Source organism: Anas acuta, chromosome 4 (assembly GCF_963932015.1).
Source record: "Anas acuta chromosome 4, bAnaAcu1.1, whole genome shotgun sequence".
Lineage (NCBI taxonomy): Eukaryota > Metazoa > Chordata > Aves > Anseriformes > Anatidae > Anas > Anas acuta.
Window position 1 is genome coordinate 13,260,579 of NC_088982.1, and position 121,896 is coordinate 13,382,474.

Below are 121,896 nucleotides of genomic sequence, written 5' to 3' on the forward strand. Positions count from 1 at the left end.
TATAAAATTGTTTGAATTTAAGGCCTTTTTCAGTAATTTACTCTTCTTTGTAATTAAAGATAGTGAGAAACATATGGTTACCCTTTTTGATCTGAGCAACTAGACATATTTTGAGATTTCATGTGTTATTCCCATTGGATGGAGAAATTGATGGAGTAAATTTTCTTTGATGTTTATTTCTAAGAAGGTTTATTTCTAAGAAACGAATTCATGCTTTCTTGGAACCAGCAGGATTTGAGCTACCAGAAATAACACATCCTCCAATCAGCAAATAACACAAATAACACAGCAAATAACCTGTAGACTTCTCTTAGGGCATTGGTTCTTTTTATATCTTCAGACTGTTTTTGGAGTATTGCTGCACTTCTGAGTTTGAGGTCTCTTCTACATACTCATAGATCTATTCATGTGCAAGATAAGAAAAACTACTTCTCTTTATTTGGATTTGTGTGTTGAGTTTGGAGGTTGTTGTTATTTAAGCTGTTTGCCTACATGAAAGGGTTGAATGACTTCTTAAGACTATTATAAATAAACAGCAAGTTCATCACTGTCCCAATAATGCAGCTATATTTAATTGAGATTTCTTTTAAAAACTATATGCACATGCATTTGCAACATGATCTGTAAAATCCTGACAGAGAATAAAACTATGTTTGCATTTTCAGCTTTGTAAACCTCTGAGAAAAACTGTTTAGCTCAAAAATATAGAGGATTTTTCATGGAACACTGGAAATTCAGCATGTACTTTGAGAAGACTGTAGTTTTAAGTGGTAAGAAAAAAAAATAAATCATACAGTAAATCTGTAGGAAGTCCTTTGCTAACTAACTGTGATATTTCAGAATCTCCCAGAAACGCAGCCAGAACCTTTGCATGTACCTACAGGTTTTGTTGGTTTGTGCATTTGGAAGACTTGGTTGTGGCTATACGGTTACTTCATGTTGATTTTGTGGTGAAGTGAAAGAAAGGCACACCACAGACTTTATTATAAACTATAAATAATGTAGTACAGGCCTTGTTAATCCTATGTAAGAGCCGTGTTCATGCTCTATAGCTAGTATTTTGCTGACAATTTTTATTAGCACATTGTAACTACAAGCTATCTTATACAGATAATAAGTGATGATACGTTAAAGAATGCATAAGGCATTTTTGCCAGGAAAATATTTTTCACTTGCATTGTGTTTTTTTTTTCATTGCTCTTCCAATTCTAAATTTGTTTGCATATTCTGCTATAAATATCCTGTATATGATAACTTGTCTCCAAGCAGTTAAAAGAGGCAGTCTTGCTATTAGGAGAAAAAGCTAATATGGGATTTTATATAAATACTGTGGGACTTCATATATACTTTAGCTCATTTTCCTGAATCTTAATTCATGTTGAGATGCTCATTGCTGCTTTAGCAATCCTACTGGAGCACTGTCATTTGGACTTTTTTATTTCCCCATAAATTTTCCACCTTTGCTAGTGCTGACAGATTAAATTCAGTTCTACCAACACCGAGATCATAGAATCATAGAATCATTAGGGTTGGAAAAGACCTCCAAGATCATCTGGTCCAGCCATCCCCCTGCTACCAGTATCACCCACTAAACCATGCCCCTAAGCATCATGACCAACCTTTTCTTAAACACCCCCAGGGATGCTGACACCACCATCTCCCTGGGCAACCTGTTCCAATGCCTGACTCCTCTTTCTGAGAAGAAATGTCTCCTCATTTCCAACCTGAACCTCCTCTGGTGCAACTTGAGGCCATCCCCTCTAGTCCTATCACTAGTTACCTGTGAGAAGAGGCTGAACCCCACCTCCACTCACCTTGCTTTCAGGTAGTTATAGAGAGCGATAGTGTCTCCCCTGAGCCTCCTCTTCTCCAAACTGAACAACCCCAGTTCCCTCAGCCACTCCTCACAGGACTTGTGCTCCAGGCTCTTCACCAGCTTCGTAGCCCTTCCCTGGATATGCTTCAGGGCCTCATTGTCCTTCTTGTAGTCATTAGCCCAAAGCTGTATGCAGTATTCAAGGTGCAGCCTCACCAAGGCTGAGTACACGAAGATTCTTTGACTACAGGAGCACAGAAATATGTTTCCACAGATACAGCAGTGATGAATGTGCTCTGCCTTGCTCTTGAGATGGCTGTTTACAAGCCTGCTCTAGCCAGGAAGCCAGCTGGCTCTGTTAGTGCCTCAGCTGGTCAGACTTGCTGAGAGGCACGGAGAGTGTTTTGGGACTGGTGCTGCCTGATGCAGCTGTATGGGCTTCTGAACTGCTCATAACTTGTGCCTACCAAACTCATGCCTGTTTGTCAATACATAATCAAGGTTAAGATTTTGTGTTTTAACTGCTGTGTTCTTCACCTGACAATGTGCAGGCCACTGGCAGATTTTCTTCGTTCAATCTTAGTTCAGGGCAGATAGAGAGAGTTGAGTGGAAGGCACCTGCTACAGCTGAATATATGTGTCCTGAAACGATACGTGCAAATTTCTGTAGCCCCATGAAAACAAAACTTCTTTTTCAGTCTCATTTATAGTATAACAAAGTAGTTGTTATAAACTGTAACCTTTCAACACTGATCCTGATGAATATACAACAAAAAGATAAGTTTTTTTTTTTTTTGAAGAAAAGCAATTGCAGCGAACTACAATAATACCTAGCTCTTGTACAGTTCTTTTCATCAACTGATCTCAGAGCACTTTAGAAAGGAGATCAGTATCATTACCCCCATCTTATTCATTGGCTTCATTTTCCTACAGTGCATTGTCTTGATTTGCAAAATGTATACAAAACTCTTTATATTCCTCTTTCAGATCTAATGTGAAGTGGGAGTTATACTCACTCTGGCATGAGAGGGTGCTTTTTGCCTTTCACATCCTCCAACCCCTACGCACACAGACCCCTCTATTTTTTTCTGACTGAGTGGTTTTGCAGAGCAGAGATCAAAAGGAAATTTATCAGTATCTGTCTCCCTTCAGACCATTGAAGCCAGACTTCTGACAACTGTGTAGCAGCAGCCCTAAAGCTGAAAGAGGCATCAAGAACAGGGAAAGAAAGGGGAAAAAAAGAAAAGTCCCATGGCTACACTGCCACTGTCAGATTATGGAGGAGTAAATTGCAGTGCGAGCACCCACAGATGCTTTGAAGGTAGGGTGCCAGATGCTGGGGACAGTGGCCTCACTTGATCATTGGTTTGTCCAGTTCAAAAGACTTCAGTGTCCCAAGCCCCTGAAGACCGTTGAACTCTGAAGTTGAAACAGCATCTTCTGATGTTACAGATAGTTGTGGTTAAAGGTGAGCCAAAGTGCTTTAAACACATTAAACACCTTAAAATCTTGGATCATTAACGGAACACACATGTACAATCAAATTTCAAATACTACATTAAAAATGCATTTTAATCATTTGTATCATTTAAATACAGTCCTTTCTTCATCTAACTACTAAAAGCAGGACAATAGAGTTCAAAATTTCTTCTGGTAAAAAAGATCTTGTATAAATCCAGCATACAGCTAAATAAAAACATCATACGATGGGTGAGCAATTGGCTAACGGGCAGGGCCCAAAGGGTTATGGTAAATGGGGCTGCGTCAGGCTGGTGGGCGGTCACCAGTGGGGTCCCTCAAGGCTCCATTTTAGGGCCGGTACTTTTCAATATTTTTATTAATGATCTGGATGTAGGAATAGAAGGTATTTTGAGCAAATTTGCTGATGACACCAACTTGATTCTATGATTCTAAATGCTACAGTGGGAAAACTGGAGTAAAGACTTAAGAGTTACTAGTCTGAACTTTTCCAGACTCCAAGGGATTTGGGCTAGGAATTGTCTGAAGTCCCTTGCTTAACTACTCAGCCAAGACTGCCAAGGTGATATTAGACAGCACTGACTCTGTTTAGCTAAACCAGAGGAAAAGAGTCAGTGGATCCTTTTATGTCAGATGTGCTCAGTATTCCTTCAACAGTATCCTCTATCTACCATACTGCAAGGGCCTTCACCAAAAGCGCTAGGGAGGGCTCTGCTTCTGCATTGCTTTAAATAATCATGTTAGGGATGTGATTCACTGATGAAAGAGAAGCAGATAAATCCCTGAGCTCTGAACTTGGAAGGCAGAAAGAAATGATGGATGAACCTTCTGCATCAGCAATTCAATAGGGTTCAGATAATGAATCAAATATTTAGCTGCTTATCCAGACCTGATCCCCGAAAAACTCTCCAAACAGCTATATCTGATACTGGGACTTCATCCAGCTCCCTTTGAAATCAATTAACAGACTCTCGCTGACTTCACCAGGGAGGAGATCAGGCCCTGGGGCTCAAACAGGTTTGCTCTCATGTGTGACCTACAAATTCTTTTTGCATTCCACCTGAGGTGGGGACAAGACTGGCAGAACACTAGTCTAAAGACAAATCTCCAGTTGAGGAGAAATGGGACAAGTGAAAATGCCAAGGACTGTAAAAATACTCTGAGAAAACCCCTGGTGGGGCACTATTATTGTGTATTTCTTTCCTTAGGTAGAGTTTATTCAGTTTGAGGAAAAAAACAGATTTATTCTAATTTTGACCGTTCTGGTTCACCTGCATCAGTTAAAAGCACTATATTTCATTGTGAGTAGGTAATTATTTTGAACTTGTTGTCTGAAAGGCACATTTTATTAATGAGTAGGATCTGAAATAATCTTTTTTAAAAAGAGTCAGATTTACCTTTGAGATAATAATGGCAAGCATACACAGTAAATTCTCCACCCATGATCAGGGAGGAGTTTAGAGGTTCCATATGGTGACTGGCACCAAACAAAAGGAAGCTGGTCAAAGAGGTTAATTAATTGGGACACATCCTCTCAAAGTTTTGCTCTGTGTCATTACTACCCAGAGATACTCAACAGGATGTGGTTACATTTCGTCTTCTTGGCATTTCAGAAATGTATCTGAGACTGCATTGTTGAGCCCTTTTCAGATTTAAGAGCTGTCAGTCCCAATACTTTTGTGTGACAGTGTAAATGAGAAAAGGATACATGTTTATATGGAGGCTGTCAACATAGCATTTACAGCAAGGAAAGAACCTCTACATCTCTAGGAACTAGACTTTTTTTTTTTTTTTCAGGGAACAGTGTTAGTTTTTTAATCCTTTTTTTCTTTTTTTCTCTCAGAAAATATAAAACATTTCTAACAAATATAAAAAACGGGTTATATGTTGAAATTAAATATATATTGCTCATGTTTTTCATGTACAAAAATTCTATTTTTTTGTTTATGAAAAAACAGGCTCTAATGAACAAAATTACACTTTCTAACAGGAAGAAATGTCATAGTAAGAAAATGAGCCAGTTCTGCTAGTAACTCTTTAGATCTTCATATCTACATGTGAGATATTCCTGGGTTCCATGATTTTCCTTCCAAATTGACCTTGCTAATGTGAAGGGGCGGAAAAAAACACTAGTTGTGCAGTAGCCAGGAGACAGTTGCCAACTTTTTAAATAAATTTCTCAGTCCCTAAAAACCCAAGAGCACAAAAAGCTTTGAGGATGTGAAGCCACAGGTCTCAATACGATGGTGCCATTTTAAGCCAGCATTATCTGAGCATCAAGCTTATCAGGCACAGCTGACAAGAGCTGTTTTAATGATAATGATCTACCTAGTCTGGCCATACACAGGCTCCTTCTGTGTTGACTTTTTCTTCCAGGAGCACAAGTCAGTCTAATATAAAAAGACTAGATAGAGCTGTGGCAATAAAGAGCACACACATATCCCAAAGCGTATTTCTGGCCCCTAGCCTGCAGCATGCAAATAGTTTCATGAGCTTCTGTGGAGTGACTGTGGTGTCTCTGAAAGTTTTGGGGGAGGTAAAATTTAGTATATGCCTGTACAAGGAGGCATAAATGCCATCCAGAATTGGGTCTGAAACATTTTTAATATTTTTTTTTCCATCTATTACCTTCCACTTGAGTTAAATGTAAATGAAAAACAGACTAGTCCGTGTTACCTGTTTTTATAGCTGTTTTCTGGCTAGGTTTGTAGCCTGGTTCTCAGGCACTCAAGGAATGTTAGCTGGACTCACAACACTGGAAAGCAACAATCCAATGCAAAACATTTCCCTTTATAATTGGCAAAAATCATGGCAATATTTCCATTCTTACCATCTTTCAAAAAACAACTTCATGAAACATAATTTGAGACCCTAAATCACATGGTACAGACCTTGTAATGGTAAAATAAAAAATGAAAAAATGCAAAATTAAATGTTCTTTTACCTATGTTGAAACTTAGTTACTGTTTCTGAAAGGTGCCACATATTTTTCATTTCCACTCAATTGTGGGTGGTTGTGATGAAAGAAGTTTTCTTGAGAAAAATGCAGACCTTATATTGGTCTTGCTAAATGCATTCGCTTCACTCCTTCCAATGCAGAAAAAAATATATAATAATAATAATAAAAAAATCAGGACTTGAAGTATGTTTCCTTCTGTGGCTCTTCATTTGTCTCCTCTGAAAGTAATCTAATATTGGTCTTATCAGTAGCAGGTTACCCCTCACGTCTGGATCTGTTACTTGTGGTACAACATACATAGTGCTTGAGAAGGCAAAGCATGCCTGACAAGCCACATAAAAACCGCAGGAATGTCACAGGGCTTTTTCGTTAGTCTACCTTTGTCTGAAGGAATTGGCCATAAATCTCAGTGCCTTCAGTGTGCCTACTCAAAAGTGATCACTGTGAGGTGAAGTTTGGCAGATAGCACATCCCACTGGTGTCAAAGGCTGTTTGGAAAAAAGTCTCCTGAAAGTGGGCATAAAAAGAATGGTTTCTTCAGAGAGCTGAACAACAGAGACCTCAGGTAAAGAAACCAGAATTCACAAGAACGATTAATGGAGCTCTTTGCATCCTAAGTCCAAATCATGAGTACATGAGGCACAGTTGATAATCAGATTAAGAACAGTTTACTGTCAACATCCCAATACTTAAAAAACATCACCCCAAATTCCTCATTCCCTAATGGTGTTTGCCACAACATAATGAAGCTCTCACTCAGACTGTTTTGGACAAAAGATGTTTGTAAAAAAACACTTTATGTTGTGGATAACCTCACAGGAGGATGTTTTCTGCTTCCATTTAATTTAGAATGTATTCAAAAAAAAAAAAAAAAGGAGCTTTGGGTTTGCATCAGCATACTGGAAATCAGACATAGCTCATGGGTATAAAATCTTGCCTGTTTCTGGATGTTATCTGGGGAGACAGTGCTGACACTGCAGTTTCAAGCCTGATGTAACCAGTTATCAGATGTCTAACTTTTTTTTTTTTTTGGTCTAATATGTGCATATAAACTAATGCTGCTGCAGTTTTGCTGATGGAAGATACTGTTTCTGAAGTACCCACATATATCTTTCAGAAGTCATCAAAATCCAGCACAGAATACAGATGTTCTCTATATTAATTAATTAGTTTGTTCAAAAAGCTTTAAGCTTGTAGCTACAAATCAGTGGGACAGTTTCTTGTAATGAAATGTCTCTGTTGATATTGTTCCTGCTCCCTGGAAAGGCATCCTAGAAGACAACTACAAGTAAAGAGAAGTTACATTGAAAATTGGAAAAGTAAAACCAGCATATGTGGATGGAAGAACGGCAAAATTACGTATTAGGCCCTTGCTTTTGCTGTCTTCAGCAGGCCATAACCTGAAGTCCTTGTTCAAATCTTATTCCCCTCTTTAAACAACAACAACAAAAAATCATTAAAATTAAAAAGTAATAAGTAAGTGAGGAATCAATTAGAAGGCTGATCAGTATTGGGTGCATGAGTTACCACGTTTTGTAATTACCTAACAAAGTAACCCTCTTCCTTTTTTCTTTTGGCCTTCTTTGCTTATGACTATAACCAGCATAACTGTGATGTGTTTGGAGAAAGAGAATATGCTGATTAACCTCTGCATTTGGTTATGGACCTGAAGTAAACTTAGAGCAATTATCTATTCTAGTAGCAATATATCTTTGAAAGACTCCCTGACACAGCTGTTTCAAAACAATAACAAACATGTATGGCTTACATCTGAGATTAGCTCTTCTATCTCTGAGAAATGCTTCTGGAAAACATTTGAGGTGGAACAGCATAGACTAGCCGTTGAGGTTTTGTGGCAAAACATGCAAGAAACAGAGTTCAGTGTAGTGATTACAGTCACCCACTGATTTGCTCCAATTTCTTAATTCCTTATTCCCACATGTAGAATTGAGGTCTTTAGGAAATACTTTCAGAAGACATGAACTCTTATTTTGCCAAAATAAGTGGACGATGTTCAAGGCTTTATAACTTCTTGACAGAAGAAAATCCTTCCCCATAAACCAGATCCCCTGGGACCAAGCACTTTTGAAATATAAATCTTTCTTACCTGTCTAGCTGAGCACTGAGCTTTTCTGGAACTCTGACCCTGTGATATTCTAGGGATAATGCTCTAGAAAAATAACAAGTTACAAATGTACACCTCTTGTGGCTTAGAATGCAAATTCATCCAGGATAAAATCCAGGTTGTTTATCCCTTAAAAATACATTTGCCTTTTATCTGAGCTGAAGAACTATCTGGTAACTCCTTATAAATATCTGTCAAGGCTGTTAGCCTTTGTTTCATTCTATATCAACTGAGAGATGCTTTTATTAGGAATGCCTTGCTTACAGAGGGATCACACAAACTTCATATTATAACAGTCAGAGTCTCTGCTTCTTCTCTGGCCCCATATCATCTGACTCACTGTATTTGTATATATTCTTAAATATTTTATAATTAGAACATTAAAATGACTGGGGACTTCTAAAAATTTTGGATGATACTATACTAAGCTATCACACTGACAAACCTTGCACATCCCTTATCCTGCCCAAACATAGCTCACTGCAGTACACACGTGCATTAGATACACACTTATTTGCACACATTTGCAACATGTGCACTACATGCTGACAGTGACATTATTCCATGAATACGGATTTAGGCTCCTAAAGAGGCCCTTAAGTAGAATTACAGACTCCCTATCTCTTAACTTGCCACCACCTTTGTGTTTTCAGTTAATGAACTGCATCTTTCTTCCCCTCTCATTGCATGCGTTCTTTTAAATACCACTCTAAGTAATTTAATTCTTGAACTGGCTTTGCAGTACTGAGCTCTTGATTTCATTTAAGGGGACAGATGACAAAACATTAGCTATGGCTCTACTAAGCTTTACGATTTTCTCTCTTCTGAGATACAGCTCCTGAAGTATTGTAGATGAAACCTTCAAAGTAAAACCAAATGACGACAGTTGTAATAAAGATAAAAAAGGGAGGGAATAATGCTTAAATGGCAATATTTTAATCACAAAGTATTAACATTTATTATTTCTATTTTCAGGAGAATGAGATAGTTGCCAGAGGTAAACCAGAAAAGTATTGGGTGATTTTACCTCATATAACAAAAGCAAGAGACAGACCAAAATCAGGTAAGTACAATCTTGCAAACATACATTGGTTGTCATCAATTTATTAAAAAAAAAAAAATCAATACCTTGACTTTACTGAGGCAACAGAGACATTAGTTTTATGTATATGTGTAGTCCATAGATGTAAATTAAAAGTTTATATCTTCAGCTTTAATTTATACCTGTATGACTTAAATTCTTATGTACACAAAATACTCATGAAATGTTTGGGGTAATCAAATTTCTTGACAAGGAATTCTCAAAAACTTTTGAATTACAAGTATTGTCATCCATTAATTCAGATACCTTTGAGGAAAAAACAGCCTAGCGAGTGTAAAACAAATCATAAACCTAACAAACAAAATAGTCTGCTGAAATAACAGCAAATTACTACTTTTTTTTTTTTTTTTTTTTTTTTTTTTTTTTTTTTTTTGAGTAGCTGCTTTTCTGGTACCTGCATTTCCTTTCATGTTAGAAATTAGCATTTTGGCTAAGGTCAGTATCCAAAGATGTTAGCATCATCACAGGTAGCATCAAATCCACAAATCCACTGAAGGAGTCTGTCACAGTTCCTCTCAAAGTGTAAGTCCAACTGCTTAAAAGTAATACATCTCTGAAAATATTATTTATTGTTAGATTTACTAAACAGGGGACCTATAACATACTATGGGTTGCTAAGACTCACAATGTTGCTTCTGCAACAGGTGATTTATATTCCCATGGAACTCAAATGCACTTGGAGATCATATGGAGAGCATCTGAGATCAGCTGTGAATCATTAGGTACCTTGCAAGATTAGACCCATGTGAGGTTGTCCCTAGAATTAACTTTTTTGCTCATCACTAACCAGTTCTACCTCCTCTTTTTTCTTAATCACTTTATTTGTTTCAAGGGGACTGATAAGGCCCTTAAGGAAGTCCCATAATGATACTAATTAATTAATAATTGGTAGCAATTTGGGTGTGTTGGAAGAGCTGACCTCAGATAATTCATGCATTGTGACATGATGTACTTTACAGTGCCAGCAGCAGAAACAGCAGGAGTGCCATCCTCCAGCTGCCAGAACTAATTATAAGCAGTTTGTCTTTCCTTCAATGGCAGATTCTGTTTGTTTCACAACAGCCAATTTAAAAGTCACTTTTAATATCATCATCAACAAAAGAATACCTGGAAAAAAATGTGCTCACTTTTGACCAAGAAACTTTAGAATGATTTGGATTTCCATGGCTGCTTTTGTTAATTGAAACAGTGAACAGAAGGCAAAAAGCAGATGGAAAGTCTCTCACAGGAAAATACAAAAACTGGTATTGCTTTTGCATGACTAATGTGGTGCTAATAGGTTAGTTAACTCAGCAACTTAAAATGCAAAGTCACTTTTTAAGGCTCTTATATTCTACGACCAAGCTTATGACAAAGGACCACAGGCTATGCTTTCTGTGAAAATTACATCTACGTTAAGTCTTAGTGGGAAGAAGGTGCTGAGAAAGTCAAGTGGTCTTACAGAACTACCCCAGTGTTCATTAAACTAGAAGGTAGCTCACTGTTATGAATTCTTTTCCTTCCTGTTACTCGATGCACTTACACACTCACCATTAAAACCCCATCTTAAAATTTCATTCTTCCTCTATAGTAAGGTGAAAAGGTTAATTCCCAAGGGACTAATCCTGTGAGGTGCTGAGCGCTCTCAGCTCCCACTGACTTCAAAGCTAAATATTTGGTTCACATGAAAGCCTCTTTAATTCCCCATTACTGTAAGGTATACTTGTATACAACAGTGGGAGCAGTTGTCATTATAAATCAGACAGTTTATCAGGGGAGCTATTCTCCAGGGCAGAGCAGATTCTAACACACCACGACATACTTTATTTGTTAGCCTCAATTCCGCAGGAATTTTATTCAGGCAGACACCTCAAGGCATGCATCTTTTCAAAGTGTTTAGGCAGGAAGCGAAATTCAAATTAGATACACTTACGATGCAAATGCATTATTATTTAGCTCAAAACGACTGAGGCTCAGGGGTCGTAAATCCTGCCATAAAGAGATCTTTCAATTACCTTCTGTTCAGTGAATCAGAGAAGAGGAACCCTTTCCCTGGCTTTTTCATGCAGAACCAATTTGACTCCCAAACAAATATCAATCACCATAATACTCTATATTTTGGCCTCTATATAGACGTAACTCCAAGCTGTTTTATATGGGGTTTTCTTTCAAGATGGTGTCAAACCAAAACCTTGCATCTTTAGTGTGACTGAAATCTGAACCCAGTCTTGAATGACTCCTCCCTTTGTGAGCTGTGCCAAAGCTCCAGAATAAAGGATGTTGGAAACCCAGAGTCAGATCTAGATATGATTTTCTTTCCTTTAAAATTTCATTTTTTCCTCAGCTCATCCCTGTCCTTCATTCCAAGCCAAACTGTATTACTCCTTGCTCCCTAATTTTTTTGCAGTGTAACTTTGGTGGCTCACACTTCCCTTCAACTCCTTGCTTGATGTTTGGCTTTCCTAACAGTCACCCAGTTGCCTCTGGTTCTCCTGCCTTCTTGTCCCCAGATGTGTCAACCTGTTCTGCAGACTACCTGCCCACTGGAGATATTGACATTGTGGTCATTCATTATCTATCGTATTGACCACAGTGTCCATCACAGACACCTTGAATCCTTTCATTAGTTACTCTTATTCCACTGCATCAAATTCACACTTTTTCCCCTCAGAACCCCATGAACCCCCCCTTTCCCTTGGTTCTCTGTTTTTATGCTATGCTGAACCCCTCCTGCTTGCCATTCATCCAGTTACACTGATCATTTCCACCCATCTCCTCCCCAGCACTGTGACATTTTGCATAGAGTTTTATTGCATGAGACACTGTGAAGTTTTTATGCCTCCTCCTGCTTTGATCTTCTGGACAGGTATAAGAGCAACATCTCTTTACATAGTTCCTCAAAACGTGTGTGAATTCCTGTGTCCACAGACAGAGCATTGGCTGGGAGTGTCCTAGTAATGGTGAAGTGCTTGTAGTCAGCATAAGGTTTCAATCAGTACAGTTCTTGGCATCTATATCCACATGCTAGATTGTCTGTGGGAAATTTCAGTTTTGTCATAGCACAGTGATGATTGTATAAATGCTGGTTTAAAGCTTCTGTGTGGCATAAAATAAAGGAAATAAATGTCTCTTCAGATACGCAAAGACATCACAAAAAAAAAATCATAAAAAAAACAACACAACTTTCTCTGACATGGAGAAACTGTAAGGTCAAGTTCTCAGTTCCTTATGGTTAAAAATATATATATCTTTAGGCTCATATTTAAATACCATTTGATGCCATATTTATAGCAATGCACATATTCCAACAATATTTTATGCAACTATATATTGTATGTATGTTCAGTAGAACCACATTTAAATATATCCTCCCAGAGAAACTTGCTAGTTCACAGGCATCAAATTAAAATTTTGATTGTGTTCTAAGTGTATGCATGTATCTTCTCACATGCAGAATAAATAAATTGCTGTATTTTTCAGCGTATTTTAAATGGAAGCATGCTTTTTAAAAATAACGGTGTGGCTGCAATGCTGGTGAAGCGTGCCAAATAAATATCTTCAGAGACTGCAGTTTTCCATGGGCTTCATCCAGAGACTATTACTTTACATCAACTATTAGAGAAGAAGTATGGGTCCTGTGGTTAGGGAATAGAGCTATGAGTCCAGAGGTCAGGTTTCCATTACCCACCCTGCTGGACCTGCTGCTTAACCTCAGGCTAGTCACCTGATCACTTTGTAACTCAGTTTGCCCATCCACAAGGAGGGCTTAATCTTTCCTACCTACTCAGTAGGAAAGCTCTGCGGTGTATTTTGCTAATGTTCATAAAGTGTTTTGAAATGTTTGACTAAAAAGCAAAGCGCATCTCTTGTGGTTGTGTTTTCATCCACAGAACTAGTACTACCTTTACAGTCATGATACAATAAAACTAAGCCCTAATGATAAAAGTGGTTCCCATAAACTTCCACATTTTTTTCTTTTAGCTCTTCCTCCTTTTCTGTCAACTCAGGTGATTTTTTCCCCCTTTTTTAGAAACTAAAAAGAGAAAGGTCCAAAATAAATTAATTTACTTTACAGAATTGCTCACTCAGTTTCAACCAAAGTGAGAACAATAACAACAACAACCACATTTTAAATGAATTGCTAAAGTAGTCCTTTTGTAAATTAGGCTTTATGAGTATGTGTGGTAAATAAATACAATGGAAGCAAACGCATAGCCATAGCTTAAAAGATACTATCACTGGTTCCTGAGTTTGTGCAGGCCTGCTTAGGTCTTTATCTGTGATTCCACTATCTAAACAAAAGCTTATCTTTCTGTTACTGTTCTTATCTTGTTCGTCAGTCAATTGTTTGCTAAGTATCTCAGTGAACAAGACCCAAACGAAAATGGCTGTTCATGTATAATTTGTTTGGATCAGATTAAATTGGAAAGAAGGTAAAAGTGAGAGACAGAGAAAGTAGAATGGTCGTTACGAATGAGTAGCGGAGGTCAAAATGAATTAGCAAACATTATGTTTGAAGTTTTCTCTTCCTTTTGTCTGACTTTTCTGAGTAGTTTCTGGCAGAGGGTAGCTATAATAGCATGTCCAAAGGAAATTCTTTAGCTGACGTGAATTTGAAATGTCTCTTATTATTGTAACGTAAGAAAATGTCTTGGGAAGAATAAAAGGGTCTAACACAATTATGGCTAACATAGTTAGCTCCCTTTGTCACACTGTTGCCTGCTGACAATTCTTCCAGTGACTGCTATTACTTTCTGTTCTACCATGCATTTCTCATACTGATTCATTTTACTGCTGTATCAGTGCAAGTCTTTGAAACTGATCCTACATCTTGCAACTCCAGAGGACTCTGGAAGGGAGAAACTAGCCATGTTAAAGTCCTTTGTTGTTCTGTTTTTTTTATCACAATAATACCTGTATCTGAGATTTAGACTCTGTTTTGTTCAGAAGCGGCACTATCTTATGACTTTATTTCAAGTAGATAAGGTAATCAAAGGATGCCTGGGGAATTAAAAACCTTGCAGGACGTCATAACTTGCCAAAGGCACAGCATGCCAGCAGCAGCGGAGCCAGGACTCTGGAGTTCTGTTGTGCTTCAGCAGCATCCGCAAGCTGCTAGTATAGGCATGTTTCCCACTTCTTGCTCTCTCCTCAGCTCTTTACTTCTCAGTAAAGAGAAGTACTCAGCAAAAAGAGTACCCTCTCAGAGATCTAAATCCAGAAGAACAATAAAGCTATTTAGTTGATCCCCCTTCGTACTACAAGATGGATAATTTTGTTAGGGGTCCTTCCTCCACTCTTTCTGGCCTGTTTTTTAAGACAGACTTGTTCATTTAAAACAAAAAATGAAGCCACAAAAACCTTATGTAAACTCGCACCCTTACATTATCTTCCAATGGTTACTGGCTCCCATTTTTAAAAGTGCATGATTTATTTTCATTTTGAATTTGTCGGGTTTCAGTGTCCAGATGTTGAGCCTTGTCGTATACTTGTTTGATAGAAAAAATCTCCAAACTAAGTGGATGATTTTGAATAGTCCTATGCTTCTTTTAGATAAATTAAAAAGATTTCTGGTCTTCTGCATAGATCTTTGTAGCTCCTTTCTTTACTTCTTCCACCTTGTCAGTATTTTATTTTAGTAGAATGAGACTCAAAACTTGGTACAATATTATTCTTCTGCAGCAGCTTCAGAAAGACCACATACACTTGTAATACTTCCCTTCTGTTTGGATAGTCTTCTGCTGACACGACCAGAGATCTTGTAGCCATGTCACATTCAGTTAATTATTTACCCTGATGATTAACAGTAGGGAACCTATTTGTGTCTCATACCTCTGTCCACATAGTTTCGCCAGCATCCTGCTGCCAAAAGATACTAATATTTCTTGATGATTTAACCACCCCATTTAACCAAATCCCCTCCTCCACTGAGTTACATTTTCTGCCATGCCAAACCTCACATCTCCCTAAGTCATCCAAATTCTTCCTTGCTTAGACCTTCACCGATTTCCGCAAACTCCACAGCTGATTTTTCATCCCTGTTGTGAGCATGTCCAACAAGATGTGATCAGTGCTAGAAGCAGGAAAATTTTACATCAGAGACTATTCAAAATTAAAAGTCCTAGCCATTACTTCTACCTGTCCCCAAAATCTTTCTGTGCTGTACAGAAAAGGTTGGAAAAGGGAAATCACTAGAAAACGAATGGAAAGAAAAGCTGTGTTCTTTCAACAAACTTCGTAGTCTACTTTTATATGCTCTACATATATATATATACACATATAATTTCCAGTAGTGATATGCTTCCTTTTGTTTACCCATTTAATGGAGACATTTTCAGGATTATTCAGTCCATCATGTGCTTTGAGATTCTCAATTCGCAAAGAAATGTAGTTACTCATTCTCAATTCATACAAAATTAAAAAAAAAAAAAAAAAAGAGATGCCCCCATGCTCCCAGAGTGATAAAATCAAAAGTAATATTAAACACCCCTCAGACCACAAAATGCCACCCTAAAAACTCTGAGGGGACCTCCTCTGAAACTCCATGATAGTTAGCAGATAGACATATCCACCAGCACGCCCTGTTTCATTCTGTGGTACCTGCCAGAAGGCTCATTAGTAATAAGTAATTAGTAATTAGTAATAAGTAATAAGACTCCTCTGAGAACTTTTGAAGGCCAGCAGCTCTATCCCTAGAGTCTTCCAGCAGAAGATGACATAGTATAGCTTTTTCAAAATGCTATGTTTCGCATCAGAACATGAATCTGACTTCTTCTTCCTTGTTTACAGAGTCATCCCAACGCAGAGGACTTTGAGGCACTGCCAGGCAGGCTGTTCCTACAGGGAATATTGTGCTATGGGGGTGTGCATATGTGGAGCACTGCTGGCATTGCATGGATGGGACCAGTGAGTATGTCTCTGCGTGGCCTTGGTTTAAACCAACTTGTTCTGTCAGAAGGTTTATATCACTTCTTAAAAGTGAATATTGATAACCATGCTGGAAAAGCCATGGATTTGTTGGTAGGACATCAAACACCCCATGTGAATCCCAGCCAGAGTGCATCAACTTTTGCTGACATATTTCTTGGCACAGGGCAGGATGCGGCCCTTCACACAGCAGCCCCTTCATTACTGAGGCTCTGGAACATGTCCAGAGAAGGGCTACAAAGCTAGTGAAGGGTCTGGAGCACAAGGCCTACGAGGAGCAGCTGAGGGAACTGGGGTTGTTTAGTTTGGAGAAGAGGAGGCTCAGGGGAGACATTATTGCTCTCTGCAACTACCTGAAAAGAGGGTGTGGGGAGCTGTGGGCCTCTTGTGGATAACTAGCAATAGGACTAGATGGAAAGGCCTCAAATTGTGACAGGAGAGGTTCAGGTTGAAAACTAGGAGACATTTCTTCTCAGAAAGAGCAGTCAGGCATTGGAACAGGTTGCCCAGGGAGGTGGTGGTGTCACCATCCCTGGGGGTGTTCAAGGAAAGGCTGGACATGGTGCTTAGGGACATGGGTTAGTGGGTGACGTTGGTGTTAGGGGGATGGCTGGACCAGATGATCCTGGAGGTCTTTTCCAACCCTAATGATTCTGCGATTCTATGATCTCATGTACAGGCCGCAGGCCAGTGAGGCCCTGGCCCCAGCCCTGTGCTCCCAAGCGGGCGGGAGCTGCAGGGCCGGCGCTGCGGTGCTGGGCTGCCGGGCTGCCTCCGAGCCTGAAGCCAACCAGAGGTCGCTTGAAAGCCGGACTTGCACAAATAAATATTTTGTGTAGCTGTTATGATTATTGTCGGTAACTGTCCCCATTGTTCGGGCGCGGGAATTCCTTTGGTCTCATAAATACTAAACCAAGTCCTCCCCTCCCCCCTTTAACTGTCAGATAATTACACAGTTGGCTTTAGAGTTTAACTTGTCAAAGGAGTTTCATTACTTTGTTCCTTTTGGGCAGCTTCCACTATTGTGCTTTCTGAACACTAAACAGAACCTATATTAACTGTCAGTTAATTACACACCGTTTTTCTTCAGTATTTACCAGTCAAAGGGGCAGGTAGGCTGCAATCCTATCATCTCAATCACTGTCTCTGCTCACAAAAGAATCAATAAAGATGAGTCACTTAGTGTCACCCAGTGTCTGATACTCAAAGCCACCCATTCCTAATTGCCTTTAGAGATGGATGATAATACAAACTTTGAAGTGATAATCAGCCTAATGAGTGGCCTTGCTGAGAGGGTAGATCATGTGTCAGAACAGTTTGCAGATGCTTACAGGCAAACAAAGCCAGCTTTCCTTTTGGAGCTGGGAGGACCATGGCGAGTCTGGTACCCAGAGGCCAGCACAATGGCAGAGACTGGAGCGCAGCAGGACGCTGCAGCCTGCTGATCACAACCGACTCCATCCATCTTGCTCTTTGCCTTTAATCAGCACAGTCAGAACAAGTCCTCCAGATCCCTGCATGTTTATGCTGGATGTTTAGGCAATAACTGTGCAAAAGATAAATTCTCTGATTCTGAGTCGCTGGATTTAAATAATAGTGATTGGACTTGATGGGTAATGGCCGGGGATCCCGGGTAAAACTACCGAATAAATGTAATTAAATACAATCGGGTGCAGTCAGCCAGGCAAAGGCAGAGACCATAAAAGGCTCATTCAGACAGCAATGAAAACAAACAACGTCAGCAACAAAAACAAAACCAGTGTTTGGTTTGCTAATAAGAGCATGATCCGAGGCCTGATCTACACTCAGGTTTTGCACCCAACAATTTGACCAAATCAGTAAGTTTAAAAAAGCAGCAACAAACAAACAAGAAGACAAATAAATTTTGTTATAATCCCTTTGTCTCGGTGCAGTTATTATAACATTTTCTTTTCAAAGTAGTTAAACTGTCATAAATTCAGTCAAGTGTGAACAGATAAACTATGACCATGCTTGTACAAATACAACAGTCTCTATAAAAGGGTGGTCTTGATTTAACAATCCTTTGCCAATTTAGCTTACTTTTGCCACGGACTGACCGGACATGATTTAAAAAATCATCTCACACAAAGACTGATCATCTGTAGGATTGCAGCAATTTGACTTCAAGGTATAAATGAAACATATGAATAATCAAGTAAGTGGACTGGTTAGCATCTTTGCAATTTAGACTTCACAATTTATAAAATATTTTGGGACCAAATGCTAAAATCTGTATTTCCTTTCTTCGAACTATTTTTCACTGAGTCACTAAGTCAGGGACAGAAACGTAGTGAAAAAGAGTGAAAAAGCTTACCAAGGACTTCAGGATGTGACACCGCTTAAATAAGAAGCTGTCAGAGGTCTTTAATATTTTGCAGTCAACTGTTTTGCTTGTAAAACCTGTCATGCAAATAATGAATTACTGAAAGAAAATGAATGAGAAACAAAAATTGTCCTAAAAGCAAACAAACCCACTGAAATAAAAAGTAAGACTTTTTCTGCTTTTAAAAAAGACCACCAAATTATGCCCTTTTTGGATAAAACCAGAGTCAGATTTATATATTTTCACCAGCTTTACATCTGCCTTGCTTCCAATCTTCAAATCAGTGAAAAAATTGCCATCTTTAAGATGTGAATAGACAGAAAAAATAACTTTTTTTTTTTTTTTTTTTTTTTTTTGGAGTTTATATATGGATATAACAGAAGTACAACTGGAAAGGTTTTAGAGTTCTCTGATTATATTTTTGTTTTCACTTTTAGGTAGTGTTCTCTAATAAGTAATAAGTGATGCCGAGTAATATTTTCTTTATGTTCATGGAGACCTATGTCTTCAAGCTCTGTGCTACATTTAGTATCTGTAATTAACCCAATTAACACTGTCTACAACTGAATTCACAATAAGAAGATAGTTTGATTCTTCTGGTAGAAAAATTGACTTCACGAACAGGCTCCAGAGACTCATATTCACCAGTGCTCATATGCTGCCAGCCATCATACAGAATACCTAACGTTTCTGAATTCATAAAGCTGGAAGCACATCGAACCATAGAATATCCAAGTTGGAAGGGATCCACAAGGATTGAGTCCAACTCCTATATCCAACTCCACAAGTCTTCTGCTGCTGTGCTGTCAGTCCCGCAGTAGCCCTACAGCACTTCAGAGTTACCTCAGTGGCAGCTGTGAAGGACACAGTTTTCCACACAGTGAGGTTGTGGGTGTGTTCCCAACAGACCCACAGCTCCTTCATCCCTGCTTGCAAAGAACTAGTGAGAACTGAACTTCTCTAACAATGCTGCCATGGAATTTCTGGGAAGTGGTTTTGAGTTGTATAGATGCTTCATCTTCATTCTTACCCTGGGAAATCAGCTGGGAACGAATACCTCAGCTACACTGAAGTAATATTCTTCTCCATGGAAAATTCTAGCTCACACTTAGGTTTCTCCTACAGATAACATTCATTTAAAATCATACCCTGTACATTTATAGTTCTTACAATTTAAGCTAGTTTTTAAGTAATAAATTTCCTAGTAATTTTTTTTAAATATCACTGAATAATTCCATATGCATATGCATAGGACTATATGCACACCATAGGTTCATCCTAATTTAGTTAAACACAAATGTAATTATAAGCATGCAAGTCTAAATATGTCCTGTCAAGCACAAGATATTGCTATCATTGCATATCTTATCACTTGTAATCACAGTCCAGAACTCCATTGGAGCTCTAAAGTTTGTTGAAGAAAGGGAAAGCTTACCTGTGCTCAGACCTATAGACATGAAGTTGATAATTTGTGATTAGTTAATGGAAAAGTGATGACATATAAATTACGGTTGCAAGCTTAAGCACGCATGCTGTGGGCAATTCTGGGTGGGAAATGGAAAGGGACAATGAACAGAATAATTGGGTTTGGTGACGCATGATAGCTGATGTCCACTCTTCTTGACTCAAATCAAATCTTGACTCAAAATTTGGATTGTAGCTGGGGATGTTAAAATCCACGTGACATGAGGTACTGCAAGGAATTTACTAACTAACTGCTTAAAACAAAGCAAATGAGACTTTAAATGTATCTTTGAAATCCACTCAGATGATATTAACTTTAGGATATGAGTTTAATATTTTGATATCTCCTGTTTGAATTATTGTACCTTATAGAGGTTTTCTGGTGCTCAGCTTTTTACAGATACCAATCAAATAATCCTTGTCTGATAGATTTCCCTACATGTAAAGCCCTAAGAAAGGGAATTATAACTATGATTTTCAAAATAATTTTATTTTTGGATGAGCTCAGTTTGAGCACCTTAAAGAGATATGGCTATCGATGGATTTTGGATTTAGCACATCCTAAAAATATCTGAATTTTTATACTTTGAAGCAGGGGCTAGTCATCTTTGAAAATATAATTGCTAGTCATCTTTGAAAATCACAGGTGTGGTTTCTCCATCAGTTCATGCCACTCTTACATTGGGTCATTGCTGAAAAGAAGGAATCCTAAATTCCCTCTGTTTATGCACTCTTTAACTTCATTATTTATGCTGGCACTCAAGAGATGAAGAGCAAGCCAATCTGATGGAAGCATAACCCAACAGAATATACAAGGTAATATGTTTGACTGGGCAGCCACACAAGTGGCAATGGCAGCACATGGGCAGAGGCTGCCAGGGCCAACCTATGGCTTCATTCTCTGCAGGCTGATATTTAATCTAAAGTGGGAGAGTGAGAGAGTGTGACTTTGGCAAACTATAGTTACACATCCCTTAAGAAAATACCGTTTATAAACATAAATAAATTAGAAGATAAACATAATTTAAAATAAATAAATAAATAAATAGAGGATATAAAGAATAAATACTTCAACTTCATATTAGAGCAAGAGGAAAGCAGAAGAGAAAAAGACTGGAAAGTTTATAAAAGAACATAAATTATGTATGCTCTCGTGTTAAGCTTTTGATTTACATATTGAGATCTACAGCAAGAATGGGTTCGAACCAGCATCTCCAAGCTCTGTTTCAAAAATGTAGTTTTGCAAGTGCTTTACAAATATCTAAATAATCCCCTAAAACTTAACAAGAGGCAGCAAAAGTTTATCAGGAACTAGTCACCTACCAGCAAAAGGCAGTACATCTTGAGGAAAACACAGCAAGGGCAATAAAACGTAGCAATATGATCAATAATGGAAACCACAGGAAGATATTAAGGTGGTTCAATACAGTTACTGGAGATGAAATTTGGCCAAGGCATGATGGTGTGCAATCCTTTTTCCAGTTTCAACCCTATTAACAATTGCCATGAAACTGGTAATGACAAACAGGAACTGGAATCTCTTTTTGTGTCATCTCAGACATATCTCCAGAGTAGGGAAGAAGCTTGTTTTAAAAATAGCTAGTCCTCTATTTACTCCCTCTGAGCCAGTATAGATTTTACCAATGATTTTAATTGGACCAGATCCTCAGTGTGCAACTGAATAAATTACCAAACCCACTTCCTACTTTTCTTGGAAATGTCTCCATTTCCCATATTCATCCAGTCCAACTCTTCTCTGAGCTGCAGCTCTGTTAAGTCTTGCAAACCACTGGGGCAGAAGAGAACTGTAACTAAGAAACTTTGCAGAAAATTTTGAACATTTACTTTAATACATGCAGTAGGGTAGCATAATTTTAAGCAAATCAACTATATAGCAAAAATCACACAAAATCAAATGTAGCTGTTCCAAAGTCTTTTTATTTATTTATTTTATTTAAAACACAGTATACAATCACTGATGTTAAAATGCAGCCTGATTAAGCACTGGGCTGTATTGCCTTCCTTCTCATTGAATTCAAAATGAATAAACTCAGCCTGGGTATTTGAGAATTCATCGCTGCTAAGACATATTCTGGCAGGTCAACACAAGCATTATTCATAGGCCTCGATTCAGTCTGTCATCTGAAATGAAAGAGAGCCTTTCTTTAAAAAGCTAAAATCCATCTTTAATTTGTTATCCTAGTTACTGTATAAAAACTGTTTTAAAATAAATACTAAAAATGAGAGCAAGCTGATGAGCAGCTGAAGCAGTAAAATAGATGTGGAAGTGGACTGCAGGGCCACCAAATCCATGCTCCAGCTATTGCAGGCAGCCAGCTCATATAGTCCTTTTCATAAATATATCAAACTCTATCTTAAAAGTAGCTGGTTTTATTTCTTCAGTTACTTCTATTGTGCAGCTATTTGTATTTCTTCCAGTTTGAGTTACAGATTCATAGATTATAAAGCCAGAGGGGACCACTGTGATCATCAAGTTTGACCTCCCATATAACATAATCTGTAAGATTGCCCTGGATTCATTTAAGAAGCCAGTGATTTTGCAGCCATCAGGTTATTGGTGAAAGGGCACAAAAACTGTGGTATCAGTGTTAGACTGATGGGATTAATCAGCTCATGTTAACACACTGATTATCATATAGTAAAGGGAAATGTTTCAAAAGAATACTCCAGTCTGAAATGTAAAGTGAAATCATTTGGACTTCCAGAGAGGTCATGGTTGAAATATCACAAAACTTTCTTTACTCAAAGCAGATGCTTATTAAGATTAATTTAGTGTGAAAAGTGAACCAGAATGCATATAAAAGACAATGCCTCCTCAATTATGTAATAGGACACCTCCTCATTATATTGTGTTCACTGAAGATGATGGTATTTTCCTAAGGGATGTATAACTACAGTTTGCCAAAGTCGCTCTCCCCCATTTTAGATTAAATATCAGACTGCAGAGAATGAAGCCAAGTGAACAGAAACAAGAGAACTCACATAAACATCAATTTAAATGAAAAAGAAAACGCCCATTATGGGTGTTTTCTAACTATACATGTTCAAAATAGAAAGTTACAATGACGCCAGGATACAAATACAATAAAAATTACTAGCATTTAGTATTAACAAAAATATCTCTTTACTACACTTGTACATAGATTGAAATGACAACCTATAGGTGTAGGTATTAATGTAAATTCTCACGTAATTGGAACTTCTTTCTTGTCACCTTTTCTCTTTTCTTCCTGTCTCTTTCTGTGAGCTCCCTCCAGTGTTCTCAAGTAAGTATTGTATCAATTTATTTTGGTGTATTCCAGTTTTATCACGTGAAGTACCATGACCAGAAAGATAGCATTCATGTTACCTAAAAACAGCTGTCTCAAAACTAGATGCTGTCTAAGCAGAAAGTCTAGGCTAAACTAGACTGTGAAGATAGGCACTGCAAGAAGGAGATGGATGCATCTCACCCACCACATATCCCTTGGAAAGAATGGCTCACTTTGCCAAGAGGACTGTGGGCTCTAGAGGTGCCTAGAGCTGAGACTGTACCGACTTTTAGATGATTAGAGTTAAGGACTCTGAATGCTTTCCTTCTCTTCCCCTTAGGGGCTAACAAGAATTTCTGCTATAAACTTGCCATTAATTATTTGGAAAAGACAGACAAGCAGAACAGCACGGATGCTGACTCTCAGTCATCAACATGAAAAGTACAAGTTGTCTCTAAGACCCTAACAGGTAAGATAAATTCTGTATAGTAATAATAATGCCTTTGTACAGGTCTAAACTGAAAGGCCAAAGGGGTGTGATTACACCCGGGCAGAAAACATTCAGGGCACTGAATCCAGTACACTGTGGACATAGTAGCCTCCTTGGAGCCAGCTGCTATGAAGGCTGTAAAGATGTCATGGTGCTCTGACACCTATTTAGATCAAATTTAACTCCTACTTCTGACAAGATAAGCAAGAGTAGAGTCAGACATTGTGTTTTCTGTGCCTCTTCTCTGGCTTTGTGGAGCCACTAAACTGAGCTGAAATAAATGAGAGTAAAGTTATTCTCCATTAGGCTGGTCTGCCTGGTTCATTTATGCTGGTTTAATTTGGGGTCTATTTACTGACAGAATAAACCAACATAAGCTGGGGCTGTTACAGTCTCTTTCTACCCTTTGGTCCTTAAGCTGTTCTCACCCTTCCCTTGTAATTACAAGTTACGTTAGTGCTTTGTGTAACTCGGCCATGAAAAGTTCGGTTGACTGCAATGTCAATTACTTTGTTATCTTTACTTGTGCTTTATTTATTGTGAAAGCCAGTGTGACAAGCCACTGTACTGCTAATCTGCATGATATTTAGCAGATAGTGAGGCATTGCCCAACCTCAGAAATGTCAGAACAGAGCTATGGAATGACTCCAGTCCTTCGTGGTTCTGGCAAAGACTTTGTAGGATCTCTAGTGACGTATACTGGGCCTGATTCAAATCCCAACGACGGAAATGTCTTTAATCGGGCTCGCTGTTATTTCTGACCCTATAAACATGGGGTGCACTCAGGCAAAGGTATTGCTTTTCTGACTTATCAGTTGGTCATTGCAGTGGACATCAAATGAAACAGAACGAAAATCCTAGTTTGATTTTTACTCTTACTTTTAAAGCACTCAGTGTAAATTCAAGCCCATCCAATCATTTTATTATTATGTGTGCACCATGATTTTATTCTTATGAGAAAATGTAATATAATTGGTCTATATTTCAAAATTGTTTAGCTTATGCCATTGTCCGTATATAGCTCCAGTCTTTCCTTTTCCCTGTCTCTCCTCTGTGTAAATAGTTCTTTAAAAAAGTTCTTCCTGCAGTTTCATTTTTGTACCCTATTGTCGTTTTCGTTCTACCTATCCTCTTCTAAGGGCCACCCCACCAACATTTCTGCGTGTTACTAACACGAAATCTGAAGAGCTGTACTTTGTTTCAAGTTTATCCTAATATTTTATAGCATTTTTTTTTCTTCTCCATTTTTATAAAGAGGTTGGAATTTTAGGAAGTAGCTGGGTTGATTTAACCCCTAAACCCATGAATCATGACAAATAAATTGAATTTGGACTATACTATGGGATCTCCTGTATCTGTGCTGCTTTTCATTCTTCATAGTAGGATGGCTCCTGAAACATTTCAGCCTCTCTCTTTTTTTTTCACAGTGCATATCAACATTATTTTTCTCAGGAAATTTCAAAAACATCTCTTGCATATATACTTCTAGTTCTGCTCACTGCCAGTAACACAGAGCCTGTGGGACAATACGAGCATCCCACGTACACAATATTTATTGCATATACATGTATATTTCCAAGCTAAATCCCCTTGAGTCCAATATGGTGGGCAGTGTTGTTGAAAATCTGTTGTGTGTTTGTGGTATCCCATTTCTGAGGCTACATAGGTTGACAGCCACATAAGCAGTTGTTGGGAATATTCATTCTCTTCCCTACCTACATTAAATTATACTTGTGCTAAGATTCCTTTGTGTTGGCTGCTGATTAGTTTGGAAGGGTTTGTCTACTCAGGGAAGATTATGAGCAGCAAACTAGTTTGTGAATGTACTATGCACTAAAACAAGCTGTACCTAAAACATCTGGACATTCCTGGGCTGCCTCTTATGTTCATCAGTGCCATACAGGGAATGTTCAAAGGGCTCACTTAGTCTCAACTGGGTTACTGCCATGTGTATTTTCACAGTTCTTAAAATCCTCTCTTCGGCTGCGTGCAGTTTTCTGTGCTCTGCTCCAGAACCTTCCAGTCCCCAGTGTGCTTTACAATTTCTTTTTTTTTTTTTTTTTTTTTTTTTCCATTAAAATTTGTTCCCAGCTTGTATTTATTGTAAGATTTGAATTGCTTGGTGTAGACCTTATCTACATCTCTTACATTTTCAACTGATCTTTAAGCTCATTTTGTTTCTTTTCTCATTCTTAAATTCCTATTCTTCCTACTGCCATTGTTTCTCCAAGGAAAGGCTCTTCAGACAGCAGTATAATAAACTATAGAATATACAAGTCTGCCAATGTTGCAGGGCTAACAACAGAGATACACAAGATTCTTGTACATAGAATTACTCTGAGTATATACTGAACTATTTTTTTTTCAGGATTTCCCAAACCAGTAGTTTTGGAAGATCTAAATACATTTTTCATGCATGAAATGTTTTCCTCAAAAATACATGTTATGGTTTTATGTGCATGCTACCCTTGGAGAACAAAACACAACATTTTCAAGGCACATAAAAATAACAGCTTGGGGTAGTGACAGTGCAAGCCTTCCTGTATTATCTTGCTAATATTTTAGTGACTGGTCTCAAAGTTCAATTCACCAAGGAAAATTAAAAGGTAATCCAGTTGTTTCATCATCTTTTATGATTATTCAAGCACAAGAGAGACAATGCCTGTTGTTATTGTATATTTATCATCATTAAACAAATCTTTTTTATTGCTCTCTCTTTTTGCCTGGTAGACAACACATTGCTTTGTTCCTAGATGTAGAGGCTGAGATTTTTTTCAGCTTCTTAGATGAATGTTGACTGATATTGTTGAAAAACTAAGTAGGAACAGTGTGACTTTGTGAGTCTCTGCCGTAGCGTCATACAGAATTCAGTAGACTGAATTTCTTTGTGTAAGTGCCAGCTTTATTATTTTTCTACAGAGCTTCATAGCAGAAACTATACAGTTTGCAAGAATCTGTGAGGGTATGGAAAGTTCTCAAAGGAGGTAGGCCATATATTCCTCTACAAGAGTAAGGCTCCTAAAGGTTTTGAACAAGCTAAAATCTCTACAGCAAAATTTAAGACAAAGAACACAGTATCTCTATTGATTTTTTCCAAGCATAGGTGCTGGTTGTGGTAAATAATTGCCGTAGGAACTATTGGCTTTATTTGTTCTAATTATGGCAGTCATAATGATGAGATTTAGGTGCCCAATTGTCATGGCAGAGTGAGGTCCAGCTGCTCCCTTAGGGATGGGGAGTCAAGTGGACACCATGGCAGGGCAGGGCCTCACCAGCCTGTCCCACTGCCCCAAAGTGAGGGAGCAGGGTGGCTGGGGGATCCCCAGCCCAGGATATCAGACAGCTTTCTGGGGACAGAGACAAACCAAGGCCAGGTTGGGATGCATCCTTCATGGCCACCGTGGACTGATGGTCCTGGGGGGGTTGAAATGAGGTCTTGGGCCAGAGGCAGAGTGGGGGAAGACCCTAGAGGTTTTTGGGCCATAAAAAAAAAAAACTTGAATGGCATTCAGATCTTATATAGAAGTTAGGTTCCTAATTACCTTTGGGGAATCCAACCTATCTGGACCTGACCTTGGTTCTAGGTTTCTTTTTAGCTACCATTGTTTTGGACCCACTAACCAGGTACTGTCCAAGTTAGATGATAATCTGCTTAAAACACCAGGAATGTCCAGAGTTGTTACAGAAATACATTTGCTGTAGCTACTGCAGATGATGAATCAGTCAAGAAGCAGGAGTAATAATGACATCAATAAAACTTAATATACACTGTACTATAAAATCAAAAGCTTTGGGGGATGAGAATGTGTTATAAACTACAAGTTTACAACTTCAGTTGTGAGCACTGAACCGAATATCTTACCTTCTGAAGTTGTCTACTTTGGAAAATAACATTTATTTAGGTGCATAGGTTAAGTATGGTAACATGTATCATGGATGATTCTGGGCAACTAGCTGCAGGTGGACCTGATTGAGAAGGGAGGTTGGACCAGATGACCTCTAGAGGTCCTTTCCAACCTCAACCATTCTGTGATTCTGTGACGTATATACAACCCAATTTATTCTTTTTTATTGACACCTTGTCTATATATATATATATATATATATATATAATTTTTTTTTTTTTCTGGTGAAGGCCTACAATTTTCTTAGAATTTCACTTAGAATTTAATCTGCTTTTTACATGCAAAGTTCAAAGGCAGTGACAATATTTTAATTTACATAAGGAAGAATTGGCCCTCCTGAGCATTCCTTCTGCATGCAAAAGCCAGCTCTTTACCATCTCCATACTTCAAGCTTAATTGCATCAAGCGCACACATACATACACCTATCATTTGATGATGTAGTTTGGATAGAATATACTATGTTAGGAGTTAAATTACAACTAAAAAATGTTTTTTTATATATGATATCACTAAGAACTAAATATGCCTTTAAACAAGATGAAAATTGAGTTAACATTTTTTCCTGAATTTGTGTTGTTAGACATCATATATTCTGATATATTTTAAGAAAAAAGGTATACTTTCAGTGATGTTTGGTTATTTTTCTTTTTTTTTTTTGAGTGTGTGAATTTTGATGTGATGGTCTAGTTTCAAGAGGAATAACAGAACCTTCATGTTACTGCCAATGGAATTGGTTTGGGGCAGTCAATATTTGTTTCCACAGACATTAAAACTCATGAGTAACTCTGCAGTTCATATCCATTCTTTCCACAGAACTTTGCACCACTGTATACAGTCAGCATACTTTCTTTGTACAGGTTGTACTGTCTCCCAATCCTACTTTTAAACACCAAGAAAAGATTTCTTCACACATTCACAAATTTATTATATTTACTTTGATGTTAAGCCAATAAGCATGCATGCTATTGGCTTGAAAGTTTAAACAATCATCAAATACAGCTTCTCCCCTCTTGATTTGTCTCGATTACAGATGTGCACTGTAAGCAAATTGCCTTCCTTTTGATATCTTGTTTAGTTTGTAACACTGCCATCACATAAAGAAAGTTACTGTTTTTATGCCAGAAAAAATATGAAATGTATAAAATGGACAGCATAGAGTTTTCTATTGTCTGTGCCAAATTAGGACCCGTGTAACTGGAGTGCATTGTAAGGGATAGAGTTCAGGAACTTTACCCCATTTTTTTACCTCTCACACAGGCAGAACTTACCAACTGAGGGGTTACCTGTCTCTGAGTGGGGATGAAACCCACCAGCTCCTGTTTAATGGTTATATTAATTGATAACTACAGGGGAGCTTTGGCCTCCTTTCCACTGGTGGGAAAGGTTATTTTATTGCATATGGTATTTAAGCAGATACACACCAACACCTGATGATCAGCACACTGCAAATGAAACTATAGTATTTTGCAAACGCCTAATTCCTCCTGTTCCAGACATATGTCTGCTGAAGCACGACTGAGTGCACAGTGCATGCATTCCTACAGATTTACCTGTGTTGCTTATGGTGGCACTGTAGCCCTTTGTGTATGTTTTAGAATTTTACTCCAACCTTAAAATCTTAAATTTCAAGGTTAGTGTTTTAGCAATTACAGGAAGCTCCAGCATATACTATTGAAACCTATCTGCTCCAAAGTAAGCTTTAAACTTTCAAAACAAGGTGGTTGTGGAAGTGCAAATAACTACTGAGAGATGCAGTTACTGTATACAGGAAGCTAGGATCAAGTTCAAATAAAAGCTCTGGGCACCACTTCTTAGCAACTGATTTGAAAGTAATTGAAATCTTCAAAGCTATCTATTTATCTCTACAGCAGAGGCCTGGGTATTATATACCTAATGAGTTAGACCATTTGAGCAACCTTCTTTCACATTGAAAAGGTGTTTTAACTTTTTCCTTTACCAGATTAACTGTTCAGTCCATTTCTGACAGATGAGATCAGCCATATGGAATTTTAATACTGTGTTTCTTTTAAAATGTGTCTCTGCTTATTTCCTTGTGCCTGAATAGTTTAAGAGCATTGAGGTTCACAACTGGTTGTGTAATTCTCCTATTTCTGTTTTGGGGTGGTTTTCAGTAACTACTGGTCACACACATACTGTTATTTGTGGACATAAAGCACAAATAAATAGATAAAAGTAGAAATAAAGACACAATCATATTCCCAAAGAATTTTAAGCCAAGGTCCTGATCTGATAAAAGCTTTACGTGCTTAACTGTATGCGCCTTGTGTGTCTCCACTGACCTCAGTGGGAGTATTCACAGTAATCACTGTGGTTCGGTATGTGTATAAATCTTTGCAAAGTTGGGAGGTGAACTATAGTAAGTCTGTTAAAATTTAACGTACTGAAGTTTCTTTATTTTTTCATCTAAAAACATAGAGTGTTCTGGTTATTGTTGAGTACCTAAATTTCTTTAGAAAATGAGTAAACTATAACCTGGTATAGGCACTGGTAAGTTGTTTCTAAAACCTGGCAGGTAAGATGAAGTTCAAGATTTCAAAATAACATTCATATTCCTTTTAGTTTAAATGTGAAATAGCAACAACACTTAAATAGCAAAAATGTATAGATTCTTATCCAAAATCCACTTAAATGGGAATACGTCAAATGAGCATAAATGTTAATTTCATTAGATGTAAGAACAAGCTGTATAGTGAAATATGCACAAAAACAGAGAGGTTAATTTTGTCACCTGCATTTTCAGGAACTTAATACTCTGGCCCAAGTTGTGAATGTCTTATTTCTACTGGCACAAAGTTACCTATGCAAGTGTCTATGAAGTAATGTGTTTATGGTGTGAGGCATAGTTACCCTACGGATGGCAGAATCACAGCATATGAAAACTGCTGTAACAGGTATCCATCATCAATGGCATGATGTTCAGCTAAGGCAAATGCCAGGTTCTGCAGCTGGGAAGGAGTAATGTTGGATATAGATTCATAGGTACACAGGAAGGCATGTCCTGTGTGGAGCAGGGAGGACACTTGGGTTGTCTGGTCTGAAGAAAAGGTGTCTCAGAGGAGATGCCACTGCTCTCCACAACTTCCTTGGAAGGGAAGGCAAGAGGGAGGTGCTAGTCTCTGCCCCCTGGTAACTGATGACGGAACAGGAGGCAACAGCAACAAGCTGCACTAGGGCAGGTCTGGACTGGAGGGTAAGAAACATTTATTTACTGTGAGGGTGGTCAAACACTGGAACAGGCTTCCTAGGGAGGTGGTGCATGCCCCATGACTGGAAGTGTTCAAGAGGCCTTTAGAGAATGCCCTCGTTAAAATGCCTTCTCTTTTCGTTATCCCTGAAGAGGTCAGGCAGTTGGACTGGGTGATCTTTGTGGGTCCCTTCCATCTGAACTATACCTAGAAAAGGCAGAGGCATGTGGGTTGAGGTCCAATCAAATACTGCTGGCTTTCCTGTAGTCGAAACCCTCGTTTCCTTAGCTGTCCACTTGCTAATACCTTAAATATATTTAATGGTAAATCCAGCACCGAGGACAGTGACTCAACACCATATGTTTGCATAATTAGAAATACGTATCCATACCACAATAAAGCATGATTTAGAATAGAGCAATGGTAACAGAGTATGAATGGATCCTAATCACAATAGAACTATGAAGGAGCCTCTGTTGCTAAGATTGAAGTGAACTGACAAGCAAGGTAGTAATTATCAATGGAATAAAGTCTGATACTCCAGAACAGATATGAAAAATAGTTGGATTAAGCTTCAGAGGCAAGATTTTGAAATTTTCTTCTTTGGAGACTGTTTCAGAGAACTTGCTTTTGGTCAGTGAGAGCACAGTTAAAAACTAGTGTCTGCTGGACCCCAAAGCATTATATGGCATATATACGTCACCACCACTGGTTATTTGGTCAGAAGTTTTACCTGCTGTGCCATACAATTTCCCTGCAACTAGCTTGTCTCCTGCACAGAACACGGTAATGAAATCGCCTCAACAGAAATCATAGCAAAGACTATTTCAAAAAGCTTTCTTCAGATTCATTTAAATGACCAATAAGTGAGTATTCACAGGTGGCATTCCCCAGGAGTCGGTGTTGGGGCCCATCTGCTTTAATATCTTTATTGATGATTTGGAGGAGGGAATTGAGTGCACCTTCAGTAAGTTTGCAGATGACACCAAACTGGGGGGAAGTATTGATCTGCCGGAGGGTAGGAAGGCCCTGCAGAGGGACCTGGACAGGACATGTCGATGGGCAGAGGTCAGTGGGATGGGGTTCAACATGGCTAGATGTTGGGTCCTGAAGTTTGGTCAGAAGAATCCCATGCAGTGCTACAGGCTTGGGGCAGAGTGGCTGGAAAGCTGTGCAGAGGAAAAGCATTTGGGGGTGTTGGTCAATGCTCACCTGAACAGCCAGCAGTGTGCCCAGCTCGCCAAGAAGGCCAAGAGCATCCTGGCTTGTATCAGGAATAGTGTAGCCAGCGGGAGCAGGGAGGTGGTCATCCTCCTATATTCTGCTCTGGTGAGGCTGCACGTCAAGTATTGTGTTCAGTTTTGGGCCCCTCAGTACAAGAAGGACATCGAGGTACTGGAATGTGTCCAGAGAAGGGCTACAAAGCTGGTGAAGGGCCTGGAGCACAAGTACTACGAGAAGCAGCTGAGGGAACTGGGGCTGTTTAGTCTGTAGACGAGGAGGCTCAGGGGAGACCTTATTGCTCTCTACAATTGCCTGAAAGGAAGGTGTAGGGAGCTGAGGGTCAGCCTCTTCTTGCAGATAACTAGTGATAGGACTAGAGGGAACAACCTCAAGTTGCACCAGGGGAGGTTTAGGTTGGAAATGAGGAGACATTTCTTCTCAGAAAGAACAGTCAGGCATTGGGACGGGTTGCCCAGGGAGGTGGTAGAGTCACTGTCCTTGGGGCATTTAAGGAAAGGTTGGATGTGGTGCGTAGGGACACAGTCTAGTGGGTGATATTGGTGGTAGTTGGACCAAATGATTTTGGAGGTCTTTTCCAACTTTTATGATTGTATGATTCTATTATTGTAATTCCCTGTGCGGTATGTCCTATCAGTGTGATACTGTCCCAGTGTTAGATGGCAGCAGGTCTCAGGAACCTTGAAATCAGCCTCCTGCTAAGGAGGAAATCATGTTCCAGGTTGCACATTCCAGGTGTAAGGAGCCTGTTCTATTTCTGGAGTTCAGAAATAAATAACCAATAATCAATATGGTTGTTTCCTCTGGAAACCTTTCACCTGCACTAATCCCCGATCCTGCTACAAACCTGCTAAAGCACATTAATCAGCTCTAATTAACCTGTCTTTCCGTGAGTAAGTTCTGAGGCTGAAGGCCTGGATGCCTCTGTATAACAGCACCACCTGGTGACACCTGCCATGCCACCAGAGCTCGGCGGCACAGACTCCGTAGTTTTACTGGAATTTAAGTTTTATTCCGCAAAATTTTGCTATATGGATGTAGCAGTGCCGAAGTCTCCTACAGCACTACCCCGACACTCCAGTACACACGCAGACACATGCTTCTTCCAGCTTCCCCGGGGTGAGCCCGTGAAGGCAGATCAGCACGGCAGCTCCCCAAATTCTGGGGAAGAGCTGGTCGAGCCCCGGGCTGCTGGCTGAGCCCCCTGAGCTGCTGGCTGAGCCCCTCAGGACGCCGAGAGCCGGAGCCGGGCGGCGAAGCCCGTCCCTGGCCGCGGCTGCACGCAGCCGAGGCCTCCCTCACACGGCCCGGCCTCCACGGCGGCCCAGGCCGGGGGGTAAAACACCTCGCAGGGCCGGCGGGCTCAGCGGAGGATCCCGGCAGCCAGCCCCACGGCCAGCCCCACAGCCGGCCCCACCACGCTCCCTCACAGGCTTCGGGACCGGCCCCGGGGGCGGGCGGGCGGCGGAACGCGTCGCGCGGGGCCGCGTTGCGCGGGGAAGGCTGCGCGGCGGCACCGTCCGCCATGGCGGTGGACATCACCCTGCTCTTTAAGGCCAGCGTGAAAACGGTGAAAACCCGCAACAAGGCGCTTGGGGTGGCGGCCGGGGACAGCGCCAGGGATGAGCTGCTCAAGCGCGGCGCTGCCCGCTCCAAGAGCGACTTCACCGGCCGGGCACGAGAAGTGGTGAGTGCGGGGCGGAGGAAAAGGGGGGACGGCAGCAGCAGCAGCCGGGTCCGGGCAGCGCTCCCCGGGGAGCCGGGGCTCGGAGCCCCGAGTGCCCGCAGCCCGCCCGCCTACCCCGGACGGATGTGGGCTGCGAGCCCGGCGGTGGGCTCGGAGCCCGCCCGTCGCCCCCGGGGGCTCCCCTTCCTGCCGGGGCGGCGCCGCCTTCCCCCCGGGGCGCTGCCCACAGCGGCTGCCACGTAGGAGATGGCGCCGGGAGCCGAGGGGGCAGCGGGTGTTGGTGGCACAGGGCCGCCCGTTTTGTCATCCTGAGTTTGTGCCCTCCGTCTTGCGGCTGTCAAGTGCCGGCTGGAGGTGAGCTGCAGGTGACGAGAGCACCGGGACGCCGCACGGCTTGGGACGAGCGCTGAGAGATCGCAGGAGCGGCGGAGCAGTGATAGTGTCCGTCAGCAGTGCTGCAAAAGCAAAGTTGCTGCCTAACTTTCGCCTCTGTACCTGGTGAAAGGGAGGGAGAAGAAAGTCTGGGATCAGAGCAGGGTTTGAAAAACACCTTTAGGAAGGCACTGGACTGTATTTTGTAAGGGGAGCAGAGTGCTGAGTGTGCTCTCTGAGCACAGCCCGACCGAAATGTGCAAGTTCAGGACTGAGCAAAGAGTGACAAGTAACCTTCATCCTAATATCGTCTGCCTTATAAATAGTTGAGTTTCAAACACAAAGGTTAATGTCAAAGTTCTGTCTCCATTGCACTTTTCCAGTTTCTAAGAGAAAGCACTTAAAAGTTGATGTATTTTGCAACGCTTGACACCAGCTGCTCAGTGGTTGCTTTGAGGCCTAAGCAGAGGGTGTCAAATGAGGTGCCTGTTAATTGATCACGTAATTATTAACTGTCCATGAAAAGTTGATTCAAGTGACTTGTCAGCTGTGAGTTCTGTGCTGGGGATCAGTCTGTGGTGATAAGACCTGTCTGTAAAGCTACATTCAAGAACTTCGTCCATAAGATTTGATTTTTTTTCCCCTGCCCGCCCTCCCTGTTCCCCAGCTTCTGCTTTTAACTGAACTCTGTGGTGTTAGATCAGACTCCTTCAATCTTACCTGAGAACAGGGTGACTTTTATGATTTTAAATACAGTTTGTATGTGTAAATTCCTAGAATTCCAAGATAATTGAATTTTTGTCATGAGGCATCATGTTGGCATTTAACTGCATCATCACAGGTGCAAATTTTAAATATACTCTTTAAAACACTCTCACTTGGACTGACACTGAGAGCAGGTTGTTATCATCTAAGGGTCTAGCCAATGTGTGGACACCTTGTCAAAGCATTTCACACTCATGCTTTTCTCATTGCCCAGCCACTGTCCTGTGCTGTGTTGGCATGCTAGATGTACGTCTTTTTCTTCCTACCTTATTCTTCCCCACCCTCCTCCCCTCACAGCTACCATTTTCTTTTGGTCCCAGTCTTCTCTCTGAGCTCCTCGTCATTTCTTAATTTCCTAAGGGCACTGCCCAGGCAACAGGAAAAAATGCGAAGATGTGTCTGGAAGTATCTTGCTTAATTACATCAGTACCAAGCGAAGTAATTGGCTAGTGCCACCACCATGGATGAGCTGACTTATCGGTCTGATGGTGAGAATGGGTTTAATTATCGTACTAATGTAAACAATGGATTCGGAGAAAAAGGCAAGGCCTTGCCAAAGCAGATACGAGCATGAATGCTGTGAATGTGTCAATAAATGAGTTGGAGTGAAATAGATCAGGCTCGTTCTGTTTCTGCTCCTGTAGCTCAGTTACATTGGTGGCAGCAGAGCCAGACACCTGCTGGACCAGAGAAGTCTTTATAACACTACTTTTAGGCCTTCTTTAAGAAGGTCTGATCCTATGTGTGAACAAACCATAGAAACTGTGCCTAGAAAGAGTAAGCTTTGTAGTGAAATAAATGATTTCACTTGCTTGCTTCAGTTAAATACAACTTGATTTGATTACACGTGTCAAAGCCTCTTTTCAAATACTGTCATAGCAATTTTTAATTTGCCTACCCATTAAAAATTGAGCTGCTTCTGCCAAAACCATGCAACTCACCTTGCAACTGTAATACTTGATAGATGCATTAATTCTTTAATACATCTCTATTTTAAAGACATACACAGCGAGTGAATTCTTCCCCTTGTACTTCTTTGTACTGTTTGTTTTTTAACCCAAGAAACATATCAAGCTGTTAACTACTGTTGTCTTTAGAACTTGCCCTGGATATCAATCAGAATACGCAGGTAGGATAGCAATGGAGACCCTGAATAATTTACACTTGGGCAGTACTTTCATTGTGCCTTATTTGGCTGAGCAATAGTTGAAGACCTCTGTTTGACATGCAGGTATAGAAGTGATGAAATATTTCTGCAGAGTCTGCACCCAGCCACGCTCTTCCGTGCTACGGTTGGGGTGCCTTGCCTGACTTTGTGCAGGGTGGCAGCAGCATGGCCAAAGATTAATGTAATGTTAGTTGTAGAGACTGCTGTTGCTGGTGATGTTAGACTTCAGATGAAACTGATCAGTTTGGTTAGGAGTGCTCTGCTAAATGAAAGAAGACTGATATGGCCACAAACTTCTAAAAACGTTTTCTTTGCCCCAGCACTGACCTATTTCTGGCTTTTTTTGTGTATGTAGGATTTCTTCATCCGTCAGCTGCATTTTTCAAGCATTTGATTGTCTTACATGCAATGTAAAATGACAGAAACTGTGTGTTTAGTGCGTGTTGTTGGAATCTCTGCCCGTTTGCCAATTACATATTGACTAGGATGAAGAGAAGAGCTGACTTCTATGATTCCCTTCAAGAAAACTATGATACAGTGATGAACTCTTCAGTGCTTGAAATTTATAGAAGACCGTTAGAATTTATATTGTGTGTATGAGTGCTTTTGGGCCAACTAAAACAAAAGCAACATTTTATTTTTCTGTCCTTAAACTTTAATTGTGACATAACTATTTAAAGTGCCATATATGGAGATATTAAAGATTTTTAATCACACTTTTACATGCTCACACAGTGACTTCATATCAGATTTGGCATCAAGCTGAGCTGTTTGCTAAGTGATGGAAGAATTGTAAGGACAAGACATATTAACATTAAAAAAAAAAAATTGGGTTTGAATTAAGCATTGAATGACAAATTATCCAGAACAAATATAGCATAGGCCCAGGTTATGTAACACTTGTTCACAGCTTTACTGTAGCCTTATACTTGTTGTTTTGGTTATTCTAAGTGACTGTCAGTTTTGGAAGGTGTTTGGCACTTGAACTTCTACTTTAGAGCAGTCTTGGGGAATCTTACTACTTAAGCCTTTCCTTTTTGCTTTTTATGGCAATGAAAGTTTTTGAGCTATTGGGAAGATCTGTCAAATATGCTTCCTAGTTGTTTGAAAATATGGAAGGAATGAGAACTTTCAATCACTGCTCACTGTTCAATGTGGAATCATGGCTGAAACAGCCTATTAACAGAAATAAAATTAATGGTCAAACAGAATTTCATGATAGGCTTGATTACAACCATAAATCACTTTTTTTGTTGTTGTTGTGCTAGGGAGATTATCTTCTTTAAGGTGTTTCTAAAAAGCCAAAAACCGAAGTGCAACAGCACAAATTCTTCAAAAGCAATACCAGACATTCTGAAAACATATCCTTGAGAATGGAAAATTTGAAAGGTTAAATGTTTCTAAGTCTTTAAATGCAAAATTTCAGAATGATCAAATGTCTGTGTTTGAAGCTGTTGAACACATAAGGATGCCAGATTCACAAGGCTACGACATCTGTTCTTCATATAACTTGTGTGTATGGATTCTATAGGATGATTAACTGATTTTTTTTTTTTCTTAAATGGGTATGGTAGGCCAGCATTCACATCAAGAGTATGTTCAGTTGCTCTGTACATATATTTAATGAGGAGGAAAAATCCCCACATAAAACTTGTCTCCAGAACTAGTTCTTGTGAAAGCCATAACAAATGACTTTGAATATAAATTTTGAGCAAACTTTTTAATTATGAGGTGGCCTAACTTTCATAGCATACTGTTCTGACTGCAGATCAGCTCCAGTTGTTGGAGTTTGTTTTGTAGTTCTGTTGTTGGTTTTTGATGTTATTGATGTTACTAACATTGCTATTAGAAGAGGGGGAGAACTGATGTTTTGTCATTGGGCCCAAACATGGGATCTCGCTGCACATCTTTGCACAATCTGGCATTTAGAGCATCCTTGTAGGATGAAAGAAAGGAGCAGGCATGCTTGTATATGATGTTTACAGTTCCTGAATCTTTGCATGGCGTTAACGAAGGCTAAAAAAGCATTGGAGAATGCCCAAACAAGGAGCTGGACTCCCAAACTGACTGTGTTGTACCACCTTGAATAGCACAACAGAATTATTGACACAGCACAGTTAAAAGTAAATGGTTTTAAACATAATTACATTCTGATCCCTGGCAGGCTATTCCAAAATGTTTGAAGAGGGATCAAGACTAAAGTGCAGGACCCCATAACTCTGTAATGTGCCTGGTTAAAGTGCGTAAGGACTGGGAGGTCTGAAGGATTTTCCATAACCTCCCGTGGGTGTGTGCTGGCCTCAGTGCTCAGCCTCAGCCACCTGCAGCTGCTGTGGTAGTGACACTTCCAGAGGGGTCTGGAGGGGAGAAGTAGGGATTGTGTGCTGGTCTAAAAGTAAAATGTGTGCCAAAATGCCAGTGCCGGGCATTTAGCTTCTCACTGGAATATGACAGTTACTGTGTTGCCTGTTCTGAGTCAGCCTTGGGTCAGTAGTTGCAAAGCATAGCGAATTACTTCTAAATTAGTAAACAACCAAGAAATATTCAAAATACTAAAAAGAGAGGAGAAAAAAAAAAGGGGGGGAGTCTACTAGCCTGAGACAGAGCAACTAAAATGCAGACAACCCCAACTTTATCACTACTTAGTTTCAGTTTATGTGTGAAAAAGGAGACTCAAGTGAAAATCTGGCCTGCTTTGTTCTCTTGCCAGGGAAAGCAACATTTCAGTATTAATTGCTCTGATTTTTTTTTCAGTTATACACACACTTCTAATAACACAACAATACTGTATTTATCAAGACCACCTGCCAACTTCCAGTTAACTTCTTTATGTTAAGTACTTATATTCCTTTTCACTTGGAAATACCAGTTAAAATAAAATAACCCACTTGCTATATAGCTTTTTATAGGATGGGACGTGCGTTTGCCAGGTCTAGAATAGACCTGAATGGGACCTAATCCTGAAAACCTCTGTAGCTGAGATTGGTACCATTAAAAGTCCTTGACAGCACACAGCCAGCTAGCCAAAGACTGCGTGGCCATGGAGCGAATTATCCCGATGTACTGCAGTGGTTGACCCTAACCAGTGCTCTGAGGGAGATGGCCAGCAATGGGTAGGGTGATATGCTTAATTTGTTTTTTTTTTACACAAAGCAGACTGAAAATTTCTAACCTGCTTTACTCAGGTTAGTTTATATGATCGTTTTGGCTCTAACGCTTACATAAGAATAACTCCCGTGAGAGGATATTTGGATGCAAGGGAAATATATATTGCTTACGGTATGACCAATTACAGTCTTTATTGCAAATTAATGGCTGTGCCAAAGTTTGGACAGCAAGTGATATTTCAGTTCACTTCTTAGGTTTTAATGAGAGGTAAGTTCTAATAAATTGGGCCCATAGCTGAGGTCATCGGAATTCCTTCTGACGTCTCCCTCGTGCCGTGCTGAGCGGCCACTTTTCCCCTCAGAGTTCACCGGTGGGGCTGTGTTTTGTGCTCCAAGTTTTCTTCCCCATTTGCTAGGCAGAAAACGTAAGTCTTAAATTATGCGTTTTCAGATGGGAAGATGCAGAACACTGCTTTCTAATATTTCAGATTTATCTCTTCTTCCCTGCAAATGATGGTTAATGATAGTTTCTTATTATGAATGTTTATTATTTTTACCTCTCATCCTTGTTTCAGAAGAAATTTAGCCTGAGAGGTGGAAGGCAAAGAAGTTGATAACTTTAATTATGGGGCTAGAAGCATAAAAAGCAAATTAAGGAAACAGCAGAAGATATATTTTTTTTTAAACATTTTTGGAGAGGAACGAAATGCTGACCTTGTTTTATGCAGTAGGATTAAATGCCAGATCACTAATGTTCCCCATGTGATGCTTCTGGTTTTAGCAAAACTTACATCAGTAACAGTGGTGAGGATATAGGTCAGCCTTTGGGGAGGAGTTCTGAACTCTTATATTTTGGGAAGTTCTGAAATGTCTGTACAAATGCCTGTTGTCCTCTCCTCCCTTTGTTTGTTTGCTTTTAAGTTCATTCTTAACTCCATGGGAATTGTTTTCTGAATGTAGACTGAACAGCAGGGTTAAAAGCTGGCTTGGGAGACAGCTTTCCTTAGTTGCCCATTAGCTTTGTTTCAGTTATCTGGACCTCACGTGGTGCTGAGGAGTCCAGGAGAACCCCAGTGCTGCAGTTCATGTTTTGAGAGCAAAGGGCCCCTTACCTTTGTCCTCTCCTGCCCTTCTTCCAGGGCCAACTTGCCTGTGGGAATTTCATTCCTGGCTTGCAGTTGCTGGAGGAATTATTTGGTGTAGCTGGTCACTATGAACTTTCTTCAAGGTATGGTTGTCCATTGACACCTCCTGTGACCTGTTGATTTGTTGCCTTGCTAAAGATTAGGGTAAACTCAATGGAAGTATGTTGTCTGTATGGAACTGGATGTTAAACCTTAGATTTCCTCGTGTTGCCCCCTTCCTTTCTCAAACATAGGTTATCTTTTGCATGACATCTAAAGAAAAATGGTGGTACAGGGACAGGGTGTCAGGTCTGTGGGATCCAGGAAGCTGGAGTGATAAAAGGGAATGATAACAAGCGCAGCAGGGAGTCAGCAGGCGTAGCAAGAAGCAAATAGTCTGATACAGGTTAGAGAAGGGACAGTCAAGCATGAGAGGACAGAAATATGGATGCTTGTACAGTTACACAGAGAGGGGCATTTCTTTTGTCTCAGAGTACTACTTCTGTTAATTTCTAGTAAATCTAGACTCAGGCCAAACAGTTTTCTCCTCTGTGACAATTAGCTAACAGAGTTTCTGAGCCATCACAGATAGTAATTGCTTTGAGCTCTCAAATACATCGAAATAATAAAATGGGGAGATGATTTAGGATGCTATGCTTCATACTGTTGGAATAATAAAAAAGGATGTTTAAACCCTCTTAGGGAACAGGTATTTCAAAGCTTAAAGAGATTGCAACTTCAAACAAAATGAAATCATTGCCTTCAACTACTTGTACTGAGACTCTTCTGGTTTTGCTAACTTGGGCATGTTTTGTCAAATTCCTTCTGATTTTTTGATAACGAGGGAATAACATTGTTTTAGTTGTTGTTCCACCATAGATAAAATGATATAAATTACCAGTAGAAGACTTTGAAACTAGATGCTCTGTCTTTGAAATGTCAGACCACTATGCATGAAAATATTGTTCAGGCTGGCAGATATTAAAGCCTGGTATGATAGTTTCCGTGAAAGCAATTAAAGGGCGAAAATTGGAGATACGAACTGTTGGCAACGGTTTGTGGGAAAAACTTTCTTTAATGTCTGAAATACTTCAGTTTAATATAACTGTTTAGAATTGTAAATTACGAATACTTTATTGAAAACATATTTCCTGGCTTCAGGGTGGTGTGGCAAAGCTTTTTGTCTGCCAAAAGTGACAATTTTTGGTGACGGGGTGCCAGCCTTGAGGTGTGTGCTTGCCCCTCTTTATCCTTCCATTCTGACTCAGTGTGCTCCTTTTTGGCTGAGAGCAGTGAGAGCGGTGGGTGTATGGCATCTGCTGAAGGTTAAATCTATTCCACTTCCGTAGGTATTGTCCAGCATTTGAAAGAAATAAACAAGACCCAGATAGTTAAATGTAACCCAAGTCCCTTTCAATCGTTGCTTTTCTACTATTAATAGATTGCCTGCTTGACATTTCTCAGCGGGTATTTCCTTTTTTGGTTGACTTTTAAACCACTTTGAATGTGGACTTAATTTTACTGATTCTGAACTGAATATTTAATTTCTGCAGTACAAGCTGGGACTGACTGATGTTTCCTACTTTTCCATGTCTCTGTGGCATGGAAAGTGAGAAATAGGCTTCAGGTGAATATCAGCAGAGGTTCTGTGAGGACAGCTGAGGTCCTTAAGTATTTCTTTGGTCTGGGATTGAAACTAAGAGGAAGGGTCTTGTTCTGTGACTTGTTAAAAATGGTCCAGTAGGTTGATTAGACTTCTAATGTGGAGCAATATTCTAATCAGATTTTTAATATGGTCATTCACTGATTATTTTTTAAATGGAAAAGCCTTGGGTGAAAATATGAAGTCCTCAAATGCTTAGTACAGGTGAAAGGTAGCAAGATTTACTTTAGAAGACCAGAAATAACCACACTGCTGGACATAGGGTCATAAACAGTCTCCAGGCAAGAGGAGAGTTCATTAAAGAAGTAGGAAGACAGGGATGTTTGTAAGAAGTGTACTTTTGGGGGTCTTCTGAGGAGTTCTGAAACTGTTGTATCAGCTGCTGTCTTTTTTCATATTGATGTGGGTAAAGTACAAACACAACTGCATTGTGGATTTTTTATTCTTGCCTATTTTCAGGTGGTTTGGATGTTCTCACAAAGCAGCAACAATTTCATATTCCCAGGCTTTTCGTTTCTCTTTCTGAAAAGAAAGCTGTAATTTCTTTAAGAGTTTTTGGCTGAGCTAATGCTTTTCCGTCCCACCCCCCCTCCCCTTAACTCCAGTTTAGCCTTTTAACTTGTGCTTTTTCCTGAAAAAAGAAGAAAAACATTGTGAGAGCTGCGGAGGAGCACACTGCTTGGTCTTGTGACACTTTATGTATAACACAAAGCATGCTATATCTGATATCTGTATTATTCATAACTTGTTCGCTCCTACTAAAAATAAATGGTGATAGCAAACTGACATGTGAAAGACAAACATGTAATGGTGATGAAAACGATTTAATGATTAGCGGAGAAACAAATACTTATTGAAAATAAAAACCATGTCTAAAGGCTCTAATGCCGACTTTTGGAAACATTACCATGTTGTGGTATTTGCAATACCGTGTGTCCTGTACAGTAGATATTGTTTAAAATTGCTTGGGAACTGGAGCTTGCAATTGTGAGCTTGGAATGTCCTGCAGATAATTAAGTTGTGGTCAGGCTTTAGAAAAATAAAAAGTTCTCGAACTATGATTTTATAAACATGCTACAATAACATTTCTTTATATTTAACAGTTTCTTATAGAAAGCTGATACTCTCATGAGGCATTCTCTAAAGGTAAAACATCAAGAAAGAAAAAATATTAAATTAAAACTTCACTTAGGATGTTGACAGTTAGCTTGTAATATTAAACAGATGTGCATGTTCTTGGGATATTCTTCGTTCAGAACTTTGTTGCATACCCATTTTCAAGTGACAGCTACAAATTTTTGAATAATGTAAAATTCCCCTTTCTTTAGCTGTCTTTGTATATATTTTTCTTAGGGTCAATCCAGCTTTCAGCTGGACAGTGTGATGCATACTGTAGTTTCTGCCATATTATACAAGGAGCGGGTTCTTTTATCTAGGCTTAAATTGAAGCACAGTTCATTCAACTCTGTTTTCATAGCTGTGATTTACTTTATTTAAAGATTCTTTGGCCCGATATTACCCTTATGTGTAAGTGGGGTATTTATTAATTCTGGTCATGGTTATTGTAGGGCGTAGTTTGTCTGTTTGGCTTCCTAGGAAGCACACAGGAGACAATACCAAAGTAGTGATACTTAAGCTTTTAAAAGATGAAAGTTTAATGAAATATGGAGGGAATTGCAAAATCAAGGCAGAGACTGTAGTGCTCTTAAAATGACAAATTTTTGTGCTCGCATCTGTTTTAAACATTTTCAGAACAAATATATATTATATATATAACTAATATATAAACATATAAAACATATATGTGTGTTTTTTCAGCAAAGAGCTACAAAAATGATCTGAAGTCTGCAAAAATATTCTTTGTGGTGAGAAATTTCCTCCTTCTATTTTGTTAGGAGATGTAATCACAAGAGGAAAAAAAAAGTCTGATTGTCTATGGATTGTACAGAAAACCAAAACCAAGATACACTGCTGGAAAAAGTACGTTCTTGTGGTGTGGCTCAGCTGACCCTTGATTTGGGAGATTTTGCACCACTTGAAGGCTCCAAGTCAAGTGCACACACTGTAATATACATATGGTAGTCAATGGGTAATGCAGGAGTTAATACACGGGGTGGCTCAGGAATTCCTTTTTACATGTGGGACATTGCTTCTTACCAAAGCAAAGAATTGGATACTGGTTTCCCAAATCCCAGACTACTGCTCCAGTGACCTATGACTCTGATCAGTCTGACCTTAGGCTGTGTGAATGTATGATTGTTCTGTCTTCTTTTTTATTTATAAATGAACTTACAGGAAACAATGTGTTAAAGTATTTCTAAAATAAAATAGTTGTGTTAGACTTGCCAGGGTGCTTAATGAAAGTATCTACCACAGAAGTTACTTAGTGCAAAGTTAATTACTTCATTTATGACGTTTTTCTTGATTTCTTCACAAATTTCAGAGGACGTATGAATGTACAATGACAGTTAAATTAACTTTTTTTTTTTTTTGTTTAAAAAAAAGCATTATCCGAAGTGAGATACTATTTAATATAACAGTACTACCTTGCTGTAGTCTGTTTCAACCCATTTCATGTTTATGAGCTGGGTATCTCCTTGTTTTGTACATTTTCTGATCTGTTTAAAAACACAATGATGTATTATAAAGGCAGTGCATCTAGGTTGTAAGAAAAGATTTTTATCTGTATTAATGATGTTGTTCCAATTCCTAAGATTTTTAGTTCGTTATGGAATCCATTGTGGTGTAGATGGGAAATGCTCACAAGAACTCTGCTATATCATATTCAAAAACTTTATATACAGTAAAGGAGCATACAGACAATATGGGGAAAAATACATGCAAGAGACAATCAAAATGTAAAGGAAAGAAACAAAGGAAAACAGTATCGAAGAGTTAAACTCTGTTCAGCTAAAATGGGGTCTACCATAACTTCTTACGTTCCAGAGGAGGGCCGTGAAGATGACAGAGGGGCTGGAGCACCTCTCCTGTGAAGACAGGCTGAGGGAGCTGGGGTTGTTCAGCCTGGAGAAGGCTCAAGGGAGACCTTAGATCAGCCTTCCAGTACCTAAAGGGGGCTACAAGAAAGCTGGGGAGGGACTCTTTGTCAGGGGGTGTAGTTATAGGTCAAGGGGGAATGGCTTTAGACTAAAAGAGGGTCTTAGCTATCTTAGATAAGATATTAGGAAGAAATTCTTCACTCAGTGAATCACCACTCAGGGTGGTGATGCACTGGCACAGGTTGCCCAGAGAAGCTGTGGATGCCCCAGCCCTGGAGGTGTTCAAGTCCAGACTGGATGGGGCTTTGAGCAACCTGGTCTGGTGGGAGGTGTCCCTGCCCACGGCAGGGGGTTGGAACTGGATGATCTTTAAGGTCCCTTCCAACCCAAACCATTCCATGGTTCTATATGTTTATTTTTTTCTGTGTTACCGCATATAGAACACACAGTGCTGTGGTCTGGCTATGACTTTACTGTTCTACCATACACTGCTTCACAATTTATTGTCCCTGTCCTGAAATTTGCAGTAGTTTTAGGAGTGGTTTGTGGGTTCACACAACACACTTGAAATGCATGATATAATTTTATTTTGTAGGGAAAATAAAGCATGAAAGGTTTTGTTTTTTTTCTTTTTTCTGAGCAAAACTTTTTATTTTTTCTTACAATGAACGGAAAGAAGCCTTTTCTATACAACTCAAAATATAAATCTGTTTTTACTGAATTAAGCACAACATAAAATTCTAGTATGAATATTTTAAAGTTTTAAAGAAGTAGCATTTAAAAGCATCCACTAGGGTTATGGGAAGGGAGATGATACAAATATTACATGGATTTTATCATTTGAGTACATTTGCCTGCTTGATTTTGATGTTAACAAGAATCAGAAGTTTACTTCAAAGACTGCTTCTTGATTTGTTTATAAGTGGCTTTTACTGATGTTTTTAAAAAGTGATTACTACAAAAATTATTTATTTGTAGGCTTTTTATAAATTGAAGTGTTTAGAACAAACTGATTTGTATCAGTTCTTTAAATAAAGTGGTTGAAGTTTCGTTGTTCAGGGAGAATTTTGCAGTCTTTGCATGATGGGCAAAACCTGCTGTCAGGGCAGACAAGTTAATAACTGTTCTTATATTATGCAACATCTTTCTGCTGAAGCTTTTGTGGGGATTGGGTCTGGCCTCAGGATTTGTCCCTTATGTGGAAAGCTTTGAAATAATGTGAATAAAATGTTAACCATGGAAATGACATGAGTTAGTTGGCAATGCTCGTAATCTCTTTTATTAGCACACTTAGTGACAGAGGCAGATTACCTTAACATATGTGTTATTTAAGGACTGGTAATGGGGACAATACTAACTCTGACAGAAGAACTCCAAAGGTGTCAGATCCTACAAAGATAACTGTTTGACTGAGGATATTCCCAGTGAGGCAGTATTATTTATTAAACACAATTTATGTTGTAACAAATAAAATTCTAAGCAAAAATATTCTAAGCAAGAAGATTTTTTTTTTTTTTTTTTTTTTGCATTACAACACTCAACATTTTGAATAGTGAAGTTGTTTCCTCTATTGTCTGGGACTATGAACTGAATTACTATATTGCCTTCTAATTTTGTGTTGTGTTTTGAAGAAAAAATGTGAATAGAAGAAAAGATTTTCAAAAAAAAATCTTAGAATGAAAGTTTAATGCTTATTGTTTGTTCCATGTTGTATTTTTTGAGTGAGGACGAAGACTCAAAAAAGATAATACTAAAGGAGAAGTCTTCTAAAGTGCTTTCTGGGCCTCTTCGGTAAGGTAAATGCCTCTCTTCTTGGTTTGTAAGAAGTGAACTGAATTTGTTGGGGCTATTTGTGCGTTGAATTGGGTCCTGAGAGATCATTCTCAGAAATTTCTGACAAATGGGAAGGAATTATGAATAAGGATGTTTCTAATTTGTGTTATTTATTCCTGCTTCAAAGATATTCTTTACCCTAAAAAGAAATAATGATATGAGTATTTATGCATAACAGTTGTTGGGTAAAACTTGCAGTTTTTCAAGAAAGTTCAGTTTTGAAAATATGTAAGAGTTGTAGCAATTAACCTACATGCACATTTATAATTCTAGAAAATGGATGGCATATTACATTCAAAGACTGGATCTGATAGACCCAAATTGCTTAAAACATCAGTTATTGAAGATGTCCCCCTGGGACTTTGAGAAACCATTTAACAGATGAAAGTACATTTTGAAAAGTTTGACCTTACAGGCAATCATAAAATGAATCAAAACAGTTCTTTCCTCCCCTGAAATGTACAGAGCCCATCTGTATCTAATCCAGTAATTATAGACTGAGTTCAATTACCTTTTCAAACTTGGAGCAGACTGGAGACTAGGCAGTGAACAAACATAGGGCTTTGTCTAGACCTCAATTGACCACAGTCTAAAACTTGAATTTATATCTAATTTTATTTTTAGCTTCATTTGATAGTTTTTCAAGGATTTATTTTGCTACCTAGTCACTAGATCATGAAATTTTTACTTTTGTGTTTACAGCTATATTTTTATCCCAGCGAAGTTAATAAAATGACAGTTGCAAGAGTTTACTGGATTAATCATTTGAATTGTAATGAAAACTGGGCTAACCAGCTCTTTTGAGTCTTCAGTGTTGCTACAGTGAGACTCTGAAAGGTTCTGAGGAAATTATATCGTTTGCATTCTGTGCTCACATCTGTATATTTAATGTTCAGATTAAAAAAATAAAAACAAAACAGCTTCATTGTTTTTTACTCTTTTGGAAGAACGACTCCCAGTCCTACCTGGCTGTGATTTTGCCAGCAGTTGACACTGTTAGAAACTATGATAAAAATACATTTGTGGCTAATTTATTAATTTATTTCAGTTAGGGGAGACACTCTCCATTCAGCCATATATGTAGTGTTAAAGAATACATGCACAGATGTGTTGGATAGTACAGGTAACCCTTTTGACTGCCAAGTCAAAGGTTAGGCATTTCTTGATATTACCCACAAACTACGCAGACCACACCATAGCATGCATGCTGCTGAGAAGTGTCGTCCTACGCTCGCCGAGCCTTGCAATGGTGTTGCCAACGTGACCATCTGATTCCTGATTCCTTGCAGGATGGTGTATGTGCAACCATCTCCTGGACCGTGTTTTTTGCAATAAAGGAGTGTGGAGTTGGCAGAGGAAATTGCTGAGCTGTGCAGAAACCAACTGTAGTGTGCAAGACTTCTTGTTATGATGGCACATTTCCTAGGGCTCTGGTAGTGGTGTAGAAGCGGTAATTAAGGGCAAAATAAATGCTGTGCTGTTAACATACAGTTGTGCAGCATGCTCTTGCTGGGATGGCATTTCTTGGTAAATGATGGCCGTGATAACTGATGCATTAACTTACTGATTCTTAATAGTAATCAGTATTTTGTAGCAGTCGCTGTCATTTGCTAAGAATGCTGGTCACAGTGAATTCCAAGTCAACACTTAGTGGATAAGACATACTGTTCCAATGAGCATTGCATTTGGTGTGGCAAGCAATAATCTTTTGATGTTTAATTGGCTTTCCTTGTAACACTTAAGGAACAACTGATGTAATGAGATGTTATGTATCTGTAAAGCTGAGAGGCCTAAGAGATTGCATATGATTATTCTGAATCTATTTTTTTCTGTATATTTATAGGAATAGGAAAAGTTCTCTTTTTTTTTAGTGTATAGTAGTTTTCTGGATGAAAGATGAGCTGATAAGGTAACATGAAATATATCCAGTTATTTTCATAATCATAATTTCAAAGCATTTTTTAAATAATATATGATAAAGAATCCTATAACAGTTTTCAGTATATAACATCAGTATCCTTTCTTCCATCAAGAAATATAAAAGGCTGTCATACACTAAACAGTGCAGAAGTCCAACCTTTGGTTTCAGTCCATCAAAATCCTATTTACAAAAGCACTGAGAACCTGTTGTTTGCTCCCTTCCTTAGCTCCGTGTTAGGAGCTGAGATCACCTTTCATCTGTTACTAATGATGACTGTCATACTCTGTTGTGTGATCATATTTGTACTATAGGTTTATCCTGTAAGATAGGACCATGCACTGTCTTAAGAACAGCGAGCTCTGTGGGTCAGCACATTTTTTAGTCCTCCTTACTATAATGGTCATAAGAAATGAACAATACAGCTGGAAATTTTGTTAAGGCTTGTTCAACATAACAAGAGCTTTTGTAATTGAAAGCAGGGGCGTTTAATATCAAATATAAATTTATGATTTTTTAATGTATTAAAAAAAAGTCTTCATAGGAGTTAGAGAACTACATCAGTGATGCTGAATCTGTTATTGGTGCCCCCCTCAACCTTTCTGAAACTCAGGTGTTTCAGACCAATAGCTAAAGCATGTTGAGAGCAAAGTAACTCAATGTCTTTCAGTCTGTAGGTTACCTGAAATGAAAAGACTATATACTTTGTTTTGAATTCTGTTTAGTCTGTTCTAGGTAATTTTAGTTCTAAGATCCAGTGACACTCATTCTTTTTTCCCAAATTCTAAATTTTAATATTTTGCTTTAGTAAAAGAGTATTGCCTGCCATAGTAGACGAAAAGTGTGGTACAGTAAAGAAGGAAAAATGACCACTTCACTGAACAGTGCACAGTCTCTCAAGTTTTTTTTGATGGCCCTATCAACTCTCTAGTTGGCCCAAATCAGGTCTGGGTAGGATGATTCCACCTCTCAGCTTGTTAGCATGTGGTTTGCGACTGTTTCAGTAAACTACTGAATTGCGCTTAGTAAGTAAACTTACTGAAGTTGCATTCAACTTCCTAATAGATTTACTGCCATGTGCTATACATTGCACTATTTATTTAGAGTAATGAAGCACTATATATTTGTAAAGTCAGAGGAAGAAGTGTTCTTTTCTTAAAGAATAGACTGTTCCTTCAATTTAATGGAAGGGGGAGTTTAATAAGAGAAAATATTTGTCGTTTGTGATTCAGTGGAAATCTGTGTTGACTGTTTTCAAACCAGATTATTTAAGTCAGTTCCTAAAATTGCATATACAGCCTCTGAACTGAGAATGCAGGCAGTCAGACTCAGGAAGAGAGCATGTCTTTTATTTAACTGCCTCCAACGTTCAAGTAAATGCATTTAAAAATATATTTTTTCATGTAGTATCATTTTTAAATCTAAAGAGAATATTGAATTTATTATAATCTCCAAACTTGGCTTTGGCAAAAGTACTGTCTCTTTGGGAGTCTTCCTGCTCTGTCCTGTTTCATTCATTTAAAAAGCTGTAACATTCTTTTTGTCATCATTTGCCATTTCCAGCATTTAATTTTTCTGACAGCGTGTGCTTTTTATTTCTGGCCCTGTGTGTTGTTTGGTCATAGCTCTGTCCCGTTGAAATCTGTCCCTCATGACTTCAGTGTCACTGATTTCTTATCAGCATTTTCTTTGTTCAAGCTCCATTTGAGTCCTTTTTTACCATATGTTTCCTGCTTTTTCTACCAGCACAAATCACAGAAATAATAGTTGCTTGTTTATTTAATTGGTAAGATAATTTTCACTGCAGGAAGGGTAAATTGGTCACTCACAAATATCAATGGCTTCTGCAGTAAAAAGTAGGCTTATTATTTTCAGTTGCCATCTAATTTGTCATATAAGGTGAAGAAATTATAAAAACCGTCCATGTGAAGCTGCAATCTCTATAATTTATATTTCTTTTGTCTTTTTTGTCCTTGCTTTTTCTTTTTGGACTCTCTTTTCTTGACTCCATAGCATTAATAAAGGCTGCTGATCGAGCAATAAAAGACTGTATGGAGTTGTTAAAACTATGCTTTTATATTAAGCACAAATTCCTCAAACTAGTATAAATATAAATAAATTACAATGAGTTACTTAAATTTGATAAACAGTTATGGTTATGCTAATTTTATACTAGACACAAGTTACAAAGTTACATTGATAAAAGCTTGTCTAAATTGAAAGTTTGAGTGTTTGTTTTATTTATTTTTACTTTTTCTTCTGTTGTTTTTTTTTTTTTTCTCTTTAATATCTTTTTTTTTTGGGGGGCGGGAGGGTCTCTCTTCCATGCTGTAGTTATGTCAGACACACTTGAGTTGCTTATTGCAGAAATCATGTTTGGATCCTTACTAAGGGGACTGATGAACATTCAGGATGAAAAACAAAAAGGTATCTTCAAATTGTTTTTAACATTACGGCTTTTCAGTATCTAAGCTTCCCCTGTACAGCTATGCAGCTATATAGGGCATTCAACAACATGTTTTTCCATTGGTATAACATTTGAGTTGCAGACTTCTGAATTTGGTGTGTGTTTCTTGGGAAGAAAAACAATAATTTTGGGGTGCTCTGGTTCTACTGCTGATCTGCTGAGGAGTAAGGTGCTACTAAAAACAGGAGGTCATGTTAGCAATCTCTCTGCTAGCATATATATAGTATATAGTGTTTTGTTTAGGCTATTTTGCATGTTTTCAAGGAAAACAGTAAGGAGAATATTTTACATTCTAATGGGTGAAGAATCAAAACCCCCAAACTGATCATGATTATGCTTTTGCTTTATTACCCTAAATAAAAGTCCTAAAATAAATAAAGGTCCTAAACAAATTCTTGCAAGTTCATGCTAGCTTTTCTGTCTCTAGTGCCTCTCTCCTATTTGCACTGAAAATAATTGTTAGCCAAGATATATTTTGTGATTTTTTTTCTTTGTTTACCTCAGTCCCTGCCCTCTGCTGTTCTTAATCTCTTCCATCATCTTTTCAATTCTTCACATCCTTCAGTTTTCAGTACTACTTAGTACTGCGTTTATATTTCCATCTCTGTGCCCCAGTGAGTCTGCCCACCCCCACTGCATCTACTCCTAGTCATATGCCTGCACGATGCTTCCCCTGTTATATTGATCACTCTACCTATGTTCAGTCCATGTTGTGTTTAATGTAGCATTACCTCTGTCCTTGACATGCAACACTGTACAAAAAAATAACCTAAGAGCTGTGAAACACTGATGTGGCAAAATACAGTAGCATGCTACTCAAGCATATAGTTAAAATTTCATAACAAATGATATCCATCCTACAATAGCTACTCTTATTTCTACATATTCATATCCTCTGAAACGCAAGTATTTTCTGGTTGTTTTGTTACTCTACCCCCTTCAAAGCATTTATATGCTTTATCAAAACCCGGGCCATCTAGTTGCTGTGACAAAAGATACAGGGCAGAGCTGATTTCTTCACTGCATACAGTTTGTCAAGACACCATGAAACTGCGTGATGAATGCTGAATCTTACTAAGACCTTTTTAGTAACTCTTACAGCTTTGTCTGTGAGGTTGTGGTCTGCTTTTACACATACTTGGTGGTGTGGTGGTTTACTTTGGTGATTCCGTCTCTTAGTGTGCCTAGGTGCTGGATAACCTGCACAGTGCTTGTAAGCATGAATCTATCAATACATATGAAATGCCTCTGTGTGGCTCGCCATCTTGTTTCCGAAAACGTCTCACCTGGCTGGGCACCCACAGCCCTGGCTGTATTTCTAGTCACGTAATGTTTCCAGAATGCGGCCTGCCTTTCTTAGGCAGCCGTGAAGGTAGCTTTGTAGCCCACAGCCCTCTCTTCATGTAGGCCCTTTGCAGCTGGCTGCCTCAGTACTTGTGCTGGGTCTCAGTGCAGATGCTGTTTGCTTTTATGTCAGCCAAGCCTTTTCTTTCTTTCTTCTACCTCTGTGCTAATTTTTTGCCTTGTTTGTATGCGGGGTTTCATTTCTGTTCTCTCTTCGTGTTTGTGCACTGGCTGTTTTTTGGTTTTGTTCCCTACCCCCAAGTAGATGCATACCATTAAAAAGCTACAGGCCACGTTAAGCTGTGGGTTCCTGTGAGCTTGAGGCCTTGTAGAGGTGGCCAGGATGCCTTCATAATTGAGTCACATTGTAGGGAGAGGCAGCCTGGCAGTAAGCGGGTGAGTTAGCTAGGAGATGGGAGCAGGCTGTTGCATTCCCAGTGTCTTACTGGCTTCTTGTATGGCCTTGCAAGGTTCACTCCACGGAGTCTCTTCTTTCTACTTCATCTTAAGCAAGTTTTCTTACATCTGTGTGAGCCTTGAGTTTGGCTGGTTCTCCAACATCATTCTCTTCTACAGATTGAGGGAAAAGGAGGGGACCAGAAGCTCACATCTGACACGTTAACAGTGGTTCATGCATCATGTACAGTTGCTCAGCTTGCCACAGTCACATCCAAGTTTCCTCTGCTGCCGACAAATAACTGAGATTTTGGAAGAGCAGGCATTGGGGGGACGGTTTGCTGCAGGCCCTAAATGCACGCAGTTCTGACATATTACTGCCATTGCTGGTAAGCATTGCTAGGTAAAGAGAGATTTTATGAAAAGGTCTGTGAGGTGCTGGTAAGAGGAATGTGGAAGTGAGTTCAGTCCCCAGGCTTTGGGTGCATCTGGAAGAATTCAGAATTCTTCCTGGGATGATGCGTGTGTGTGAAAGATGGAGGGGGAAAGACTAGTAAGAGCGTGTAATTCGGTCTTTTGTGCAAGACAGGAGACAGTCCCTTTGCCAGGAAAAGTCAAATACACTCTGTTGGAAAGAGCACAAGCGTTTTGGAGTGAGCTCTTGTTAAAATATTGGCAATGTGTCATTTGCATTACCTTTGTTTTCTTGAATATAAAAGTTGAAGCGGCTGTGAGTAACGCTCTGGTTTCTGGCTGTGAATTAAAAGCTAGGTGCCAGTTTTGCTCAAATGAGGTTCTGCACAGGGATCTGTGGGCACAAGTATTTGGAGAAAACTAGTAATACTGCAGATTATAGTCTGGTTAAATTGATAGGCATATTTAAGACCCAGTCATTTGGGCAAAGAATGGCATAATTTTACATATTGGTAACAAAAAATACTCTATAAAATGAACACTACTGTAACTGTTGCTCTTTCATGTTCCGTTGTTCACTTCATCCTTTAGAGGACCCTCAGGCAAGGAGCAATGCCATTCTGGAGACGCATTTCTTTCTCACAGACAGCGAGAAAAATTCTAAAAGTCAACATAAAGATTTAAATTATGGGAAACTATAGTTTCAAGCAGCAAGTATCATAGTGGCTTTCTGGTTTTCAAATAGCCAAGCTAGGCAGTGAGTCACACCATGTAGATAAAGGGGTCTTAATGACTTCAGAATTGTTCCCGTGCTTATGTTTAGAAACTTCTGGCTTTTAGGCAGCTTAATTTTCTTTCTTCCTTTTCTTCAGTTATATATCTGTTCGTTGTATAATAGATAAGAAAAGAACCAGATTAGAAGTTTTGATTATAGAGTTCAGATTTCTAGTTGTAAATAAGACTGCAATTATTTATTTTTTTCTGATATGGTCTGATAATTTCTGTTGATATGATTGAGGTAGGTTCATAAGCAGCTGGTATATGGAGAAAATATAACAGCTCGAAATGCCCCATAATTTTTCGTGATATGTATAGGTATAAGAGAATTGCTCCGTTCAGTTATATTTCTTTTGAAGAAGATTCCTTCTACTGTATAGTTTTCACAACTTCTGTTAGATTTATGTGTCTGTTCTGGGTGTTCCTGCAGGAAACTATTTCAATCTGTTGCACTGTGAAAAATTTTCTAGGTTTTGGACTGTGGTTTCTTGTCATGATGTTATATTGTGGAACATACCTGTGAATCTGGCCATTTCTTTTAGTTACTTAATTGAGCTATCAATACTTAATTATTTTAACCTTGAGGTTCTTTACTTATTATTTTTCAGGGTGGGCATGCTGTAATGTTTCTTTCAACCTCGTAAGTAGTCTTACCCTATAGTAAACACTTCTTTTTTTTATTTTTTTTCCTGAACATAATGTCATTTTTCAGCAATGCTGACATCTAAAAATGCTTCTCAGTTTGTTTGTTTTCTTTTTTTTTCTTTCTTCTCTGCTGTTCCCAAAGTTATATGAAAAAATCACAAAAAGAAAATGTGCTGTCTTCTCATTGGTCTCACAGTGTCATAGAAGCTTCTCATGATTGCTTTTATCTTTAAAAATGTTTCTTACATATAACTTCAGCTATATAAATCTACAAGTCTGTAACTTTTTATCTTTCTGATTTACATGCATCTTGAGTAAAATTAAAATACATAGAGATGATCTTGAAGGTCTTTTCTAACCTTAATGATTCTTTGTTCAAATTGCTGATTAAGTATGTAAGTAAAATAATTAAATACGATTAAGTTGTAAGTAGCCCATCAACTAAAATCTTATGACTGCATACAAAGGTGTCTGTTGAATTAAAAACAAAAACAAACAAACAAAAAAACAAACAGAAAACTAACTTTCATTTGCAACAGTACTGTTTTGATTTTGTTTTACTCTATTTTCTATGAGCTTGAGACTAATTTCTCTGGTTTCAGGGGACCTAAATCTCTAGATTGCTTTTAAAAGTGAATGTTTATTCAGAATGGGGCTGACAGCCTCTCCTTAAGAGAAGCTATAATTTAATTTTCCTAAGTTTAAATGCTTAAAAAATATTTATAATGATACCTCAAAGGCATCATAAACATGCATAAATAATTACACTCTAAAATTACAAAAATTACAGGAAATGGACATTTAAAAAAATCTTACCAAGATTCATGGCTGAGAGGGGAGAGAAAAGGTGTCTTGCTTTACAACTTTGAATTTTTGTCAGGAGTTTCTGCTTTTCAGTGATTTAAAAAATATACTTTTGAACTGTTGGTGTTACTCACACATGAAATAGCACTGATTTTCCTTTAACTACAGCTAAAGCTTTCCAATCCTGAATTTTGAAAGCACTTTCTAGGGAGAAATTTCTGTGTGACTACCTACTGTATTTTTTTTTTTTTCAAGCAGAAATTATTCTCCCCATGCCTCCTATCCCTGTTTCTTCAGGTGCCAAAACAATTGGCACTTACTAGACAGATCAAAACCAATATGAAGAGCATTTTGTAGTTAAGGGGTCCAAAGATGTTTTTTTGTACCACTTTGGTACACCTGGGGGGCTGAAGCTTATTTGGTAGCTAACTGAACAGAAATATGGCAAAGTGATGTTGTCTAAAGGAGGGGACTTTTGTCCAGCATTACAGCTGGACCTTCACTAACTCGGGTAGAAGATTCTTTACTGGGGATAAAGGAAGGCACCCCAGCCCTTGGTGGTGGTTTCAAGCCAGTTTGAGCTTTGATTAAACCTCTGGCCACTGCTGTGGAGTTGAGAACCTGTTGTAGTTTGCCTTAGTTATCATTTTATAAGACACTACTATAAAGAGGGTAGATGGAGAGAACAGTAGTATTAGCAGACTTGATACTTTTCTTCAGGCTTACTCTCTTCTTATCCATGTCTCGTAAAAGTTATTAAAACCATAATTGCTATTCCCTCTCTCTCTCCCCCTCCCCCCTTTATTTTGCTAATTGTTTTTGTTTTTATTGGGATGAGTGGAGATGAGTTATTTTTCCCTGGGATGAAGGTGGGCTTTTATTTTTTTATTTTTTTTGGTTGGTTTGTCCCGGTCAGAAAATACAACGAAGCAGCCTATCTCAAATGGGGCGGCATGGAAGAAGTCTGATTGCCTAAATTGGGAGACTTTTTGTATAGATTTACCTCTGATGTGAATAGCCACTGTTGGAGTGCCTTTCCTCATCAACTATGTACAGACCTACAGTGACCAGGTAGCCCAGTGAGCTCCTAAAACTTACGGTAGATGATCCAGGTCTTGGGGTTTTCTGTTACATGAACAGGAGGAAAAAAAAAGTAAATACTTTGTCTTAATTTTTCTGCCAATACCATAAAGCACTTGAACTGAAATCTTAATGTGTTCATAATGAGCATCTTCCCAGACTTCTATTTATTTGCTGTTGCGCTTGATCTACATGTCCTTTAGGTGAGGAGCAATGACTTTCTCTTTGCAGACTAGACACTTTCTTGGTCCCGTCCTCTTTGTGTTTTAATGGGGAAGAACCTCACAATTTGATGCAAGTGCTAAAGCAACCACTGAAGTGATCTTACACCAGCATAATAAAAATAAAGGTGTTGAAATGTAATGAAAAGATTTCTGTACTAAGAACAGTATTGTGCCAGTTACAAAAATCCATAAAGAAAGACTTGAACACTGAAACAAAATGGAGCTGGTTCCCCTACATTGTGTTGGACAGGGTGGTAGGGGTTTGAGATGCAGTAAGTTCCTTGTATGGTGCTGCATCAGGGTATGGGTGTTCTGGTGTCTGCAGAAAATATGCAGAAGTGGAAGCAGGGTCGGCCTGCAAGAAGAGCAGGGAGCTGCAGCGGAGAGGAGCCTGCCCAGCTGATGCCACATGCACACCGCCTCTGCGCCCCATGGTGACTTCCACTGACGTTGATTGAGTTTAGTCCCAAAGTTAAACACATGAATTTTCTGTGAATTGCACTGTAAAAATGTGGATCCTGAATTTCATAATGATGCTGAGATAGAGTAACCTTTCATTACTGGCTATGCATTAAATGGGACTGGAAATCTTTTTATATCGTAAAACATATTTGAGTCAGGAATACGTAACACTAAATGAGTTTAGCCTGTGAGAACAAGGGATGAGAAAAATTTCTCTCGCAGACACAAGCAAAGTTGAACGCAGTCACTGCAGCGCTGTGAGTGGGGTGTTTTGAACAGCAATGGTAAAGGCCAATTATTGCAAATATGTATTTTTGGCCAATTTACTTTTATCTCTCAACCAAAACATTCCCCACAATTGTTGTGGAGTTTATATTTTAGTCAATGAGGTTTTGGATGATTGTGTAAAAATATAAATGCTAAAGAAAGTTATGATTAGACTTGGACAATAAACAAGAAAAAGGGAAATAGTAAGTTTTATTAAAGTCAGATGTTGCTTTTTTATTGAAAGTATGTGTTGCCACAGAGAGAGTAGATGAAGACTGGTTAAATAAAAACATTTAGCCTGACTTTACATTTTAGAAAGGCTGTTATTTTTTTTCTCAAGGTCACTTCATGTTCCTGTTGACCCTCTGCAGTTTTCAGAATATTTAGATGCACTTCTGTACATGTGGGTATCAAACAAGTTTATTCCCACAAGATGTAAGAAAACAGTGACAAAACTAACACAGATGTCTTTATTGAAATTCTACATGTGTTGCAGTTTTTTGATTTAGAATTAAAAATCAGTTTCTATGTAATTATCTATAAAACAGACTTTTCCTGTGTTTATAAATCCCTGGAATAAAACCATTTAAATGCTTTGTTACACCACACAGTATGCATTATGATAATTTCAGTGTTTGATTTTTTAATCAATACCTGTAAAATAGTTTTTCTACACAGTCGGAGTTTGCTCTTGGCACTATACACACTAAAAAAAAAAAAAAAAATACCACCCCAAATAATACCCCAATAAAACCTAATTCCAGTGATAATACTGGGTGTTTTTGGTCTTTATTATGGTCAGTGGGGAACTGGAGCTTTCATGCTTTTAGGTCTTAATTGTACTTTGCTTCTACTAGAAAAATCTTTAAGAAAAATAGTTTGTAATTGTGCCAGAAAATCACAAAAACAGTCTCTCCATCATTTACTTCATCAAATCGTATATCCCATACAAATAGATTATCTTTTAAAGAAAGCACAGTAAGGTGAGATTTGAAGCTTTTAGGCTGATATTGAGTTATTTATTACCAAATTTTCCAGGTTGTAAAATCAACAGTGAATAAAAAAAAATATATCAAAATGATTAAATGCACATCCAAAGTGTAATTAGAGGCTGAGTATTCAAAATGTGAACTGGTGGCTAATGTAAACTTTTGTAATAATCCTTATAACTCTATCATCTCCACCACCACCAATTTTATTTTAAATTATAGAAATACTGGTAATATTACATATATGATCTTATTTTTTTTTATGCCATCTTTTCACTCTTCAAAGGTAAACACTTCATTTTCATGGTTGTAATCGAATTATTTTAATTTTGAATGTTTTTACCCCACATACCATACTATTTTTTTTTTTTTTTTAAATACAGCACATACCCATTCTTGGTTCTGTTCATTACTTCGCTATGAATGAAAGACTACTAATAAAACGCAATTAAAATTTTTCCCTGCCCGTTGCTGCTGCTGTAACATATATGCTGATGGAAAGCAGAAACTGAACCAAGTCCCAATTTCATGAGATTAGAGGTAGCCAGGCTGACTGTCTCCTCGCTTTCTCCTACCCCATTTGAGTGTAGGGCCACCCCCATGCCATTGTTTAGATATTATTTGCTCTTTTGGGTTTCAGATTACAAGAGCAATTGATCCGCGTGACCTATTTTAGAAACTTTACCGTTTGCTGTGGAAACCTAAACCAAATGTATACCCTCAAGAGACAAATCATCTGAAAACTGGCCAATTGGCATTTTGAGGCGGTGCAGTGCTCCTCGGCTGTGCATTCCGGTAGGACAGCACCACCTAATGGGCTAGAAATAATTTAACATCAATATCTTTTTAACCAACGGTTTTCCACACTGCCAAGGAGATTCAGAGCTGAAGCTCAGTATCTTGGTGTCATCTTTGGTGTGTGTCATCATAGCAGGGAATTGCATCACTTCGTGTTCTGAAGATTCAACTTTCTGAAGTGCAGAACTCTTTTTTTTCTTAAAAAAAAAAAAAAAAAAAAAAGCTATATGTTTCTGGGCAACAATGCTGCAGAAACTGTGGTGAATTCAGTGGGTTTACAGTGCTTAAAATATAACATGTAAGGAAACAGTGGAATCTGGTCTTTCGTGTACAATTCTTTTTAAAACTTCATACGTCTATCTCATCAAAAGTATTCTGCAGTGGAAAAAGCCTCCATAGGAGACATTTCTGTATCAAAGCCTTCCTAACCAGCCTTTCCCAACTCCAATAGTTTAGTTAAGAGCCCGAGCTCTTAATTCTACACTTTGTTTAATAAAAATTGGTTTTCTGTTTATGGTATCTATAATGTTGATTAGGTTTCATTGCCAATTTCAGAAAACATTTGCACTAAGCATGGAAAATTTCCTCTATTTTTTGAAACAATTAGGTTTTCATGTGTGATTAAACAAAGAAAAAGTTTATATTTCTTTGCTGATTGCTATACCTCCTACTAGAACTAAGGTTGTACTTTTTTGGCCTGAAACATGCAGCCCCTGAACATCACCTAATATTTCACTGAAATTCTGAATTTCTTCTGAAATAATCAGGTTGACTGTAGTTTTTGAAATGGAAACATGATAGGTAGCTAGATGATGTTATTATTATTTTTTTTTTTCCATTTTGCGGAGGGGATTGTAAAATGTAGCTACATTTTCATGGATCTATAAATGAAATCTATTTAGATAAATATTTGAAGATCAGTCTTTTTGGACATACTGAAAAGTTCAATGTAAAACTCCTGTTGGTAACTTTTTTTTTTTTTTTTTTTTTACAATTAACAAGGAAGTTTCATCTGTTGTGCTTATCAGTGTGCTGCTGAATCAATCAACAGTAAATGCAGTGTCTCTTACAACTGTTGCAGTTTTTCCATTATATTTTCTTTTTAAATATTTTTAAAGTTTTCTTTAACATCTTTTCAAAATTCAGAGTGGAAGCATAGTACGGAGTGCAACAGTCGGTTTTATATGGTAGCAAATAGTTGCGCATTGTTCCGGTAGCAAAGTAAACTTGATAAAAAGCTATGTTTGTTCAGTGAAAATGACTATTCAGCACAGTCAACTTCTCCCTACAATATGTCACGGGAACCTACCCCAATCATTTTAATCGTAAACAATGCTGCTGCTTCTTGCAGTGGGTTAAGCGTATGCAAATTGGAACCTACTGTTTCGTGAGCGATCAATTCTTTGTGGCGAGTGGAAAGAAATGTTGTATGTATTGCTAAGATACTGCAAGAAACATAATCAGCGTCTTTGTTCAAAGCATACACATCTTTTGAAGATGCTTCTTAGCTGGGAGTGCTTTCCTGTTTATCTTCTTATTTAAAAATATAAGCTCCTCTAAAATAATAAGAAAAATCTCTAAACAGAACAACATCTACCATTTCCTAGTGCAGGCCCCAAGTATAAATAGAGCTGTGCATGCCACCTGTGGTAGCAGATGGCAGCCATTCACAGCTTCTTTTTGTGCTGGACCTGCATTATATGCAATAGTTGCTTTTATGGTTTAATAAAAGTCATTTGAAAATCTACAGGGGCAACAGAACACAGATACATGTGTTAAAGAGGTAGCGTACAATGAAGATGATCTTTGAAATGAAGGTAAAGTATAAACTGGAACCTAAAGTGACTTTAAAAAGTTACATTATAGGCTTTAATGTGAATTTATAGAGAGCTTTTTACTGACACGATGCACAGTGCTTACCCTGGTGTTGCCACCCAGTGGATAATGATTGCTGGTTCACTGCAGAGAAACACAGGTTTCCATTGCCAGAACCCTGCTTGGGGGGTTAAGTAACACCTGGAGTCTCTGACTTCTGTACCTGAGTGTGTGGGTTATCATTTTAAGTTTCTTAAGTTGTAATTATGTGCTCCATGTTTCATGGCAGATGCATCTTTTAGGAAGTTCCTACTGGTGCTGTCTAGCTTCTCTTCTGCCTTGCGGTGATAAAAATATTTGGGTGTCAAAACAAATGCAAGAGATTGTTTGCATTTACTCTTAAACGTTATTAGCCCAATTTCCAGAAGAATAATTTTAAGAAAAATCATTCCAGTGTGTCACTGTGTGGTACTGACCCTCACGGGACAGCCAGAGTGCGGAGTGCAGGTGGGAACGTGGATGGATGAGGGAAAGTCTGGGACTGTATGTTTTTGTCAAAAAGAAAGTAATCTTTGGTATTCTGGCAGTGAACAGCAGTTTGAGAACATGCTGTTAATGTAACGCTATAACTGATGTTGGCAATATTGGGAGGAAATGTATTTTTTCCCCAGATTCTCATAAAAGTGTCAGTTATCCAGAAATTCGGTGGCGTTCTTCTCTATAAGATAACTTTGCTCTTAACATAGAGCAAGAGTACTGCAATTGTGAAGAGCATTTCTCTAAGCCCTCCTATCCCTCCGGGGAAAGAAGGAAACCATTTCTTTGTTTCAAGGCTGAAGGAGAGGTTTATTTCTCTGCTGCAGACTTTCAGAGAGGAAGACAGTTAATTTCCAAGAACTATGACGGGAGGCCAGTACTGAGATGTGTTTGTGCTTCATCTCCAAATTGCTTTCATCTATCCTTTTGAAGGCTGTGTAGACTGGTGGGGTGATTGTTTTGAAAGCAGGCGTGTATGGCAGATAGGAAGTTGCAATTACAATGGATGGGAAAACGGAATGGGGAAAAATGGATACACTAAAATACAAGTGGGATTTAAAATTGTTCCATGTCTGCTTGAAAGATTAATTAGAGAAGATAACAAAAAAAATATAGATATATATGAAAAACTAGCCCAGAAGCAATAAAGAGCAGGGGACATGGCAGAAGGAGAGACTTGTTGACCAAGAAAATTGTTGCAGAAGGGAAGACTTTGTAAGGATAAAGTTCAGGCTTGGAAAGTTCACGGTGACTTAACTAATGGTATGAAAACGCCTGCAAGTTAAAATACTCTAAGTATGTAAATAAAAAGAGAATGAGAGAAAAAAAGTGGATTTGTCATGCAGCTGGAGTATATATTATGAAAAGCTCAGTTGTGGTTTCCAGACTGAATTAATATGGAGAGAGCCATGGTCCAGCAGGGTAAAAGCAAGGTAGGTACTGGGAACCAGGGCATGAGGCTGGAAACTTGTAGCAAATCTCTGTGTTAATGAAGTCAAGTCACAGTTATCAGATAATCCCTGGGCTGAGTTCAGACACAAGTCCGATGGCAGCTATTTTTGGTGAAAACACGTCGAGTTGGTGATGGTACCGTTTGATCAGAGGGCAAAATTTAATGCCTATAATTAAGTCCTCAGAGAAAAAATGATTATGGCATCAGCAGGGCTTTTAGTCTGATGCAGAGGTGTTCCAGGCTTCAGGAAAGACTTTAAGTGGAAAAAGATAAATAGAAAGTAAGATACAATGGAGTATGCTTTCATGCCGTACTAAAAATAGTATATGCCCAACCAACTTGATGCTTTAAGAAAATCGTATTTCCTTTATTAAGAAGATCTGGTGTCTGATGGTAAAGGGGCTGATAAAGTGCTAATAAGTCTAGAGGAGATTAGCAGAGAAAATACTACCTGAATATGATGTGGCTGTAGCAGAAGCAGTAGTTCTGCATTGAAAGAAGTGCTGTACTGAAGGTTAATGGTTGAATTACTCTGGGATTGAGTTTTAAAAGTAATCATATTTAACACTGTGCTCATTTGGGGTAATAAAAAAAAAAAGTAAGATTTTGGTAAAATGCAGTGATGAGGAAATGCTGACCAAATGCTGACCAAAACAAGGAGTAAGCTCTGAGCTAACCAATGCAAATTGGTTATGCAAAATGAAAAAAAAAAATGCAAAAAACATTTCCAGGTGAGTAACAAAGTATGAACACCAGCGTGTGTCCTTCTGGACATTTGCTTTGGAAGAGGATTGATACAAACTGGACCACATGCAAAGAAAACTTACGAATTAAGCAACTTCAGAACTACCCTGTGTGAAGAAACTAAAAGCTCGGGGTCTTCTGTCTGGGTTGAAGGTGTTGGGAAGATAATTTAGAGTAAACTCATAAGGGAAGAAGATCTCTTAAAGAAAGGACTGTTTTGAAACAAGAACAGATGGGTGGAAGTTGGTCATTAGGAAACCTGAAATTTTGGCAGTTCTAATTCATAGTAAGAGCAGTAAGATTCTCATAAAGGCCGTCGGTTGGAAGAGGAAGAGGCTTTATTGCCCTTAGGATGGAGCTTGATAAGTCTGTAAAGAGTGTATGGTGTGCCTCTGATAACCCCAGAATAAATGCCAGTTGATGACCCTGGAGATATCTTCAAGATTTATATTTGTATAATCATGGATATTTTGTGTCTGTAGAAGATAAGCATTGTACCTTTGAAAAGAAAAAGAAAAAAGGAAAAAGAAAAAAGGTGTGTGTGTGTGAGATAAAATTCACAGTCCCTTTATTTAATGCTAGTGAGACCTTTTTCATAAAAATCACTTTATTTTGTTGATGCTGTAAAGACAAATTGAATTCACAACTATGCCAGTAGTCCACAATAAGATAAGGCAAAAGAGAAATAGCCTCCGTGCAAGATCCCAGAGGATGCTGTTAGGATTTGAGGGAAAGCAGAACAAGAAGTCTCACTTCTGATGCAAATCTTGGGAACTAAGAGCTCGATGCAAGTATGGGCATAATGGTGTCATTCTAAATTCATGAAAATAGCCTTACAAATGAAGGAGAGGCAAAGTGGGGTCAGTGCAATTCAAACACACGATGACAATTTTAGCCTAAATAGAATGCTCTTTGTGACTAGATGAATTAATTACTGTAAGACAGTGTTCTTGCTTGTCATTCTGATTCTTTCTGCTTGTTAATCACCCCTAAATTGTGGCTATTGCAATAATATTAAGATTTATTACTTATAAAATTTTGCTAATCTCTTTTCTAGTCTAGTGTTTGTTCACGTATTAATGTAAATGTTCTGGAGTTTGTCTCTGAATTCACGTTTCCACTCTTTGTCCTCCATAGCACTTTCTTTCTGGCTATTAAGGATTATTGTTCTGCTGAAACACTGTATGACTTTTTAAAATGTTCTGCTTTTATGGTCAAGCTCAATTTACCTATTAAGCAAAGTTCATGATGTACAAAGTCGGAGCTGAGAAAGAGATCAGAATACAAAAATTATGTTCTGGTGGTGATGGGGAGGAACAGCTATAGAATGGTTTGACTTAATTTTTGTGCCTTGTTGATCTTGAGGAGTGATTTCAGTATTTCTCTTCTTGTTGATTATGACCATGCTAACACACTTTAGGAAAGTTTGGATCTACTGGAGATAATGACCAAACTCCGTTTGCTGTAACTGGGATAAAATTCTTTGTGTTGTTAATCATATGGAAAACTTAAAACGTGGAAATTGGGAAAATTCTTATCTGATACCATGAGTTATAGTAAAAAGGAAACAGCAAGTGATAACAGGGAAAAGTATACACATCTATTTGTGCAGGAAAATGCATTTTAGACATTTAGACTGCAAATCACAGCAGTCTGTCTAAGTATATTTTTTCTTCTTTTTTTTCAGATCTTGTGAAAAATAATTGGGGGAATTAATCTTCTGTTTATGCAAACTACTCTGTGTTCTTTCTCTGTGGTTTTTTGTTTGTTTAATTACTAGGACCATTTGCATGAAAATAGGATTTTAAGACTTGAACGGCTTCTGATGCCTTTTCCCAGATACATGGAGTAAACCACATTTATTTTATTTGTAAACTAAAACAACTATTGCTCTGTAAAATTCCTTGCATGCTTTTTAAAGCTGAATTATTAATGAATATTTGAGAATATGCTTTAGAAGGGTTCCCTGTGCACTTCCCACCTTGAAAATATCTACTGGTAATGTATATAATTTCTTCCCTGCCCTTGGCCCCATCATGTCTACTTCATGACCTGTTAAGAAAGTCATATTGGTACTCATCTTGTTTCCATGTCTGATTTAAAACTGGATTTCTGTACTTCTTCCATTCTCTAAGATAAGTAGCATCTGATGCTACACCAAATCTTTTAAATTCAACTGAAGTTTTCCAAAGTTCTTTCTTATTTTAGGAGTTTTTTTTTTTTTATCTTTTCAAAAGATCTCTGTAAAGACTTTGATAATCAAATGAATTTACACCAAAAATGGTGGAAATGGTCAAGTGGAAATCCAGAAATAGAAATCCAGAAAAAGTGGGGGGGGAAGGGGGGTTGCGGGGAATGGATATATTCCCTGGCAAAACATGCCAGATGATTGAGATGATGCCTGGGTTCAGGCACAAACTGGTCACTCACTGTATTGCTGCACAAATAGGAAGGAGGGGGCAGCACATTGCTCTACAAGTTCTCATAACTGAACTTGAGTATTTGCATCGCTCTTCATCAGCAAAATGTTAAAAATTTTCTTGTATAATCTGAAATGAATTTATTTTCTGAGATATATTTTGGCTTCTTGGTTCTGGTTCATATCACTTTGAAAAGTTTAGTAATGCTTAGTGATATGCTTAATATTTGTTTGCTAGTATTTAATATTTAGTTTATGCTTTTTGTACACAGGGCATACATTTTTACTATTCCTTTATAAGTTCTGCCTTCATACAACAGAGCTTTCCATGATTTTTATGTACTGATTGCTTGAAAAACGTGAAAATTAATTGTTACAAAATTAATTTTACTAATTCATGTTTGAGGAATGGAATTATTGAACTTTAAACAAAAGAAAATATTAATTTATGTAACTTCGGCGTTTAATATGTTTTCTCTTCTTTTAGATTTCCAATATTGGGAAGCTGAAAGATTTTCTTCTGCAACACAGAAAGGATTACATTAATGCTTACAGGCAAGTGTGTATTTTTTTTAATAGTTTTGATTTATTTTAATTTATTTTCAGATTTATAAAGTAGACTGCCAAAAAATCTGTAGGCATAATGATTGAAAACAAAACATAGGTTGCTTATTATTTGGTATACCATGAGATACTTAAGAATAATAATGCAGGCACATAAAGAAACTGGTCCAAAATAAAAAGAGGCTCAGAACTTGAATAAGACTTCTGGCTTTCAGGGTGAGATCTGAAATAGGCTGTCTGTCTGAGCCCAACACCTCTTAAGGACCCACAGAATAAGTTTCTGCTGTGGTTCTTGAGGGAGCAGAAGACTAGATTCGGTCATGCAGTTTATGCCTTCCACTCTGTGATGCTAAACGTCCTTGTTGTCTCCAAGTATATAGTCAGTAGCGTCAGCAGGGCCTGGAGGTGAGTGATGTTAACTCTTCAGGTTCTAGAACATGAATTTAGACGAACGACATCGCTTAGAATATGGTGTTGTGTTGGGACAACAGCACACGTTTTGCTTTTCTGTGACAAAAACTTTTTGCTTAAATTCTGGTAGTTATTGTGTAGAGAAAGTTTGAATTCTCCTCAGATATTAGGAGACATTCAGATTTGCTGGATCTGCTTACTTGCTGTTAGCCTTACTAGTATGATTTGTAGAAGAGTAAAATGGAAGTTTTACAGATTGGTGCTAGTAAGAAAAAAAAAAAATCATGATCTGCGGATTTCACATGCTTAATGAATTATTATATCAAGTTATCCTAAGACCTAAACATTTCTGCAACTCGTATTTTGGCGAACTAAATACAAATAATTAATTTGAGAAATTGAAAACTTGCTTTTTAACTAAACATTTTTTTCTACATACAAACTTAGTAGTCATCTTATAGCTTGTACAGTACTCCATTCCAGAATAGTTTCCCTTTTGAAGGTTCTTATGTAAGCTTCACTATTTCCTGTGTTGTATTTCTCCGACATAACGGCAGAGTTGCGTGGATTGAATCAGCCCTGTCTGCATTGTGATTCTGCCACAACCCTGACTACAACTAAACTGTTGCTGCAATTCAGGTAGAGCTAACACAGTGTAAAGGCGTCTGTGTATTGAAGATACTGAGTCCCAAATCGATTTAATGCCTTTCTCCAAAAGCCTCAAAAATGAAGAGTTTGGCATGTTTTAGAAATGTAAGGCAATGAGAGCTATTCATAGTCAGTACTGGTGAAAATGAGGTTCCTGCGTGGGTGTTGCACAAATCAGTTCTATGTGGAAGGCATAAGAGGAGCTGCTTTTACAAGCAGTGAGCAAATGTTCTATGTGTTCTGTCTAGCTCTCTGCTTTGCAGTTGCTTTTGGAATAGATGATGAACAACACTAGGTGGAGCTACCAATCGAATACTGAAATAACCTTACTGTGTGAAAACTCCATGTGAATGCATAAACTGAGAAACTGCAAATAGCTGCAGAGAGAACAACCTGTCAGTAGCAGATGACTTCGGGGTATTATTTGTGTTTTATTAGCAATAGTGTGCAAGCAGAGGTGATAAAAGGGAGTAAAAATTTATCCAAGCTATTTTGCTTTCTGAAAGTTTATAATGTTCTTTCTGTAAACTCTCTTTTAACCAGTTATCATGGTAATTCTCAGTGATTTTTCCCTGCCTTAGGCATTAACTAAGGAGAGAAAAAAAAAAAAGAACTGTCATTTCCTTTCTTAAACTTTACAATAATCATGTGAATCTCATCTGATTGCAGTTGATCCTGGCCTTAAAGGTCAAATATAAAACAAATAGTGCTGTCAAATTCGCTACTAGATTGCTCATGCTATTCTACTTTGTGAATACGAAGAGGACTGTAGCATCCATGCCGGCAGTCTCAGTCTTAAACGCCTCGTTCATTCCAGACAGAAGTTTTAATAACAGATTATAGGGAAAATTTGTAAAGAATTTAATACAAAAAGAAGAGCTGGAATTTATGTAGAAGGCTTAATTCTGTTAATGAAATTTGAATACTCTGTATTTTGTCAATTCCGCTATTTGTTTTTAAACTATACTAGAATGTGTCAGTGAAAATTGACTTTTGAGCTATGTGGTTGAGTTACTCAGCTTTGTGGAACTTCTTCACAATGTGTTACATCCAGAAGCGTGGTTGCTTCTTTGACCTTACTTTTACAGAATGAATTCTCCAGTAAATACTTCTTTATTTTTATATTTTTTATTAGCATTGTTTTTGGCATATATAAACTATCCTGCAGAGGGAAGATCTTTAGTTCAGTTTTAGAGGAAGATGAGAAAGACAACTGGAAGAAAGGTTAATTGAAACTAAGGTCCAGGCCTAATTAATCAAACTTTAAGTATTTAAATTTAAATCTGAAAAGCTCAAGAATTACTAATTGCTTGTTCACCTCTTTTCTTCTTGAATTGGCTGTTAGCTGTAACCTGAGAGGCAAACCTTAAACAAGTGATGCAATGGTCTGAGGTGCACTTTAAGCCACCTGCACCGTTATCCTCTCCTGTTTATCAGGGTTCACTTACTTTCCCTTATAGTTTTGTAGCTTTCTGTAATAGGGATTTTTTGTTTTGTCATGTTTCTTGTTGTGTCCTGTCTACCATGATTCTCCTCTGGTCAGAACTTCTGAGAGCTTTAGTGCGTGGTACCAATGATCTGGTATCATCCTCCGCTGGCAGCACAAGTTAGAGTGGAAGGCAGTTTTGGAAACTGGCCTGTTAGAAGACTCTGATTTACAGAGGGGTACATATAGAATCTCTTCCATCAAACGTCTCTCCAAATGTATGCATTTTTTCTCAGCATTTTGCTTAAAAAATGTGTTGTACTACTGTTAAAATCTGTGTCAATAAAATAAAAAGTTGGGCTTTCTCTACCTCACACATCTTAAGGAAAAATACTGCTGTTTTATTTGGCATTAGAGCCTTGTCTTAGAATAAAAAATAAATGTGTGTGTATATATATATATATATATATATATAAAAGTAGCAAACTTATTGATCAGTTTAACTATTTTTGTGCTGGCTTCACTATTCACCTTACTATCTATACATTTCAAACCTAATGAAGCCCTTTGGGCATCATGATCAGTGAGCACATTCAGTGGCAGGGTATTTTATAAGAAAGTAGCTAAATCATGGGCGACTGCATCACCACCGCTCCTACTAATAGTAGCTGTCACTGAGCTATCACTGCATATTTTTAACTGCAGTCACTCTCCAAGCATCTTTGGAAGGAAGTGAAACTCAGCAATCAAGTAATGCTGTAAGACATCTCAGAACATTTGAAAATTAATCAGTTTCTGTTGAAAAAATACTCTGACAGTACTTAAAAACTGCATTGACAAACAGTATTTGGATATTTGTTAATAGCTGGTTTATCTTAAGGACTTCCTCACCAGCTTTTTTCAAGTAGGTTTATTATCAAATTTACTTGATAATCACAGAAGTAATTTTCAATTGATTAGCCAATATGGTAAACACCAGAAATTTAAATATTAGAAATTTATCCCTGCTAAATTGCAATCTTTAAGGACTTACCTTGCAATGTAACATTCAGCAAATGGCTGTCTTTAGTGAGAGAGCTGAGCAGAAAAGAAAACTAAACAAAACCCTTTCCTAACTCTGTAAAGTCTGAATACCAAACTCTTCTCTAAGTGATGCTCTGATGAGGCTTTGTTGATTTTAGTGGAATAATTTCTCATTTATATTGACATAACTGACTGCTACCTGTTCTTTTTCAGTTCTGTGATGAATTAGATGCAGGGGTAGAATTAGATGTAGGGATCGTTGGCTGTTCCCTTTGTCTTCCTTTAGTCATAAATGGTTTCCAACAAAACAAGGTGATCACTCATCCTGCAAAGGAAGAGGCAGAAACTCTTCGTTCCCAAAGATGTTAACAAGGTGTGGGTGACTTTTTTTTTTTCTTTTTAAGCAAACAGTGATCATTCCTTTCAGATAAGGGCTGTTAAGTGACTTCCCTTCTTTAGTGTATTATTGCCATGTATTCAATGTATTCTTTCTTTCTGTACATTTACTGTAATACACTCCCACATTCACTCTGCCACGAGAGATCTTTTGTTCAGTCTTCGGTAAATTGTCTGATATTTAGTCTGTGAACAACTTGTGCCTTTCTTTGCCTTTCTTCACGAGCTCCTACATGCTTCAGACCACTGAACCACCAAGGCAGTTTAGTTGTGTTACATCTGGTTCTAGGAACTAGCTGTAGTACAGTAACAATTGGGAATTGGAAATGATCCTCTGGAGGTCTCTGTTTTCTCTGAGAGATCTTTCTAGGTTGAGATAATTCAAAGACCAGTAGTTATTTTTACTGTTTTAGTTTAATCAGACATTGGAAAAGAATTAAGATAATTTTTTGACAGTAGAACACCTCATACTTGAAAGGGAAATCAACTGTTTGTCTGGGTTAATTTGACATCTTATTTACTCTCTTTTGCAACTGTAGAGATATTTATACGGTCCATCAGTGTTGTGCAGACTGGTTCTGAGTAACAATGCTTTTTCCATGGGAAAGGTGGGATGGGTGCCTTCTGATACATCTTCACTATGTGCTTCTGTGGACCTTCCGTACAGTTAAGTGTGAAAGTTTCATGTGTTGTTTACAGCAGTTAATGTACTTTGAAAAATTATTAAAGAAGCATTTTTTCCTTAAGTGATATCGGATCCCACTAATTACTCCTCTTGCTCCAACGTTCATCTACCTAGTAAAGCTGGGAAAAAAAAAAAAAAAAAAAGCAATAAATCAATTGCATGTTTGACCACTAATAGAAGATAGCTGAATGCATGCCCTGGGTTCTGTGGAGAGTGCTCCCTTGATGTAGCTAATTAAAGAAAATAAGTCACCATTAAAGGATTCTAAAAATAGTCTCTTACAGGCTCCCCTAGAATGCCAAACTGCTTTATTGTGCTGACTTAATTATGTTTTTATAAGAAGCAAGCCTTTGTTACATTAAGACAGTAAAAAGTGGAGATAGCCTTCAAGAGAAAGTCTAGCATCCTCTTCATGGGGAAACGTATAGTATTTCCTTGTTATCTAGGGAATTATTTTCAAAGAATTTATTTTCTCATTTTACTAAGTTCAGATATCACATTTTAGAAATAGTAATTCTTCTTAACATCATTCTGGATTTTCTTAGCAATATTTTACAGAACTGCAAATACTAATTGAGGTGTGCCTCTATTGCCTGCTGTAGTAGCTGAAGCTTCCCCACAGACTTTAAGAAAAATGTTTTAAGTATGTTGTTGTGAGATGTTTTGTCATTAGAGTAGGCAGGTTTTTACTTTGGATTTATGTTGAGCAACTTTTTGATGGAAATAGGAAGTAAATTAAAATGCCCAAAGCATAATAAATATTATTTGAATTTAGTAGTTAAATAAAATAATAATAATTTAAAATGTACTGGTTGCCCAAAGGAAAGAAGTTTTTAGAAATGTCTGCTGTACTTACAACTAAGGTTATGCATACATATACATATATATACATATATATACATATGCACATACACATACACACTTTTCTGGGGGGATATGTATATATCTGTAAGACAATACTGCATGTGGTAAGTCAGGTTTATTTCCATTAAACATAGTCCACATCTGTATTTTAGAACTGGTTGATTTCAGCTTCTCACTTCTTTATTTTGTAATGCATTGTTGCAGGAAAAGCTTTTCAAGCAGAAACTTTTTTTCTGCTTGGTTTGATGTCTTCGTTGAATGAGTAAGCAGAAAATATTTTAGGCAGCGTCAGAAAGAGTTACTGATTCCAAAACCTGGTGTAATGCCTCCGCAGGACGTTCTCTATGCTCTTCCAGAAAAACAGGATCATAGAAAAGATAGATTGGGTGGAGCTTAGCATTCAAAAAGCGAATGGCGAGATCATTCCTAACATTCTGCCTTCCTTGCTTTTAAAAATATCCTGCAGTGGACCTTCTGTATTCTCCCTCTGATTTGTGTCTTGTTTCCTTATCTGTGCTCCTAGATTTTTTTTTTTATTATTTTTTTCCTCAGTAACATACACTGGTTTCTCTGTAGTCTTTACTGTTGAATGTGTACATTTGTGTTTCTATACATGTTCTCTTTATTATTTCTCTTTATTTATTCTGCTTTTTCCTCTCCTTTGGACACTATCACAGCCAGTGTTGCAGTGAGGTGCAGAAATGAAACACTCCAAAAGCGCAGGACAGCAGAAAGATTGCCTTTTATTTGGAATGGGTTGTACTACACTTACGCATCCCATAGTAAAGATCACTTTTATGCAATAATATGTTGTTACATTCAGTTTATGGTCCAGCATGATCTCCGATGGCTTTTTGAAGTACTGTTTCCTGATTGCTTCTTCCCCACGCTTTGTGTGTTCAGGTAATTGTTCCTGCTGCAACAAAGAGCCTCTGACCATCCCTTATTCAAATTCCTCGTGTCATTTCTCCATGTTGGCAATATTGTTTTGAACTGAAGTCTTGTTCAGTTAAAACAGTTTTAATTTGCTTACTACTTTGCCTCTGTACTCCATTTCACTGAGTTGTTATGCAAGTATTTAACAGTATCAGAAGCAGGACAGCCCCTCTGGAAAACAACTCAGTACCTCCTCCTGGTTTGGTGTATAACTACTCTGTGTTCAGCTTTCCAAACAGTTTCACATCTGTACAGTATTTGCTCCTTGTAACTTACTTATTTGCTGGTAGCTTATGAGAATGTCATGTGGGATGGTAAAAAAAAAATAGAGAGAAGATATATGGCAGTGGTCGGTCTTCATCCATCCGTGAGACCTGTTGCTACATTCCCAACATAAATTACTCGGTGTGTGACTTATTTGTGATACATCATAGATATTAGTTATCGTTTTGTTCTTTTCTAAGCAGTTAAAAATTGATCATTTTTTCTTTTATTTTCCTAGGCTGAATGGTCTATAAATCCTTTACTTTTTTTTTTTTTTTTTCAAATACAGATGCTACAGTTTCATATTTTCATCTACCTAGAACTCATCTATCCTCCATTAATTCCTGGCAGCAAAGATACATCCTTTAATTTGATGCATTTTCCATTTTATTCCAGAGTTTGGCCTCCTGTTTCTGCAAACTGTATGATGTTTATTCACCCTGGGATTTTTTTGAAGCCAGTGAGTTCCCTTCAAGAGCACACCATTGGCATACAGATAGGAGGGATACATACTTTTTGAATTCTGCTTGCATCATTAGCTCAGAAGCACTGCACCTTCAGAAACACTCATGCCATGACCTGTTATGGCACCATACACGCTCAGCATCCTGTTATTACTACCTAACACCTGTCACTTGCTATTACTGAAATAACTTTGATTTTTTTTTTTCTGAATGTCAGAGGTACTAAATTAAGCCTAGATTTAGTAACAGTAAGCTAAAGGTAGTAGTAACTGCACTTTACAATTGACCTCAGAGATGAAAGGTAATGCAGAGAAAGCCATAAATATCTAGGTTTTCTTCATACTCTGCATATACTTTTATTTCTTTACTGAGTAGCAAGCCAACACATTCTTTGGTCTTTCTGTTATTAATATTTGTGGAGTAATCTCATGTTATCCTAGGCAGTCCCTTGTCAGTAGTGTCTCATCCCGGACTTGACCCTTTTCTGATTGCATCCTTATGTGCTGTGTTCCTTCAAAGTTGCCAGTAGCAATCAGACCTAATTTGCACTTTCTGTATTCTGCTTTATTGTATTTGAACTCAATGAAGAGCTCTTGAAATAGCATAGTTCATCTCTTACTGCATTGCCTGTTCTTCCCTTCGATCAAGGACAGAATTGCAAATTATCCCAATGTCATTTCCATAGGAAGAATACTAGTTCACCTGGATTTTTTCTGTTCAGTCTTTGAATTCCATAGAAAAAGGAAACCTATCTTCCTTTTTTTTTTTTTTTTTTTTATACCATTGAAGTCTGTCTACGTGATGGCCACTGTCTTTATCTCACTCTTAACCCCTCTTCTTAAGTTGCTTTCCAACTCAAATTTCCTGTGAAGCTATTTCCAGCTGATGAGGATAAAAATCTACAAGAATTGTGCACCCTTCTCCCCTTCTTTGTCTGCATACATTAACCAGTGTGTGCCTCATGCTTTGGCAAGTTCTTGTGATTCTTTCTGAAAGAAAAAGGTTCATATGGTTCATTTGACCTTTCCTGATGTCATGATGTAGCAGCCCAGTGATACTGCTGCTGGTAGTACTTCGAAGCAAGTCTTTGCATCTCTGACATGTAGGTGGCTTGGGATTTTTTTGTTTGTCTGTTTTAGGGAGAGGGGATGTCCCTTTGGCCTGTTCCTTTTAAACAAATGGTTCTTTCTCCAGTAAAGTTAGAAGCTGTTGATTAGATGGATTTTCTGCATGTGCAGACTTCCTGAGGAGTGCAGTGGGGCTCAGGGACCCTGTTAATAACCAGTGGATGCTGTATGTGTTTTGGCATAATGCCATGCAGTTGGGTGGCTCCATCCTTGCCTTCACAAGGAGGCTGGAGTTTCATGTGTCCTTGGCTCTGGGTGGCTTGACTAGATCTTCTTCAGAAGTGTTGGTGACAGACACTAAGCTATAAATGGGAGGAAAAAAAAAAAAGGAGAGTATTCTATTTATTCTTTATCTAGATTGTCGCATTTTGCTGCCTTCGAAGCTGTGAAACTGCTGTAAAAATTTGACCTACCCTGTTTTTATTTTTGCAGCTATGAAAGGTAACAGAACAACTTGTCAAAGGTGTCAGTAACATAGTGATGCACTGAGGATCACTAATAGTTACCCTACTAGTAAAAACAAACCATGCCTCAGGCAGTTTTTTCATATGTATTTCTAAGGCTGATTTAAATGAAAATTCTTGTTTGCATTTTGTAATCTTTACCCTGTACAGTTAAAAAGTGCATGGAAAGCACAGAACTCATTAAATACCACACAGTTGGGCAGGGAACAAGAACCTAGGTGTACCACACTCCGTGTAAGCTGTGCAGAGGGAGTAGGGAAGCAGTCTGTCCTAATATATTTAATGGTGTGAGTTGTTTTACACTGCATCAGTATGTCATTTTAATCAGGTAGGAAAAGGCTGTCTCTAAAATGAGAAAATGTTAGATTTTTTCATCGTTCAGAAGCCGTTCTCTAAGAGAATGCAAGTGAGAGGTCCAGTTTAGACTAGCACTGATTACAATTTCAATAGGGCTTTTGCCATAATTATATGGAACTCATCTCTCCTGAGCAAAGGAGAGTAAATCAGCTCTTGAAAATCAAATGGAAATATTATATATGGCTGCTTTTCTGTAAATCTTCTGTAAATCATACAAAATAATTTTACAATATTTAGAGTGATTTTAATCAGAGGGAAAAAATCCCTAATATTTATATGTCAAATATGTGATAGTGTTGGAAACAAACAAGGGGAAAATAAAAAATATTACTTATAATTAATTTGCCTTTCTGTTCGTCGCCTAATTTGTGCTTATCTGCAATACAGCAGATACCAATTTTCAAGCAAGGTGAACCTTGTGATGCCTTTTTTTTTATTTTTTTTTTAAATATATATAGATATATATATAGCCAGTCACGCAGGGTGAGGGTGAAGATGTTTTGGGATACCTGGGGATGATAGAGTGAGCTTCAAACTTTGTGGAGAAGCAGTGGGAGAACCACACTGAGAGTACTTTAACGTACAAGAAGCAACTGGTGGGATTGCATGTGATGGGAGGTGATAGAGGAGAACGAGATGGGAAGATGTGAAGTGGTTGTAGGGCATTCCTGTGGCAGGCATTGTAGCAGACGTAGGGAAGTTTTGGCATTGTTGTGGTGAAGTATGAGGGACATCTCTAGGGTATCAGGCTAGCTTTGGAAGCCGAAGATCTCTTCTTTTTACCTGTTTAATTTCATTGATACAGTTGCATTATACATACCTTGAAGAAGAGGGAAAATTTTCACTCATAAGTAAAAATCTTAAGTTAAAATGTGTGCATATATTGAAAATTTTCTCTCTGGTTTAAAGGCAAAATAGGCTGTGGTGAGTGATCAGGAAACCCAAGATGAACGTTGGATAACGTGCTGTAGCAAAGTCTTATCATCCTGTGCAGCCACTGCTAAGTGTCTCCCTACAGTATGTTTTTCCTGGTGGTTATCTATGTTGTATTAATATTTTACTGACAAGAAGGGACAAAAAGTCTTACAAGTGTACTGTAAGTAAAGCTCTACGTATACTGGACACAGTTAACATCTGAATGGAGATCTCTGCCTAAAACACACTGCTGTTACTTCGCCTTTGTGGTTGGCCTCCATTTTCATTAATTTACTAAAAAAAGCATATGTTAATCCTATTAAAAATATTAAATACATAATGTATAATTAAAATAGAAATAAACAAGTCTTAAAGTCTTGTAATCTATTTGATATAAAATGTACATTATTTTCTGATATTCTTTAGTGTGGTTTGGATTCACAGATTTTTTAACAGCTACTTTTTAAAATAAAGTTCAGGATTTAAGATAAAAACAGTGAAAAAAGTGAAATAAGTTCAAAATTTTTGTATTTCTTTCAGTATTTGAACTATTCTTTTCTTACTTGATGGTGGTTTGTTCTTGTTTCTTTGTTTTGTTGGAATAAATGCTGAGGGTGATGATTTATTTTCTAATTGTATTGCTTTACTGTGCCTCCTTGGTACTTGGTTATACAGGAGATGATAGGATATGTTGCTCTTCCTATCTGTGATATCATTTACCACTTCAAAAAATGTTCTAAATCCCTCTCATCTTTATAGAAGTGATGGATATTGCACTTTTTACTTTTACAAATAGTTTGTATCTCCTTTTTATGTGTGAATCAGTATTGCAAGAAAGCTTCTGGAGAGATGGTGAGTGGAAAGAAGGTCCAAAATGTGTGCTTACAGGTGCTATGCTGGGGATTTCTTAAAAGTGACAATTTGTCTTGTTTCTTAGCCATATTATGTCTGAATATGTGAGGATGACAGATACAGAACGTGATCAGATAGATCAAGATGCTCAGATATTTATGAGGACATGTGCAGATGCCATCCATCAGCTGAGAACAGAAGGTAAACAGAGCAATTTCGAAATATTCTTTCTTAGTTACTGATAAAAGCTGAATATTACATGGTGTTGCGAGATCTGAAATGTTTTTTGGAAAGAGACTGCCCCTGGAATGCTTTTGGAAAGAGACTGTCCCTTTTATTTGCATCTCTGTAATCCTATTGACCGATTAGCACCATGCTTGGTTTTATTTAATGTAAGTGAAAGGATAAGCCTCAGCATAAAATTTTATTTGTTCAAGTACATTAATTAGCAAGTGTTTAAAAAATCTTAAATACTTACTATTTAGTAGTAATTTAGCACTGGGGCATAGAGGCCTGAACCAAATTGAACCAAATCTCACTAAAGTTAATGAAAGTCAATGGCTGTCTCTTTCTAGGTAGTCTACCTGTAAAGTTTTACATTCTCTTTCTATGTTTGAGATAATTACATCACTGTACAAAACGTAATAACATCTATATCATTACACTAACTCTTCAAATGTTTTTATTAACTACAGACATTTTCTTGAGTCGTTGAATATAGCCCTCAAAAATTTGAGCTCCAGCAAAAAAACAAAACTCAGCAATTCTTCAGAATATATTTTAATTGTAAAATATTGTGTGTATATACATATATATTTTAAACAGATAATTTACTAGTATATCAAAAGACACAATTTTCATTGTGACAAGTATTAACAATTTTGCTTTTCTTAATGGGACTACCATTGAAGAGAGTCCTGCTAAAGTAGGATAATTTTGACAGCTTGTGTATGAAATTGTACTTTCACAACACTTACTTCATGTAAGTTGAAGAGAGAACTTCTGTTTTGTCATTTTTAAGTTGTCTTGTTGTATGCATATGTTTTACCAGTATACCAAAGATTTTCATCAACTTCTAAACATGCTCAGAGCATTACTCAGAATCACAAAAAGTGATTCATGGATGGGAACTTCATAGTGTCAAAACAAGAAATAAGTGAACTAAAAGGATGCTTGACACAACGGATCCCCAAGATTTCCATGTAGCAAGTGCTCTGGGAAATTTAAAGCATTAGAAGTTCAACATGTTAAACAAGTTAAACCTCTAGACCTGTTTTGCAGTGCTTAGCTTGATGACATTTATTCTTGTTTAAAAATTTAATTGATGTAATATGAGTCAGTGGCGTACGTAAAGAATGACAAACACTGTGTGATGCAAGTTGGTTTGAGGTTTTGTTTTCTTGTAATAATTTGCTGGTTTACAGAATGTATATTTAAATATAGCAATGGTCACAATAGTTGTATGTATATAACGTAGATAAAATGTTAATAGCCACTTGGATATAACTTGAACTGAAAATGCAAACTTGTGTGTAATTCAATAAAATGTTAAAAGATCTTGTATCTTTCTTTTTCATTTCAGCACACAAGGATGTCCAGTCTGCGCAGGTGAAAGAGCACAGAACAGCTGTCTTAGACTTCATTGAAGATTACTTAAAAAGTATGTAGTATTTTTTCTACAATACTGAGTGGTTAAAAATGAACATGTAACTATATTTTCCAAGAAATTTATCATGCTCTTCTAACCTGAAGTTTTATTTACTGATATCTTGAACAGGAGTGTGTAAGCTGTATTCTGAACAAAGAGCCATCCGAGTTAAGCGAGTGATAGATAAGAAGAGACTGTGAGTAGTGAGCTCTTGTTGTCAAAAAAAATAGTTTAACTCTGCCTTTCATTTGTAGGTTATTCAACAAAACCATTATTCATGTTTAGATTCTAAGGAGATTGGTTTAAATGGAAATCTGTAGCTGGATGAGGAACTTCCACTATCAGCAGGTGCATTTTATACTTCTGGCATGTAAAGTTAATTCTGAAAATGGCAAAATGCCAATACAATGTTGTGTACAATTCATATAAGTCAATGATCAAAGCACCAAATTAGTAAAAAGTGAGTTAATAAACCTAATGGACTTCTACACATACAACAAAATATTTTTGCATGTCCCATTAAGTAATATTCTACATAAAATAATTTAGAATTAAATTTTGCACATTGATAATATGTCTTAAGATGCTATTTAGGATACCATCTGCTTAAGTACAAGAGACATTCACTTCTCTACTTCTCTCTCCCATTCTCGTGTTCCCATTTTTTTTTCCCTCCTTCTTTAGACCACTATGTTTCTGCTAAAGCAAGTGATTATGCTGTTAATAAATTCTGCTTGAGATGGTGGGGTTTCATGGCAACTAGAAAACTGCTTGAAATCAAAATTTTATATGTAACTTCTGTAATTGAACCAAAAGAGCTTCTACTTCCTATTGTCGTGGCATACATTCAAGTTGCTAAGCTTTCCATGTCTTCTAAATCTGCATTATTTGAATTCTAGCCTTAAGTTTCATGATGCATATTTTCATATAAAAATAACAAGTTTTAGAATATACACATCAATAGATATAGTACCTTTCCAAGATTTGATGCGGCTTTATCAGTTTGGTGTTGAGCTTGATCATCTATTACATTGAAATTAGAGAGATGTTTTCAGAAGTCCATAAGTATCTGTTATTCAGAGTGATTCAACATGATTAAATACGACTGGATTCACTTAAATATATCCTCCTGAGACAAAAATAGAAGTATAAGTACAAGTAAACAAAATACCCCAGAGCAGATCTGAAATTTATTAGAAAGTCACATGAGAAAAGTAAGATAAGAGTTACAAAAATACCAAGAGCCTGTAACTTTGTGGGGAAAAAAAAAGAAAAAAAAAGAAAACATAAAAAAACATACTGTGTGATATTTTTAGCTGGCAAAAATACATAACCTTACTGATATTCTTCATATTAAGGAACTTTAAAGAAAGTTAGCATGGTTCCTGCTGTGAGATATAGTTGGCTAACAAATACCAGCTATTTAGCTTGATGTACTCTTGTCATTGTTCCCATGTCAAATGCAAGGTTCAGGATTTCTCAGATGACTAAACAGATGAGACAAGTCAATCTGCTTTATACGAAGCATGAAACAATGAAAAAAAAAAAAGCTATTCCAGAAATTAGAATATCACTTATTTAATTGAGCAGTAAGGGCCTAAAAAATAACCCAGAAGATGCGGTCCTTTTGTGAATCATGGGAGGAATACATCTTGGCCTCTTCTGTACGAATGTAAGAACTAAAAAGCAGACATTGATCAGCTGGAGCCTGTATGCATTGCAGATGTGATGTAATGGATAAATTATCATTTAAATTAAAATTCAATTTAAATAAATCACAGGGCATAAACCAATCTTTATGATGACTTGAAGAAAAACTGTCTTTTTTAATGCTCCTTCAACTAGTTGATTTGTAATTTCCCCCAGGATTTCAGTAGATTTCAGCACTTTGTGATAATAGGAGTATGCTCCATCCTTTAAATGAACTAGGCGTTCTTTAAGTAGCAAATTCCAGGCATTTTGTTCATTTTTAATTGAAAACTTTCATACATTAGCATACCGTGGAAAGTAAGGACAATAAAAAACGAAGGAATACATTTATTTAAAAGTAAATTAATCCTAGTGCAGGTCTTTTTTCCTGCAATTTAGTCAGCATAACGTATGTACTTCTTAAACAATTCTGAGAAATTTGCAGTAAAAATACATGTCATTATGTTTACTTTATGTAAACATTTATGTAAACATCCCAAGCTCTTCCAAAACTCGTGTTATAATTTTCTTATGTAAGTTGTGTTTCTTATATAAGTTATGTTATATACTAATTCATATTTTTTGATTAAAAAATTCTGCCAATTACATAGGACTAGTTCCATAGAATCAAATGTTGAGAAATAGAAACAAAACCAAATTTTCTATAAAGGTACTTGGTTGCAATTTTCAGTATTTATGTTTATAGGTATTCATATTTATATTACATTTCCAATTTTAAACTAATTTTCCATTTGAATTTCTTGTGAGTTATGTATGCAGTTATTCAAATCAATAATAAAAATTAACTTTTATTATTGGGTGATTGGTGTTTTATTAGTATCAGAAGTACTATTTGAACGGCATGGCCATCCAAATAAGTCTTTTTTTTTTTTTTTTCCTTGGTATTAGGCAAATTTGTGACTCGGAAGAGGGGAGAATGAAAAGTTCTTTTGTGTAAAACTACACAAAGCCCAGTAGCAGAGTTTTTAGAACTAATAAATGTTCCCTGTTATTATTTTTTTCTTGTTTAAATAACATAGTCTGTCAGTGATGACTAATGCATTATATTCTGTTTTTCTCAGAATTTTCTAATTATTGGCTAGAACTTAGACACAATACAAAGAAGGAAAGGCACACAAAATGCAACACCTTCTGTTAAGCAGCAGGGGAAGATTGCAGATGATAATGAGATTAACTGTTGATTATATATGAGAGGGGAGGAAGCGATGAAGGTGGCACAGCAGGTGATTCAGCCCATTATTTTTTTGTTTTTTGTTTTTTTAGCTTCTCTATCAGCATAATTGCTATGCATTTAACTGTCTACTATGTAGTGGTTATAGGATTCATTGTTGACAGCAGTGAACCACAAAGCTTACTGGAAAAAATATTTAGTCACTCATTTTAAACTTTTTTGGTGCCATAGTGAAAAATACTTGACAAGTACTGAGGTACTGAAATAATCACTGAACATGCTTCTCATTTTTTATATTGGTTTTCTATTGAAATTGCATAGCAGGGAATATTATCTGACCATTACATACAGTATTTATTTGCTTTGCTTCTAAATGGGCTATTGATTCTTTTGGCACACAAGGTAAGGATCACTCCCATACAGGTTAAAGTATTCTTTATAGCTAGTTAGTTAATTAATTAATTAATAACAATAATAATAATAATAAAACTTGTTTCAGGAAAAAAAAAGTTGATTCTGTTGTATTTTCTTATTCTTCCCTTATGATAATTGATAATATAAACATCCAAATATTACCTGAAAAAATTAAATAGGTGAGTTGGCTGTTGCTACTGAAAAAATTCAGTATGACCAAAATGTTATATATTCCCATACTCCAGATTTTTTTTTCAAAATTCTTATCAACTCTGAACATGTAATGTATATTGGAATATAGATTATACAGGAATACTGTTCGTGCTTTCTTTGCTTTTCTAATAGTATTTCAGTAAAGGTAGCTAAGTACATTTTGCATCTAGACTGCGAACTCTTTATTATGAAGTTTTCAAGACCAGGTTAAAGTGCAATGAATGCAAGTAATTTGTGGTTGTTCTTGTTTTAGAGAAATTCAGTTGCATTATATCAGTTAAATGAGAGAATCTTATGCTTCTAGTTCCAGACTTGAACCTGAGCAGAGCAACATCTCCAAATCACCTCTTTCTCCTGAAAAAAATTCACAGAATCCTTTAGATGATTCTGAAGAAAAACTTTCTTCTGAGGAAAGCAAAGGTAAGAATAAAGCATAATTATATTTTTGTTTTGTAGCAAGCCCTTTCTATTCAACAGTACTTCTTTCACATTACAAGGGCCTATTCCAAGAAGGCCTCTTCCTGGAACATGTACTTTTTCTATTCTTTTTCCCTGAGTTGATCAGGCTTGTGTGATGCACACTGTGGGACTGGGGAAGCAAAATCTTCAGCTTTGTGACGTTTCTTTCAACCAGCTTAAAAGGTCTTTGGTCTTGATGGATTTCTTCATCCCTTCAATAAACTTTGTGTGAACTCTCTCCTTTTAATTTATTAATTTTGCACTATCCATCTAGTTATATGTCTTCTGAAACCTGTCTGATCTTTCCATATCCTTTTCACTGATGGTAAGGAATAGGAAAGTAGCTTGATGGCTTTCTAGTAGTTTCTAGGAGTGTTTTCTGGTTTTTAAGCACAGAGACCTTCAGTTTGGGGTGTGTACACTCACATACCTTCATTACAGAGTGTCCAAGTACCACCACTGTGCAATAATTTCAGGTTTTGTACCAAAAGAGGTATCTTGTTTCTATGATTTCAGAATTGCTTTCTGTGGTGTGATTTCTCCCACTCTGAAATCTGACTGTCTAGAGAAGTCTAAGACACAGTGTGATTACTGTGTTAAAATTATTCATGGAGGGAAGCAGAAACTGTGGAAAAATATAACATTACATTATTCTGCAAATCTGTTATTGCTTTTTACTTATTTATTAAAAGAGTGAAGTTTCTCTGGGTAGTGACTTGAGGGTTGTACAAAGGGTGGATTCATGTGAAGTGGGTACTCCATTTCTGAACGAAGACTGATACTGAATTACCTCGCAATGTGCCGTTTCATTTTCTGACACGGTATTGCTTATCTTCCAACCAGTTTGTACTTCTGCAGCCCTATTGATACGATTTTTTTTTTTTTTCAGAAGACTGAATTTACTGTAAGAAGTCAAGGTTTTGATTATGTGTCATTTCTAGTGCTTACTACATTTTTATATTTATGTCTTAAGTGATGCAGCACACAGGCACACAGATGAGTTTCACCTTAACACGTTATCAGTATTTCACAGCTGTGAGCTAGTGCCAACAGAAAAGCATCAGCCTTGTAGCATCTTCATAGTTCTTTGCTCTTGTTGTTTAATGTCTCCACAATCTCTGAAAGTGTACACTCCAACCACATAAAGTGGCATCACAATTTTTAGCTCAGAAAACTGTGCCATGCCACGGGAAACACCATTCTTTGTTCTCCTTGGATGCAGTAAACCACTTGCAATAAACAGAAATGAAGCTTAGTTTACCGCACATTAATTTTGATTACTCCCATTTTCACTCTTATTAATTCATGCTTTAATTTTGTATGGGAAAGTAGCTAGACATAGGGGTTTGTGATGCAGTTCTTACAAGGGGATGCTGGCTAGTCTTTGAGAACACTAAGAAAGTGGTATATCAAAATAAAACCTGTCTGAAATAGTTCGTAGATGCACACAATATGTGGTTCCTCATTTAAGTGTTGGTTGCTGCTGTTTATAGAAATCAGCCTTGTGACTTCACTGGTAGGTGGTTGTTGAAGCATGATAACATGAATGAGATGACTAGTAAACAAAAAGCTCGGTTTAAATCATATAGCCTTTGTAATTGTTTTTGTTTGTTTGTTTTACAAGTAACTTCAAATTTTTAAGAAATTGGAGAAACAGTTATGTAGAGAAATAAACTCTTTCATCCACAGGACATGGGTGTTTTAGATCATAATCATTTATGTCTATGAAATATGAAAGGTCATCAGAGTGTCTGGGTTCCTTGCTTAAATATTGCAGCTGTAACGGTCTTCTGAGAGAGGTTTTGGTCCTGTCGTTACCTTGAACATCAAGACGGACAGCTGAATGTCCTACGTGGGGTGCTGAACCACAACTTGGGTTTTGTCTGGTGTTTTGGCAGGTACCAAAGCAAAATGTGATTGTTTTTGAGACAAAGCACATGTTTACATTGGCATTATACCGGACATGCTTCGTGGTAGGAAAATAGTCTCTCTAGAGCTTACTTCAATATGCTGACTGTATTTATTTGCATATTACAAATCTGACATTTAGTTTATGGAAATACATGTAAATAATGAGTAGCTTTTGAACCTGTCCACTAGCTTAGCAGCTGTCTCCTGTCTGTATGGAAAAAGTTTGAGATTATTTGATCTTTACTTTGTATCTCCATCATTCACTAATTACATCTATTTCTGCAAATTATATGTAGTTAGCTTTTTTTTTTTTTTATTTTGTCTGGCTTTTGCTGGATGAATTGTAGAAAAGCACTGCCAGCTCTACAAAAGCTGCAGAATAACTTTCGAAGTGGCCAGAAATGTACCATGGTGACAGGAGGAACTCTGGGGAGATGTGTGTTTCTCACTTACCTCTTGCTTGGATATGTGCTTATTAGCAATCACATTGGATACAGGTGCTGTTTTTTAACAAAGCTGACAGTGTCTGAAAGTAATTGGTTCCTCTGGGATAAAATAGGAATACATCTTATTTCTTAGCTCCATAAACTAATTATCTTCTTTTCTTTGAATCCAGTAAATATGTCATTCTAGTTTCAATATAATGTAAATGTATTGATTATCTAAACAAATAACTTTGTGTCTCTGTGAAACAGATTGGAAATACTAATGATGTCCAGTGGAAAACATTGAGTTGAATTCTTTCTAAATAATATTTAGAAATGCTCTTGTTTTTCTTCCTTATTACTTGTAAGAAAGAGCAGATTTTATTTATTTAATTATTCATTTTAAAGACTGTATGCCTTACCCATAGCCCTCATTTATAACATTGTCACCATTTGGTTTGACATTGTCATCCTGGTTTGGTTGGTGGGAATCAAATATACATGTGTAAAGGAGATGCACGCAACAATACTCTTACTTATTTTTCAAGAGTTTTCACAAATATTCTAATGAAGAATAAAAGGGGAGAAATTCTTCTTAAAATACTTTTAATATATTTGTTCATAAATAGGACTACCCCATTCAAGGGCTTCCCAAGAGAAGATCAGAATGATGATGCATCAGTGCTGCTTATGCAATTGAAAAAAAAAAGTAGGTTTAGAAAATTATAGTAAAGCAAATAAAAATACACTTATAAATGCTGTAAAAACAAAAACAACACATGAACAACTGGGATAAAGTCTGAAGTCTCTCAGGAAGTCTGAAATCTATGAGAAAGTCTATAAAATCTATAAAATGCACTAAACCTTAGTGTATTTTAATTTGCAGCATGCATCTGATAAGCAAAGCAGTTCAGCTTGGAATCTGTTCAGTGTTGGTACAAATCTCTCTCTATTTTGGGTTTTGTAAAAATGCCACAGCCAGTGGGGAAGAAGGCCTTCTCAAGTTTGCAGCGTTATCATTAGGATTTTAAGCACTGATGCTAGAACAGCTTCAGAAACAGTAGGTTCCTGCTGTACAGTTTCTTTTCTTTCCTATTCTAACTTCTTAGTCTATAATTAGAAGTATATAATTAAGCCTAAAAATAAATCTTCTAGAGGGAAATATCCTAGAAATAGCCATTCAAGATGTTTTATGCCCAACTCCTGCTAAGATTTATGCAGATGGTTAGCTTTAATCAAAGGGAAAGTGCTGTTGAAATCAATGGAGCAGCTACAATGCGGCAAGTTTGTGGGTTCAGATCTGACTCCTGTTACATGAAGGAGGACCCCTTGCACAGAGTGCTGTAGGATATGTATTGTGTTATGCAGTTTGAACAGTGTTTGTCCTACAAACTTAGCTCAAAAAATCTATGAGAGTCTGTGCTTACTTTCTGAGGAATGAGGAGCTGGTGGTTCTGTCAAATCTCAGTGGAAGATAATAGCCTTGCGTACAGGCTGTCATTTTGAAAATTGTGTGTTCCTGTTACAATTCAAATGTGATTGTATTTTCTGCCCTAACAAGTCTTAGTGTGTTGTGAGTTGTTTTACGTGTTTTGCTGTCAATATTTTAGTGCAACTTCTTGTAGTTCACATAATCAAATGTGTACACCTCTGTCCCAGTTCAGGAGTTAAAGGTTATTGGTGTAATCTTGTGCTGTAACTATATGGTGAATCTTGGTTAGTAGGAAATGAGACATTAACGATTTCATTGGAATTCTGAAATCATGAAAAATGTTTTTTACTTCACTGTTCAGTGCCCTGCATTGTCTCAAGCTTTTGGTGGTTCTTGTACAGACAGGGGTCTGCCTGATGCTCAGTCTAACCTTGGATTGTGGGGAGATGGCAAAGGTGAAGATGAACTGTCACCTGAGGAAATACAAATGGTAAGTGTATCTTCAGCATTACTGGCCATTTTATTATATTTTCTGCTGTATCCATTTGTATCCAAATTCACCCAAGTTCATTTACAACTTCCATTTTATGCAGAATAATGCCACGACAAGATATGCCTTTATACATGGCTTCCTGGTTCTTCTGGGAGCTGCTAATATATAAAGTTGCAAAATATTTGCATGCAGCCATGACATTAATACCAACTATTTTTTCAGCAATTGGAAGTGCCCTTTGAAAGAGAAATTATTTTTAAAAAAATATAATTATGAAATGCTTTCTTAGTCAGGAGACAGTGGAAGTGAAGGCAGCATTGGGAATGCATTAAAAAAAATATGAACAATAAAGATTTTGTGAGTGGCTGTTTTTGACTTGGACTACTTCTAGTACACAAATAGCTGTATTTCATTTTATTCTTCTTTTCTAGGTTGATCAAAATCACATTGATTTTATTAGAAGGAATAACTACAGGCTTTCAGTCACAGCAGAACCTCATATATTTTTAGCTTTGCTGTATATCCCCCACTATCAGCAGTTTTATGTATTGTTTGTTCCAATTCTGTTTGCAATTGAACTGATATGCTACAAAATTTGACGTAAGTGATTGCTGACAACCTGTTAGGCTTTTTGATGTTCCTACAATTTCTTGTTTTGAACGTGGCTCCAGATTCGCTTTGTATTAGCACACGTTGTATTGTTTCATATATAGAAAGAAAAACTTCTTACAAGTAGCCAGTGGCCATAGAGTTTTCAACATGGTGTGCTGCAGCACAGGACTGCTGCATCATGAATATCTGAGGCTTCCTTGGCAATGATTAGAGATATTCCCAAACAGAGCAAGCATCACTTCCCGTCAGAGATGAGTAAGTTGCATATAATTACGGTATGGTTTTGGTTTGTCAAAGAGAAAAGGCTCTTCAGAGGCTGCTCCTGATGTTATCACATTGTTCTTGAGCACCAGTCTGAAATCAGAAGGCTTATTCCTGCTTTGTGTTTTCTCTCGAAACAGAATTTGTCGCATACCTTTGTTTTTCTGTGTTCAGGGACCACATTATTAGCCCCCTTGGTGTAAGCTTCCAGAGGATCAGGAGGTAACAAGCATCAGAGGTGACAACTCTGAAAGTGCTTGCTAATAACTGACTGCTAAATGTTAGGCTGCATTTTGTGAGCCTCGCGCTCTAGTGAGATTTAAGTGTGCTACAGCCTTTGCCGTGGTTCTTTGGGAATGAATGCATTTCTTTCTTTGGGAATGACTGCATCCCTTTATCGTTTTTAGAGTAAGGCCCAGCACACCTCACGACTTACGTGAGTTGTTAGATCTGTGAGTTTTGTTCTATTTCTGTTATTGAGTGAAGGAAGATAACCTGGAGATAACCTGGGACTTTTTTTTTTTTTTTTTTTCTTCTCTGGAATAAGTTCTCTTTATTGCCTCATGAAGTGGAATGGTTCCAAGCCAAAGTAACACAAAAATCTATGTTTATAGTTTAATACTTGGAGATTCAGGAGCCCAGAAGTCCTTCAGTCCTGAACTGCTTATTGCAAGGCATTTGCCCAGCTCTTTCTAGGGGAAAACCATTAGACAAAAAATGCATTATTAATCGTTGTCCTTTCAGACCTCTCCCATGCTATGCTTTGTGTTATTATTATTTTTTACTATGGTTTCTATGATTCTTCTTATAGTGAGCATAAATCTACGATTCTGGCAGTTATGAAGAAATACAGAATACATTTCCACCTCTGCTGAAAGCTAACAAGCATTGGTTGCTTCCATGTTATTATACCTTGGAAGGAGTATACATTGATTAAGACTTAAAAAAGAAGTGAGTCAGCATTCGTGGCACTGTTAATATGTAGTTTTTCTTTCTCCACCAGTAAGTTGCCAAGTAGGAAGCGAGCTGCTTGATTCTAGTTATAGTTAATGACCTTGATGGAGGTAATTTCTTGTCAGGTAATTTTTTACAGTTGGATTGGATTGCATATATTGGGATTGCTGCAGTGTAAATCAGGAGTTGTATATACGTATGTGTGCACCACAGGTTTTCAAATGTAAACTTTGCTAGTAATATGTTGATACTCAAAGCTGAGCAAGCCATTATTCTGCTCTGTGGACCTAAAAAGATATATTTTTTTTAATTTTTTAGGGTTTAGGAACACTATAGTTTGCAAAGGCTAGGGATGTATGTAGTGACTATTCCACAGCAAGACTGCTTTCAGTGTATTTTCAAGCTATAGCTACGTGTTGACCTTTATTAGTAAAAGTTGGATACTGTGTAACCTCACTCTTAATGGACTTCAATGCCACTGGAAGCCATTATTCTAATTTTCGTGTAAATTTGGATCCAAGGTGTAAATTATAGGTGTAACTGGGACATGATTTGAGTACTTGAAAGTGCATTGATTTTATTCATTGCTTAAGTAAATACTTCCTAGTAATATGCAATACTTAATGACTTTATTGTGCTTTTAATGCAGGAATTTAAGGGTCTTTAGGAACTCTTAGTGAACCTTTACAGCTTTTGGAAATTGTGCCGCTAAAAGGACTAATTATTTATCCTCTGCATTATGTTTGCTGTTACAGAGAAGTTAATTTCTACTTTTTAAACATTTGATTTGTGAAGAGTGGACCAAGTCCATTTAAGTTACTAAAAGAAACCCTAGCAGTTCTCAGAAGAGGGTAGGTTAAAGTGTAAGAAACTGCTGTTATTGATTTTTAAATTGGAATGTGTTGCGTCAAATTGTACCGAACAATTCTCACTCATGGTTCCGTGATCCTTCCTGCGGATAAAATAATGAATTAAAGCACTATCGTGTTGTTACAGCAGCAACTTATTTCAGTATTCTACCCAAAGAGTTCTTTACATCAGTTGCAGGCTGTTGTGTGATTTGCACAGTAAATTTCACTCTATAACTCTGTGCACAGGTACGTGAATGTTTTCATAGTTGTTGTGAGCGTATGTCTTGCGGTTGTGTAGGGTGGGGAATATGTGGTTCTGCTGTTTGAGCTGTGAAAATCTACAGTTTTCTGACTTTTTATCTTGGTTTTTTTTTTTTTTTTGTCTTTAGTTCAGGTATAGTACATTTCATGATTTATCTCATGGGATAACAAAACAGAACTGTGATTCTTTCAATGCATTAGGCTTTGAGAAATGTCTTAAGCAGTCACTTTATATCTTGGTAGCAGAATATTTCACTGCCATAAAAAAGGCTACTTTAACAAGCCATAAATCGTTGAGCTGTACTGATTGCTAGAGCTTGCTGTATGTTCACATCATGTAAATCCCTTTGTGACACACGATAGGCGACGTGTCCTTCTGTTCTCACCTCTTGTTCACTTGGCTGTGTCACCACATCTTGCTGCTGTCGGAGCCGTGCCGTCCCTCAGCCCTAATTTCAAATTGCAAAGGCTATTTAGCAGTTTAAAAAGCAATCTGTGCCAGTGGAGGATTTCAGATATCAAAGGGATTTTTAAATAGTACTTTCTCAAGTGGATTTGTGCTATTTGTAAGGGATTAAAAGCATTCACTGTTTCTTTATTGAAAATTTGCCTCCTAAATTAATTATCATCTCAATTCTGCTAAGACAGCAGAATAGGGATTTTTTTTATGCTGAATATTTGTGGAGAAATACTTATTCGTACAGAAGTCAGGAAACCAATTACAGCTTGGTGGCTCCACATAGTCACTTAATGTCTGTGCAGTCAGCTCTGTGCTAAAGCTCATGGATCCATTTTATTGCCTCGTTCCTTGGTTTTGCTCTGAAGTGAATCCCCTAAAATCAGAGACTTACAGCGGGGTCAATGTAAAGGAGTGGTGAGACACCATTAACCATGTGCTGCTGTGAAGCACGTATCACTGCATTAGTATTTTAACAAATGCTCTGCTCTGTAGAGATGCCGCAGACAGCAGTGATAACGACACTCCAGAGTACTGTAACACCGGTACTTTTGTACTTAGCAGAACCATTGAATCTTTAGGGTGGGCATCAGTGGGGCTTCAGGAAGCTGTGCATTATGTTCCTCGCTGTCCCACACCAGTCCCACGGGGCTGGGCTCCTGCCTTGAGGACTCGGCCCCACAGTGGAAGTTACACTGCATGATAGCATCAGGGATCTTGGACTTTCTTTAGTTCTTTAACCAAGAAAAGCAAGTTGTTCTTGCCAGCCAGGCAGCTAGTGAACCTCTAGTACAGAAAGGTGTATTTCAAAAGAAATAGAAAAACTTTATTATTATTATTATTATTATTACTATTACTATTATTATTATTATTATGTAGACTGCCTGCTAGAAGACTAAACCATTTTCTCAGAGATTAACTGTTACCCTGTTGAAACAGGTGTCATTTCACACTCACCAGTAACAAATTTCTGTTCTTTAACATAACCGTGTTCCCCTAGGTCACGCAGCTCTACCTGTAGTTTGCTGTCAGTAAGGAGTCAGGTAGTGCTTCGCTGAGGGCCTGGTGGGACTGAAGCAAGATGAGAAATGTTACAGCACGAAGTGTGGGACACAGCAGAGATGGTTTGGGTTGTGAGGAGGGGATGAAGATGATGGGTATGACAGGTGGCTTGCCTTTTTTCTTTTTTTCCCCTCTTTTCTGTTACTCTGTGGCAGTTTAGAAGTTTTGCTCAGCTCCTGCTGTCGGCTCTCCCTTGGTTCAGCTGTACCGTGTGCTCCTGTGGTGAGATTCAGTTTACTGATTTAGTAGAAAACTCAGGAAAAAAGTGGTCAGGGAGCTAAAATGTCATCCCATGAAATCAGACGAGCAGCAGCTTGTGTACAGGAGAGATGATGTACTCAGGGAGAGATAGGAGCAAGAAGAATCCTTCCATGGCTCCTCTAGGTCTTCCACTGTACCCCAAGTGGAATCAGAACATCCTGAGCTGGAAGGGACCCACGAGGTCCATCGAGTCCAACTCTTGTACACTTGTCTTTTTCTTTCTCTCTGTAGGTATTATGAAAGTATTAGATATGGCAGAAGTTTAAACCAGAATATTTTTGATCATTTAACAGAATGCGTAAATCATCACGTGGAACAACATGTACAAGGAGGTGAACAAGCTGTAGAAGGAAGATCTTAAAAGAATCGGGCTAGAGATGCTGATGAAATGATTGGGGCAGGGAGGATGTCACAATATATAGTCACCAAACATAGCAGTCTAATAACAGTAAATTAGTTACTCCTAGAGATTGGCTCTGTGAAGTAAGCTGTGGGTCAGATGACCTGTATGAACTAGCCACCAATTTACATGTTGCATCCTAATGATGAACTGCGTTGTTATTTAAATTACCTTGAAATATTAGGTACTTCATTTTTAGCTACTTCAGTATTACTGTTCTAAAAGCTCATTTGCCTTCCAGTTATGCAGCACTACCCCCTTTGTTATTGTTAATTCTCTGTGATTCAGACATTATTTTTTCTCCTCGTCCCTTCATTTTTTTTCAAAAGATAACAGTTCCTTTCAAATACTTACTGTCTTCTCTGGGCATCACAACATTTTCTTGCAAGTTCAAGCGTTGGGCCTTTGCTCAGGTGGTGAGCAATTACTACTGCACAGACTGGAAATAGAGTCTGATCTGTAAGCAGTGCTGCTCTGCTGCTGTTTTTGTCTCTGACAACGCACTGCTTTGTCCCAAGAAGGATAATGAGACCTCGCAAGGTGACTGAGAGGAATGCTGCCTGTATACTGCTAATGAAATTGTAACTTGATTGAATTACACCGAAATCCAGAAGTGTTATGTAGGCTAGTTTGAAATAAGTAGATTAACTGCATTAGAACTGGGCTTGCTGTCTTGCACAGTGCCAGTGTCACATCCTTTGGATTTTTAATCCTGTTTTCTGGTATTCAGGCTGCTGCATATATCACTCAGGATTTAGAAATGAGGCTTGTCAGAGGCACGTAGTGGGTAATAATTTCAGGATAAATGTATCCTGGGTGCTACTTCTGTGCAGTGGCAGAGACAGGGCTTTCCTAGCTTTGTGAGGAACGTGCAAATACCACACGTCCAGCTGGTACTGAGCTTTTGCTCGTGGGGAATTAATTGGTAGAACACCTCGACTAACCTTCCCCTCTGTTCAGCCAGAAGGGGACTTGTGACCCTTTCAGGACGAGATACTCTGTTGGCAGGAACCTTTTGGCAGGGGCAGGTGATGGTGATCTGAGCACATTGCCCACACCTGAGAGCCTGGGGAGGTGGGAGCAGCACACTGTGGGGCTCGTTCCTTTGTCTGGCTGGCAAGGTGGCAGGATTGAGCTCATTGATTTAGGCACCTGGAAAATCCCACCATAGAATGTGGTAATGGGTCCTGTTTAAAATGCAGTCCTTACAATGCCGCTTCCAACTAACTGTTGTGATGTGATGCCTTTCTCAGCTGTATTCTAGCAGCGTATCTAAAGCAAATCTTGTCACCGTACTTGCTGCACCATAGCTCGTTCCACATTGAATCCCAAATGATCTGACAGGGAAGTATATCTAGAAAATCAAAGCTTGTTTTCCTGTATGAGGTTTTGTGTTTGTGCTCACACGTGAAAAATGTAGTGCCAAAAGTGTAGTTCTAAATGAAAGAGGCTGGCTGGAATAAATCAAGCCAATGCATTGGTAAAGTATGAAGTAGTAGACATCAAAATATTTCATATTACAGCAAAATCTGCAAGCTGTTAACTTTGTGCCATGGGTAGAACATGAATAAAGTGAATGATGGTGTAAAGGTGTCACATGCTATGAGATCTTTCCCCACTCAAATATTTAAAATGAGAAAGGACAAAATTCATCCTCTACATTTTTGCTTAGTGCAGAGAACTCAAGAAAAATCTGCAAATTATTTTTGGGTTTGGTTCATAATGGGAGGATAACTGACAAATGTTAGAATGATAACACTATGATGTTAATGATAAACATGATAAACGATAAATGTGCAGACTCATATTGTTCACTGAAGCTAATGATAGTCATCCTTGGAGATCTTTGTAAAGGAAGGTGAAGGTTGCTTTGCTAGGGCTGAGGGCTGAGGAAAGTTCACTGAGTCCAAGCTTGTGAACTCTAACAAGACTTTTTTTTTTCCCCTCTCTTGCAGTTTGAACAGGAGAACCAGAGGCTTGTTGGAGAAATGAACAATCTGTTTGATGAAGTCAGGTACCGTTTTCCATTTATTGCCAGGTTGCTGCATGTGCTGGTCCCGTAATCAGGATAACATCCACTCATTTGCTGCTGGGCACCTTGCTGCAGGAATTGTAACGGTGTGGGGGAGGAAGAGACAAAACAGGAATGCCCAATTCCATGTAAAACCTGGAAATTAACTGTAGGGGTGTACACGGGGTTGTGTTCCCGTAGTGCAGACATCCCACCTTACCGCCACATACGACTGCTAACAGAGCCATGCCTGCTGAACAGCCTGCTGGGTTGAACAGGTTGGAGGGTCTAAAGCTGTAGCAGTGAGTAATGCTTGTAGAAATTTCTAATGGAATATTTCTGTTCTTTGTCAAGACAAATTGAAGGAAAAGTGGTAGAAATCTCCAGATTGCAAGAGATATTCACTGAAAAAGTCTTGCAACAGGTTAGTGTAATTTAATGCTTGAAGGTTTTCCTGGGGGTGTTTTGGTCTTGGTTCTGTGCAAGATGTAAACATGAGAGTAACGAACTTTGGCACAAATGTGAAGGGAAAGTTTGTTTTGGTTTGGTTTGTTGTTTTTTGTTTTTTTGTTTTTTTTTTTCCAAAAGCAAAATCAAGATGGTAATTACTACCATTACGTATCAGTGTATACTGGGAATGGAAAGTGCTGTGTGTTACAGTGATCCTTCTGTCTCAAAATTAGTGTTCTACTAACTGTATTATTTAATAGCTTATTTTCTGTAAATGGTAGCACCTCTTCCAGGACAGCCAACAAAAATAAGGCCAGATTTGATGCTGGGTAAACAGGAGACTTCCTATTGATCTTAGAGGCCTCGGTTCAGGCTCATAACAACACATTAAAAAAATTGCAACTTAATTGCCTCTATGCCTTTGCATCATTGAAGAAAGTATAAATAAAGCTAAGATGTTAATAATACCAGATTTTATTTTATATTTGAGTTCTGCTTGTCCCCAAAATCCTTACAGATGTTTTTTTCTAAACATTGTCACTGTTTCTCTCTTTTTTTTTTTTAAAAACAGGAAACTGATATTGACAATATCCATCAACTAGTTGTGGGTGCAACAGAGAATATCAAAGAAGGCAATGAAGACATAAGAGAGGTAATGTCTAAGCTGTGTTTTTCAATTCATTTCTTTCTCCTGAATTTCAGTTTTGCCCAAGTGTTACTGTAAACAGCATGTAAAAGTTAATGCATGATACTGTGTGTATTGGGGAATCAGGACATGATTTCAAAAAAATTGTGAATGCACTTAGCTAATTTACACATTTCACTCTGCTTGTCTTACTAACCATGATCTGAAACTAAATGAGTCTGCAGAAATCTGCTTGGCCCTACCTATTTTTAAACGTGAAGGTTGTGTGGTATGCATTTAAGCTCATCTGAAATTTTGTGGGGTTTTCTGTTTGTTTTAATTTAAAAAAAAATAATCAGAAGACAATTCTGCAATTGCTGAATCTGGAGTTAAACGTTAAGCATTACCAGAAGAGTCTCTTTACCATGCGGAAGGCATCTCACATGCACCTAGTAAACAAATCTGTCCCGTTATCCTACTAATTAGAATGAGATGATGCTTTCCTTCAGGAGCTGCGATTTCAATAAAAACTGAGCTCCCAAATTAGCCTCTGGAGTAATTGGCTTAGTTATTTCTTTTTTTTTTCCTCCTGAAAGCACATTGAATAATGTAATTCAAGGTTGAGTTTAGCTACTGCTCAGCTAGTCTGAAAAGTGCATCAATCATTAGCAAGCATAACTTCGGTGCTTAAAATGTCTGATTTGGGAACTTATTTCCATATTTCTTGGAGTAGAGTAGGAAAGATTTAGACTATTATTTTCAGCAGCTGTCCAAGAGGTATGGTGGTATGGCAGATCGTGGGGAAGATGTGAGGGAGTTTTCAGTTCTGATGCTGTTTTTGTTGTTTTTTAAGGAATTAAGTCAGTAGATGTACTAATACTTAGCATACACTTACCATGCCTATGTGTGACTCTTAAGCACTTGACATTAAATAGGACACTGGAAAGGTACAGACAGGTCAACAGATTGTCCCAGTGTTCATAGAAAAAGTTGGTATTCGTGAGATGGTATGAACTTACATTATTTTTGCTTTGGTTTTCATATTTGTATGTGGAACTAAATTTCCCAAACCATGCTGAGAAACAGTAGGAAAAGGTCATTAAAAAATTAACTCTCATTAATGTTTATATCACATGAAGAGTTCCATGTAAAAATCTGGAAAATGAGAGAGAAAAGCAGGTTTCCTCCTTTCTGTCAGTCTGAATTTTGGGAAGGAGAGTCCTAGAAAAATATTTGCTGCATTTTGCTGTAGTTGTTCCTTGCTCTACTTGCTTTGAGGGTGAAATATGTGATAGACAGTCCTAAAGCAATCGGTAGAAATAGCTGTTGTCAGTTTCTTTGTGTTGATTTTTATTTGTTTTTTTAAATCACAAGAGATTTATTAGAGTGATATTAGACTGACTAATCACAGAGCTTCATTTTTGGAACTTAACCTTTAAGCACGTACACTTTGACGTAGTTCTTCACGTTTCGGATGTTTTTGTATTATCTGGGATCTGGATTTATTTTCTTAAATCACCAACTTTAACATTTTGTGAGAAGCTATAGTGTGATAAATCTAAAGTGGTACAACCAGCCTGACTTTTATTCACCTGAAAGTAATGGCAGCTTTGTTTTTTGTTCTGAAGCCACTAACAGTCATCATGGGCTGTCTTTTTTTGAAATATGTACTGTACTTTTTACTGGTGAGAGTAATCAAGATAATCTTCTCCTCACAGGCCATCAAAAACAATGCTGGATTTAGAGTATGGATCCTCTTTTTCCTTGTGATGTGTTCATTTTCCTTGCTTTTCCTGGACTGGTATGATAATTAAAAAAATGAAATTGTCTACATGCTTTGTAAAACTTTTGACATTTTTTCCTATGGAATGGGGTATATACATACTTGTATATTTTATGCATTTTTTTTGTGCTGCTGTGATGGAAATATTTTCCAACAAATGCACATGCGTATGTCCATTGCTGCAGAGGGAGACAATAGCATTCATTTTATCAAATGTGAAACCACGCTGAGTCCTGCACACTTCAACCTTTGAAAGAGCTGGTAAGAAGGCTACAAGCTGGAGCAGAGCTAAAGGGGTAAACATTGATAAGTAAATAAAAAGTGATAATTGTCAGTGAGCCACACCTATGATACTTAAAGTCCAGCTCTCAGTGCGCAGAACAGGTCAAAAGAAAATTGTTGTTGTGCAAAAGCATCTACACTGTTTCAGGCTTTTATTTAATCACACCACTTTGGTACACAGTGATCATTTTGCAGATGTATGACCTCTACTTCTAATCCTTGACAACTACTTTAGAGATCAAGATGATTTAATAATAATTAAAAGAAAAAAAAAAGCTAAAGAGCTTTACTTGGGGGTGCAAAGAGATAATAACAATGCCGATTGTGCAGTGAAATGGAGGTTCTGAGACATCAGAACAAAGCCAAAGGACAGACAATATTAAAAGCAAACTCTTCAAAGTACTAGAAGTGGGAGCAATTTGGTATCCAAAAAAGGGGGTCTCAAAACCAACCATGGCTAAGAATCAATAAACTTCCTCTTGTTAAGTCAGATGGAAAAACTGCTTTTGACTCTTGACTTAATTGCAAAGCAATCAGCGTTCTACATCCTACAGCTTGGTATTTTTTAATGTCATGAGAGCAGTAAGTTCTTTCTCATCAGTATTTACTTGTGCATTGAAGCCATTTATTGTGCTATATTTAAGGGGAGGAAGATGTATCATGAATCATTTCCATGTAGGACAGTCTTGGGAAAGAGATCTTTTTTATCTTGTAAAATCTGAATGGCCTCTGTAAAAAATATGGTGATAAATGTGTTTTGCTATCTCTCTTCTGACTTGTGTATACCTATACATTATATGCAACAAGCTGTATCATTCTTTACTCTGCACAGAGTGAAAATGTCAAAAGTTACAGATTGCATCCAATAAAGCCTATGCCTACTACAAAATACAAACATGGTAGTTTTGAGTATCTGAATACGTGGCCTGTGGTTTTGAAATGCAAAGAAAAATTTGGCACGTAACTTACTGCTTTTTATGCATTCCACATACCAGGACTTAAAAATTCTTTTACAGATATTACTTGCTTACTTCATATCAAATCTATAGAATTAAGTAATAATGGTTATTTTTACTGTATTGGTTAAAAAAAAAAAGTTACTGATAATTAAATTCTACTGGAGAAGAGTAAAAGTGGAGCTGACTGTTTGTTCTGCTATAGATCTTGACGGTTTCCCTTTGTTTCTGTATGATCTCTACAGAAAACAAACTTTTGACATGTCCACTAGAAGTTGTTGCATTTAAGTAAGGTTACTTGCTTACCCAGATGTTTCACACCCTTGTCTGTTAAATTAATTATGTCTTCTTTTGTAATATATTTAAGATTTATAATAAAAATGAAAACATGGTTTCACACAAAGAATAGATAAGTTTGTAATTACAATGGAACTTTAACGTGCATCCACAATACTATGATCTTCTACATCTTTTCCCATCCCAGGCCATACATAAACAGTTCTACTCTTCACTCAAGTTTCACATGTAGCTTTCAGACAGCCAGTTGTGTTATCTAAGATGCTACTGTTTCACTTGTGATGCTTTGTTTTAAAAAGCATTGAACTGCAAACCATACATAAACTGAAAGCTCTAATTTATAAAAAGGGAAAAAGTTAATGTCATAAAAGAGAAAATTTAGACATATTACTCCCCCGTTGTATCCAACAAATTACATAGCGGACTACATCTACTGTGAACAGGCTTTCTACCTCTTAAGTATGATCAAAAGATGGCATTTCTCTTTTGAACATCCTTAACCATATATTTACTTTTTTACACTATCCTCACCATCCATCACTAGAATTGTCTGTGGTTCTCCATAGTGCCTATCTAGTTTGTGTTTCAGTGCATATCCTTACCAAGATGCTAAAGCCACAGTGGAAATGCAGTTAAATCCTGTTGACAGCAATAATAAAACATTGAGCATGCCTTGTTGCAGAGAACTTCATTATCACTTACAAATAAATAACAGTAAAGAAAATGTAAGAAAAATGCTACCTGACAGTTTTTTTTTCCTTTCTCCATACAAGTCATTACATTATGCCCTTGATATCAGTGCTGATTATCACTTTTGCTTGAGCCAAAACTAAATACTAAATATAGCTCTCAGCTAAACAAGAGATCACTCTAGTTATGGCTGTGGTGTTTCGGTTTGCAAAATGACTAACAATAAAAAATTAATAAATAAAGTATCAGTTCAGACAACAGAACACATGATTTAAGGTCCAAGCCCTGAAAATCCAGTGAAGAAATCTGTCAGTATCCAATAAACTGCAAGAACATATCTAACAGTTTGTTTTTTTTTAACATTGAAAATGGTGTCAAAGCTCTAAAGCAATGCTGATATGCATCTTGTTTTATGCCCATGAATGTTCTGCAGCAAGTTTTTGTTTTGTTTTGTTTTTGCAAAGCAGTATCAGCAAACAGAAGCAATTGCACCATAAACATGAGTAACCTCTAAATTATCCATAATTATATTTAATGAAAAGTTCCTTAAAGTCCCTTAGTTACCTTCAAATGACATAGTGTTAATAATTAGCTTATCATACTAAGCTGATTTCTCAGCGGCTTCAGTCTCCTGTTCAGATAATTTCTCTTCTGACAGTACTGTCATCCATGGGGACACTGAGCGCGTGATGGTTTGTTTGGCCAGATTGTAGTGGTTTATGACTGTGTAAAATTTCCCTCGAGCACTGGAGTCTTGTTCAGAGTAGTAGTTTTCCAACCCAGCTGGAATGCATTGATTATTCTGAAAAGAAAATCCATCACTTAGATTACAGATACAACCTCATACACACTGAACATACCAAAGTATTTTCTTTTCCCTCCAGTCTAAGCAAGCTTTTACTTTGGGCAAGTCAAGGTGCAACACACAGCAATTACTACTACAGTGTCATCCTACTGCAGTGAGAATGTTCCTCCTTGTAATCCTTAGCCTACACCTGCATTTGCCAGACAGGCAAATCTGTGTCTGTTTTCCACAATAATTAACAGTTAAGAAACATGCATGCCCCAAATTAATTTTTAAAAGTACTCAGTCTCTTGTTCCAGCTCTTTTCTTCTCTACCTAGTCCCACCTGGTCAATCTACAATTACAGATACCTGCATTCTCACATTGCAGTGTTTCAGGCACCTTAATAGAATTTGTTTTCAATCTGTGGGGAAGAGCTTACTATAAATATAGGGGTGCCAAGGCATGACCAGTTTTACAGCCTAGTAATACACAGAGGGAAAACATAGTGGGCAGCCCTGTTGATGTGCAGATGTGTACATACACATGATTCTGTGATTCTAATACTTCACTCTTCATTTTCAGAAAGATACAGTCAGCATCAAGCTTTTAAAGTCTATCTTTAGCTGTGGAACTGCATTATTTAGTTTCCCAGAAGTTTAAGAGCACTACACAGAAACTGCAAGATGCTCAGAGCTTTTGAAAATGAAATACCTGACTTAGTTAAATACCAAGTAGTATCCAAACTCAGATGTCATCTTAAAAAACAAGTGGATGTGCCCGTACAGTGTATCTCACAACCCTCCTGTGACGATGCAGTAAAAGCCTATGAAGCAACAAGTTGCACTGAAAGAAAAAAAATGATTGGGACATATCCTGCTGACCACTGGGTTTTGCTCCAGAAGGGCACGGGTCTCTCCACAGGTCCTTTGCCACATCTGCCAGTCCAAGCAATCTGAACAACACCTCAGGGTCCTGGGCAGTCATCTGTGCAACTGAGCTGACCCTCTAAAATCTGTGAGTACCTGCAGCACTCATATCAGCTTAAGGAAAAGTTAAGTTTAATAATTTATCCTCTCATTTCAAAAGATACAAGCTGTTGATCTTCCTTCTCCCAGTAATTAAGATTAAAATTTCTAATACTGCGGGACAGCAATTTTTTACCAGTGCTGCTGTTCTCACAGAATTTGGCAAGGAAAACTTAATAGTAGAAATTTCTGAGCACAAAAAAAATTGTCACGACCAGACACTATCTCACATGTACACATTTACTTTGGGGTTGAACTCTTGTCAACCCCTCTTCTTTTTCTTCTAATCAGAAAAAAAAAAAAAAAAAGATGAAAGCAGCATAAATGTAAACCAGCAACTGTTTCAAATGTTTTAAACCATATAGCACAAAATGGCTGGGGGAAAGATCCAGCAGTCTTGGCTTAAAATAAATTCTGCCTCCTAAAAATGTTGGGGGTGAATAAAGCATCAAAATGTATGAAAGAAAAAAGCAAGACCTGCTAAAACAATAGGCTACAGGTAGTCTTTAAAACTACTTGGCCCCAGTGAATGTGATCTTGGGGCAGATTTGACTGCTGAAGGAAGACTTGCTATCACAAGATTAGCAGCCACCCCAGGGAATTAGCAGCTCATCAGTTCTACCCAGCTTGCGCGCTGGAAGCTTAGATGCATGCCAGATACAACAGCATCCAAAGTTACCACATCCAGCCAGGTTTGTTTTTTTTTTTTTTTTTTTCCACAGAGCAGCCAAGGCAAATCTTGCCCCAAAGCTTTATTGGAACTAGCACTACAAAGCAGATAGGGCTTAACTCCAGCTAAGCAGAGACTTGTGGCCAGGCAGCACTGTTTAAATCATGGAGGTTTCCCTGCCATAATCACCAGCCTCATCCAAGTGTCAGTTCCAAGTCTGAGACCTAAGTTTGAAGAGCACAGAGGACATCTCTGGAACTGAGCTGCTTGGTATGCATGTTCACCTGCATCAGCCGTGCCATCTTCTGGAAGCATTATCTAAGCTTCATCTGGGATAACTGACACGACTTCTGATGTGATAAAATGACTAAGAAGCACTCAGACACAGACCTCTTTGTAGTGATTATTTCACCCAGTCACTGGATGTAGTCACAATTCTAAATATTTAAAATGGGGGAAGGAACACAATCCATTGATCTAATTAGATCTGCCAAGGAAATTCAAGCAAATGCAATATAATTATTAGTGCTGAAGACAAGCCAAGATTACTGCCAGTCTAAAATAATGCCACAGAATCTTTTACTGCTTAAAGGAGCAATTAGCTTTTTAACAGGCCAAAATGACTCAGTAATGTTATTTTTTGTAGTCACAAACGCCCAACAGTTGACAGAAGAGCCTAAAGAAATATCCATCAGAGTTTCCATCCTGACTGAATTTTTTCTCAGGATTTCAGGCTTCTGGAAAAGACGGGCAAAAACTTCCTTTATACTTGCTGTTCGTTGTGTACTGCCCACGGATAACCTCTCTGCTCAGCATCTCATCAAGGCAGGCAGGGCAGCACCCAGAGCTCCTGAGCTGTGGAAACTGGTGCCAGTTCGCATTGTGCCACCTGCTGTAACCTTCAGCCTACGCAGAACATTTCTACCTGTTTTGTTTCATTGGCTCCCAAGTGAGAGAACTAGTAAGAAGGGGCACGAGGAGAAACCAGGATGCTCCAGCATAACTTGTCAGTCTCACATTTCTTTCACATCCCTTTTATTTCAGAATTTAGTTACAGGTTAAGGCCTTTGATGCCAGAGCAAATCCTGGTTGCCAGCCTGTGTGTGGCTCTATGAAGATGACTCCTCCTGTTCCCTTGACACAAGGACTCCAGTGGTACCAACGCTTCACTTCAAAATAGTATCTTCTGTCCTATTAACTTTGCTGGGTCAGTAATTCCAGCCTTAATAGATGACGGTGTTATCTTTAATACACGGAAATTACTTTCTTGTACTGTCCATGAGTCTGACAGAACACAGGTGCCTTGGCAATGGAAGCTGAAGAGTAACAGATGCAGTACGGAGCACACTGAAGCCCTAGAGAAATTCCTCCAGGATACGAGCTGTGATGAGTCTAACCATGAGCCAGCAAGGAGCGCTTCAGAGGAGCGATCTGCACAACAGGGCTGTGCCTGTGTCAGCTTCAGCTAGCACAAATTTGCAGCTCAGGCTGTTCAAGACTGCTATGCAGAGGAAAACGAGCGGCTTTTTAATTACACCTTCAAGCTCTGGATGTGTAGGACAGCAAAAAGGTTGAAAACACCAAAACCTTTGGAACTGCTCCGTGTATGACAGCATCAAAGCAGAGAAAAACGAATTTGACTCAGGGCTGCAGTCGTTCAGGCTTTATTCAGAGAATCCCATGACACCAGGCTTCCTGAGGCAGGACACATTTGCCCTTAACAAGCAAATCACATCAGCATCAAAAGCCTGGTGACATCCAGGCCAGAGAATATTGCTGAGTTCACCTGAAGCACAAAGCCCGTCCACAGAGAGACTGGCCACAAGGTGAACACAACTGGCACAGACTTCTCCTTCATCTCTCTTAGAACATCTGTACCAAGCTATGCCATGATATGTTACAGACTCTCCCCAAAAAGATGTACAGGCAACAAGTAAAAATTTCTGTCTGCATCGCTAGTTCCAGGCCTCATGCCATTTGGTACCACTGTTATCCTGTACAGAAAACTTAAGAAGTAGATGATAAAAGATGCTGTGCCTCCTGGCATTTTATGCCATCAAGCACCTAGGAAACAGCCTCTACAAAACCCAGCACTGGAAGAGCAATAGCAATGCAGTCCTGTGTATGTGCTGCTCCCTAAAAGCAAAGCATCAGGCACAGAATGCTCTGCCTAAGTGTGTTTCAAACACAGGGTCCTAAGAAGAGAAACCTGATCAGATTCTTTTCACACACTGTGCAGCCAAAATAAAGCTCAGAAATTGTTCTCCTCTTACACGTCTTTGACACTAGAAAGAACAGGTAAGAAGCCAGAATGCTGCAATTCGAAGGAGGGGATGGCACGATATGAAAGGACGCAGAAGAAGCAGGCTGTTACTAGAATTGTGACAGGAGCACACGACTGGCCATTCCCATCGAGTCAGGATCACATCAGAGTAGGCTCTGTATGAACACACAGTCTGTGTTCCAAATTGCTAAAAGCCAAGAGTAAGCTTAGAAAAAAAAGGCTAGCACCCCTCGAGACATGGGCATAGAGAGGTTTCAGAACTTGTCTGAGACAACACAAAAAGAAAACCAGCAGAAGGAAGAGCTGTATCTCCTGAGCTACAGCCAGCTGTTCTAACCACAGCCTCTTTTGCCCTTGAACCGAGGGAAAAACGAATGGTTGGAGTTAAGTTAACCTACTACAGCACCACTGCTTATACCTTTGGACTGGATTCTTGTAAAATATTTATGTGCCTACAGTGACAGAATCAAAAGTCCTGAACAGGACTGGCAGGAACGCTGAGGTAGTCATTCTTTCTTACGTCATTTTGAAAATCCTATTAGATCCCCTTTTTATTCATTAGGAGACTAAATAGTCTTAAAAAAATTAGAGGGAAGAATGCCATCATCACTGCTGCTTTTCTTAACTAATTACAGCCACGTTCAACCCTGCTAAATTTACAGCTGAGAGAAATCAATACTACCTTTCTGACTTCCAGCCCAGGTTAGAGCTGAAGAGACAGCACTGCCATCTTGTAAGAATTAAGTGAGCCCCTGCCTCCCTTTCAGTTAGTGCAAGTATTTTTTCCAATAAATGTGTTTTCCCTTTTTTGGCACCACTTTTGGCCTGTGGCAGTAGGGCTGGGAGGTCACTGTTCTAGAACAAGAAGTTCTTTCTATAAAAATAACCCTAAGGTAACTCTGCTACTCTTAATGAGACCATCACTTCAGCCTGTCTTTGACATATATTCCAGTGTCCATTTTTTTTTCCTCCAGGTTTTTAGATTTATCATTCTCTTCTTTCTTATGACAAATGAATTTGGAGGAACATGCAACACCAATAAATGGGGTATGACCCAATAAATGAGTGCTTTGCTCCAAGAGCTGCAGATGAAGGAGGTCTGCAGGATACTGGTGTTGGCACTGTTGATGTATTTTCAAGGTTTAGAGCATTAGCAAAAATAACAAGAACATGAAAGTTGTGTGGTAGTCACAATCTCTATTACAAATTAAGCAGAAAGAAATATAGCTGAAAGCACACTAACCTCTGAAAATAACAAGTTTCTATACAACACAGGATGACTTAATCGAGGCTATGCAGAAAACAGCACAGGGAACATCACACACTCTCCCATTTTTCTGTAGTGTCTACAGCACTTACCTTGAAAACAAATCCTTCTGGACAGGTATGATCATACTTGTAAACCTTGTAGACTACCAGAAATACAACACATGTTAAGAACGCAAGGGCGAAAAGGACCAGCACAGTTACCTGGAAAGAAAACCAAAACATGCTCATGTTAGTAATGCACTGCTCATCGTATCGCTGTTTGTTACCACAGGCAGCAGAAGCTAGCTACAAATGCACTTTGCAGTAAAATCAGAAAATAAAAACAGCTACTTAATTGTTGAGGGAAATCTGGGAAATAACACATGTGCTTCTACCTCCTGCTTCTCCCTGAAAAAAGCTGATGGTATGGTCAGTGCCCCATTGCCTCTATACTGCAAGGCTTTTTGGGTTGCTTCTCTTTTCAGCGCACACGTGAGGCCAGAAGGACACACTGAGGTGGTGGCTCGTGTCTGCTGCTTTTTCAGGATTTGGATGATGTAAGTGTAAATCTAGTTTATGTCAGCTGATGAGCATGTTGGTTTCCCCTGTACCTGTCCAAGAATAGAGTCAGATGACAGTAAGTTAGCACAGGTGTCATCCGAATGATACAAAGGTGACTCCAGCAGGGCAAGGAGAAAGCAACGGCTGCCCCCTCTTGTTAGGAGAAGAGTTTGTTGCACCCGCTGTAGATGTTTCTGCTTCTACAGCACTTGCAGAGGAGCCTACGAATCTACACATCACAGAGTGCATTGCATGGCACTGACTTTCACTGTCTGAGTGCCTCCCTGGTCTTGAATCTGTGTTGGAGCAAAAATATGAGATGCCTTAAATTAAATCTGAAATTGGTGTCACTATGAAGCTAATCTTTCCCAGGATTAAACCTTGGGGGAATGTCCCAGACATGAGGTTTTTACTATTCTAAACCTTCTAATGACACATAAATGAGTAGCTCCTGGAGATTACAGGAAGAGGAGAGTAAGAGTGGTTGAGCTTTTTTTTTTTTTAAAAAAAAAAAAGTTACAGCAAAGCCAGCATGTCCTGCAGCCTAAGAAAGTAATAAACTTTTAAAGTTAATGATTAGTCGATTAAAATAATATGTAGTATGATCTAAATGTTAAGGACAGACAAGCAAACCAGCTATATACACCTCCTAAAAAGAGGACGTAGGGACATTTGGGTCAATCACACAAACAAGAATAATCTGGTACTTCAGAAAGCAACCAAAAAAAATTGTAGCTTTGCCTCTCAGAAAAATAAACCAACCAACCACATGCTCCCGTTATGATAAAGCCCAGAACTAATACGATTTGCAACACTGCAAACTGTGTGTGGCAGAAGACTGGGATGCTGAAGGACTTAGATGAACTTCTAGGGACTTAGGAAGCCAACTTCATGATGGACACACAACAGCGCGTGCTAAATTTCCTGGCTGGAACAAGGCTGGGGAGTGCAGTGTGCTGCTGAAGCCAAAGATTCTTGATAGAGAGAAAATTTAAAAAAGATGACCAGAGGAGAGGGCAGGGAGAACTGCAGATCAAAAAGTAAATTAGCAGAAGAAATGTAAATCAGAGCAAAGGACCTTTCAGGTTCAGAGTAACACCTTCAGCTTCCCAGAACTGTCACTGGGTTGGAAAAAAAAAAAAAAAAAATTGTATTCTTAATCACCTTCAGAAAACCTCACATTGACATCAATTTTCAAATCCAATTACTCTTCCCCAGGTTTATTGCTCGTTTGCATACACAAAGGTTAGCTCTGCCTTGCCAATCTCATACTTTCAGCTCATGTGTCCCATGTCTCAGGATGTCACTGATGAATCCCAAAGGGCATCTTCCCTCCTGCTTATCTTCTGTGGCTCAGGTCAGTAACCACCACCATAACCTCTCCTCCTCACACCTCCCAGCCCAGCCAAGCTGTGTCCTACCTTGGCCTGTCTCGTGTGTGGTAAGGCCTTTCCCTTTTGTTTTCTCCATTTTTTTGCAGCTCCTTCCTGTGTATCCCCAGCCACCCCACTTACAAACATGTACACAGTCCTTCACCCTCTGGCCTGGCCCAAACTTTGAATCCCGTCTTCCAGAGTCTTTCCCTCCCCACAGCTGTAATAAGCCTTATCCTCTGTTCTCCCCCAGGAATCCTCCTTGCACTCCAAGCTCTAGAAAAACTGACCTTTCTCCCCTTAGCTCGCAGTTTCCACAAAAGGGCCATGGGCTCACGGCTTTCTTTTTCCCAGCTGGGCAGCACGGGGAGATGAGGAACCACAAAGGAGGGAGCAAACAAACAGCTCTACAGCACCCTCATGGCCCAGTCCCCAGGTTTGGGGTCACTCACCTCCCACCCCTACAATCCACTGGCTCTAACTCTGTCCAATTTGCTCTGATGGTCATTGCTCTTTCCCTTAGAAAATAAGATAGAGAGGGAAAAGAGATACTAGAAAGTGTGGAAAGTAAACAAAATCCAGTTGAGATTATTGCAGAGGTTTCTGTGCCCTTCAGGATATATTCTACACAGCCTTCAAGAACGTCTGCTCTAAGAGAAGAGGTCTAGGACATGGGACAGAGCAAGCAGGACAATTCCTGTGCTCTGGGTTGGTTCAGCTCAACTCCTCCTCAGGCAGGTGTAAACAGTTCAAAATGCTTTGAAAAGCATTCTCAAATCTCAAAGGATTTTTAGCCACATTCTCTGCCCATCCTACTAGCAGGGAAGAGTAAAATCCTAACATTTTTCCCCAGCTGCAACCATTCTGGCATACAGATGAGGCCTCGGGAGCATACAGCAAAGCTAACAAACTGTTTTGTAGTTCAGATCAAATATTGGGCAATCTAAATATATTTATAATTCCACAATCATCGCACAATCTCCAAGGCTCTGGAGGTGTTTGGGAAGGTCAGTAAGTTTTCTGAAGGAGGCCAAAAGCCCAGCGTTGTGCAGGCTGGGGGATTCTGGCAGTTCCAAAGCTGCTGGCTCAAGCCTTTGCCTGCTCCAGGGACCTACTCAGGGCTGGGTGCTCACTGCCTGCACATCACGTCCACCACAGCTCTTCCACGGCCACACAGCAAGCCCCGGGGAAGAGCTCTCAGGGCTCCTGCTTCATAACTCTCCCAGAACCTCTCCCTTTCACATACTGTACTTCCTAACGTTATTAATTTTGGTATTAGCATGTAAATTTTTTACTCTCATTATCTCCAATAATTTGCAATCATACTCCATTTGCAAATCCCTAATCAAGTAAGCTCTTGTCTCCTTCCTAGCAGAAGAGGAGCTCTCCTCTCCAACCATCCTTCAGGATATAAGTCACTTGTATTTAGGTAAAAGACAGCTGCACATGCAAGTGACAGATGGAAAGACATCCATCCCTGGATTCCAAGGTGATCCCAATCACCTGGTTATCCAATTTGCTTCTTTCTTGTAAGCTGAAAATCCTTCTCTTCCTTCTAACAGCCATATTCCTTCCCTCTCACAACCCACCACTGATGGTCCTTAGATGCCCAGCTTCACTCCTGTCCCTCAGCCAGTCAGCCTCTTTGCCCTGCCAGTAACTCCCTCCCTGCCTCTCCTTCTGAGCCCTCTCCTCCCAGCTGCCTTGCAAAACCCAAGGCACACAAAGAGAGGGGACAACAAGCTGCTCTGCAGACCACAGGCCTGGCCAAAGCTGACATCTCATTGCCTTCTTCCACAAAAAATGTGCAAACTCACTACAGCCTGAAGCCAACTTACTTTCTTCTTCCTGCAGGGGCACTAGCAGCAGCTCGCCCTCACCTTCCAGTGGAGGCAGGAGAGGATGCAATCCATGTGCAGGCACCACTCCGTTTCCTACAGGGAATCCTTGCATCTCTTCTTGTGGCATCCAGCTGGCTGAGTGCAGGGCCTCACACAGTGGCAACAGAAGCCTTTTAACTACTCTGATCATTCACTACCACATAGATCCAGCAGAACACCACGGTGTCTTGCGCCACACAGGTGACAGGCTTTAAAAATACTTTTCAAGAAATAACTAGAAGCTAGCACGAACAACTTCTTTGAACTAGGAACCCAAAGTGTGGGTTTGTTTTCATTCCAGGAGTGTCCTTTAAGGTTAGTTTTAAGGGGAACTGGCAGCAGAACTAAGTGAACACAAAAGCTGACAAGATATTATGTATGTGGCAGCTTTTTGAATAGATTGCAAGTGAAGAGCAGAAGAAGGACAATGTCTAGCCAGAAGCCATTACAGTAATCGAAATGAGAGATGACTAATGAATGAACTAAGTGTACCCACAGCAAAAAAAACAAACAAAACCACAAAAAAACACACGCTACCTTCAGACTCTATGAGCATTTAGCCGAACAAATGAAACTCACCGGATCTGACTACGCTAACACGTAAACAGCCTGTGATAAGGCCCTACCACCAAGATCTGCTAAATCTTCCCAGTCAGTGCATCCTGCTCTGCTGCAGCTGCGTAAGGCTGCAAACTGTATTTTCTTCTATGCTTGGCTGCTGCAGTCTCCTCCCTCCCTTTGCTAGCATTTGTTGGGCTCCCTTTATAATCAAGCCAGAATGTTACAGCAAAATGCATCAATTGCACCAATTGTGCCTGCTTTGCCTCAGACCCTTTCCTGGCTCCCATCCTCCCTGAACAAATTACAAGCTACGTTTCAAGGCACGTACAGTTCTGTGTTGCTCCTCTTAGCTCTATCTCCTTTTGCTTTGCCTGTATCCCACTAAAGCCTTAGTGCTATCTTTTTATCCCATGCCCTAACCATCACACTTCTCTTCATGCATCCCCTTCTTGGCAGAAATTCTTGCATGAATCCATTCTTTCTGCATTTGTGTGCACTGCCTGCCTTCACTCTTTTCCTTCCACCACACACCTGTCAGAAAGCACACAAACCCACCCAGGAGCACTCCTGTTATTATAGGAAGTGGCACTAACAGCACATGCAGTGACTTTCACTGCTCAGTCACCATCCCTTGGTCACATCTCAGCTCTATTCTACATCTACACCTTACCTATTTCACCTGGAGCCCCTTGGGAACGCAGCTTTCATTTCTGATTTGTCTGTAAAGTGCTAGGTACATCCTTGGTGTTAGCAGCAAACAAAAAGAGCGAAGACATACATTTACAGAGCACTCTTCGTATCAAGAGTTCATGTTTTGCTCACCAGTGAAACACAGAGCCCCCTAAGATGAAATACAGCAACTCTGCACAACCATTTAGGACAGGAAATTAAGATCATTGCTATCCAATTTAAACTACAAGAGAATTTTAGGTAAGCAGACTGTAATTACAATAGATTGTGTCTGGCTACATACCACAGACGAAAATTCGTAAAACATCACATTGACTTCCCTGCAAATGGCCGTGACCTCCATTTCACCTCTCTCCACTAAAACCCTGCATCTCCTGCCACACAATGCCCTCTACCAGCATGTCAGAGAACACCAACACCAGCTCTCTGCTCCCCCTTACACTCTTGCGTTTTCTAAAATGATTTTCTTTGCTGTTACCTGGGCCTGTCCCTCGAAGTTTATGTGAAAAGATGTGTTTGAAGCAATGTATGTAAGGAATAAAGAATATTCCATTTGAAGAAAATGGTATGGCTTCCCATACTTGTTATGGGGATATACATCCACCTGCAGTATGACTGGTGACACAAAAGGCAGCCAGGTGCTTCACTGCAGAATGGTGTTTCTAATATGACCTGTCACGGTTAGCTGTATGACTGGGATCTATTTATCTCAAAGAGGATGACAGCCTTGGGATAGACTGGAACAGAAAAAAGAAGTCAAAAGACTCCTTCTCTAACGGGCAAAGAGGAAGAGAGAACTGGCTCGGATGCTTACCTGGAGATGACTGGGAATAGCAGCACGAAAGGCAGACAGATTCATGAAGGGAAAACTGCAAAGGAACTACAGACCCAGTGCTTCTTAGCAGCAACAGCACAAGACAACAGAGTAAGCCTGCAAGGGAGTTGATTAATGAAACCTGAGGGAGATACTGTTAGACAAAACCGGATTAACAAGGCAGTGGCCTCCTGAGCCTAAGCAGCACCGTGGCTGAACACAACTGCTCATGGCAGTGTTCCCATCATCTTCCATCACACAGGCACCACGGATCTGTTTGCTACCGACAGAGCTGAGGAAACTGTCCAAGACATCCTGTGTCCCCGATGTGAGAATCTCGTTACCTTGCCTTACAAACCTGGAAGGGATTAGTGAGGCCAAGAGAAAGGCTGGAAAAGATCACACACCCTTTCTGTGATGTACGAAGTGTTGCATCTAGAGAGACCCAAAGCATCTTCTGCCACCAGTGTCCCTGCCACCAGGCTCTGCTCCAAGAAAAGGATTTCTAACAAGATATGAGCTGCTGCTAGGCATTACCCACTTTACTCAGATCTGCCAGCTCTGACCATACAAAAAATTCCTTTTAGCCAAAATTTAGCAGAAGGATTGTCAATGTCCTATCAGGAAATTATCAGAAATAAGTAAAAGGGAATAAAGACAGTTGCTATAGAGTGCATTTACATCAATAGTTTTAAACCAGCAGTTACACTGGAAGAAGAATCTCCTTTATTTGTCTTGCTCAAAGCGATAAAAGGAAAAATTCAGAGCCTGCCAAACTGTTATAACAGTGAGCAACTCTAATCGTGTAAGTAGTTCTGCTGAAGAAAAGAGAACTACACATGGCAGCAAGCACCTGTCATCCTTCCAGCACTAGCTGAGAGACCAAGAATTACTTGGGGAAGTGCTATCCTGCACAAGAATCGGCTGACATCTCAGGCATTTAGCTGAGTTTTAAGTGGAAGCAGAGACACAGAAACCAACAAGAAGTATTTTCCATGCCTCCAGTCAGTTTTTCAGTAAGAATCATCATCTGTATTACAAAGAACAACAGGTAAAAAAAGTCTCGAGGCAGAAATGTGTTTTAAAAGATGTCCCTTCAAGACAGATCAATCATGGAATACTTTTTCTAATACATTTTTTCTATCTTAAAATAAGCAGGTGAAACTGTGAGAAGTCTTGATTCCTCTTCCATAACCTCGTGCTTGCTACTTGATAGTACGTGGCTTGCACCATATGGTCTTACCACAGAAAAAAGCTCCAGGCTCCGGCTCTGCAGTTAGATGTATGTACAGATGTCAAGGATAAAGTCTGAAGAATTGATTTGCCTTTGTACAGAACCAAATGGCTTAAGGCAAACCACAGCTTGGGTTTATTTAAGGGCTTGAAATTTATTGGGAAACAGAAAGGGTTGCTTTCAAAATACTTCTGAATGTTATTTATTGAGGTTTCCCCAAAGACAGAAAAAAAAAATCTCATTCTTTGATAGACTGGACAATTTTTGAAATTGGTGTGCTTGTGCACAACTGTCAATTGTCAACTCCCAACAACGGAGGCCAGAACAGACATCTCACTAAAAAAAAACAAGTGGAGTTTGTAAAAACACGGCTCCATCACTGGAGGCAAAGGTTTGGCTTTGGCTAACTGATACCATCAATTTTCTCCTGCTTCCTCCTACGTGCTGATTCATAAGACTCCTTTGAAATGACATTTCCAGCCATGTTGTTCTGTTCTGTATAGCAGACAATCTCGAGGAGAGAAAAATCTGCCTCATTCAAAGTGGCTTTCCAGATGTGAAGGGCCAGCTCCCCACATTATTCTACGCTGTTCAAAGAAGAAAAGAGAGACTTTTATTTCTCAATGAAAAATACACTCCCCAGTGAAAGTCCCATCTTCCTTGGAGTGGCTACTGCCATAAAGCTGAATTACAGCAACAGCATTCTCAGAATCAGGAGGTTCACAATCTCATGACAGATCCTGATTTGAATTCAGAACGTGACTTCAAGCAGGAAAATTATACTTGCAGTTTTCTTTGTAAACATTCTCAGCTCTGTTGTAATAACTGCAGTAATGTGGATTGAATGCAGAAAATACATTTTGTAATTGCATATTCACCCGGCTGCTAAAACACCAAATGATCTACATGACATATGTACACGCTGGAGTGGCTTCATTTGTTACAATATATAATTTCCCGAGAAGCACAGCGTTCGATGTTCTGCACTGCTGAATCCCAAAAATGCAATCTGCTTTGTCCTTACTTAAGGACTACATCTTGGAATACACATGTGAAATATTAGTAAATATGACTGACTGCTTTTATTTTTAGCATAAGATTCAGGCTGCGTCTTGTAGCAAACTTATGCATCAGTGATGTACAGTATTAAAGTCATTAAAACAGCATCTGAAGCTCTTTTCATGAACAGAAGCCAAAGTCAGAGCCTCACCAGTTAAATAATGCATTTCATAATTATAGCAAATATTTAATTTTCAAACAAATATCCTTTTGCTCTCTCAGAATCAACAGCAGCAGTTAACATGATGGCTCACAATTAATAAGGACCCAGGAGAAAACCTCACACAATCAGTACTTTTCATCTCCATATTTATGAAATTTCATCAATTATTCATGAAATATTTACTACTGGGAGTGGTGAACATGACAGTCAGCCCTGCTGGAGAACCAGTCAGTCCTCTTTAAAATGATGCAAGCAGCATAATTCAATTCCTCAACTTTTAGGTAGAGATTAAGGGACATTTTTAGGTTCTGAATGTTCTGCATTAAACTCTTGTTTTTGACTACCTGAACCACAATTTTCCTAATTGATCAACCCCCACACCCTCCTTTAAAAGCTGACTTACAGCCACGGTGTGAATCATCCTGCAATTCCCAAGAGATACCAAATCTTCCTGAAACCTCTCTCTGATGCAGTAGTTACCTAGCAGCAAAACCTAGCAACCCTGTAGTATGAGATTAATCCCAGAGTGATCATCATAAAGTAATATCTAAAAGACATTTTACTTTAAGCACGCCATCCAAAGGTATATAAAAATGCAACATAAAAAAGCTCAGGCTTCTGACTGTTCAGCTATACAAATTAGAAAAGACTACCTAACAGCATGACAAGCTATTTATTTGATGTTCACTGAGGTCTTTCTTGTTCAACGGTCCCAAAAAAAGACAGAAAGAACCCAGATCTACAGAGAGACGTGTAAAACATTTAGATGCAACTAAGGTATTCAAAAGCCTTCCTTATCTACAATTTAATGCTCGAGAGATGAGATTCCTTAGACCCTACAGCTAGTGGCTAAGCACACAACTCTCCAGGCAGTGGTTCCGCTCAGTTGCTTAGAACCAAGGTCCTAGCAGGGTGCTCAAGCTAAACACATTCTCCCTCTTTACTCCTACAAAGTAGAGGGCATTTTCAGATGACTTCAGTCCGAATAAGACACACACAAGACAGCCAAACGTGTTGTCATTGTTCTGAGCTGTCCACCTGCACCTTAGCCAACAACACGGCGTGCATCACCCTCACCTGAGAGGACAGGGATTATCCTCAAGGAGCAGCACTATGGTGTCAGGAGGAGAAAGATGGAACGTCAGTCAGAAGGTAGCATTTTCCCTGAGGGATGGGATGTCCTTGCTCCAAATCGGGTAACAGAAGAACTGGTTTCTTGTCCTGTCAGTAAGTCCCTCTCGCAGCTCACCGGGAACCTACCTGCTTCTCTGTATGGCTGAAGACCCTACCAGGTGACCTGAGCTTAAAGGTTTGTCCCAGCAACACTGCAAAATTCCTTTGCAAATGTAGCCTAAAGCTCCTAATGCCTCCTTGAACCTTCACTTTGCCTGTGTGTTTTGTGCACTCTGATTCCAGGGAGAGCTGTAGATACCTCTGAAGGAAGGTGTGGGCCTGGACAGGTTCAGAACCACAGGTCAGGCACAGTTCCTGTGTTTTATTCTTCAAATTCTGTGCTTTATGCTCCTAATTACAGAACTGGAATATTTGGGTATGCCCTAAAACTCCCATCACACAGAGGGATGTCACATGCATGCAATAGCAAGAGAAATAGACACCTTTACTGAAACCCTGCTTTGTTCCTCAGACTAAACTTTCCAAACATGTTTGTAACTGGGCACCGAACAGTGTGGATGCCTGCTGTTTAAAACTGCTTTGGCATCCTTGGGTAAGATGCTAGGTTAACAGGGCTAGAAAACTAGTCTTCTTCTTTAAGGGAACTGATAGGAAAGCAAGAGCTGAAGCACTCTTTCCTGCTTTGCTTTACTTGTACAGCACAAGAAAACCTGCCCTCCAGTGAGAAGGGGGGTAGATAATTCAATCCTTGCATCAGTTAAGCTCTCTGGTTTCCTCTGGGAGTACTCAGGGGAGTAATAAGGGTGTGGACACTAACGAGTAAATGTGAGTCAGATTCCTGCTGATCTGCCATCCTCCAGTAAGTCGTCACCAGGCTGTACGATACAATTGGACCAAGCAAAGAGCTCTGGTATACATCCTTAAGCTGCCAAGTCATGCATTTAACTATAAAAAAATACATAATGGACTATGACAGTGCTTTTAAGAGAATGGTTTGGCTACACAGAAAAATAATACGCCAAAAAGAAAACATATACTCTTCTGGTTCTTGCCCTTCAACACTAACAGGGACTGCCCATGCCACGAGAGGTACCTGCATGCAGCCACACACACCCTGGCCAGCCAAGTTCTGAAATGCTTCCTCTGAGAAAATTGCCTTCTGAATTCATCTGCCAGTGAGGGATTAGGACCAATAGTGCTGCAGGGTTTGCTTTTGCTTCTAATCACTAAATACTGAACTATTTTAACACTGAATTTCCTTTTCTCATTTCCAGCTCTACCCCTAACAGTCGCACTGTTACAGCCAGACAGTCTCAGCTACAATCAGCGATTGATTTTAAGCATATCTCGGAGCAAAACTGAGTCACCACCATCTTCAGATTGCACTGCTTACCTTAAATCTTTCTGAAACCCCTTCAGTGATGCTGATTGTGAACTCAGCTATTTTAGGAGTACGGAATTTTCCCTTCTTGCGATCAGGTTCATATTCTGTTTTCGTTTTGACCACAACCTTTGAAAATAAAAAATAAAATCAAAAATCAAAAAGCCATGTAGACAGTACCTTACTAGCACATCACCAGAATAAAGTTCATCACAGGAACCTTATTTACTCAATACTCCTCCTTTTACATGCTTACAAGCACATCTAGCACAATATTTTTGTTGTTGTTCTTCTCACCCCATTTTGTGTAATTGTTTTATGGAAGATTTAAGCTTTAATTCTTCTATGGAAGATTAAGTTGTTAAGCATCTACTTAACTCAAACCCAAATCGTGACACTCCCCACATTGTATTGTCTGAAAACAGCCACCTCCATTTGCTTCAGGAGAGGCATGCTCTTTAGCCATGTTCTCTGATGGCAGGATTTTCAGTTTAAAGGTGATGACCCATCTAGTTGCAACTCAGTATGTGCCAGACAAAAGCTCTTCACACTGTGATTTTTAACATCTCAGATAACTTTTGAGTTATTAGCAGCAAGATGTACACAAACCCTTATGTGATAATGAGATTTCTTGATACACCCAAGGCTCTCTAATTTCAGTTTATTCCTTGCTATGAGCTATTGCCCTGAACTACACAATTTAGGATCTTACCTGTATTCCTAAAATATTCATTACGTCAGTCATGTCTCTAGTACTCTCCTAGGCATTCTAATTGTACAGAATTTTCACAAACCTAACCTATTTGCCTCATTTTTGTCTTCTACAATTTCTCAGGATCTTTTTTTCAAAGTACCACACATGAAATAGGGTGCAGTTTATCACACTGACAGTGCTATTAAGATCTGGTCAATTATCTCTGTTGTTCCAAAGAACAAATATCGAGACCCTTTCAGATTTTTAGAATCAGATGCTATCTTTAGAGCAGCATCAGTGGCAACTATAACGTTCTGCTGTTAAGATCGTAACTCTTACAGGTATCCAGGTACTGAAATTAAAGCTTTGGGTTCTCCTCTCCTCATTTCCCTGAAATGGCATCTAGAATGAGTAACAGTAGCTAGACTCAGTACCACAAAGCTTACTAAATTCTTATACAGCAGTACACAGATATGTGCAGGACATAGGGAAATAGCTTAAACTATTTTCTGCTATAAGAAGATAATTGTAACTATGTAACTTTGCAATTGCCCAACAGCATCATGGAAGTAAACCATTTGAAATGCCCTTTTAACATTACACTTCTTTTCTTCCCCCTTTATGTTGCATAATCTCAGGCAATTCAAATCACATTCAGCTGACACTGAACACAGAGTTCTATCTGCTTGGTTATATAATGTTTTCTTTTGTTTAACATACCTAAATATGAATTTAAATCAGTTCACCCATTTAATTTAGAAGCTGTCAAAAACATCAAATTCTCGTCGCTACAGTCACTATTGCTAAAGAAGTTATGCTTCACTGCCATGCTGGAGTCTTGTAAGTGAGTAATAAGCACAGATACATGAAGTATGTACTCCTGTTCATTATATATGAGCATCTGCATACTTCAGAATTTGATCCATGTGTCAATCTTGACTTAATACTTCTGCCATTTTTCACATGAGTTGCTCTACTACTCCCTTTGTGTCTGTAGCAACCAGTGAAGACATTTACATGAATAACCACAGCCACAGAAGGAAGCCAGTAGGACGAATAAACGTGTCTTTATTTTTTTCCCTCAGTGTTTGCAAAGGAAAGGAAAGCAATCATACAAATAGACAGTGGAAAGCGCAGAAGAGTCAATCAAATATTCCTTTATGTAAGTTCCAAGCCCAGGTGCATGTTTGCTTTTGTTCAAGGCAAACCTTGTAAAGACAAGAGGAGTCCTGCACGGTTCTAGTAGGTGCAACCAGGCTGGCACAGAACCTCCTGGGTTTGCCACAGAGGCTCCACTCAGGTTAAACCTATTACCACACAGGTCCCTAATTCAGACTTCTGCTTAACGGTGCAGTAATGTAACAAATTCCTCTGGATGTTGGTCTCAGTAATTGGTTATATCCAGTCACCAGTTGGCAGGCGTATCAGACACAGTAAGACTTAACTTGTTTTAAAGCCTTAGGGTGCAATTTTGTCCTCAGTTACAAGATTTACACCCATGTAACCAAGGACAGAAAATGGGCCCTAAGGCTCTGTAACAGCTGTTATGGCTTATTGTATTTATGCCTGCCAACTGGTCATCACCACACACAACACAATGATGTTGATAGGAATTAAAATTGAGGTCACAAATTTGTTTGTATTGCCTACAAGCAATACTCTACCAAGACATATTAAAAAAGCTGAAGTGCTTTACCCCAATATAAGATTATGTGGGGTTTTTTTTTGAGCTATAAGGAACGTATACCTACCAGTTTATCTAGAAGTGGAATTGCCAAAAATAAAAATCGGCATGATGATATTACCATTTTCCAGTTAAATTTTGTATTTTTCAAAGTTCACAAAGCTTCTTTACCAGAGTCATACATGGAAAAATACCTAAATATCCTACTGAATATGATACTGAAAAACAGGATACTGAAATATCTGAAAAAATATCTGTATGTCTCATCCACAGTAACCCTTACAGAAACATTTATTTTGAGTACATTTATTAAAATGTATTTATGGGCTACTACATCATCATCCTAAATCCTTACAATTAAATCCCTAGTATTCAAACCATGTGATAAGGAATGCCCGATACATGCTTCCTTTCCAACCTTTGAGCTGCACCTCAAACTGTCCTCTTGCAGCCACGGAGCACCTAAACCACCTCTATTTGGAGGTTTGGGGCCAAATCAGTTGCTAAGGAAAAACTCGGTGGGCTGTTCTCATTTCATTACTTCACGTTGTCTGCGGCTAGCAGGCAGGAAGTTCCTGCTGAGGCACAAAAGGAATATGGAAGTTCTCTCTGTGGCCGGTCTGCCTACGTACATCTTGCAGAGAGACAAAGCAGTGCTCTATCCCCCCATTAGGGGGGCTTTTTCTGAAACAAGAAAATTCACCTCATTCACAGAGAATGTTTAGTACCTCCCAAATATTAAAAAGAAAGACGTGGAGTAAGGAGGGATATGGCAATACAACAGAGAGAAGCTTGCATTTGCCTATTTATACATCTCATCCAGCAGCACTGAAATCCAAATACGCTCATTGCTAACATTTCCCACTACTTTATAAATGCAAATCACCACTACTAGATTTTCATTAGCTTTGCTGTCAGTTTTTTTTTTTTCCCCAGAGGGAACTGACATTCCCTAAAACACCCTGTATTTCTTGACATTTCTAAGCCGCTCGCTACACGTAACCTATTCTTTTGTTGTTTCCCGAGATTTGGGTGTGATTCTCCAGGGTGGAAACTAAAGCCTACTGTACCTTGTCAGGAGGTGGGAACTGGAGCTGATTGACATCCAGGGGTGTGATCAGGGGGATGGTGTCAAATCCATCCTCCAGAAGGGGCTGCTTTGTGCTCTTCTCGCTGAAATTATTCCCCAGTTTCACCATTCTTCCAGGGAAGCAGGATTTTCTGCAAGCAGACACGCACACACACAACACGCAGAAACGCAAACCAGAGCGATTTGTCACAAAGTCGGGATGCACCAGACCCTTCCACAGCCCCCCGGAGAACCCAAAAAACGTAAAATTTAAAAGAAATATTTATATATATTTACGGGTTGAGCCGCGGCTTGAGCAAATCAGGCGTTTTGTGAAGTAAAAACGACGAGCAACGTTAAGAAACATTAACAAAAAAGGCACCCACACGCCACCACACGTCAGCCTGCCCTCAGCGATGCTGCCCGCCCGGCCCCGGTGCGGCATCGCCCCTCAGCTCGGGCGGGCTCCGGGGCTGGCCCCGGCCCCTGCCCCTGCCCCTGCCCCTGCCCTCCCGCCTCCCCTCACGACGGACAGGGCCGGGGCCGGGGACAGGGGACCCCCAACAGCCGCCATGCGGGCTGTCCGCCCCGCTCACCGCCGCGGCTGCCGGCCCTTCCTCGGCGGGCGGCGAGGCGTCGTTCCGCCGCGGCCCCGCGCTGCAATGGCGGAGCGGGCGGCTCGGCGGCGGCTCTCCCGCGGCGGGCAGAGAGCGAGAGAGGGAGGCTGCGGGGCCCTGGCGCAGCCGGGGCAGCTCCGGAGCAGCACAAAGGGGCCCCGCGGGGTGTGAGGCGGCTCCCCCCAGCCGGCTACTGGCGCAGCGGCAGCAGGTGGAGGACGAGGAGGAGGAGGAGGAGGAGAAGGAGGCGGCGGGGGGACGGGACGGGAGCGAAACGCGCCGCCCTCCGCGCTCCTCCTCTGGCGGAGCCGCGCGGCGCGGGGCGGCGGCTGCGGGCAGCGATGGGGGAGATGAGGGGAGAGATGGGGATGAGGGGGGAGATGGGGATGAAGAGGACGAGGGAGGAGACAGGGACGAAGGGGACGAGGGGCGCCGCCGCCCTGCGCCTCACAGCGCCTCCGGGCCCTGAGGTGGGGGCTGCCCAGCCCCTTTTCCGCCGGCTACGCTGCCTTTTTTTTTTTTTCTGTCACAGGTCGGTTGGCTTTGTCCTTAAGCTGTCTCCTTTTTTCTTCTCCTTTCCTTTCCTTTCCTTTTTTTTTTTTTTTTAATTTTAAATTTTATTTTTCCTTGCTTTCTTCTCCCCTAGTACACACAGGGAAAGGACAAAGGTGCTTTTCGGGTTGGGAAAATCGGATTTTCCTCTCTGCAAAGAGGGAGGGGAAAAAAAAAAATGATAGTGGAATGGACGCTCGCGTCACTTCAAGGTAAATGCCTATTGCAGAGCTTTTCAGCCCCAGCGAAGAGGACATCTTATGATCTCTTCTGTTTAAAAATAAATAAATAAATACAGGGATTCGTATTCCCATGCTCTGCCTGCCTGCCTCCCCTAACCCCCAGGCAGCCAGCGTGCTCGTTTTGCAGCCCTGCAGGTGCCTTACTTCAGTGTGCGGAGGGAAAGCCACCGTAGGCGACGCAACAAGTGGCTTGGCTGGTGGGCAGCTCCTGCCGGAGGAGAGGCAGAGACGAGGGCTCAGCCAAGAGCTGGCTCCATGCTGCGGAACAAACCAACCTCTTCTCACAGGTGGTGGCTTGGGCAACCTCTCTTTTCCCTTCCGTGCTCCCAGCGAGCACAGATTCAAAGCAAAATGTTCTGAAATGGTAAAAGATAGACTGCGGTTGAGAGCTAGGAGAGCTCTTTATTTCAAATTTTATTGCATCCCTGGGTTGGTTTATTCTACCATTTGGACAAGATTCTTTCTGGTACCACAAGGGGCAGGGACCAAAGGTTTGTGCTTGGGATTCAGCTGCCAGTCCCCAGGAATATTTAGCAGTTCTGGGGCATATATGAATTGCAGATAAAAGTCAAGCCCTGCTGCTTACAGCTTTTCTTATCTTACAAGCT

At 38.7% G+C, this 121,896-nt stretch overlaps 2 protein-coding genes across 2 annotated transcripts; one reads left to right on the forward strand and one right to left on the reverse strand.

Moving 5' to 3' along the window:
• Positions 1 to 33,645: 33,645 nt before the first annotated feature.
• STX18 (syntaxin 18) lies at positions 33,646 to 98,518 on the forward strand. The gene is made up of 11 exons (XM_068679903.1): positions 33,646 to 33,998; positions 66,569 to 66,636; positions 77,563 to 77,678; positions 79,060 to 79,137; positions 79,255 to 79,321; positions 82,938 to 83,053; positions 87,262 to 87,350; positions 94,428 to 94,486; positions 94,838 to 94,907; positions 95,505 to 95,585; positions 97,277 to 98,518. Exons 1-11 carry the CDS (start codon positions 33,837 to 33,839, stop codon positions 97,370 to 97,372), a joined length of 1,002 nt encoding a protein of 333 aa, XP_068536004.1. The 5' UTR covers positions 33,646 to 33,836; the 3' UTR covers positions 97,373 to 98,518.
• A 453-nt stretch (positions 98,519 to 98,971) lies between these two features.
• Positions 98,972 to 120,808, reverse strand: NSG1 (neuronal vesicle trafficking associated 1). Its single transcript, XM_068679905.1, has 5 exons — positions 120,474 to 120,808; positions 119,879 to 120,029; positions 116,443 to 116,559; positions 105,692 to 105,802; positions 98,972 to 100,368 (listed from the first exon to the last, which is right to left on the reverse strand). The coding sequence occupies exons 2-5, from the start codon at positions 120,005 to 120,007 to the stop codon at positions 100,168 to 100,170; spliced, it is 558 nt and encodes a 185-aa protein (XP_068536006.1). The 5' UTR covers positions 120,008 to 120,029; positions 120,474 to 120,808; the 3' UTR covers positions 98,972 to 100,167.
• Positions 120,809 to 121,896: the final 1,088 nt, after the last annotated feature.

Coding starts and splice junctions, on each gene's coding strand:
- STX18 (XM_068679903.1), top strand. CDS start 33,837: ATGGCGGTGGACATCACCCTGCTCTTTAAGGCCAGCGTGAAAACGGTG. Junction 77,679..79,059: donor CCATCAGCTGAGAACAGAAG/GTAAACAGAGCA, acceptor TTTTCATTTCAG/CACACAAGGATGTCCAGTCT. Junction 94,487..94,837: donor AATCTGTTTGATGAAGTCAG/GTACCGTTTTCC, acceptor TTCTTTGTCAAG/ACAAATTGAAGGAAAAGTGG.
- NSG1 (XM_068679905.1), bottom strand. CDS start 120,007: ATGGTGAAACTGGGGAATAATTTCAGCGAGAAGAGCACAAAGCAGCCC. Junction 116,560..119,878: donor AGTTCCCACCTCCTGACAAG/GTACAGTAGGCT, acceptor TTATTTTCAAAG/GTTGTGGTCAAAACGAAAAC. Junction 100,369..105,691: donor CAGAAGGATTTGTTTTCAAG/GTAAGTGCTGTA, acceptor TTTTCTTTTCAG/AATAATCAATGCATTCCAGC.